The 118,740-nt window shown below is 42.4% G+C and overlaps 8 protein-coding genes across 18 annotated transcripts; 5 read left to right on the top strand and 3 right to left on the bottom strand.

Annotated features, from left to right (window-relative positions):
* Positions 1–12,579: 12,579 nt before the first annotated feature.
* LOC128296709 (segment polarity protein dishevelled) lies at positions 12,580–19,646 on the bottom strand. 6 transcript variants are annotated; one of them, XM_053032179.1, is made up of 4 exons: positions 19,410–19,646; positions 16,486–18,451; positions 16,120–16,155; positions 12,580–14,977 (listed from the first exon to the last, which is right to left on the bottom strand). In XM_053032179.1, the coding sequence occupies exons 2-4, from the start codon at positions 18,179–18,181 to the stop codon at positions 14,751–14,753; spliced, it is 1,959 nt and encodes a 652-aa protein (XP_052888139.1). In that variant the 5' UTR covers positions 18,182–18,451; positions 19,410–19,646; the 3' UTR covers positions 12,580–14,750. The 6 variants fall into 6 exon arrangements, with proteins under 6 accessions (XP_052888139.1, XP_052888140.1, XP_052888141.1 ...); XM_053032182.1 differs by having other exon boundaries at positions 14,844–15,488; XM_053032180.1 differs by lacking the exon at positions 16,120–16,155.
* Positions 19,647–19,910: 264 nt separating this feature from the next.
* LOC128298116 (pancreatic lipase-related protein 2-like) lies at positions 19,911–21,142 on the bottom strand. Its single transcript, XM_053033854.1, has 3 exons — positions 21,085–21,142; positions 20,208–21,017; positions 19,911–20,131 (listed from the first exon to the last, which is right to left on the bottom strand). The coding sequence occupies exons 1-3, from the start codon at positions 21,140–21,142 to the stop codon at positions 19,911–19,913; spliced, it is 1,089 nt and encodes a 362-aa protein (XP_052889814.1).
* A 1,615-nt stretch (positions 21,143–22,757) lies between these two features.
* On the top strand, positions 22,758–48,225 carry LOC128309909 (retinol dehydrogenase 5). 3 transcript variants are annotated; one of them, XM_053046412.1, is made up of 5 exons: positions 22,758–22,855; positions 23,928–24,140; positions 46,320–46,563; positions 46,996–47,563; positions 47,634–48,225. In XM_053046412.1, the coding sequence occupies exons 3-5, from the start codon at positions 46,390–46,392 to the stop codon at positions 47,849–47,851; spliced, it is 960 nt and encodes a 319-aa protein (XP_052902372.1). In that variant the 5' UTR covers positions 22,758–22,855; positions 23,928–24,140; positions 46,320–46,389; the 3' UTR covers positions 47,852–48,225. The 3 variants fall into 3 exon arrangements, with proteins under 3 accessions (XP_052902372.1, XP_052902381.1, XP_052902390.1); XM_053046421.1 differs by having other exon boundaries at positions 22,763–22,829; XM_053046430.1 differs by having other exon boundaries at positions 22,824–22,851.
* LOC128309900 (probable galactose-1-phosphate uridylyltransferase) lies at positions 40,713–42,131 on the top strand. The gene is made up of 3 exons (XM_053046401.1): positions 40,713–40,959; positions 41,054–41,488; positions 41,559–42,131. The coding sequence occupies exons 1-3, from the start codon at positions 40,774–40,776 to the stop codon at positions 41,991–41,993; spliced, it is 1,056 nt and encodes a 351-aa protein (XP_052902361.1). The 5' UTR covers positions 40,713–40,773; the 3' UTR covers positions 41,994–42,131.
* A 641-nt stretch (positions 48,226–48,866) lies between the features above and the next one.
* Positions 48,867–49,562, top strand: LOC128297153 (N-alpha-acetyltransferase 38, NatC auxiliary subunit). 4 transcript variants are annotated; one of them, XM_053032730.1, is made up of 4 exons: positions 48,867–48,889; positions 49,003–49,074; positions 49,128–49,214; positions 49,278–49,562. In XM_053032730.1, exons 1-4 carry the CDS (start codon positions 48,872–48,874, stop codon positions 49,524–49,526), a joined length of 426 nt encoding a protein of 141 aa, XP_052888690.1. In that variant the 5' UTR covers positions 48,867–48,871; the 3' UTR covers positions 49,527–49,562. The 4 variants fall into 4 exon arrangements, with proteins under 4 accessions (XP_052888690.1, XP_052888689.1, XP_052888692.1 ...); XM_053032729.1 differs by having other exon boundaries at positions 49,128–49,215; positions 49,270–49,562; XM_053032732.1 differs by having other exon boundaries at positions 48,869–48,889; positions 49,140–49,214.
* Positions 49,515–49,951, bottom strand: LOC128297155 (cytochrome c oxidase assembly factor 6 homolog). Its single transcript, XM_053032733.1, has one exon. The coding sequence runs from the start codon at positions 49,924–49,926 to the stop codon at positions 49,669–49,671; it is 258 nt and encodes an 85-aa protein (XP_052888693.1). The 5' UTR covers positions 49,927–49,951; the 3' UTR covers positions 49,515–49,668.
* A 20,399-nt stretch (positions 49,952–70,350) lies between these two features.
* Positions 70,351–77,975, top strand: LOC128298747 (uncharacterized). The gene is made up of 3 exons (XM_053034526.1): positions 70,351–70,362; positions 77,376–77,619; positions 77,713–77,975. The coding sequence occupies exons 1-3, from the start codon at positions 70,351–70,353 to the stop codon at positions 77,973–77,975; spliced, it is 519 nt and encodes a 172-aa protein (XP_052890486.1).
* A 22,447-nt stretch (positions 77,976–100,422) lies between these two features.
* LOC128298809 (uncharacterized) lies at positions 100,423–118,238 on the top strand. Its single transcript, XM_053034604.1, has 7 exons — positions 100,423–100,434; positions 103,216–103,411; positions 105,262–105,443; positions 114,381–114,486; positions 114,583–115,049; positions 115,228–115,306; positions 117,631–118,238. Exons 1-7 carry the CDS (start codon positions 100,423–100,425, stop codon positions 118,236–118,238), a joined length of 1,650 nt encoding a protein of 549 aa, XP_052890564.1.
* The last annotated feature ends 502 nt before the right edge of the window (positions 118,239–118,740 follow it).

The following is a 118,740-nucleotide window of genomic DNA, read 5'->3' as shown; positions in this document are numbered from 1 at the left end:
AGAGTGGGTGATAATTTGTGGAACTGTTGAAATGTGAAAAATCGTGGCAGAAAAAAAAGGAGTATTAGCGATTGCAACCGAAGGGAAAATCGATCCCTGAATCTTGAAAGGGTCCTTCACGAATACGGTAAGGCGCACAATAAGATAACGAATATCAAAACCATTCGAGACCATTCGCAAATACTGAGCATTGAAAACCGGCCTCTAACTATGGTCGGGAGTAACAACTTTTTCCATCAATTCCACAGTCGAATTACTGCGAGAGTCGGGTGTGTGTGTGTCTCCTTAAAGTTGGAATCGATTTCCCAAGACCATAAAGTTATTATCGGGAGTAATTTACTTCGATAATGCGATAGAAAGAAACCGAAACCCAAATCATTGCGCTTTTCCTTTTTTCCCCTGTAGAGAAGAGTGGTCTACTCGGGGAAAGAGATGAACCTCTCGTCGGGTAAATGTAGGACACACAAGCGTAAAGGCGCCCTCGGACATAAAGGAAATGTGTGAGTTTGGATGGGTCGATTTTTTGTTTCGGGGAAAACATGAAAAATCAGCCCATTTACTTTCCATCTCTCTCTCCCGTACAAATACCACAAGCTTCTGAGCAACGTGCGAGTGACGACACTCGAAGGGCTCGCCAAACAAAACGGAATAGCCCACGAGCGACTAGCCTGGGGGGGAGGGCAGGGATCCAGAAAATGTAATATTAATGGGAACCGATTAGTTGGTGCGAAGGAAATATTTTATTCACCGATATCGGCAAATGATGTGACTGACAAAACTGTGAACATTCAGTTGGAGGCATAACGAAAGTAATAAGAATTAGGGTGGCAATATGGTGTGTTGGAATGGGCGCTCTAGGTATGATAGATCTCAACAAGTTATTATGCTGCTCGACGACAAAGCACAATGATGTAAGATTATGTATTTGTCTAAAAGCATTTAGAATGTATGGTGAGTGATCGATATTAAATGTTCAAGGAAACAGCTCTTCTGAACATCGCAAATAATAATAAACGTTGAGTTACTTACTTAACAGGCGCTACAACCGCTTCGCGGCCTTGGTCTATTGTTAGTGCCGCAGTCAGCCAATCCATTATTCCAGCTTTTCTGGGGTACGGCGCAACCCTCCATCTCAATTTGGGTTTGCCACGCTTCCCAAAATGGCTTTAAACACTCCGGTCCTCCGGTGTCATTCTCATGACGTGACTAGCCCACCGGTCCAAAGTGAGTTCGCCGTACAGTTATAGGTTATAGAATTCATCATTGTAGCGGCTCCTTTTCGTTGTGTTTCCACACATACGGGGCCAAAAATCCTTGTGAGCATCTTCCTCTCGAACACGACTAAGTTTTGGACAAAGTCCATTTCTCAGAGGCGTATGTGGGTATTGGAACTATTAGGTCCGCAAATGACGCAGTGGTCCGCAGTGACGTTTATAAACGTCATAAATCAAGTTCGGGAATGACATGATCAAATTGAGTAAACAGATTAGTGATTATTTCGTGCGCGTAAAAGTTCCTAGTTCTTGAAAATGTTTGATTTTGAGCCGGATAAGCGCCATATGCGGGAGATGTTGCTGTTTTTGTTTCGAGCGAAGAAAACGGCAGCCGAAGCGCATCGAGAGCTTTCGAGTGTTTACGGCGATGCTGCTCTAAGCGAAACAAGGTGTCGGGATTGGTTCCGAAGCTTTCGAAGCGGTGATTTCGCCGTGGAGAATGCTCAACGTGAAGGAAGCCCCCAAAACGTTCGCCGCCGAAGAATTGACGGCTTCACTGGAGGAAAATCACTGCCAAACGCAAGAAGAGCTTGCAGCCGTGCTTGGTGTAACTCGTCAGGCCATATCATCACGGCTGAATGCGTTAGGCATAATACAGAAGGAGGGCAAATGGATACCACACGAGTTGAAGCCGCGGGACATTGAACACCGACTCTGCATGTGTGAATTGCTGATCCAGCGGCACAACAGAAAGGGGTTCCTGCACAGAATCGTGACGGGAGACGAGAAGTGGATTTTGTTCAGCTATCCTAAGCGCAAAAAATCATGGGGATCCCCCGGTCATACCCCAACATCATCAACTCGACCGAACATCCATAGCTCGAAAGTTATGCTGAATATTTGGTGGAACCAGCTCGGCGTCATCTACTGCGAACTTCTGAAACCGGGAGAAACAATCACTGGTGAACGCTACCGGAAACAATTGATGAGTTTAAGCCGAGCACTGCGTGAAAAACGGCCAGAATTTCTCATCACGCCACGACAAAGTTATTCTGCTGCATGACAATGCTCGGCCACATGTTGCCCAACCTGTGAAAAACTACCTTAATACCCTCAAATGGGATTCACCGGATCTGGCACCATCAGATTTCCATCTGTTCCGTTCCATGGCACATGGATTGGCTGACCAGCAGTTCTCCTCCTATGAACAGATCCAGAATTGGTTGGATACCTGAGTTGCGTCGAAAAACGTATCATTTTCCCGAAAAGGAATCCGCGATTTACCCGAAAGGTGAAAGAAAATAATAAATAATAATTGCCAACACTTTGATTGACCCAATTTCTTCAAATAAAAATGACACGAGTAAAAATAAACTTATGCAAAAACGGCCGTTATTTATTTGCGAAACTAATATATAAGTTCTATATAGTCCCAGCTTCCTTCGTCGCGATGGTCATTTTGAGTGGAGAAGTTTCCTCAGACTGTAGAAGGACCGATTGATAGCCAGCACCCTAGCGCGTATCTCAACATCAATGTTATGGTCGGTGCTGACTTTTGACCCAAGATAGGTGCAATTTTGGACAACTTCGAAAGTGCGATGCAAACCTTAGCGCCACAAGAGCAATTAACTGCGCCAGTTTACCGGAGTCCTACAATTCCTCTTCTAGTAATCGACACCTCGATGAGGGAGGAAACGAAGAACATTCCAAATGAACTTCGCTGGAGGACAATTCCCAGCATTTTTGTGGATAAGTATGGCCAACCCTATAAGAATCAGTATTTCACTGATGGATCCTCTTCGGAGGTGGGCACGGGTGTTGGTGTATTTAACACATGCACCGAAATCTTCCGCAAACTTAGACAGCCAGCCAGAACCTATGTAGCTAAGCTGGCAGCTATTTTTTACGCCCTATTACTAATAAGTGCAAGTCCTCCGGATCAGTATTTTACATTCACAGACAGCCTCAGCGCTGTCGAAGCACTGAAATCTGTTGAGGCTATAAAGAGCTCTGATTACTTTATCCGAAAAATCTTGGATATACTAAGCTCTCCGTACAACAAAGCGTTCCGAATATCGCTTATCTGGTCGCCTGCTCACTGCGGTATCCCCGGTAATGAAAAGGCAGATCTTTTGGCCAAACGAGGTGCCTCTGAGGGCAGCTTTTTTGAGAGGTCGATTCCCCCTCACGAGTTTCTTCGCACCCCACAACAGCTTTGCATGGCTCGCTGGCAGAGCATGTGGGATGATGATGAGCTCGGGAGGTTCTTGTATTCAATCTCACCTCAGGTATCCCTGCGTCCTTGGTTTCACAGCCTCCCGGTAGGTCGTGCGTTCATTCGTATGATGTCTAGACTTATGTCGAACCATTATGCAATGAATGCGCACCTTCAACGTATAGGTATGTCGGACTCCAAGGTTTGTAGCTGTAGTGTTGGATTCCATGACATCGACCACATCCTCTGGTCATGTGATGAATTCGACGCCGCAAGACCCGGTCTTCTAGGAGCCGTTCGGGCATCAGGAAGATCCGCTGCTGTGCGAATTCGCGACATTCTGGGTCAGAAGGACTACGTGTACGCACGGATTCTGTTCGACTTCGCCAAAGAGATCGGAATCACCCTATGATTCCCTCCCCTTTAACATCCTGTAGGTAGTACGCACTATCGTTTGTTCTTGTTTGTTCTTCCTTTTGTCTAGTCCTTGTTTCAGATGTTTGTCCCTCGTTTCTGTTGTCCTTACTGTTATATGTTCTATTGCTGTTGTCGAGGATACATTGGGGAGGCTTGGACAGTCGCACCTATATATAGGTTGGGACAGACGCTACCATGACGCAGTCTGGTATGCCAAAAACAAATACAAATAGTAATAATTCCTCTTGTCAATAGGAATAATCTGAAAGTCCACCGAAAACGGAGGAGAAGAGGGACTCCAAAATGATGCTGCTATTCCTACCGAGTTCACCCGGGATAAGCTGCATCGCAATGGTGAGAGAAGGAAATGTCCCACCCCGTATTGGTGAACTACTAGATATTCAGCGTAGTTCATAAGATATACGGCTTGGCAGTTCTAACGATGATAAAAAAAGTGCGATCACTTGTTTGTATATAACCCCTGTGTCAAAGTTTTTTGACACAACCTGCTCATCTGGAGGATCGGAGCTTAAAAGAAATGACGGGAGAGGGCGCCACCAGCAAGGCAATAAAAAGGGCTGCATTGCGAGGATCGCGCCCTATTCATGTTGCAATCGAGAAAAGACGAGTAATAAATTTTGAACTTCTCTCAGTATAACGAGGCTGTTAAAGATATACTTTTAAAATCCGAATTTGCAACACCCTGCGTAACGTAAGTAAGCATTTGTTAACGTTAAGTAAGTACTAGCTATGAGCAGCAACACGGCCTGGCAGTTGCTCATGTATTCATGAAGACCCAAACAAAATTGCAAACGCAGTAGAACAAATCTGAAATCAATTTTAAACGGTCCAAAATTATTATTGCAGAGTACGAAGATTAATTACGCCATTATACGCACTTCATATTGAACATCTTTATTCGCCACACAGCATACATACTATCCTTCGTTATCTCGCTTCGGTACGATCGGTGTGCGCAGCTAACGACATCCTTGGCCGGCGACAGAAATTTGATACACTCGCGCTGGGATATAGAAAACCACGCTTGATACGGCACACCACCGCTCAACAAACGCGCCAGAACTGTTCGCAAGCTGTCACATTTAGTTAGCGCTCCGATAGAGTCGACAAGGTTAGTTCATTTATAACCTAGACATGGTCCAACATTGGTGTGTTTGTGTTCGTCTGGCCTCCTCGAATTTCTCAACAACCAGACGACCCGACGTGGTCGCGTGGTATGAGAATGTTTGTTTTTTTGTGGTTCTTAATTTTGTTCCACTGGCCTTTAAGGCAATCAATTTTTGGTTACACAAAGGACAAACCTTTGAACAACAAATAAACCTTCCGCATTCCTCGATGCTCTGATGTGCTGATGGGGAAGAATGTAACGCTGCTATTGCATTCCGTTACGTGTCGATACTGCCGGCTTGATTAGCTTCTCAGATTGATGAACTTCACTTGATCATCAAATTGCTACGATTCTAAACTCGATTGCTTATTGGCGGTTACGGGTAGGTGCGAATGAATGATTGAAATACGATCATACAGTCAATGAAGCACTAGGAATTTGTTCAATCACTAAGCTACAAAAAAAAGAGCAACTGTGAAGCGGAACTTACGAAACCATTTTGCCAAGAATGATTCTGGTGTTTCAAGATTCTTCCGCACCGAACGCAAAAGGAATGAAAGAAAATGCCAACCGTGCACAGTGAGAGGAAAATGCGTCTACAGCGGCTTCTTTCTTCACCGCCCGGCCAGAGGGCCTGAGCCCTGATCGAATTCGTATTCGCTCTTTTTTTTTGTCGTGTAATGCGCATTCAGCAAATTATTCCATCTGACTTCGGCGTACATTCCGAAGCGTGGCATCACACCGCTCAGTGAAAGAGAGTGAAGTGGCGCAGATAATGAAGGGAAGGCAAATGGTAGATAAAATTGCAAGAGACCACCGCTAAAAGGAACAAACAGCCCGCCGGGAGCGAGCGTCGGCTGCTGCCGAGGGAGCAGCGCAAGAACGCTAATGAAAGAGGAATGCGCACTAGAGTCCGTTCCCAAAGGAGGGCCACTGTGAGACGAATTATTATCAGCGACAATCAGCAACATACAGGAAGCGCTCGCGCTACTGCACCCGGCTACCCCTGGTGGGTTGAACCACGGAAATAGGGGGAGGAATCATTTAGCGCGACGCGTACAACCGTAGCTGCATGGTGCTCCAGACGTCGTGTTCATCATTCTGCATGTTTTTCCTATTTGTTTTTGTGCTTTCAGCGGATGCAGGATGCAACAGGAGAAGCTGCTTCTCGGTTTTGCTCATACGGCAACGCGCGTTGCTGGCGTCATCGTTCTGCAACATGACAGAGCGATGACTATCATGATTGTCATCATCGCCAGCGCACTGCTGTGCGAGTTCAGGCGAAAAATCAGCAAAAAGGCAGCGCGCAAAGACCTGTTCAGTGCGCGTAGGTAGGTTTTCCCTTCGGTGAAAAAGCAAAAAAAAAACAGTCCGGTAGCAGTTAGTTAAGTCTACAGAGCCTAATAAACATCGGCCTGTTCCGTTTCGACACCTGCATTTATCAAGGTGTTTGCGACTCGAGCGGGAAAAAGACCCCCACATGAGGTGCTGGGGGTGGTGTGAATGAATCCACTCTGCCGGTACACACATCAAGTTGAAAGTCATGATTTCTGGTGCAAAACGCATGGTCCACAGCCGACTGCGTACTAGAGATGATAGCGAGGTGTTTTGCGTATATTTCCTCGATAGGTAGAAGGCTAGAACATCGCAACATGGATCGTATGTGCTTGATACTTCGAAAATTTCGAAAAAAAAACAAGTAAATATGAGAACAAGTAAAATAAACATCCACTTGTACAGTGCAACATAAATGCATGGTGTACACCACTGTACCACACGCGCTCTCCACCCAACGGCGTTCCCTCGGCAGCGAAAATTGTACAAAAAAATACGGACCCCGGAAACACCACTAACCTGACCATCCTTGCATCACGCGAACCATTTATTGTGCGTCCTTCAATTGGAAAACCTGATCCCAGCCGATTCGGAAGCGAACTATCGGTTTAAAGAAGGGCACCGACCCTGTATGTGGGGTGTGTTTGTCAAAGAGAAAATCTCTGCCTAGTTTAGCATTTTGTTTTCGTTGCTCTTCCGTACTGCCGGTTGTGCGGCGTTCTATTTCGGTACGTCTCTTTAGCGGTTCTCGCTATATTGAAGGGAAAAACAACACTATTTCGCATCTAGTTCGGCCACGACTTCAAAAGTGATGCTGGGAAACAAACAGCACAGATTTAGTTAAAACAATAATTCCATAGTTCAACCGACAGTTTCGCAGAGATAGTGAGTGCGTGACATTTAATCAACAAGTAATAGTAGGAAGTAGGATATTTAATCAAGTAAATTGTTGGCGTGTTTTACCCAACGTTGTGTTCTTTTTTCTTGTAACAAATCCAAACTCGTTCCGTTGATTTCTGGTTTTGCTTTTATTTTCAACTAATTGCTTGAACTTTGATCTGTTATAGGTGTGATCCTCTCTAGATGTGGTTACTAACTGATTTCTTTTCCTTCTCTTCCTTTGATCTATGGTTACTTGATTAAAATTTTATTTGTCCTAAAACTTTCCTTTTCCTGTTTTCATATATGGATCGAATTCTTCACATAACCTCTGCTTCAAACTATTGTATTTACAACATAAATATTTTATTTTATAAAGTATAAATGTTATTAAAAAGTTAACATTTTTAGCGAAATAGGTAAATGCAAACGAAACCTAACAGTACTGGGGTTATTTTATTTATTTAGTACATTTTATTGCATTTGCTAAAAAGAAGACGCAATTTTTAAAAAAATGTATGTGCCTTTAAGGATGCATCTAAATGATCGAGATCATTCATTCAGCTTCATGATTCTAAAATGTCTAAAACGAAACAGTGATCAAGCATGAGGTACTTAGTTTCAGCTCGTTTAGCTCGGTGGTATATTTTAATAGCTACGAAGGACCCACAAAATAGTGACAACTCCCATCCGGACCGTTCCCCCTTAGCAAGGATTGACTATCTGGCTACGTGACGAAATAAGTCTAGTAAGCCAAAAATGACAGGCATATGACCTAATGGGATCGTTAAACAAAGAAAATGTTCGTTTTGTATATAATTTAAATATTTACAATATTTTTAATAATTAAAAAACAATCACAACCCATAAACTAACGAGTTTTTTTTTGCCAAAAAAGAGTAAGTGAACAAATTATGCATTATTTATACAATGTGATGGTAACTAGTAAAACTAGAGCGAAGTTTTTAATGAGAGATGTTAGTAAGAAACAATAAAATTTTGTGGAACTTTTTTAATAACCCCAAATTTATGCATCTTTATTGATGATGTATAAAAAACTTTAATTATTTTGAGATCTCTACACTATGCTGATAGAAAACAAACCCAAAATTCATCTTTTGCTACCTGTTGTTACCGCAACGGAAAATGTTTCACTGATGATTAGTCCCACGTCATACTGCAACAAGGTAAACAGATCTTAACCATATGGCAGAAGATGGAACTTCGTAGCAGAAGCTTAACTCCTTCCATCTACTATTCATTGAACTCAAGACCGCATATGATAGCGCAGCTTGAATAGAGCTTTACGAATAGGGAAAGCCTAGTACGAATTACAATGACCAACGTACAGATAGTTGATCGCAACTTTGGAGAGGTAAGCAAATTTCACATTTTTTCAATTTCAAATTTCAATGGCCATTTTGAGTCACGGGTCAGCATCGACAAAATGATTAATATTGAGATAAGTGCTAGGATACTAACCGACCTTTCTACAGTCTCAGGAAACTTGGACACCTGGGCGAAGGAAGCTGGGACTATATAGTACTTAAATAGTTCCGGTAATTAGTTACGTCTCCACGACATGGATCATGTGCAAAACTGATTCTATATCTGAGCTCTATAGATCCGTTAGATTTACGATCAACTTGCTACCGAACAGCGGATTAGCCTTGCTAGGGGATCCGGTAGGTTGGTAATGTCATTAGAATAACCCCGGACGACCCAGCCCGTAAAGTGTTTTTGGACGTTCGCATGGACATGGAGTTGGAGTGCACATGAAGTTGGCCTGGTAGACCCAAATAGTATTGATATTATTGCGCCTGCTAGAAAGGCCAACGAAGCTTCTTCTCTCTGGCACATTCTCTGGCAATCACCTCAGGAGGTCAAGGCCTGCCATTGGTCGAGAGATTGGTCAGGATGGGATTTTGTCCCGGTCGTGCTGTTTAAAAACCGGCGCCGCTATAAAATACACCACCGGGCTCCGCCGGTATAGCAGACCATGTGAAACAAATTACCCAAAGACCTCCTAGATCCTAGTCATTCATGTCACAGATTCATCAATCTGTACTATAAAGCGGACAAAGTACAACCGCCCATCTACTATTCTCTAAACAGTGTTTGACCGAAGCAGCAACATGTGGCCGAACATTATCGTTAAGGAAGATTACAGACGCGCTCCAGGTTCGACATTGTTCCCGACTTGAATGTGAAACGAACATGGTTGTTTCGGACGGTATTTTGCGTCTTTAGTCTCCTGGAGCAAACAGCTGGACTTTGTCGTACATTTCTTCATATTCAATAACGCAATTGAAGCCTTCGGCTGGAATCTTGCAATGACGCCAAAAGAAATGATCAATTATAATTATTTAATGTTCAACCAATAAACAAAAGTAACATGTGATCTGGCATTCCGGGCCTCGGTTAGCTGCGAGCCAGTCTTTGCCGACTACTGAAATAAGACAAACTAGAGTGGGAAAAAAATGTTTCCAGATTGTGTGTCACCACGTCGACATGTTATCAACGCCGATTTGGAAACGCCGTCATCGGGAAGTTAGAAAAACAAATCTCAAACTAGCGCTCCATGATGTCACAGAACAAAAGAACAGCAAAAGGCCCGCCGTTATTGAAAGAATAGTTAGTAAACCATTCCTAACGATGGAGTTCTAAAGGAAACATGCCATTCGGTAGGAGGGGTTGATGTGGTGGCTTACCTACGATCCAAGAAGAGGGTATACGACGAACAGCTAAGTAGAATTAATCCGTTTTCAACGCGCTCGGTGCTAAGCGTATGATTCGTTTAAGCCGCGAAACCAACAGATTACATTCCATGATGTGGCGCCATCTTTCTCGCGCGGGTTGCTGAGATGATGATTTGCGGCGAGGGTACCGGACTCCCTTCGTGTTTTCCTCGGTAATGAACTGTTGGCTTGTGGCAGGGAAAGGCGGCGAACTTGTGTGAATGGAAGGAAAAACCGCGCAAGAAAAACAAGTAGACGCACGAACAACAACTCTCAACGCACACACGTACACACTGACGATACACAACACTACACGCACTCGGGAAACAGCCACAATTGACTTGGGAATGCCGAAAACGGAAAACGTGAACGAGAATTTATTGCCCGTACACTTCGCGCTAAACTTCAACACGGACGAAAACCGCTCATAAGAGGATTCAGATTTTGTTGGGTATTAATCGGCAGGCCCGTTTTGTTTCCTTCCGCCACACACAACTTCCCTTTGACACACTGCACAAATCGGATGCAAATGTGCACAACGACGTCGTCGCTGTGCAATACGTATTCTGCAAGCAGTATTCCAAATGCGCGTGGACACTTTTTCACCTTTCGCAGCCCGACTTCTTTAATGTTCACGATGCGTTTATCTCGCTGGGAGATGTTCAGCTTTGATTGTAGTATTGGCGGCCTACGCGCCTCTTTCACTGCTCTTTATCCAGGGAAATGACACTTTTCCGCGGTTAGCAATTCGTTTCCTTCTTTCCTAAACCACTTGCATGTCGTTGTCATCATGGTTTGGGGATGACTTCCTTCGTTTCCTTCGGCATACTTCTTGCAGCTTCGCTGCCGCTGCACACCAACGCAGCAACCGCGCTGTCACTTCGCGTCAATGGAGATGTTTATTTTATATCTCCTCTCTTCCGATCATTCCAACCACCCTTTACGCTCGCGTACGCCGCGGATGATACGAGACGCGCCATGATACACACACACACACACACACACGCACACACCGTGCGACAACCGCAGCGCACAATCAAAGCCGCGGATGAGATGCGGGAGGTTACCACTCTTCACACAGCCTCCCGTTCAAAAAACACCCTTCCGCCAAAAACACCTAAACACGCACTCTACCACACTGCTTGCTTTGATGCAACTTTTCCCCTGCTCGGCTTCGAACACTACACACACAGAGCGTGCGCGTGCGCGAGAGCGAACGAGAAACGGCACACAAAGAGGTCTCGCTCTCTTTTCGTCCTACAGCGTAACCCTACTGCGGGATGCGCCCCTTATTCGGGACAGAAGAAAATTTGTTTTTCACTTAAACTACCCACTGGCGCTTGAGACGATCGTACTCCGACACGGTACGATCGCCGGACACTTCCGGCGTCCTTTGCGACCGGTCGCGGACACCCCGGTTCGTTCGTTGCACCACAATTTCGGAAAATCGGAGGAGCGAGCTGTTTCGTCCTTGCGACAACCCAACAAAATCGAACACACACACACATGCGCACACAACACAAACAAAACCCCACCGTTGACAGGTCCAGTGACAGAACACCACAAAGGCTGGATCGTGTATTTCTGCGCGGCGAATCACGACTGTTGACAGTAGCAAACCTTGTCGTTAAAATGAAATTGATAACCGTTTCCCCCGTAAGCTACCAGGCGGATGTAGCACAAGCACGCATTGCATCGATTACAATAGTATGAAATAAAGCACAACATTACAAAGAAGCAGGTATTCCAGTAATATATTGGCTTGATTTTTAATGTGTACAAAACATCTATTGGGAAAGTGGTGCACAGCTGTCAAAATTGAAAAAGACTCGAAGCGAATAACCCAAACACCAAAACTCAGACGTCTGATGGCATTCGTCATCAACCAATCATCACAAAATGATGAAGTAAGCGCCATCTGTAGGACAGTAGCGCAGCTATTACTATACAGGGTTTGGCAATAATGGCGCTCCTTTTTAAAAAGGAAGTTTCGTGTCTCCAAAATTCGACATTTCATGCAATATCAATTTTAAATTTCAACATTTTTTTAAATTTCAACTCTTCAACCGGGGTAATATACACCCAGCTCCAATACCGGCCAGCCGATTTGGCATTGACTAAATTGTGCACGCGATTCCCTATCTATATCACGCGATACCATAAACTGTTTCGCGTTTCCCTATCAATGGAACGTTTTATCTTATTCGTTTGCGCGATTCCATAAGTTAGGCACGCTGTATCCTATCTATTGCCAAACCCTGTAAGAATGAGATACATTTAACAAGTGTTTAAATAGAATAGCGAGGAAGTCTAATTAGCGATTAGATTCATTTTACATCAAATTACCACACCAACAAAGGCTTCGCTCCATAAAATGTCCACAAAGATTCGCTCAATCTACCGTTCTAGATCGCTTCTTACATTGTTCCTGTAGGCATTTCGCTCTATCTGTTGTTGTAGTACGCTCCACCCACGCTACATTCCAAACTCACGTGGATTATTTGTTGAAGACCCATGCAAACTGCATTCAGCAACTCGAGCTAAATACGCGCGTTAAAAATGTGAGACAATGTAATGGCCGTAATTCTGCCGCCAAGATGCGATTCTTTCGATTACCTATGTATAAATAATGATCATGTGTTACAAGTTCAATTATGTAATTCAATTTATTACTTCCCATTATTCTTCCTGCATCATCCGGCATTCATTTCTAATCTGCACATTTTCATCTTCTTAGGACCCTTTTATGTTCATCCCGTTGTCACTCATGCACATCGTGCCGATTTATTTTCTCTTTCGTGATACACATTTACTTTCAATTAATTTTCCTTCACTAGGTTCGTCCCTATAGCCACATGTTGTGTTTTCTTCCTTGCAGTCCACATAGACTCGCTACAATAACGCTCCGTGTACAGTAAATTCGTATATAATCGGAATCCGTAAGACCCAGCCGTACTGTTCTGTAATTTATTCCAAGTTCCAAAGGGATGCCGCATCCGCAGAAACGCCGGTTGCGAGGATTTACGTATGCAGAAATTTTTGGCCACATGTTTTTCGCAATCGCAATAATTTCATTGTATCGTGTGTAATAAACAAAACAGAACTCCTCATTACCTGCGGCCACACCTACTATCGTTAATCAATCCTCCGGAGTTATTTTTCTTTTTGTTAGAACATACCACCTGGATGGATGAAACACATAAATGCAATTGTTCGTTTGTATGAGGTGTTAGCCAAAAAATAGTCAAAACCGAAATATAACTTCCGATTGCATTCTTCGTGCGTAGACGTAGATTGTACACTGACGATTTTCGATAGCGATGCACCTGCACCGACGAATAGATGTTTCACGATACCAAAGATGCATGATAATGTATGCATGCGTGTGTGTGTGTGTACAAGGTGAGTTGTTTCAATTTAATTTTTAATTGTGTATTCAGTTTTAGATTTCCACTTTAGCTTCAGCTAACCTTCCGCAAGCTGTTCGTATAATTTGCTTAAACTTATAGTTTGTGTTTTGTTTTTGTGTTCCGTTTTCCTCATCTCTCTCGCACTAACTGTATATCATTTTTTACGCTTTTGTTTTAAGATTAAGTTCCCACCGTCACACGTCTCGAATATATAGCTTAGCATCAGTTCCGGTATAAATACTCTAACGTTTTTTTCCAGTTTGTAAAATATGTATATATATTTTTTACCACTTTTAAAATAATTGATATTCGCAATATAATCATAATATAATAGTTAATAATAATCGTAATAATAAACACATTTACAATGGTTTCGGAAGCGAACGTAAAGTAATCGGTTTGCGGTGTAAAAATGACGACACAAACAAACGATAAAATCTCAATAAACACAGCTGTGTACAGGCAAAGAACCCAAAACAAACGAAAGAAGTGACACAGAAACAGGATAAGGAAATGAGGGAAAACACTCTATACGAATGGAAAATAACACGAAACGGCGCAAAAAAAAGAAAAAGATAATTCAAGAAAACATTGTCCATTAGTCGAGAAAAAAAAAGTCGACAAGTAAAACAACATATATGTGTCAGAGGAATGACAATGAGAAGTGGAAAAAATGGTTTTTCTTACGAAAAATGCTCTTCTACTATTAGTAGCTTCTATCCAATCCCTGCTTCACGTTTCGAACATTGTCAATGTTCGTGTCTCATGCCGCTCATGCATCTCGCATATCTCAAACTGCCAACTCTTTTAAGGACATTGTCTGGCATCGGCAAAAGGAATGCAGTTTTTGCATGCTTGCCTCCGACTAGCCTACAAGCGAGTTGCTTTCTTAGCTTCCTTCTCATCCTTAGCTTAGTTTTGTTGCTGCTATCATGCCGCTGCCACACATTATCGTGCTGCTCCCCTGCTGCACTCGTCGTAATGTCCCAGAGTTAGTTTAGCAAATTTTCCTTGTGTTTTCTAACTTATACTCAGTGTTTTCCCTGCTTTTCCAGTATAGTTTAAATACGGTGAGTGCTCACCCTGCGCCTACACACACCGGTCGACGAATGTCGCCGTCCGTTTTGCAAGGATTGCACGACACAAATTACTTCTCACGATGATTTTTTACTCTAAAACTGTGGGATAAGGTTCATTGCGTCCCGACAAACCCTACAAACCCCCCCTTTTTTGATGTTGTGTTGTTTGTGTTCTTTTTTTGTCGGTTTTCTGTGAGGTTCCCATGGTTTTGGCTTGTATTTCACACCGGGAACCGACCTACCGGCGAAACACACTATGTTTTGCCATAAACACACACTCACGTCCACCGCAAGATAATACATGCATTCTTCTGCTATAGCTGCCTTACTTGCCTTACTGATTGTTGTAGATGTGTCCCGGTTCCTTTCGGCCACTGCCGTTCCGGCCGAACGATTGCTGATGCTGTAGCTGATGCTGCTGCTGCTGATGCTGCAGAGTCGGTTGCATCGGTTGATGCTGGAAGTAGATGCTGTCCTCGTATCCCTCGTCATCGTTCGTGCTGATCAGCTTGCCACCGATGCCACCACCGCCGCCGCTGCCCACTCTCGTTGTCTTAAAGTCTGCAGTGTCATGCAGTTGCCCCACACCGAAGGGAAATGGAACACCACACACGGAACGGTACGATGTGTTGGTAAAACGAGAAAACGAGGTTGGTTCAGGTTGGGGTAAACGTTTGTAATAAGGATGATTGGCGCAGCGTTGTAGGGGCCGGCAAAGGATTTACCGCCGCACAGCAATATTAATTACAAATGCATTTCATTTCCAATCATTTACAATAGTTTATATCATTTATCAAACGGTGCGGGATTTGGTGGGTGTTTTGTTTTTTCAAATAATTTTTTGGTGTTTGGGGTGGTGGTGAAGGTGGTTGTTGTGATGTTGAAAAAAGTATTTCATTGTTTATTTTTTTGTTGCAGTTTATTGTTGATGTTGTTGTGGTTGGTGAAGATGGTGTGTTGGTGGTGGTGGTAGGGGACATTCGTGTGTTCCGTTCATTTTTCGTATTGTTTCGGTTTTGTTAAATTATTTGAAAAAGAATCGAAATGAAAGCAAATCATAAATAGCTCAAAACTGAAAGTAAAAAATTAACAAAGAAAATTCGTGTAATGCTGGCTGACGATGTGAATCAGATAGCCCGAAACTATGAGTGTGAGAACGATGCAAGATGCAGGATGTACGTAGCGAGCGAAGGTATTAGAAATAATACAGTGATTTGTTAAAAGAAATGTGAGTAGGAAATCGAATCAAACCTAGGAAATATTATTTTGAAAAGGTTGACAGTACATAGTAGATTAATAAATTTGAATATTCACGAAAAACATGCTCAATGCCTTTAATTAAACCTCAATTAAAATATACCTATTCCATTTTAAAAAGGGGGAAAACTTAAAAGAATCACATTACATGATATTAAATAAAAGAGAAATTAGAAAACATTATAATAAAAAAACGTTTTTGGTTGCAAAATGGTGTGCCCGTTCGTTAAGGAAAAGGAAAAAAATAAATCAAACAGAAAGGAGTTTACTTTAGGAAAAATATTAGAATATTTCATAAGGACATTCAACAAGCATTCATTTGCTTGTTTATTTTTAAATATAAAACATGTTTTGTTAGAATTTGTAGTTGTAAAACCACACACATACACTGTCTAATGCTACAAAAAATAACAAATTTTTTGAAAGTAAAAATAATCCGACACTACCTCCGTTGCTTTTTCCTTCACCGAAACGAAGTGTAGCTGAAGAATAATAGAAAAGGTAAATAAAAACTTAGGCCGGAAGAAAAACAAAACCATATGCAAAAATGAATAAAACCCCTGTGATCCAATGTAAATAACAGGGCAGAATAAAAACAGTGTTCCAGACAAGAAAAGTAATATACCGAGAAACGATTTTATATGAGTTTAAAGCAGAAAGATAAGGAGAAAATTTGTGTTGCTTCGTTGCTTCCACCCATCTTGCATGTAAAGTGTAGTAGTGTTTTGCAGTGCAACACAAAGAGGTAAAGGGAAACAAGTGTCGCAAAGCACGTGAAGGGTGGATGGAAATGGACCGAAAAAATGAAGTACCTGAAATGTCTTGCTCATTACCGCGGTTCGAGGATCCGGAAGATTTGTTCGATGCGTTCGCGATCGTCATCTGGTTGGTCTGCTGTATGACGGCTGCAAGGTCACTCTGCGACGCGGACGTGTCCTTGCTCGTGAGGATATCCGAGCTGCTCGATCCGGACGACGGATGTCGCTCACCGGTGCACCCGTACTGGATCGGTTGATAGCCATGCGACGGGTTGTAGTTGCCAGAGTACGTCATGTAAATAGGCGGATTCGGCAGTGGTGCGATATCGCTCAACATGCTCTCCGTGTCCTCGAGCGACATGTTCGAGATGTCCTGCCGGATGCCATTGCCAACGACGTAATAGCATTGTTCCGAGAACGTTAGCTTATTGACGGTGTGCTTGATGTAGCCACGCCTCAGCATCACTGAGACGTACTTGCGCGCCTCCCTACGATCGCCGATTCCATCCACGTGTTCCAGTATCCAGTTGACAACGTCCGCACCGATAAATGCGTTCGGTATGGTGATCTTCAGCCACATCCGATCACGAATTTCAAGCCCACTGTCGGGTTTTGTCATTGCACGTACAATATCTTTCATGTCCATATCGGCATGCAGGCGCTCAAGCACCGATTCTGGCAGATCGGTGTTTATCGTGTCCTGCGAACGTAGTGCCGCCGTGTGCGCAACCCACGCACCCGGATCGATTGGCCGAACCGGTTCGGTACGCGGAATCGTAAAGTATCCCTTCGGGTTTGGGTCCCAGCATTTGGCCACCACTAGCTTGATTGGGCCCGGTTTTTGCACCACCTCCCGCAACACCCGGACGGCTTCATCATTGGTCATGTTTTCAAAGTTCACATCGTTCACCTGCAGAATCATGTCACCCGGTTCGATTCGCCCATCCAGTGCGACCGCACCGCCCTTCATTATGCTACCGACGTAAATACCACCGTCACCGCCACGGTTCGACTGCCCCACGATAGAGATGCCTAGGAAATTCACTGTGTCCATGTTGATCTGCACCGTGATAATGTTCAGCGACATCGTCGAGTCGGTGATCGAGCTGTAGGACGAAGTGCGTGACATCGATGGAGCCCGTTTTTTACGCCGCTGGGGCTTCTTGCGCACCTGCAACCGTTGCACGCTGCTGCACTCGGTCATGTCGCGATCAAGCGTAATTTCGCTTTCCGTTTCGAAGAGACTGGTCGAATCAAGATCACTAGATACGACCGATGCCGACTGGTACGTGAGCGGATTCATTGGCATATTCATCATATTGTTCATCGTCGGTTTGTTCATACTGCGTAGCTGGGCCAATGTTGGTCGCCCATCGATCATCTCCGTCGGCTGAAGCTCGGAACAGTCGGACTGATTTGAACCGTCCGCGGTAACCAACCACGAAACGACCTTCCCATTGAAGCACGGCAGTATTGTTGAATCGTCCGCGATCTCCTCCTTTACCACGCCAAAGTCCGCATCCATCGATTTGAAGAAGTACTTGTAATTGATGTTCTGCTTGTTTAGTACCAGCTTGAAGTCTTTTAGTGTCACCTGTGGCGCCGGTAACGGTATCTTCACTAGGTACGGTGTCGTTTCATCGTCGATGTGATAGATCACTTTCGTTTCGCCGCCACCTCCACCACTTCCACCGCCTGTGCTGCTGCCACCACCGCCTCCGCCACTTCCGGTAGAGTTTTTATCGTCCATTGTGAGGTCAGTGTACCTATACGAAGCACTGCAAGATATCAACGATCTTATTCACTACGGTTTCATGTGCTCCGGAACTAGCAACAAATGTTTTTTTTTCAGTCACTGGAAGATGGAGGCCTTATGTTTCTTCCAGTCACTGCTATGACACTTTTATGAAACAATTTCTAGCTGGTTTTATTTGCAGACCACTTCTTGTTGCACTTTTCACGTGAGTTTGTTTTGGCTAAATTTTGGCTACTTTCAAGGTAATTCTTTCCAAGCACATATCTGAAAAAAATCAAATAGAAAAAAGAATGTCATTAGTTTTGTTCCGACTTATGCGAACGTTAGTTCTACAAGGGATTGCAAAGCCAAATGCGATGTCGATTCATAACGTAAGCGGTCATTGATGCGTCGTGAATCTACAAGTGGATCATCCGGTTTCCACATACACCTATTAGGTTAGCGATTAGCCACCTAAAGTTCCGTGCAATAGACAACAACCATGTGATGATTACAGCCCATCCCATTGGCATACTACGGTGGGGGTTACTGGAAACCGGAATGTTAATCAGCACCGTAGGAAGTGCTCTAGTTGCAACGGACCGGGGAAGCTAACGGTCCCCCGGTATCGGTCAGACATATGAAAAGGTAAACGGTGTCTCGTCTGTGTCGGAATCAGACCCTGCTAAACTCTTCGTGAGGGCAAATGGTGATGCACTCCTCCGATGGATGTCACGGTACTAGCTAACCTGTCCCATCGCAGCACTGTAGGGCGACGAAAGGGAACCGTACGGCGATTGTGGCCTCGGGCATTGATTTGCATTACGCCAGAACAGGAAATTCAACTTTTCCACTCGGTAAAGAACCGGTGATCACAGGAATCATTCTAAATAATGAATTCGGAATGCAACGGCACGGAAAAGCGTTTGCAGATGCACTTATGCTGTTTTCTCTTTCTCCACGCCGTAACCCAGCCCGTGCTTGTGTATGCAGTGGGGTTTTCTTTATTTATCGATATTTTGCAGCGTCCACCATGATTGCCGTCGTGCAGGCGCAGGAGTGACAGCTCGAAACATACACACAAGAAAACGAAGAAGAAGAACAATGCAGCCAGGAAAACAAAAGTTTCCTGTTGCTGCCGTTTCAGGCCGAATATTGCACAGGTTGCTTCCGCGCTGGAAATCTACATCCGCTACAAACTACGGTCAGCAGATAACGCATACTATGGCAGGCAGATACACACCTTCCAAGGAACACAGCACAGCCGTCGTCGTCGACCTGTGCGTGACGTCAGGCATCTTCTACCACCAGATCACTTCCACTATGAACCACAATACAACGCAACGTTCCACACGGTGCAAGCCATGTTCTACGGCTGTAACCACAATAGCCGCGGATGCTGCAAAGTGTTACGACCGAATTTCACTGAAATGCAGCAGATAGGATGCACTTATTCACAAGAAAAGTTCACAATTCTCGGGCTTTGTTGGATTGTAGGCAAAAGTTTTTGTTGAGGAATGACAGTTCTTGACAGCACACTGTGCGTTGTTGATGGTCTGTCAAGATGACGTTAGGAATCGGATTTTCCTTGATTGATTCGCCAGTGTTGCCAGCGGAGACTTGCAATTGGTTTTTACATTTTCGAAAATGTTTGATTTTAAATTATGAAACATGCGTTACTTTCCCATCGACGAAAGATATGTTTTCATTTAAGATGCTTTTGTTTATTGATTTCTTTTGAACTTTATCCCCTGGCATACGGGAACCGATTGTTGGTTGAAAGAACGTAAAGGCCTGCTTTTGTTACATTCACAGGTTCACCACCCATATCCACTTTCGGAAGATCGATTCGGCACACACTTCCTTCGATTTCTTGAATGCTCTCACAGGATACGGCTCTAAAACCAACCGGAGTGTAGACTGATTCTGCATACAACTCCCATGCTCGGCCATGTGAACAGGACACTAAAAATAACAACAACAAAAAAACATACAAAAACTTAATTCCCTACCCTAGCCGTAGTATTCATGATAATCTTACTTCCAAAAATCCATGGCAAACATCCGGGTTGATGTTTGCCACCGTTTGGATAGAAATCAGCTGAACCAATCGGATCGTACATTCCCAGAGTACCACCGTTGGTGTGTAACACTTCCACATATTCCGCATCGGTACTATCTAACCGTGTACTGGGATCCTTACTGGAAAAAAGTGGTCCGGCTGGATCGAGACCTACTATTGCTCCTACACGTCCGGTGGTAATCCGCTTCCCACTCAGTCCAGCAAGATGCGCTCCCATACTATGGCCAATTAGATGCACTTGCCTTAGATCAAGGTTTGTTGAGTTGTGTAGAAAATCCACAAAGTTCGCCAGTGATGCAGCAACTTGATTTAGCCTCAATCTTAGCAGAATATAATCCAGCAAACCAGCCGTATCGCTCCAATCGATGGAAATAATGTTGAGGTCATTCGCAAACAGTAGAGCATCTTTGACACTCTGGCAGAAGTCGGAGTGCTGACAATTGCAGAATCCATGCACGATCACCCGTGTTGGTCGGGAAACATTGAAAAAGGAATCATTAATCGATTCCATCGTCGGTACTAATCGTTGACTTGTGGTAGGATTTTGTCGAGTGAACAGATGGAAACTAATATTGGCAGGGTCGTTGGGACTCATGCTATGCAAAAAGCTGTGATCTTGGGAGACTTCAGCGTCACCATAAGCACTAATGCGCCGTTTCAAAACACTGAAGAACACATCGTCACAATACCAGGAGGAGCTTTCTTCGGTGTAGTTGAACGTCAATCGATTGTAAAGAATCGGTCTACGTTTGGGTGATAAGAATCCTGCTAAAAATGTAATTCTAATATACATTATTGCTCAAAATACTTTCAAAATCTGATGATCGATAGATACCGGCGAAAAAAATAACCAACAGCACGAATATCAAAAAGTAACTTGATTTTGGCAGCATCCTCCTTTCAAACCAGAACTTTAACTGAGCACTCTCGGAAGCTGTTGATGCAATGAAACGAGATTAAAAACTAAAGAACATTTACCCCTATACTCCGTTATTCAATCGTTGATAACTTTCCAACGCAGAAAAAAGATTTCAGAATAAACGGAGACAGCGTTATCTCTTGTACACTAGTCGTGTGATGGTCGATTATCAATGGCAGTTCTTCGGTTTGTTTCCGTTGAATGAAGCGTCGCTTCTAAAAACACCACACAGCGTAGACACGGGCAAGAAGAATAGCTACAAGAATGCGGATAATCTTTGGTAAAATCAACGGGTCGTAATTATCACAGCTATTTCGCCACAAAAGGGACCAGATTCACGAAAACTCATTACGGCCGATTCTGCACGGATGGATGTTTTCTCGTAACCTACATCCAGACGGTTCCCCATACGCCGCTGGAATGGGGTAACAGATTCCCCGGGATGAAGCAAATGACTCCATGTTCAGACGATGCCCGCAGTAGGTCTGGCTTCATAGACCGAACAGACCGCATGTTTGGTGGTACGGTGAATAGTTTTAATGTACCTTTGTCCGCTAATGGACACTATCAGGGAACCTGTTCCTTGAGTGTGCGGAGCCTTCGTTTCAACTGTTCGTTCAGTGTTTCTGACCAAAAGGGAAGAGATACGTTGATGGTTGCCACTGTTCACCTAAATTTGAAGCATTGATGCCAATGAAAGCAGCTGGCGGGAGATGGAGGACAGTCGCTAATCGATGGTAGCGCTGCCGTAGAAGTAACAACCGCTACAGCTGAAAATAGACATTCCTCCATTCCATTTCCATTTCACCGACGGTTTTAGTTTCGTTTGTAACATTTTTGTTTTGTTTCGTTGATCAGTTATTACTGATCGAGTTCGATCGGTATGATTATTGACAAGGGGGTGGAATGAATTGTGCTGCAAATTCGTTGCGATCTCGCACGCTTTGTTACGCACTGTTTATGCTTGACACAGAAACCGGTGACCGGTGTTTGTTGTGTTGTCTGTCTCAAAATTCACTGTTTTTCAATCAAAGCTTTGCATTATCCGTGCATAGCATTTGGAATCATTCCAAAAGCTCCGCTGTTTACCTTGATGCATTAGTTTGGATAAATATCAGATTTTACATGTTTACTTCACCGAGTTTACTGCAACATCCAAGGGATTGATAATTGATGATAGTAAATTGTCTCCTGCACAGAAACAAACAAAAATATATCTTTTCAAACATAATCCTCTGTTGTGTTACTGATCATCATCGTAAATTTCAAACCAATCGCCGCCAAATTGAACAAACTTTTGGCGAACAATCGAAAATATATCGTCTACAGTCACCTTCAAAATAATGCGACAGCATAATGCGAATGCGTGCAGTTTACTGTGTTAATTCATGTATCATCTTTAGGTTGAAATTAACCACTGATTTAAGTATGACAATTCTTCATACAGTAAACCCAGACGATCGGAGCAACTTCAACAGGGGTAGCATTAAAATGGAGACTACTGTAAACATGCCGAAGCATGAGCTCACCGATCGACCGCGGACTCACACTCGCGATCACGCATCCAGTGTAGCGTTTGCGTTCACAACAGTAGGTTCGCTTTGGATCGCTCGGCCAGTCCGGCCAACCCTTTCCGCGGAAAGAAACTGGCAGCTAACGTGGTGAAGATCTTGTGGTGCACGGGTTGGTGTGTGTGTGTATGTGTGTTGTTATGTGATGCGTGCGCGTGTACGTTGTGGGCTCTGTGTTGTGTGTCCTCGTCCGATCTTGGGGACGGGTTTGTGTGGCTTCGAACGAGCATGGCGCTCTCGGCGGCAGGCTCCTCATGCTAATAACAGGCTATACCTTTCCATCTTGCACCCCTGCAGCATTCACGACCACTGCCTCGCCCCGTTTGATGGTTATGTTTATCTTACCCATAAATGCCCTCCCCTCTTCCTGTGGGGGCCAAGGGTTGGCCTTCCTTTGAGTGGTTAATTTTAACGCTCGTGAGATAGGCATGCCGCCGTTGAGATACGTTAGGAAAAATTGACGCACGGAAAGCTTACGGAGGTGAACCATGCCTCGAATTGTTTGAAACAACATTTTCGAGCAATTCGATCGCATAGGGTGTGCGTGTACGGCGCATCTTACAGCCTAGGTGTTCCACTGCATACGAATTCTAGACCCGGCAAAGAGCCACAGTGATAGAGAGTAAAGTTTTATTCGGAAGGGTCAGACGGAACGGCGTAAAGAATGCAAAATATTCCGTTTCGATTGCGGTGAGATGAAACTAGCAAATGGATGTGAAACTTGAGTTATTTTATTTCCTCCATTTCATGCTCCCTCTTTCTCTCTCTCTCTCTCTCTCTCTCTCTCTCTCTTTCTCTCTCTGTCCATTCTCTATCTATCTCTATCTGTGTTTTCCTTTCTGAGCCGGTTTCTTGAGGAATGATATTATCTGGGGTTCAGGGCGCGAAGGAATGCAGTGATTTGTGTTGGGTTGAGTTTTTTCACCAAATGGCAAACAAAAATAACATACGCACAGGGCAAGAGTATAGCATAAAATCAAGAGAAGACCATAAAATAGTGTTACTGTTATCAACTTATTTTTACAACGCGAAATAGTGCACCGTACTAAAAGTGAAAAAGCATTAAAATGTCACTGAAGCATATTTCCAAAGTTTATGTGTTGTGATTTCTCCTAACGTTTGTTTTACTTTGCTGGCGTAAAATGCAGTGTGGTGTTAAAATTGCAAACGCAAATCTTTCCTTTACAGTGGTGTAAGGTGGTGAATACAACACAAGAGTACAACTTCCTAAGCAGGAAAAGGTACCACATATAAAGTGGCTCTGCGCGGAATGCTGACAGTGGTGTTTAATTAGGTTCGACGTCAAATATCGTTAAAATTCGTCGCAACAGCCCTGGGATCGCTAATCATCGCAGAAAAAGTCACCAAAGTCGGAGAATAAACCAGCCAGCTTTTGAATAGGTATGTTATAAAGATATCAAGACCAGAAAAGGGGTTTTAATTGCGCACAAACTTTAAGCCATGACATGGGAAATAATTGGCGTGTGTAAAATGGTTTCTATTTGTCTTAATTGGCGATGGCCGCTACTAATGATTTGCAACGCGCTGGACACAGGCTCACGCGATCGATCTCTATTGCTCTGGAATTTGTAAGGTGAAGTGTTGAAATCGATAACATTCGCTTGATGCAACTAACATCAAGTTAAATGTGATGTTTATGTAGGTATCAATATGAAAGATTTTTTGGTAGCTTCGTTAATTTTAAAGTTAATATAATAATGCTTTTATAATAGAACGGCAGGCGGTGGTGTATTGGTAGTGGCGCCGGTCTTCACACGTCCGGACTGGTTCAAAATCCCACGCGGACTAATCTCCCGTAGCATTCAGCTACGTGGTAAAATTATGTATAGTAAACCAGAAATGGCAGGCATGACCTAGAAGGTCGATAATGCAAGAAGAGAGAAAAAGAGAATACCGCTTTAATGTTAATCTTAATATAAACAAATATGAACCTAAAACGGTGGTATATATTTAGCGAAAAACGGTATAAAGTCGCATATAATACAACAGAGTTCTGCTATACATTTACAACCTGCTTCCAGATGCTACGTGCGTACGTAATTGCATTGCGCGATATTTCCACAGGACGCTCACACCATACACTCAAAAGTCCCAAAAACAATACCTAACATGCGGCAATCTGGCCGGAGAAAAGGCACGAACACCAAACCTGACAGGCATTTGGACACCGTAGCCTCAGGCAGAGCCGGTTTTCAGCACATTTCGTGTCGTACCTGCCCGTTGAAGTCTTCGGTCCCTCGGTGTCAGGGTGGGGTACGCTTTTGGGGTACTCCGCTGGTTGTGTGGAATTTGCCAACCAAAAACTGAAAACATGGCTGCCACGGGCACAAGGCAAGAAATCGTACACACGTTCCTGCGATGCGAGGAAACGAGCGAAATGAAAATCGAGTTAGTGTTTGGAGCGCTTGAGAGGATCTGCGGGAACTGAACGAACAGTCGAAGGCGAACCCCTTTGGCAGCTGTTGCGGTCGGCTCACGAATGTCAAACGGTGGCTGGATGTTTGGACGCATCCGCGAGGAAAAGTTGCCAAACGAGTTTTTATGTCACCTGTACGAATCGAAGGTGTTCCATCGCGCGATGCTGAAGATTGAATGATTGTGCGTTTGGGGACGGTTGAATCTGTTGGAATAAAGAGTGTCGCGGGAAGGAAGAGAATGTTTTGTCTTTTCGCTTCATCCGCTATTGATTGTGATGAATAATATATTTTCCCCCAACTGGAATGTTTCATTCCTTTAGAACCATGCACTCTATAGTATCTATTTGCTTCACAAGTGCTAGCCATCGGGAAATCGAGTCGAGCAATTACGGGTCTAATGAAGCGTAGAATTTATTCTAGCGTCAAGCGGCAGTGTTGCTCATTTCCTTTTTCCGGTGGATAGAGTCGTGTCCTACGGCCGTTTCTTTTGGAAAAGAACAAATGCACCATCACGCCGCAGCGTGGTGAATGCACTCGCTAGGCATAGCATTAACATTATTATGGAAGAACGTGCCGATCAGGCGGCATGGTAATTTAAAAGGAATTGTCTTTCCTTACCCTCCATGCCATGTCAGTGGTCTAATAGTTGAGCATAAAGAAAAACGTGAGCGTAAAGTTGGTTGCAGTTTTACCTTCTTCTATCTAACACTCGATACCTGATACTTGTTGCACAAACATTGAAGCATGCATACTGCACGAGCAACAGTATTGGTTCAAAGTTCTTGTGAGGTGGTTAATGTTTAGCTAAAGCTCCATTTCGTTTACCCTACTCTAACAATGCAAATGTAATGTCACCCTAGCAGCCCATTTTCGAATGACCAAATATGATCACGTAACACAGCTAATCCAGCACCGGCAGGGGCATACGGTGTCTGGAATTAGCGGTGAGAGATAGGTGAAATAATGGAAGCTGTGCCTAAATGAGAAATTTTGACACCATTTGGGCGAACGCAAAATTTGCATGCAGCCATAAACATAAAATGTTGATCAACCGCGCTGGTTGGGGTCAGTGGTGGAGAGTAATAAAATATTCCGTCACTCGTGCCGGCGCGACTGCATGAAGCGTTTCGATCGATTTGGACGATGTGGGTGGAACGATTTTAAGTAGGCCGTTTGTTTTTATTGCTGCGATTTTTTACGTTGCTAAATGTATCGATAGAGTACTAATTTATTTTACAAATATTTATTAATTAGTTGCTAAAAGGCAAACTTTGCTAGCGTTTTGTGTACAAGTTGTGGTTCTCAGTACACTGTTGTTAGTTTTAACGTAATGGTAACTTACTCGCTGATTTGTTCATTGCCGGTTTGGAGGACCTCTACACAGCTCGGTCCAGTTGACTGTGAAATAGATTACCGTGATTGTGAAATTTTGAATATTCCAGGAAGGAGGATGAGAAGGAATAGGAGAAAGAAGGAGAAAGACTGAAGAAAAAGAAAGAAGAACAAAGGAGAACAATAAGAAAACAGAAAAGTATCAAGAAGAAGAAGATGAAGGATAAGAAGAAAAAGAAGAAAAATACAAAAATAACAAAAAATAAGAAGAAAAGGAAGAAGAAGAAGAAGAAGAAGAAGAAGAAGAAGAAGAAGAAGAAGAAGAAGAAGAGGAAAAGGAAAAAGGAAGAAGAAGTCGATATACAAAATCAATCAAAATAAAAAATGCAAAAGAAAGCCAATAAATGAAAAAAGAAGGCACAACAGGACGAGGACGATTTGATTTTGTCCAACTCATGCCCAATGTTAACAAATTTTAATGTGTCCACGAGGCTGTTGAATGTAAAAATTGTAGATTAAAGATTTAATTTTAGTGATTCATTAAATGTTTGTGAGGCTATACTGAAAAAATATTCTTTGCCTCATCTCCCTTATATCACTCTACAACCGTTTGTCATGCCTATCAACTGGCTGTATCGTTATATGGTTACATTGATTTTGTACGGGGAGTAAGAATATTGTTAACACCCAGAAGATGGTGTGGAGGTAAAATATCGTTATTGATGCGAATAGGACGAAAATTAAGGTTCAAATCAAATCAAATAAGAAAATTGGCCCGGTAGTGTATTTGATAGCGAATCATTAAAGAACATGCTATTAAGCAGGTCTAGAACCCATGAGGTTGTAGTGCTATCAAATATTCAGCAAATTGTTATGGAATTAAATCATTGAACCATGATGGGAGATTCTCTCTCTTAGGAAAATCCCTAATCTATCAAATATGAGTACGGTGTTGTTACCAAATATATCATCGGGTGGCACCTACATGTTCAGTATAGTTTCATATTTTTCCTTTTATATTGATCGTATAAGCTATGATCTTCATTCTTTTTCATAACACTTCTTTAAACAATTACAACCTTAACGCTAATGAAAATCCTCATTGGCATGTCACGCACGGTGGTTTCTAACTGAATAATTGACGTTTTGTACTAAACTCATTGACGATTGCACATGTTGCCTTTCTGATTACACACCAATAAACACAGGAAAAAGCTCCAGTGTAAGAAAGCAAAATCGCATCAATTTCATCGTCGTTACGCTGTAGTGAAGGGAAAGCATTCGTCTTTTCCTATCGCGAGGCGAATGCAATAAAATAACGATACAAAATGCACCAATGTCATTATTGTTCACACTTCCGACCAACCCAAAGTCTAGCTGGACTCCCCCCGATGGTACTCTAGGAATAGTTAAGCAAACGATTCGTTTTATCTTTAATCTTTAGCGCAGTAGCGAATCAGCAAGCGAGCTGACCCGTCTCGATCGATATTGAACCCATACTCGTGGTGGTGAAAATGGGTGAAACGAAAAGTAAGCGTATCATTCGAGCTGCGGGCGAGTGTTTTCTCCGAAAACTGCACGCCTGAATGCACCGGTGAGCAAGTGAAAGAGTGCAGGTAAACACGGCACGTAAAGAGGCCCCCGTGAGCGAAGCACATGCAATGCGAGTGCAAAGAAATGCATCATCGCTTCCCGAACGGCCGGGATGGGATGGAGATGATAAGGCGCCGGTGAGATGAGAAAGCTCCAAATAGGAGGTGGCAAATCGCAATAATTCGATAATTTCCTAGCTAGAGGTGAGTGGGGAACCAGAGAGGTAATCGTTGGATGGATGCTGACTGTAGCAAATGCTCTAATTAGTGTAACACACCCATGGTAAACTGAGATGAATACAGACATGCAATGCAATTAGGTATCGGATGCATGAAAAGCAGAACGAAACACAGCTGAAATGTTATTTTTTCTGTTTTACCGAGTTAATCATAACACTAAATCGTTTATTTGATTTGGTAAAAGTTTTAGTTATAAGTTGAATATTAAATCAAACCAAGGATATCGTATAATTCATATCAACATTTATTTATTTTTTCGGTGTTTAAATTTAGGGTTTGAGACCTTAAATATGTACGACTTGATTTAAGCTAGATATACTCCAAAAATCTATGAAAGTATGATACAATGTTGGAGATTACCGCTGTTATGAATAATGTTGAATCATAGACAAATTAGTATTACATTTGACATATATTTGACATTCCGAATCATTATCGCTGACTAAGTTGAAATACTGCACAGTTTATTTTTGAGGTGGCCTTCTAAAAGATATCTCAAGCAGTGTAATTTTCCATCAACGCACAACTCCAACAATGCGTTAGTCTCTCATGGTATAACCATAGATTTGCTCCTTCTTCTTGGCACACCCTTTAATGGGCCATCATTTTCGCAACTCGCGCGACCCAACGTGCGTGAAATTGCGGTGACAATTGAAACAAATTTAATCGTCCTCAATTCCTGCGATACGACGATACGACGGATCGGCCAAATCAAGCGTCTTCGTTAGCCCTCCGGGAAATGGAAAGGCATCGTGAAAACGATGCCGTATGCTGCATTAGTGACCAGCAGCTGTGACGCCAAGGGCACTCGTCACGCGTAATGGCGGATCTGCGGATCTGCGTTGCTTCCGCCACCGTTCACCGTCGACCTTTTGGGGTGGGAATTTTCCCTCGTTCTTCCTTTTGGCCGGCGACGATACGTTGCGTTAGATACGCCCTGTTGGTTCAGGAAATGGCGTAAGCCCAAGAGTGTTTCCTCTAATTTAGAGTGACTCGTCGCGTCGCGTACTTCGGATTGGATAAATTACAACGACGCACGGACAGTAACTGAAATTATTGACAGTGACTAATTAGAAGACTACTCTTGCTTTGTGTTCAATAAAACGATAGCAAATGATGAGAGTACTACTTGTGCTCCACATGTGTTCTTCTGATATGCAAAACAAAAATCAAATACTCTTCAAAATGTTGCTAACAATTTTGTTAAATTATCACCTACAATAAAAAAAAGAATTGGTCTATTGCGATCCATTGGAAAGCTGTTTGTATAAGTACAAAGTAAATAAACCGTGAGTTGGCTTCGATGTAGGTCCACTTAGCGACGAAAACACTCTCACGTGATTAACGTCTGCATGCGGTAACAGCAACACCCACGTACAAGACAGCCGCTAACTCCGGTGTGGTTAATAAATAATCGATAGTCGAACGAACTACCCCTAGACATCCCGGTAACCCAGAGCACCGCTCACTACGATTCGCGTGCCTAGGCGTTGATGGTTGTTGTTTTTTACGCGTTTACGTTTGCCCAAACGCGGAGTAAAAGCGTTTTCGCTTTCGTGCACGAAGTGGTAGTCGGTATCTTGGCGTGTGCGAAACGTTTGCCAAACGTCTGCTCCCCGGACGCCGAGGGAGCGGAGTCGAAAGAAACGGCAAACAACGGCCATTCGGCACCCCGTGCTACCGGCGGTTTTGGAATGAAAGCGCAAGCAAACGCTGGTAAATGGTGATGGTAATTTGTACTTTCCGCAAAATCGGAAGCAGGCGGAAGTGAGCCTATTTGTGAAGGTGGGGGGCGAAACGACCAACTAAAGAGACCCCGCACTCTTGGTTCGTTCCTCATCGCGATCGCGAAGTTTTTCTTGAGGAATGTATGCGTTTACTTAGTTGCCGTATAGGGCGCGTCCATTGCAGCACCTGCCAAGGCGAAGGGCTTTTGTCTTGTAAATATGGCCAAAGGGTTTATGCTTCCGGCGTTTCGATACAGACGCGGAAGACTTGCCGATTGTCTATGCAGATGCATTACTCGTCGCTTGGAGCCTTGAGCGGAGATAATGAGGAATATTTTCGAAGTAATCAATGATTTTGTTATAATACTAATCACACTTTTAAACTTTAAGTTGCTAGTCAGTGAAGTGGCAATGGCAGTGCCTTGCCATGTATTGAAGTGCTAAGGGCAAATAAAATCAAAGAAGGCCAGAAATGTCAGGTCTAGACTTCTTGAGGTTTATGTGCCGATAAAGAATAAGAATAAGTTTATTAACTTATCGAAGTAGTAATGTTATAATGTATAGTATAGTATAGTTGTTGCCACGGGGGCAACCGACTCTTGTCACCCGATATATATTAAAGTGAGACAATCGCGTATTTTAACAATCCAAGTTTATTTGAGCGGCGCGTAAAAAATCACGTCGACTTCTCGGGTTCCTTGGGTAGAGTGCCGGTTGCCGGTCGAGTCCTTTCCATCAAGGCCACTCGGTCATTCCCCCTTGGAATCGGGAATCCTCGTTATCGTACCGATCGCGATCTCTCCTAGCGCCATCTGTCGTCGAATCCTCAGTTTGGTCGACTTGGGCAGCTGTCAGTTGAATTGACCGTTGATTTATCAACAATAGTAGTAATGTACTAATTATTTATACTTCTAATATGTTATGTAAGGGTCTAAGTATTTATTCTACACAATGATTTGACGAGTAACAGACATTGCGTCAATGTGTCAAAGCGCTCTAAGCTCATGTAGTCCGTTTGATATAAGAGTTTAATGGTTATTGTAAAGGATGTCTTTTCTTATAGTTCTACCATTCGATTAGCTTATTGTTCTCGTTATCTGTTGTAAGGCTTTCAATCTCCTGATGACGGACGTAATAAAATATGTGTTCAATTGTTAGCTTTCGTACTATATTAAACAACAATATTCCAGAGAGTTCTCTACAATGTCTAGTTCTTCAATTAGGGAAAAAAAACCTATAACCATAACCAGCCTCTGTAAGAGATGATACGGTACTTGACTGATTTCTGTACATTGATGCCCTTTAATTTCTTATTTACAACGCTTCCTTACGGTAGAGCTAGTTCTTATAGCTTTAAGCACTGTGTTTAGATTATATTATTGAGCAAAAGCTCACAATTCTTGTCAAATGGGATTGGGCACGAACAAAAACTGTTTCGTCGCTTTAAATCGGCTTCAGCCCTGTTTGATCACACTCTTGCACAATTGTGTCACATCGTTGCCTATTTCTGAGCCATTTGCTGGGATCCGCTTTTCCCACACGAACTGTCATGTGACATCACCGTGTGAGGAGATGGAACGCCCTGGTCGTGCGGGAAAGAAGGGTACACCTACCAAGGAACAATTTACTTCAAACTCAGTGATGCGAAACGTCCATCGGGTGTCCGTTCCGCAGTGTCCCATGGCTTCAATTGCGCTCTGTGGTCACCAGCTCGCTAAGGTTTGTAACTGTTTCTTGGGCGTTTGTATCTACTGCCATCCCGCTTTTTCGCTCGAATATGGTCGAATCTTTTGATTGGAGCCGTGCGGAGGAGCGAAGTGCGGGCATTAATTGCACCGTGATTGCATTGCCGTGGGGTAAGTGGACCGAGGATCGGGCGACGACGACAGTGAGTCAAGCCCCACGTCAGGTGAATTGGATTGAATTGGATAGTATTGGGACACGCGAACCGCAAGACAACCCGTTCGCCAGTGCAATTAAATACCACTAAACGCCATTCGCTATTTCCTTTCCGAGCAGTTATTTTTTTTGTTCGTACTAAAAGTTGTCCATCCAAAAATCCCCTCAACTATGGCTAGAAGTTCTAGCAGTTATTCAGCAACTTGGCGACCAAAAAACTGGTGTAATTCAAAGGTGGCTATTGTCGAAATTCTCACACCCAGTGTTGGGGGGTACTCTGCACGTCACGAATGATGTATGCCTTAAAATTACCCACTACATAAATGGTACCGCTCGAAATGAGATCTTTCGTGGTAAAACTGTGCCCAAGCGTCGGCACTTGCTAGTGTCTGAAGCAGCCAGTGCAAGGTCAGCATATAGCGATACATCCTGCATGTAGAAGGTATGCGCCATTGCCCCCAAAAATCAACCCCTGCGTGTGTTTATGTAAAACACGAGCCCCCCTCCTAGTCCGCAGCAAAACAATCCCAATCGGCTGTAGAGGGGGGTTTGTTTTGTGAAAGTTGTCGAAGGTGCCCGATCGTGGTCATCGAAATGCCGCCTTCGGTGTCCTCGTTTTGTGCGCTGAACCTGTTCTGTGCGACGACGTTTTCACGTTCCTTTCGGTGTGCCGAATTCGAGAGAGCCTACCGGCAACTTCATGTATTAAACTTCGCGTTAAATCGCGTTTCAACTCCGGGCACCATTTCGTACACAATCTGAAGGTGGTTGGAGCGCGAGGAAAAGATGTGAACTGACTGGACAATGAACCTTCTGCCCGCGCCGGGGCACTTAGTGTAAACAAATGAGACGTGATCTGATGGGTGAAGATGCGCCTTCTTCGGTCGGGGTGTGTACCGCTACACGCGAATGGGTTGTCAATTGGTTGGGAGGCTTATTTTCGTTTATGGGAGGCTGTCTGAATGGAAAAGTGATGCGAGCAACGGTAAACACATGTTTGAAGACCAAATTTCTCTACTCTTCTACTGGGAGGGTCATTGTCGGGAAAGATGACGCGATCTATAGCGTGGTCATGATGCGTTCATTTCAAATATCACCATCAAGGTTAGCTACTTTTGCCAGCTATTTTATTTGCTTGTATTACTTTGTTCCAGTAATATTGCTTTCCATATCCACACAATTTGCATGTCGATCATTTCAGAAATAAAATAAACCGAAATTAAAGACATAAAAATACCGCATAATTTTAAACGCAGCGGTTTTGAATATTAAATAGTTGATGTTATGCCTGATGTACTCTCCACTATCCGGTTAATTCTTTATTTTTTATATTTAACTATGATCTTATTCGAAACTATTAATAACCTGAGCTAACGACTTCATGGTTGTACGACTTCGAATAAACTTTTCTGAAACATACTTCTTCGAGTCATGTTGTATTATAATGTTTGTCAATTAACATATGCCTGTCTAACGATGTGTGGTGTGGTCACTCTAACTGAATACTCAATACTCAGTAAGGTGTGTGAAGAAGTCAAGAATCTAACTCAGGCCCAGATTAGCATGACAAACAACAAACGAGTAGTATGAGTAGAGTCTATTCCTGAGCGAATAATGCGAGCCAAAGCAATTCGCGAGTTAATATATTTCGGATAGAACGAAGTAGATGTAGACACATCGAGTACAATATTATGACTACCCTCTGATTTATTATACTATCAGTACCTAGCCTAACTATAATCTAAACTTATATATGTATGGGTGATAGATACTAATGAGATAAAAAGATCTGCGTGATGCGGACTCACACATATGATGGTTAACTTGCGTAACTTGAATTTTCTTTAAAATATCGTTTATATTTAGTATTCAGAGATCGATTTCTTCTTTTCACGGTACAAAGCGCATTCATAATTGATATTTTTACGTTAATTTCGACAATTAGGTTAAATATATTCCAAAATGTCCAAACGACAATATAAAAATGTAACGCTTTTATTTGGAAAATTTGAAATTTGACAATAAAAAAATTCAATTTCACATACAAAATTTCACAAACTGTCAATATTTTGGGATTCGCGTAAGTCGAGTGCCGCGTAACTCGGAAAATGACTATATATCAAGCTATTCTAATTTGTATAATTAGAATAATAGCAGGTCTTAGTGTATATTATATTTTAACTTACTTCCCTTGTTATACTTATACAATTCTCACAAAGCAGCTTACCTCAAGTACATGGTATTGAATAAATTAGTTGATTGGAACTCCAGAACTAATTCATCACAATAGTTAACGAAATGTTTGATAGCAAATTTTTCAACTCGACCTAAGTGAACTCAAGTTTATATGTAAGTTTATTTACATTATTATCGCATCGCATCGGAGGAACATTCAGCTACGTTCATTGCATACACGGATAGGTCTTTTAGAAATATAAAGATGAAAGTATGTTTTGTGTTCTTTGGTTATTACTTTATTATTAACATAAAACACAATTATAAAATAACAAATTAAAACACTCTTATCCGTCCGGTCGGTCAACGCTCTCTGAACACCTGGTTCCTAATCCTGACTTGTGCTGCGTTCTTACTACTACAATGATAATGTGTAACTGTCATTGAGAGTTACAGCGTTACAACACAGGGTGGTTGCCAACAGTATGTAAACATGATGGTTAATCGTGCACTTTTAGGTTAATTAGTATGACTTATTCGGTTCCTCCTGACTGTCACGATAATCCATTGATTTCGGCAGAAAAGAGAGCGGTTCTTTATAATCTACGTTACACAAAATTTCTCGTACAACCCACATCTATTTGCTCCAGTTTTAGCGACAAACCAATTATCCACACTCGGTCACTTCCAACAAATAAACCATAATCGTAGTCGAAACAATCGTGAAAATCATGCGATAAACATCACGATCGTCACGGCAATCGATTAACGGCATTGTACTGTACGAGGCATCCACTTTCATCGGGTTGGAACCGGTTCAGGAAACAGCTTGTGATATCGATTTGGGCTGGTACACCCAGTCACTTTTAATTCACCCACAAATGAAGAGAAGGTATTTTCACCTATTTCATATGCACGGTGCCGCACAACAATCGATTGAAACACGTGAACATGATGCGGTGCTGCTGTGGTGCTTATCAGTTGCGAGGGTCTGTCTCCCGCGTTGGGGAATGGAATGCATGTTTCCATCCCTGATGTGTGTCACAAATGAGCTCAGACGTGTTTTTTGAAAAAACAACTACACCGCTACTATCGTATCGATCGCTTTGCAGAAGGCAGTAATTTATGTCCGACAGTATTTTTTTTTTTCATTCGTTTCAATTTCAAATTCGAACCCAACCCTTGCTAATTGGATTGTGAGTGAGTGTTCCAATTTTCTCTGCCGTATCTTTTACTGCGTGCGCATTAACATAAAGCGGCACAAAGCGAAAAAAAATAGCTCTAAAACCACCTAACCTAACCTACTTCACGGACATAGCTTCATGTTCTTATGCGTGATTGAAAACCGATCATCTTCCCGCGGTGCAACCTACGAAATGGCATGCATCCAGCTCCGTTTTAGACTTCGGTCTGCGGATTGTAAAACCATAATCATAAATCATGTACCTTCTTCCGCTTCCTCCGAACCAGCCCATTGAAGGGCTTGGTCTTGGTGGGTTCGGTTCCTTTGGTCATACACTAATTGCGATCGAAAAGGGGCCCTACAGAGAGAGGTACTTTTCTAACCGCAGTAGCCGGGCTGCACCGGTTGCACGTTCACGGGCGGCGGAAAACTGCAACGCGTTCCTGCAGACTGTGTATCTATGTACCAGTGGTATCTAGATCTCAATTCGATCATTGTTGAGCTTGCTGGTGTACTAAACAGAAGGTGTTTTTTTTTTTACTGTCGCGTGCTTTTCGATCGCCATGCTAAGCTGCGCAGAAAACAACTGCAGAACACGATGCTAAGCCATATTTAGAGTACGTTAGGGAAGGAAGCAGGGAAGTAGAATGGCGATTGCTTGTAAAACTAATGTAACTCCATACTTTCCTACCTAGAAAGTGGCGATCGATTGGCGATCGAGATATGAAAGTAGCGTTGTAATGGAAGCTATCTTAAGATGCTTTAAAGTTCGCGCTAAGAAACTGGTAGCAGTTGTACCTTTCAACAGGTCATTTAAACGCTTGATAGTTGTATTTTTCATGTTAATATCTATGGGCAGAATTATATAGATTATTTCTCGCACCATTAGTAGATGATTCTTACACACTTTTTATCGCAAGGAATTGATTAATTACAATAATCCTTTCAGTTGTTATCTTTTATTTGTTTGAGATTGTCAAGTTTGTGTGACTATTGTTGCAAACGGGACTAACTTGGATCTCCAAATATTAATCGGGTTCTCCTACCTTACTCACTGTACAACGCTATTGCATAATGTATTGATAAACATCGCACGATGCTGGCCACGTCATTCTAGGTTATGTCAATAGAGCAGTTCACATACAGCCCCCACCTGCGAACAAAGTCACCCGAACGTGTGAGACGCAAACTGGTCCAATTTCGTGATCTTCGGATTAGGGAATTATTAAGCTGTGCTTCAAATAATGGTCATAATGGCCGTGTGCCTTGAAGTCAGCTTCAACTAATTGCTTTGTTGCACGACACTCCAAACGGTGGACTATTGTTAGGATACCTTTACGATGCGTTTGAGGAGGGTTGAAGGCACCGGCAAGGTGCATCGTACTTCGTTAGCACATTCAGAAACGTTCACAGTCTGAATGGCAAGTGGATGGGTCCGAGCAGCGCTCACTCAAGTTCGAGGTGCTTAGTAAGCTCGTAAGTAACATCGGCGTTCAAATCTGCTGGTAGAATCTTCCGCCTTACCTTCTGCACAAATCGGAACAAGGTGATCAGGAGGACGGTGCAAAGGCACGTTCAGTTGTGTAATGTTGTTTTTACATGAGGCAGCAACCTCGTTTGAATGTATTGATTGTCACCAGGGAGAAGTGCAGCACGACACAGGCACCTAGACGAAACCGGCTGCTCTTTGTATCGTCCGAAGTCCGACGTTGTTTATTTCGGTCCCTCAAAAGGCATGCCCGAATCGGTGATAGTACTACCAAATATTACTCTTAATATTGTCAACACGTGTGGTACTGCTTAATCGTACGGAGAACGTTCGTTTCGAACGAGCGGGACTTTCGCTTTTGACCGGATTGTCCCCTCCGCGTCGTTGTTTGGTTCACGTTCGCTTGGCAAACGCTGAAGAAGGAACTGGCTCCCCGAAAGGCCATCGCATACGGATGGCCTTCGCTAAGACGTGTCAAGAATGCCGACTAGTTGTGTCCAGTCGTATTAAATTACTGCGCGCTTCCTTCGATGGCCTTACGTAGTGGCCTTTGCCAGAATATCCTTGGCGGAAGGACTGGTTGTGAGCGTGGCAGTTGCTGCTTTTGCTTTATGTTTGGATGTTTTTTTTTTGCAATCAGCAAGACTGGTCGGGCAAGTTCGGTGCGACAAAGGCAACTATTATCAGTCCCAACAGCGTAGACGAGAACGTTCTGCATAAGCGTGTCCACGATGGGACTAGCGGTCTCCAGCGGTTAGTTAGCTCGATGCGTGACAAAGCACCTTCCTCCCATGATGAACACGTTCTCATGGGAAACAACTCGCTGGAATGCGGTTTTAGAAGATGTTTCGCGGCGTTCCACGTTGACAGATCCACGAAAGGAAGGAAATCTCTTAACCGCCAAAATGGCCGAACTCTATCCACGACCAGATCAGATCTTGATTAGCCAACCATTGTTGTTTTGCTGGCATGTAAACCTTTCACTTTTTCACCAGTTTCCGGCCACCGACAAGTTCGGACAACCGTGAACACATTCATATTACCCAGATGAGCCTCGGGCAGAAAGAAAATCGAAAACCGATCGGAAAAATGGAGCTGGAAAAATAGTTTCACGGCGGTAATAAACATACGTCGCTCCGTAGGGCTACTAGCAGTGGCGAACGGTGGCGAACTTAGCTGAAAAGAAAATGATGATCATATTTACGTAACCGGAAGGTAATCTCCCGCCTCGTCACCCTGCACACGTTTGGCAGTGCAATTACGCTGCTGTCCGTGCGGAATGGATTGGTGGTGGATGATGAAGAGGATCATTTATCGATCGCCGGAGATTCGATGGACGCGCCATAAACAAGCTCCGGTGGGTGCTTTAAGATTTGCCACAGGAAAAGTCACCCTCTTACACACTCGCGTACGCGGAGCGTGGTGCGTACGTGCTGCCCGATGGTTGCGAAAGTGGCAAGAGCAGAAGTGGTAAACAATAACAAAAAAAAAACATGCCACACTCCTTCCAATGTTGTCCGTTCGCCTGATGCCGACTGGCTTCCGCCGGCAGGAAAACCGTTTGCACAAATATTACAGTTTCACTGAATTTAATAACACTAATTAAATTCACTCACCACTCAGGACGACGACGAGCGGGTGTACCGTGAATGCCGTGAAGATGGTTGGGTGGTTTTTCCTTTGGCCTTCGGCTCGCAACGCATCAACCACTAGCCACCAAGTCGGAAAGAGAAATCGCACCATCATATGTGCATCGAATAATTTTCCGTTCGATCGCGTCAGAAGATCCGCACAGTTGCTGTCGCGTGAATTGTTTTGTTAATGTCGTTTACCGAGCGGTGAAAATTAAACTAGGCTCACCCCTAGTGGCTTCATCGAGAGTTTTCATTATTATCGCTACGGGACCTAGCAAACCTATCATCTGCGGCTTACGCATGACAATCGCGGCTATCGATCTTTGCACCGCGCGTGGACGAAGCCAACGAACGTGTATTGTTACATCCCTTCCATCAACATAAGCAACGTCGGACGCTTTCTCGCGACCACTTTTATGCCGCACATTGCACAACCGGACCGTGCGGTGGCATCGCGACTACCGAAGCACATTCAAAGCGCTGTCCAAAGTGACGATGACCTATCGAGTTTCCACCTGTGGGCTGCTTACGACACCGAAAACATCAATTGCAAGCATTGGGGTAGTGTTACCAATTGTTTGCCATTTTTGTGCTTTTTTTTTCGTGATTGTTTTGCTGCCCACACGATCAGAGCGAACTCGAAAAGAAAACCGGCAAAAAATGTTATGTGATAACACGTAGCTCCGAAATAGATCAATCGATTTGCTACGTCGTGTATGAACGGATAACTCGTACATGAACCTCGTTACACACAGCAATGGACATGATCGCAACCGTAAAAAGTGAATAAAAATGAAAGCTTTCTTGCAGTACGCGCGCAAAGGCCTCGGGCTCGGTGACTCTTGGCCGAAACCGTGCACAGCACTTTGCTCGCTATTGTCCCTGCAGCACTTTGTGCGAGGAGAACGCTGCATATTGCGCTAATGCATCGGAATGCACCGGCAGGGCGATTTACGATTAGCATTAGCCGCGGTTACTATTGTGCACCCTTCGTGCGTTTTGTTTTGCTGACTCGCGTGCCTCTATTACACCACCAAACGTGGTGAGTCAGTGAGGACTTTGTGAAATTCTGTTTTGTTTGTCTGATCCCTGATGCGAGTGCAAAGGAAGGAAATTCTCTACATTATTATCGCCATTTGGTGTACAGGTCACTCTCTTCCCTTGCACTCCCTTCCTTTCCACACGTGAATGTGTAAGTTTCATCATGCTTAAAAATCAATTAACAGACTGTGGAAATCTTTAATCTAGCCTGCTCATTACCGGATATTTCGCGACCGGGAAATTTCATTCTCACACCCGGTGTCGTTGACTTGCTTGCTGAAGGTAACCTTTTGCAGCTGATCCTCTTCGGAGAGGGTGAAAGAAACCGCCAAGAAGCTGAACCATCGAACGATACCGAAATAGCGTCACACAGTCAGGGAGTGTGCAGGCAATGGAAGAAATTTATTACATCACAAGCGAAGCTGCCTAATTTCCGCCAAACCTGCCTATCTGTGCTGAGCGTGCGTGGCTTGTTTTGTTAAGGTTCGCTGCAACCGGCAGCATTTTATCTCCGACTTGCTTTCAGTGCGCCCAGCTGTGTGATGACCAGTTAGGCAACGTTCATCAACTATTCCTCACCTGAGCTAGCGGTATATGGTGTAGAAAACTGTTTCCTTTCCGCAGCGGAAGAACGGTATCGGAGCAAATAGTTGAACATTTCTGGTTGAAAAGGTGCTATCTGGTGATCATGAGCGGCAATACTAATTAGAGGGCAAACGTGTGTTCCTCGAACCGTTTTTTTTTTAAACAAAATGTCTACTTTGCGATAGTTGTGTCTAGATAGTAGTAAATATGGCGGTTTGTTAGAGTAATTTAGCTAATATTAATGTTTAAAACAATCGTGACCATTCCCTTGGCTGCAGTAGTGTACATGCAGCTTAACTATTGCTAACGCTGGTGGCTATTCTGAACTGAACGAAACGGACTTTTGATTGTGATTAGAATGAATTCAACAGCGTCAAAACAAGAAGCCAACCTAAAATTTTATTTGAAATCATTCATTGGAAAGTGTGTTTATATAAAACAAATGCAAAAACAGTTATTTAAAAGGGTGCGTGAACAAGTTTTCAAACGATCATATAATACGTACGATCAAAATTGTTCTACAATCAGTTCGTAATAGACCCCACCAGCTGTTGTTTACATCGCAGCTTATCAAAATGTCAACGCTTATCTGTTTTGCGGGATGTTGGAGCTAGTTTAGTTCACATTGGCCAATATTATGCCCTCAATCAATACTCCATTATCGCTGGCTGTTAGTTCATCGCTTAGTTTTGCAGTGAAATGTTCGATCCTACGGATCATCAACACCGGCGTTACAATCCACTGAACGGTCAGTGGGTACTGGTGAGTCCACATCGCATGAAACGGCCCTGGTCCGGGCAGGAGGAACAACCGCAGTCCGATGATCTGCCCGAGTTCGACCCAGCAAATCCACTTTGTCCGGGGGCGACCCGTCCCAATGGAGTCGTAAGTGTGCATCTCAAGGTCACATTGACTGACGGCCCTTGAGCCTTCTCGTCGTACGATCGATACTGATACTGATATTGATTTGTTGTGCAAGAAAAATCCCATTTACGCCTCGACGTTCGTGTTTACGAACGATTTTCCGGCCCTGTTGGAGCAGGTGCCGGAACCACCGGCGAGTGATGATCCACTGTTCCAGATAGCACCGGCACAGGGTACCTGCAGGGTGATGTGCTTCCATCCGAAGTCGAACAAAACACTCCCGCTGATGACGCCCAAGGAGATTCGTAATATTATTGATGCTTGGATCGCGGAATATCGGACACTAGCGCAGCGTTACTGCTGGGTGCAGATTTTCGAAAACAAGGGCGCCACGATGGGATGTTCGAACCCGCACCCGCACTGCCAGATATGGGCTTGCTCGTTCTTACCGAATGAACCGAAGATTAAAGATGATATGCTGCGGCAATACTACGCCAAGCACGGAACGCCTTTGCTAGATGACTACGTGAAGCAGGAATTAGTAAAACGGGTAAATGAACGCATTCGAATGCTGCCTTTAAAGGTGTTATCGTAATTGTAAATTTTCTGGCGCTTTTCAGGAGCGTGTTGTCATCGAAAATCCGGACTGGCTCGTGGTGGTTCCGTTCTGGGCAGTATGGCCATTTGAGACAATGCTGATTTCACGGAACCGTAACAAGCGTATCTCAGATCTAACAGTGTCGCAGATCAACAGTCTAGCGATCGTGATCAAGGAACTGACCATCAAATATGACAATCTCTTCAAGTGTTCGTTTCCGTACAGCATGGGTTGGCATGGAGCACCCACGGCAGAGCTAGCGAGTAGTGCAACAAGTGACCAACATTGGACACTCCATGCAATTTACCTTCCACCTTTGCTTCGATCGGCCACGGTGCGAAAGTTTATGGTGGGCTTCGAGTTGCTCTGTCAATCGCAGCGTGATTTGACCGCTGAACAGGCTGCCGATAGGCTTCGCGGACTCTCCGGCAAACGACACTACAGCGATCAGCTTTGAATCGGGTACCGATTGGTGAGCTATCTAATCGTGCCACGGTCATGTCTATTTTTCTATTGGACTTATAGCTTAGATAAGGGCTTAGGTGAGAGTGTCGGTGGGTGTACGTATATTACAGTGCTCATAAATAAAATACCTTTCGATCCTTGATGAATGCCGAGTGTAGAATTATTAATTTATTTACACGTATAGTATTATGAAATTTATATCGAATTACTGTGAGTTTGATTTCGTGGTTAAAGAATTCCTGGAGATTAAATGCAGCTGCGCAAATTTCACGTCGTTTCTACGATGTGGGATAATCAGTGTACGTTATCTTTCTATATTATGAACCGAATAGCGCTTGCTTCCCCTACCAGTGCATATAAATCGTTTGTTTTTATTGAACATCGCTCGTGTACATTGTTCTTGAGTGACAGAAGACCTATTTAAACTTCGTCACATGGCAGCGATCATTCCAAGGACATAATTCGAGCGTGCTTTAACACATCGATGAACCGGGTAGATGGGCGAAGAAATGCCCAAAAGCCAAACCTTGAAAGGGAACAACTCATGCAAGCGTATCTCCCATAACAAGGGTTGGGTAGGACGCAGTACTGTTCAGTTCGTTAGCAATTTATGCTTCAAATGAGCACTTTTTAACAAGGACTTGATCAATGGATGGGACGAAGGTAGACGGACCATAAAATGGTTAAAAATTATTTATAAAACCATTAACCGTGAATTGGGGGATATACCAATAGAAATGTGATGAATTCTTAAAGAACCATAAATGTTGTCGAAAAGTCAATTGATACCGTGCGTTGATTACAGAGGTGTAGCTGTAACGTTGGCGATGTTTAAATGTATAGGTTGTCTATAAACCACGGCTATTGGTTATGCTTTTCCTTCGAGTCTTGATTGCTGTATAAATTACGATCTTCCAATGAAGCTGCAAATCAGTCCCTTCACTTTGCCGCTTTTGCGATCGTCGGTCCCATCCATTTGACATCATTGTGCAAAGCAATTTATCACATTCCTTCAACGACGCAGATGTCTGTAAGATCCGCAAAGGCCGAGGTGTATTGATCGACAGATGATCGCACCCATACGAGTGCCATATTTGCTGAGCAATGGATGTGGAACCATCGCGGCAGTAGGAAGGGGTAAGATTGTTTGGCAAAAAGTCACACCGGTAGCCTGCGTTGTGACGCCGCGTGCCACACCCTTGGACTGAGCACACATGTTTGCGTCAGCAAAATATGCGATCTACGACGCGAGGTGAGGTGTGACCACTACGGTGACCCATATGGAGCCATTCTCGAGCGTTCGCTTACTCGTCTTTTAGTTCAAGCACGCGCACTAAGGTATTCCAGCACTATTCAGCTTCCGAGTTGAACAATCCGTTTGAGCAATGTGAGGCTTCATTGCGTCTTCAGTTTCCGATGTTTGACTGCTTCCAAATTGTGGGTTATTTCGTCTATGCCATGATTCGGTTAGTTGTGTGATGGTCAAGAGCTGGAACAGTTCCATAAGAGGTTAGCAGTGCCGATCCGTTAGTTCGTAAGCGATAAACTCCATGTCCGTGGCCTGTGCTAGTTGGTCAAGTATTAAGTACCATCATCCGCCTGCGTGCCTGTGGCCGAATGAACTTTGTATAACTGCATATTTGTTCGTGTTCGAACACAACCTCGGTACGCGGTATAAAGGCTAATGATGGAATGCCTAGTTGCGTTTAACTGGGGCTGTAGCATAGGAGGTTTGCCACAATGAAGCGAAACAGCCTCGGTCACCTGCGTGATCAGCATTGTAAACATTGCGCAGTTGTAAGGGGAATAAACGGAATGCCGAGACCGAGACCGAGACCGAGTGCTGCTATCGGTGGGATGTGTTCGGGAACTGGGTTATTACTGGAGGATCGTACGTGCACACCCTGGCGAATTGTCGTTTGTATCTCGTCTAAACATTTATTTCTATTTCAGGAAGATACCGACGAAACTAAGTAAACGACAATTTTATTAATCGTGAATGTTTTTTTGCTGTCTGTACTGAGGTCAAAGGGGTTTAGCTTCCGTATGATGATTTACTCGTTTATTGCTAAATTTTACTTCGTTTTCGGCGGGCACACGCGGTGCGTAGTATATTCGATCGTAGCGACGCGCTGGACGTTGGCAGGAGCAGAGAGCGAGATTAAGCTCGCCAACGCTTTTATATCCTGGTGCAAACGTGCACCACTAGCTGTCCTATTCTAGTATTATCCCTTGCCCTGTCTCCTAATTCCCAAGGATCTTTTCGCCTGTTACGCCTTGTTTGCGCCAGATGGCGTACAGGGGTTGACGATGCATTTCCACTACTCATGTCGTCAAATCATTTATACATCAAACCATTATGCCCAACAAACTCCAATAACGTTGCAATTACAGAGTTTACGTTGGAATTTACATTGCCCTTTCCTTTCGAATAGAATATGCGAGATTGGTTACGAACAAATCGTTGCACTTGCAAATTAAAACGTTCCACGTGATATCAGAGTGCTTGGGTAAGCTGCTTTAACGCTTGAAATTGTTGATTCCCATCTGGAAATGCTAATACACATTCATCTTCCGGTGGGCCACAACACAATGGCGAGCATTGAAGCTCCGGTGGGAAGCCACACCTGCGCGTACCGTTCGTGACCTTGACAGTCGCTGTGGATGATTTCATATTATCGACTCGACAAACGCTTCTCAAATGCTCAGGGGACTAAGAGTAATAATAAAAAAAACTATCGAGGACAAGGAAACGACAGCGACGACGAATATCAAATGTGATTCGGATTAACTCACAAACAACTGTCGAGCGTTGTGTTGAGGGTGAGATGTTCTGGATGGGGAGTCACCAGACTGGTTTGGGGGTTCGGTTGGCCACGCTTGAAAAGGCAGTTCCTGACATTAGTGTCAGTTTGCCGCAAACGGAATCAGCTAATGATCCATTGTATTGATGGAATATTCTGATCGCGATCAGTTTCATTCGAATGCGTTCTATGTAACGCGTGTGTGTGTTTTTTTTTTAATAAAATAGATTTTTTTTTAGTCTATGTCACCAGATTGTCTTGGACATCTCATCAGGAAACGGGTATCAATGTCTTATTCTTCTCGCAATAAGCAAAAAATTGAGATAGAAATATTGTATTTCTTTATAAATGTTCAGTTCGCGTTATAAATATGATTTTTATACTAATCAATTCACTGTTGAAAAATACATCACGTGAAGTCGTTACGTGAAGATACCCTGAATAATACACGACATTTCTGGAAATGGCGTATCACACCGTGCAATAAATCACCCGAAGCAGACTGCGTTGAAACAACTTCATTACAAATGCTCTTCGTTTATGTTCCACTGTTGGAAAATATTCCGCCCGTTATATTTTGAACGTTTCAACCATAAAAGATAGTGTTTATTTTGTGTGTATAGTTAAGATAATAATAAAAAAACGTTTAATATATACGACTGTGTGGAATAGTAATGACAGTATGTTTGTTTTCCGTTATGCAATAAGCCGCGGCAGCAGAAACTCAAAATCGAACGAGACGAAAGTTGAACCAACAGCGAGCGGGATCGGTAATGTGAGTTGCACAAGCAGTGTAGCAAATAATTAGATATTCAAAGCACTCCAAACACCACTGGCCACATTAGGTGCATTTGCGTGAGATGTTGCCATCGATTGGTTCGATACAAACACAGAGAAGATGATCATCACAACGAGGGTTCATTAATAGCTTTACTGTTGCCCGATTTGAAGCAATGATTTTTCTCTACTGTTTTCGTCCGTTCGCATCGAATGCAATGCAAAGACGGAACTAAAGACACAATGAAGCTGGGCTGTGATAAGACGCAAATAAGACAGTTCGAAGCAACGGGCCCAAAAAATGAGATTACACAAGTGATTGGTTTGCGATGCATCTTCAACGTTTGTTACGAACGAGTTCGCACCTGTATATGCACACGACTTTCGCTTTCTATTCCGCCTCTGCTTTTAAACACTCGATAAGTCCACGAGGGGCCACTCGCGAGTGCGAGTGCCAAAGAGTGGAAAACAAAATGGAAATATATTCCATGCCGATCATAAAGCTTGTGGCGATTAAAAGAAAATAAAACAGTCCAATAATTTCGCCTTCTGCTGCGCGCCGTTTTGGAGTGCTGGTGGCCTCAACGAATGGATCAATTATGAAACCATGCCTTGCAGTACAATCCATCGTGCACATTCATCAGCGGTGTGTGATGTTATACTGCCTGGCGTATTAACATCAACTAGTAAAAAGTGCTAAATTTTCACAAAATGTTTGTTTATGCTTTATTTTCCAGATTTGATCGTGAGCATCTCCAGCGATAAAACGGAAGAAACTCGCACGGAGTCGTACGTTGGAAGCTCAAGATGGAAGTCCAAACGGCTCTGGTACTGACGATCCAGCTGATAGCGTTGTTTTCGATAGCAGGCGCATTGCTACTGTATCTGCTATGCAAGGTGCGCGGAACAAGAGATGATGCGACCGGAACGCAGAAAGGCTCGATACTGATCACCTGTGCGGACACCGCCCTAGGACTGCAGGTAAGCAAGACGTCCTTCAAGTCTGCACTGAGCAAAGATGCAAAGAGTTTGTTTCGTAGCTATCGAAGAAACGTATCGTTACTTTCTCTGCCTACCGCTATGGGTGATAACTACTTTTATCACTTTGCATCAAATGTTGACTTCACTTGGCTGTTGTTCGTATCGTGTTTATCAAAGCGTAGGAATTGTCCGAAGGCTCCCAAGCGGAATACACATTGTCCGCTTTATCTTTGGCTTCATTTTGAATAGATTTATTTTCTAATTCTGTTACGGTATATTGAACAAATAGTACATTTCGTTGGAGCTTTACTGTCGCCTTGTAGTAATCGAATAGCTTGGACATTTACTTTCCACTAAGTGAACTACCAGCTCCAACCAACTCCATTTAAGCTTCCACACCTAATCACTAATTATGTGTACATTTCTTTGCAGATCTGCACATTCTTCGCCAGCAAAGGACATCGCGTGTTCGCCGGTATGAAGGACCCGGTAGAGTCCCTGCCAGCAAAACTGCTGCGCGGTTGGATGAAGATGCGCGAAAACTCGGACACGCCGGTCAGTGGTTCGGTCGTGCCGATGAAGATTGATGTCACGCGCGAAGACGTGTTGCGCGAGGCGGCTGAATCGATGGGTGCCCATCTGAATGCGGGCGAACGTGGAATACTGGCCGTCATCAATACGGCTGGTTCGGTGTACCGTGGCCGTATCGATTCGCAGGACTCGCTGCAGTGGGAAAACATGTTTAAGAACAACGTCATGGGATGTCTGCGGACGGCACGTGCTTTTATCGGTTTGCTGCGACCCACACGTGGTCGGTTGATTCTACTTGGTTCCGGGAACGATGACGATGGGTTGACCGTGTTTATGGCCACACGTAATGCGGTCCAGGGATGTGCTGACGCGCTACGCAAAGAGCTTAAGCCGTATGGAGTCAACGTGGTGACGCTGGACTCGCGGGGTGTTCCGGCGGAGTCGTTGTTTAAGGCTCCGGTTCCGTACAGTAAGCTTCAACTGTGAATGGAGGGAGTGAATTCTACAGCTAACTATCATGTTTCCTTCGTCTCCAATAGCCATCTCGGACGAGGAAGGTGTACCGACGCAGTACAGTGCGGACGTGCTCACGAGCTCGGCGCTGGGTGTAATCGAGCGGGCCCTGTACGACACCCGCCCCAGTGAGACCTATTGCCTTTCGGTGCCAAATAGCAAGTTCCAGATGAGGTTGCCCTGCCGGTCATCGTTGAAGATTTCCGCCAGCCGTGCGGACTCGAAACCCATACAGAGTGTCTGAAAGCCCAGCGCACCGGTAGCGCTACGGTTGTTAGACAGCTTCCGGCAACAGTGGACGACAGATTTCAGAACTTCTTTGTGCCTATTCGTTTGTCTAATTTTTGTTTTGCTAAGTGTTGCAGTAGGAGCGGGTCATTGTTCGCACCGACCAGTTGCTATGGTCGTTCCCACACAACTTCAACATATCGTTGGATTACAGTGCTACGGAGACGGCGAAATAATGTTGGGACGGTTTGCTTCCTCCGCGAACCGTGGACAAATGCGATATTTTTTTCCATTCCCTGTGTAAAGTTTGTTTATTTTAAGCAAATGATATGATTGTTTTAGTGTAAAGTACAGAAATAAATAACATATCTTATTTCGTTCATTGGTAATGAAAAAAACTGCGCTTATAAGTAATTCAACTTTAAGGTGAGATTTTAATGAGAACATTGAGAAAAGAATCGTAAGATTATTGTGCGGTGACGATTTCAAACGACAAGACCGAGACACAATCCCATTTGAATCGTTCCCCCGTCAGAAGGACTGACCATCCGGCCACGTGGTAAAGATGAGTCGATATGTTCTGGCCGTTCAAACGAAGAAAAAAAGCAGCACCCGACTGATCAGTACTGTCGGTTCATAGTTTGTCAGTCGTGACACACTTTTGAAGGAACAATTGAAGCTACCGCATATAATTAATGCGTACTTTTATCTGACGAGTTGCTACTAAATTTTTATTTAGTTTGGCTCTATATTAATGTCATCCATAAATTTCCATTTCAAATGTTATGTCTAATATATGTATAATTACCACATGTCTGTCGTTAATTGAGACAAGGAGTTAATTGAATAACAAAATCATTTTTTTTCGCTTAATTAATTGCAAAGCGCGATCATTCGACCACAAACGGCTCAAATTACTTTTGCTTGTGGAGTTTTTTAAACAGCTCGAATTCACGCTACTCGAAATAGCCCGATGAAAATGATAAAGTAATGCAACTGTCAAATAGCACCCCGAACAGAAAATAAACAAAACACAATGAAGGAGTCGACCGAGGTAAACAATTAGGTTTCTGCTTTAATTTTCGTTATAAAAAGCCTACTCTGAAGTGTTTGAAACTAAAACTGTGAATATTACTGCTAGGAGTTCACTCTGGACATTCTTTACAGGTGAACCAGGCGAAACCTGTTTCAGGGATGGAGGGCTCGGACAGTGCTTCCGCTTCAGATACAACAAAGGCCGTATGTTAGCAGCAATCCATGTATCATTTGTATACTTATGAAGCTTCTTTCAGAAATACCAACAGGCTCTAAATCAAGCGTTCGCTCAGATGGATATTCAACAAAAGGAATCGTGGGACAGTAGCTCAGATATCGATGAGGTAAGATAGTTTGGAAGTAGATGGTTTTTTCTAGATTTTGTACGATTTGATTGGGATTTACAGGATTATGTGAAAGAGAACAAACGACAAACGCTGAAATCGTGGCTAAATCGATTGTTTCGTATCAAAATGACGGATGGCCGGATACTGAGTGGATATTTCGTTTGCACCGATGCAGATGCCAACGTTGTGCTACAGGCGACGAGCGAATTTACCGAGATAGGAGGAGAAGAACGGATCCTTGGACTGGTCATGATACCAGGCCGGTACATAGTGTCGATAGAAGAACGAAACCCTAGATTCACGTGGTAACAAACAAATACACGATTGTTTTATTTTCTACACGTCCACTAATTCAAAGCGTTCCCCTAACATTAGTACTGCTCAGCGAAAGAAACGATGCGTCTTACTCGAAATGTCTATATGGTACAGGTGCTGCCACAGCTAAGTATGCCTATTTTGACTCGTTGAGTGGTTCGTAGCCTTTGGCCATTTTTTGCTTAAACTGGTCGTAGGTTCGTTTCCGATCGAAATGCTTCACCCACTGGGCAGGACAGGATTGCTGGTACAGTTTTCGTAGCTGGATGCATTCTTTCGGTTCTGGTGCCTGCGATGTGCATTGGTAGTCGGGTGCGTGCTTATCCAGGCAGGCCCAATATTCGTCTCGAGCCTTCCAGCACTTTTCACGAGCCTCTTTATCGGGAAAGGACATTTTTTCCGGTCCGTTTTCGGTGTTTCACAACAACAATCTTTGGTTAAATACCAAAACGTCAGTGTTGGACGGTGGGAGAGCATTTGGATATGTACGCTGAAAGTTAGATGACGTTTGGGTGAAAAAAACATTTTATGCTTTATTGAAATTTGGGAACGTGTTAACCAAAACTTTATTTGCTGTTTTATTTTTGCTCAAAACCATCCAAATTAAATAAAACTCCCATAAAGAATCAACGTTACCTTCAAAACAGAAATTCCAATCGATGAATTGAATAACGGCTTATTCTTCTCACTAATAGATGGCGCTATTAATGTTAGGCAAAACGTGCACGTGCATCCCAAAGGGTCGCGCAACCCAAAACTTGGAACTAATCGCGACCGTTTTTAGACGTCGCGTTTCGGTCTTGATTATGTTCCAAAGGAAGCAGGTTTGACCTCAACTCGGTCGCGTTTTGAGGTGTGTGGCTTGGCTAAAGCGCTTTTTTTTAGCTTTAGCAAAATTAACGAACGGAAATTTAGCGAAAGGCAAAAAAATAAATTAAGGTGGTGGTGGTGGTACACGTGTCTATCAGTACTATTTGTCCTTTTTACTCTACTCTTCGCACTAGCATTTATTCCTTGGCTTGGAATGTGCTGTTCTGTCGTCCTGCTACTGCTACCACATATCAGCTGTGTGTGGGGAAAGTGAGGGGAAGACATTATTGTGATATTTGCCAACCTGCTCAGGTCTGTATTTCTGTAAGGAAACTTCTGAAGAGAAAGCGGATTTGAACGGATTCTTACCATGAGTGTTGCGGCGCTCGTCTGAAGATGATGCTACGGCGATAGCGTGTCAGAGAGTTACTAACTAGTGCGTTTTATTTTACGCGCAGCGCGTGAAACTTTAATCCTAATCTGCTGCGTTGAAGTCATGGTTTTGGTTCGAGGATGCATCAAAACGTTGCGTAATGTGTGTGCGCAATAATATGTTGCGATTTTGTAGTTAGTCAAATGATATTGTTTTATTGTGGTTTTTTCAATTGTTGTCTTTTTTTAGTGTATTCCTTGAGTTTCGAGTTGGTTGTGTTCTGTTGTGAAATTGTCGAAATGGAAATAAAAACTGTTTTTGTCAACGGCGTCCCGTGGATTATTGTGGAAGATGGATCGTTTCTAGAACAACCGTATTAAAAGAGGCGCTGCTCGCAAAGACAGGCGAATGAAGAATTTGCAACATCAACCAGGCCAGATGAAGGGCTTCTCCCTCGTACGGATTTTGAATTAGCACGGCTAGAAACGGAGGAACAGCTAGAGAATTTTGATCAAGGCCTAAATGTAAATTCGGAGTACAAGCCACAAGTAGAGAAGTTTTTGCGCCGGTAAATTCTTCGCGCAGACTTAATAATCCTTGGAAGGTATAATACGAAGCGCGAGGCTACATAACGACATCTATGGCACGATATTCTACCGATCTGCATCAGGCGGTCTATTTGTTGTTCAGCAAACCATTTTTCAGAAAACAACCCATAACTGAACTCTATCATTTATTTAACAAACCCCAGCTATGGGAACTTGAACAAAAAACAATTGCATTTTGTAGTTGTTGTGGTTTAAGATATTTCAGACCATCTCAAAGATAGTTTTATTATGTTCTAGATATTACAATGTAGCAACAGATGAATGGTGCGTTCACAAAATTATTGCTGTGGTCTCCAGCTAATGTAAATGTGTACATATTTGTGCGCAAAGTAACATGTTATGTTTGGCCAGAAAATACGTAAGATTCCAATGTTATTTCCGCTACTGCAGTTGACCGCCAACTACCAGACTGAGGACGTCCCTTCAGTCGTCCTGAACAGTGTGAAGCAGTGACACAAAAGTAAACTGGTCAAACACAGAAGATCAGCACCGTTCGACAGGTCACGGGTTTATCCTTTGCTCGATTTGAAGGAGTCATTAATTAGTCGGGCCCGAAAAGCAGATATCGAGAGGCTATAATCGAAATGATAAAAAAGCAGTTGAATGATTTCATAGCTCGCAGAAAAGGATAATTTTGGCCGTATAGGGTAAGGCCCGCCGGAATGAATATAGATAGTAAGGATGGGGCATATATTTTGTTGAGGAGAATCTTAGCGATGAAAATAGCTTGCGTATGTGAGAAGGGTGATTTTAGATCTACAATTCCCAGCATTCTGCAGCGAATGGAATAGGGAGGCATCGGATATGTACGGATATGTACGGGGCATATTGTTCGTGTCATATACCATCCGTGCCATCCGAGACAGACTGCAGCTAGTCGATAGTGCCGTCCGTGGTTAGAAACCATGAGTTCCCCCGTTCGTCTGCAAAGTGAACCGTAGACGGATGATCACTTTGGAAATAATTTTTTTCTGCTGGGAGGGATAGGTTATGGTTTGCTCCGGTGACTTTGGCATGCAGAAGTATTAAACGCATAAGCAGTATGAATAAGTTCAACGTGCACGTGCATCAAATTGTGATGCGTTTCGTTGTTAGATAGCGCCCAGTAACGGATGCCTTCGTCGATCGACATGGACTGAAATTTACCAATCCAGGCAATCCCACAACCGCTTCGATGGGAACTGAAAAAGCGAAGCCCTTATTTTACACGACACATTATCGCCCAACAGTAGAATTTGCCATTCCGGCTAGGGCTTACGGGTCAGCTTCTTCGGCCGCGTCCACCTTTATGAATTTAGCCACCTGTTTGTAAAAAACACCGGTACGGCGTTCGCGGTTCAAATCACTCATGTTGATAAAATAAAAACGTTTGAACACTTGCGATGTAATCACTGGAGTTGGTTGCTTGTGTAGTGTCTTGTTTTTTCGGATGATGCAAAATACAGATCCTTAAAGTTAAAGCAATCGATCCTTTTGTGATATGCATGGTGGTACCGTTCGTTACCATAATGACCTCTTTGTAATAAGGGCACCGTTTAGTGTTACAAGCATAAATGTTTGGAATAGTAAAAATTATACATTAAACCTTCTTCTACATATCGTGCCATATAACTTATGACAGGATATTCATCCGAAACATCAGCGCGCTTGCAAAATCATCCAGTTCCTCATATCAAAAACCGGTGCAAAAATGTACTCCTGCACACGGCAAATTTGACGAAGAAAATGCACATGTGTGTGCGCAATATCCAATAATGAGCACGAGCGAGAGCGCATGACGCCGAAGAAGCGAACAGCATGAGAATATCGTTCAGTCATCGAGCGAGCTTTCGATTCGGCGAGAGAGCAAGCAGGAGAGCAACAGCGGTTAGAAAGAGCACTCTTTAATTTTGGCCGTTGAAAGTCTAATTGTTCTCTTTGGGCATGCACACGTGTGAACAAATCTTTCGCAAATGATTTGAAATAAAAATTGGAATGCTACCGTTTGAAGATCGTCGGGATATGAAAATGTTTTGACCATTTTGAACGAAATGCCATTTTGAATAGCGCTATTAATTCAAAACATGCTAAATCTGCTAAGGCAGATCATGTGGCTAATATAAATTAAATTTAGATTACTTGCAGCCTTGGTACCTCCGAAACGTGGAATGAAACGCTTGCGCCAATGGTGTTAATCCTAATTTAAATATTTATACAGCTGCTGTGTAATGCGTTTCCAATAATTGCGCTTCGGATCAATCGATTATCGGGTGAAAATGAAATTGAATTTGTTTCAATTATTATGAACCTAATGAGATGCCACCCGTTGTTTGCAGGTCGGTTACGGGCATGGATCCTACCCGATTCCTAGCACATAGAAGAGGGTAGCCGACGCTGTAATGACGGGTTTCCCAGTATCGGTACACAAAAAAGCAGAACGGCAAATGAAGCGGCGCGGTGATGGTTAAACATTCTGATCATCACCCCAAATGCTGCAGTGGATGCAACGCAGTGTGCCGCCGTACAATCCCTTATGCTTCGGTCACTATCAGAAACCGTTGTTTGATGTTTATCGGCATTAATTAGGCACCCGAAATATTCTGCCGCGAACAGGTCCCCCGGGAAAAAGCGGCTATTTGTAGTGAATGCCAGCTTGTAATGGGGCGTTAACGATTTTGGCCTGTTTGTTGGGTGCGGCTGCAAAAAATGTTTGCTGTTTGTTGTTCTGGAAGCTTTTTCTGTGCACTGTATCGTCCGTTCGTTTGTCTTCGTGGCATCCGGCTTACAAACGGCTATTTTGCTCCAATTAAAACTAGATCGTTTTACAATGTGAAAGTGCTAAAAACACAAAGGACTCACGCCCCGGTACCATGATTGCCACTCGCTAGAGGTTCAAAGGCATCCGAATGGGAAATCCTTTTTACGATTATTTTCCCAGCATCGCAAGGGACCGATTGGGCGGGTTCTGGGTTGGAGAAGAAATTGAATTGACAGCATGAAACGAGACTGGACCCTTTTTTTCGCACCCAATTTCTCTTGCCCATTTCCTTTTGATGAGCGAAAAATGCCATTATCAGAGGAAAAGGAATTTTTGCCATCGCGGGAAATATAAAAGATATCGAGACCGGCCATTTTGGCGTGTGCTTTTTCTCGGCGGAACTTTTAGCTCTAATTGCTTTGAACAGATTTTGAATGCATGTGGGTGTGTGGTTTTTTGTTCCATTCCAGCAGTTTAACAGAGAATTCATAATCGTATTTTATTTAATCATTCTCATTTGTTTTCAATAATGAAATTACCATAATTGTGCGAAAAATCACTTGCATGGACGAGAAGAACTGGAAGATGTTCAACGACTTCTATACACAAAATTACAGTTTTAATGTGTGGTTCATGATGAGTTTTTTGATTATAATAATAATATTTTCGAATTCACATTTGAGTAATCAAAAACACCACAACGAAATGCGGTGTAAAATACCTTATGGTTATCAAACACTTTAAATGAATATTGTTGAAGAAGTTTTATGTCTTGGGGATACAAACGAAGCATCCATTTCAGGGTGTTAAACAAATTGGACAGAGATTTCTGACTGACGAGAGACACATGTGATCTATATAGAAGTTCTACCAGTTGAATGGATCAGATATAAGTGTTCTGGCAGCACTGCCAAAGGTGACAGTTTGAACGTAAGCGACATTCACGTTCAGTTCTATTCTTAACGGCATCCAAGTAAGACGTGTTTTATGTGTTAGAGAATAAAGGTTATAAGACGTAACAAATTGGCGACGAGGATCATCGAAACAACGAGTGCAGCTTGAAAATGACCGAACCAAACGAAATGTTGATGCGTATGATGACGCAATTTGCGGATATGATGCGGTCACAACAGGAAGCAAACCAACTGTTGGTGCAGCAGTTCACCACGGAGAAAGGAGGAGAATTTCTGTTAAAAACGCTTTTGGAATCGATCACGGAGTTTTCATACCAACCCGAGGAAGGTTTGACCTTCGATAAGTGGTATGCTCGTCACCGTGAGGTCATTGAAAAGGGTGGTGAAAAATTGAAAAGCAGCGAAAAAGTAAGGTTACTCACGCAGAAGCTAAGTGTTTTAGATCACGATAAGTATGTTAATTACATCCTTCCTAAAACACCCGAAGAGCTTAGTTTCGACGAAACGCTGAAAATACTGCAAACAATGTTCAATCGCACATCGTCCGTGTTTTTCAAAAGGTTTAGCTGCTGGCAAACTAAGAAAAAAGACGAAGAAGATATCGCGTCGTATGCAAGTGCAGTGAACAAAGCATGCGAAGAGTTCGATATTCGCAAAATCACACCCGACCAGTTCAAATGTCTTGTTTTTGTTGCTGGGTTAAAATCGGAAAAAGATAAAGACCTGCGAACAAGATTACTTTCCAAACTGGAGAATGAGAAAACCACAGAACCGATTACTCTGAATAAACTCCTGACAGAATGTCAGACTCTGCACAACTTAAAGCATGACACGGAAATAATAGAGAAGCCGAAGACGTTCGTCAAAGCTGTGCAAAAGGCGAACAACGAAAAAAAAGAAAGAGCTGAGACCTCAAATAAAATACTGCCACGACGACCATGCTGGCAGTGCGGAGGTATTCATTTTGTAAAAGATTGCCCATACAACTCGCACACTTGCCGAGTATGCGGGGCAGTGGGACACAAGGATGGCTACTGCAAATGTTGCCAGAAGCCTAACGAGCCTAGCGCCGCGACGCCTAGGAAAAAGGCTCAAACATTTGTTCGAAACAACGCCAACAGACAACGGAATGGAGCAACTAAAGGAGTGTTTGCGGTACAGAAGGATGATTTTCCGAGCACGCGAAAATACATCCGAATTTTGGTTAACGGAACATCGTTTGTTATGCAGTTAGATTGTGGATCTGATTTTACGATAATATCAGAAGACTCCTTAAAGGTCACCTCCCCAAAGGGTCGCGCAACCCAAAACTTGGAACTAATCGCGACCGTTTTTAGACGTCGCGTTTCGGTCTTGATTATGTTCCAAAGGAAGCAGGTTTGACCTCAACTCGGTCGCGTTTTGAGGTGTGTGGCTTGGCTAAAGCGCTTTTTTTTAGCTTTAGCAAAATTAACGAACGGAAATTTAGCGAAAGGCAAAAAAATAAATTAAGGTGGTGGTGGTGGTACACGTGTCTATCAGTACTATTTGTCCTTTTTACTCTACTCTTCGCACTAGCATTTATTCCTTGGCTTGGAATGTGCTGTTCTGTCGTCCTGCTACTGCTACCACATATCAGCTGTGTGTGGGGAAAGTGAGGGGAAGACATTATTGTGATATTTGCCAACCTGCTCAGGTCTGTATTTCTGTAAGGAAACTTCTGAAGAGAAAGCGGATTTGAACGGATTCTTACCATGAGTGTTGCGGCGCTCGTCTGAAGATGATGCTACGGCGATAGCGTGTCAGAGAGTTACTAACTAGTGCGTTTTATTTTACGCGCAGCGCGTGAAACTTTAATCCTAATCTGCTGCGTTGAAGTCATGGTTTTGGTTCGAGGATGCATCAAAACGTTGCGTAATGTGTGTGCGCAATAATATGTTGCGATTTTGTAGTTAGTCAAATGATATTGTTTTATTGTGGTTTTTTCAATTGTTGTCTTTTTTTAGTGTATTCCTTGAGTTTCGAGTTGGTTGTGTTCTGTTGTGAAATTGTCGAAATGGAAATAAAAACTGTTTTTGTCAACGGCGTCCCGTGGATTATTGTGGAAGATGGATCGTTTCTAGAACAACCGTATTAAAAGAGGCGCTGCTCGCAAAGACAGGCGAATGAAGAATTTGCAACATCAACCAGGCCAGATGAAGGGCTTCTCCCTCGTACGGATTTTGAATTAGCACGGCTAGAAACGGAGGAACAGCTAGAGAATTTTGATCAAGGCCTAAATGTAAATTCGGAGTACAAGCCACAAGTAGAGAAGTTTTTGCGCCGGTAAATTCTTCGCGCAGACTTAATAATCCTTGGAAGGTATAATACGAAGCGCGAGGCTACATAACGACATCTATGGCACGATATTCTACCGATCTGCATCAGGCGGTCTATTTGTTGTTCAGCAAACCATTTTTCAGAAAACAACCCATAACTGAACTCTATCATTTATTTAACAAACCCCAGCTATGGGAACTTGAACAAAAAACAATTGCATTTTGTAGTTGTTGTGGTTTAAGATATTTCAGACCATCTCAAAGATAGTTTTATTATGTTCTAGATATTACAATGTAGCAACAGATGAATGGTGCGTTCACAAAATTATTGCTGTGGTCTCCAGCTAATGTAAATGTGTACATATTTGTGCGCAAAGTAACATGTTATGTTTGGCCAGAAAATACGTAAGATTCCAATGTTATTTCCGCTACTGCAGTTGACCGCCAACTACCAGACTGAGGACGTCCCTTCAGTCGTCCTGAACAGTGTGAAGCAGTGACACAAAAGTAAACTGGTCAAACACAGAAGATCAGCACCGTTCGACAGGTCACGGGTTTATCCTTTGCTCGATTTGAAGGAGTCATTAATTAGTCGGGCCCGAAAAGCAGATATCGAGAGGCTATAATCGAAATGATAAAAAAGCAGTTGAATGATTTCATAGCTCGCAGAAAAGGATAATTTTGGCCGTATAGGGTAAGGCCCGCCGGAATGAATATAGATAGTAAGGATGGGGCATATATTTTGTTGAGGAGAATCTTAGCGATGAAAATAGCTTGCGTATGTGAGAAGGGTGATTTTAGATCTACAATTCCCAGCATTCTGCAGCGAATGGAATAGGGAGGCATCGGATATGTACGGATATGTACGGGGCATATTGTTCGTGTCATATACCATCCGTGCCATCCGAGACAGACTGCAGCTAGTCGATAGTGCCGTCCGTGGTTAGAAACCATGAGTTCCCCCGTTCGTCTGCAAAGTGAACCGTAGACGGATGATCACTTTGGAAATAATTTTTTTCTGCTGGGAGGGATAGGTTATGGTTTGCTCCGGTGACTTTGGCATGCAGAAGTATTAAACGCATAAGCAGTATGAATAAGTTCAACGTGCACGTGCATCAAATTGTGATGCGTTTCGTTGTTAGATAGCGCCCAGTAACGGATGCCTTCGTCGATCGACATGGACTGAAATTTACCAATCCAGGCAATCCCACAACCGCTTCGATGGGAACTGAAAAAGCGAAGCCCTTATTTTACACGACACATTATCGCCCAACAGTAGAATTTGCCATTCCGGCTAGGGCTTACGGGTCAGCTTCTTCGGCCGCGTCCACCTTTATGAATTTAGCCACCTGTTTGTAAAAAACACCGGTACGGCGTTCGCGGTTCAAATCACTCATGTTGATAAAATAAAAACGTTTGAACACTTGCGATGTAATCACTGGAGTTGGTTGCTTGTGTAGTGTCTTGTTTTTTCGGATGATGCAAAATACAGATCCTTAAAGTTAAAGCAATCGATCCTTTTGTGATATGCATGGTGGTACCGTTCGTTACCATAATGACCTCTTTGTAATAAGGGCACCGTTTAGTGTTACAAGCATAAATGTTTGGAATAGTAAAAATTATACATTAAACCTTCTTCTACATATCGTGCCATATAACTTATGACAGGATATTCATCCGAAACATCAGCGCGCTTGCAAAATCATCCAGTTCCTCATATCAAAAACCGGTGCAAAAATGTACTCCTGCACACGGCAAATTTGACGAAGAAAATGCACATGTGTGTGCGCAATATCCAATAATGAGCACGAGCGAGAGCGCATGACGCCGAAGAAGCGAACAGCATGAGAATATCGTTCAGTCATCGAGCGAGCTTTCGATTCGGCGAGAGAGCAAGCAGGAGAGCAACAGCGGTTAGAAAGAGCACTCTTTAATTTTGGCCGTTGAAAGTCTAATTGTTCTCTTTGGGCTCTACAAGAAACTCTAGATGTGTTCCTGGCCACTTATCGCTCAACACCAAGTGACACGACAAAAGGAAAGTCTCCAAGTGAACTCATGTTTGGAAGGAAGATACGAACAAGTCTCGATCTACTTCGACCAGTATTAGTGCACACTAATAACAGTATGCAGAACGGGCCATTAAAGCGACGATTTGCAGCAGGTGACACAGTGTTCGCTAAATTACACCACGGTAACAAATGGTCTTGGGAGCCTGGAACGATCATTGAAAAAATCGGAAATGTGATGTACAACGTATGGCTGGAAACATCGCGAGCTAGGTTGATACGGGTACATATCAATCAACTACAAAGTCGTAGTGAAGCATCAGAGGCTGGAACAAACGATAAGGCTGGAGGAACATATCAACTGCCTTTGTCTGTTCTGATCGACGAATTCGGACTTCCACAGCAGCAGACGACAGACGAGGGCGCTGACAGTGGAAACGCCTTGGATAACGTACAGGCGCAACCCGAACGTGTTATAGCGGAAGAAACTGCCAGCCGCATACCAGTAGCAGTAAGGACATCGAGTAGACGACCGATACGGCTGCCACCGCGTTTCGAACCCTACGTAATGTTTTAAAGGGGGAGATGTTCTGGCAGCACTGCCAAAGGTGACAGTTTGAACGTAAGCGACATTCACGTTCAGTTCTATTCTTAACGGCATCCAAGTAAGACGTGTTTTATGTGTTAGAGAATAAAGGTTATAAGAAGTAACAATAAGCGATAGCGTACCATCCGTTAAGATAGAGACGGATTTACCCCTTTCGGAGCAACTTCTCCCACCGTCTCCCATAATATGCAATGTAATATCAGTAATACCTGAAAGTAAATAAATTAATCATTTCAGTTTTATTAAGTATCATTTAATTTTCTACGAACATGGGAATCTTCAAAATATGCTGGCATACTTAGCCTAGAAGCCATCAGTGGTTAAGGTTAGCATAAGGATAGGGCAATCTCTGTGTGAAACGCTTTGCAAACTGGTTTTCACCTGTGGTATCGCACCCCGCAATCATCGCTTGTCAGTATTCCTTGTGATCTACTCGACATAAACCTTCCTTATGTTGATAGTGAGATGGTTTCTGCCGCTTTAAGCCATCTGAAATCGTCACTCGTCATGCTACGATGGCATTCTGGTTAAAATATTCAACAGATCGCTCGCTTCCGGCTAAGAGTTGGGGAACTCTTGGAATGAATCATGGATGGTTCTTGTATTTAAAAAGGATAACAGATCATCTGTCATTAGCTACAGGGGTATAACCTCTCTATGCTCGCCTGCTAAGGTCTTCAAAAAGGACTCTCTTTTATGGATTCGTATCAAAAAGGACTACCATCACAATCCTGGTGGAGTTAGTCAACTATTGTACTCTTCAAATTGACACAGGAGCTCGTGTGAAATGGATGCTATTCACACGGATGCTTTCGACGTCAAATTAGCCAAGATAGGACTTCCTTGTACCTTTCTGCAGTAGTGCAGTAGAAATCATAGCTTACAAATCGTTTATGTATCGTAAAAAATTGACGACCAATTCTCTGATAAGTTTACCAGTTGCTCTGGCGTGCCCCTAGGAAGCAACATTGGCAAACTCCTTTTTGTCATGAACAACGTCACTCTAGCGTTATCTTCCGGCAGTATCCTGTATAAAGACGACGCAAAAATCTATGCACCGATCGGGAACCAAAGGAATGGCAACTCTCTCCAATGTTGCCTTGATACATTCTGTTCTTGGTGTAAGAGCAACGGTTTAACAATCTGCATCGACAAATGTTTCTGCATCTCATTCTGTTGGGGTAGGAACACGCTTTCTGCTTCCTATCATATTGACGACACTGCAGTCAAGATCTGGGTGTATTGCACACCACAAAGCTGACCTTCAATCTGCATACTGACGATGTTATTGCCAGAGGTAATCAACTTCTAGGCCTCTTCATTAGCACTACCAAAGAATTTCGAGAATTTCTGCATCAAAACTGCAGCATCAGTCAGTTCGATTTTGGAGTACGTTTGTGCACTTTGGAACCGCCACTTCTATTGCTCGGCTAGAGATCATCATCCTGGCGAGATCGCGCAAACCTTCCGTGTTAGGATGCACGTTGCCGGCTCTTAGGCCTAAAGTTCTAGGCAGTCCACAAGATACGCGGTTTTGGAAATTTGACAGCTGAGCTAGTTTATTGCTATATCTATTGCAAAATCTGAGCAAAACGGTCTACGGCTAGCAGGCCATGACGTTGTGCATCGCCAACGCCAGGAGTACCGCCTGGCGGTAACGCCAGGAGTTACCATGATGCACTTGCGTGTACACCTTATCGACTCTGACAAAATTCTTTGATTTCACACCATGCTTAATGTTGTACTTGCGATTTTAACGGTGCTCGTTATCGTTATTAAGCTGGGATGGTGGACGAACAAGCTTCGCATTGGTTGTCCAAGCATGATTTTTACCGGTGATCTGTAGCATGTTAGAAAATAATTCTATTGTTTCGTCTAGTTCCTCTCCCCCAGATCGAATCTTACTCCATTACCCATAATTATTTCCTAACGAATTATTTAAGTATTTACGCAAGTTTTTGATGAAATAAAAACTTTCCTCAGAAATCCTCACAATTCGCTTTTCAGAAGAACAACTTGGGAGCCCTTAAGGTCGGGGCCCCCTTGGCTACTTATTCCGGTTATAGAAAGATGCCGCCTCTGTGTAAAGAGCAGTGGATAGCAAAACCACAAAAGGCTGTAGAGCATCTGGGTGTCTTTCGAGCCATAATTATTATAAAAGATGCCCACAAGTACCTTGCCCACATGCCCCAGAGATGCCCACAAGTACATAATTTCGCTACTGATCGTAGATAACATCATCAGATTTACATTTGGAGAACCATGGGATGCTGAAGATGTACTAGATTGTTAGTGTTGGTGAAAGTTACGTCGACTTTGAAGCAGCGTGTCAGTTGACGCTGACTATCTCGAACCGTTGTAGAGAAATGTGCATTCCATGATGTATACAAACGCCTACGATCCGGTTGAAACGTAATCCAATAATGGAATAAATATTTCGAAAAACGTAGGTTAGACAACGTCTTGTTTTTTTTTTAAATCGAAAAATAAGGTAAGACAATACACTTATGACTTATTGGAGATGAACCTGGCAGTGTCCGTAAATTCTTAAAATACCTGTATCAGCACAAGTCACTACAGAATAGTTTTACACAGTTTACATAATCCTCACATAAATATGTAGCTTAGGTTCCCTAATTTCTTCAGGACATGTACCAGTGATACTTACCACTATTTTTTTATTCTAAGTTGACTCTACCGTGGTGACATGGCAAGATTAAAAACCTATTTCCAAGGGCTGTTTTGCTCCACCTCAGGAGCATCCAATCGACAGGGTTAGCGCCACTTGATTTAGCAAATAAGCTCGCTGTGATCTTCTACTTCTCGTACCATACCGAGCATCTTCCAGGCGGGGCATTAGTCTGGCATCATCTCATACTATCGACTTTCGCCTTCTTAGGGATTCTGGAACACTTCTTGGAACTTCTTCTATCCTCATAACTTACAAAATTCTCAAATGCTTGATTCCGATATATAGGTTTAATGTTTGAATGCTGCGTGTAAAATGTTAATTATTTTTATGGTAAAAACTTGTAAATTGAGAGAGAAACAAACAGAATCAAATAAAGCTTATAAATAAAGAAACGAGTGTTAATTCATAAAAAGCCAACAGAGCCCAGTCTAAGCACACACCGCCCAAGTATGCATGCGGCTACCCCGGAAGCCGGACGGAAAGAAAACTAGCCAATTGCATTTGCATAAATTGTGCCTTTCTCGAGCGAAGCGACTTCATGAATGGATGAATGCATCCGCAGCAGCTGATGGGCAAACTGTGGCTGCTGTGCTGTTAGTGCTCCCCTCTGCTGCGTATTACGTGTATGTGTGCGAGTTTTTTTTTGCTTCATTCGCCGCTATGCCGGTTATTTTAATTTCAGGCTTGCTGCCTTTCCGCTTAAATGGAGGGCAAATAGTTTAAATTCAATGATGAAGTTTAAATCTAATTAGATCTTCCGGTTTTTAGTCAATATTAGCCGTTCGACGCGTCTTTCGCGAAGCGCAGTCCGGCGCACGGCTATGATGCACTTGAGAAGTTGTACATTGCGCTGCCGACATGCTAGCAGAAAGTAGATAGAGCGAGTGGGAGAGTAAAAAGAAACAATAAAATCCATAATAATTTGCTGCGAAGGAAGACGAACAAGTTTGTGAGCGTGCACCTGGCACCGGATGCGTGGCATTAACGTGCATTTGCACACTGGTCAGGGAGAGGAGAAGGTAAATGGAGCTTTTTTATCTTACGCTCTTTCCGCTTGATTGGAAAAGTATGCCAGAATGGAGGGAAGGCTTCATGGGTGCTGGCATTGTGCTGTCACAGACTGTTAGTACGGTTGTATGAAATTATTTACAAATGCATCTGATGACTCGCCACTGCTTTACGAAAATAATTTGTTAAAGATATTTGTTCTAATATCATAATTGATATAAATTAGTTTATAATTTTGTAGATCCCAAGGCTGATCAACAGTTGAAGGATTTGTTGGCTCGATGGTTGAAAAGCAATCAAACAAAATAAATTATACTTACTTACACCTTGTCCAGTTTTTTTTTTATTAACGTTAGAACGACCAGGCCGTATATCGTAGTCTATACTACGCTTAATATCTAGTAGTTCACAAATAGGGGATGGGACATTTCCTTCTCTCACCATTGCGATGCACTAAGGTGCACCCGGGATAAGTCCCGGGTGAACTCGGTAAGAGTATCAGCATCGTTTTGGAGTACCTCGTGTACTCCTTTTACTGTGGTTTTTGATTTCAGCTCGTTCCGACATTCAGACAGTCCGTCTGCGGCGTCCTTTGGTGTCCAGTTTTTCATTTGTAAAAAATCTTGAAAAAGTTCTTTTTGTTTGCTAGGATTTACAATGTCTGTTTTTATGCCTGTTTGCCTGTCTGTTAAATGCCGCTTAATTATTAGAAGTTAAGCACCATGCACCAGAGACAAGAAAAAAATCGTTGGGGAAAAAACAAAGTAAATATAAATCAAATAACTGGAAGTTAATGAAGAAGTTAATGAATTGAACAGAAGATGGAGTAACAAATTAAATTCAATAGTCTTCAATAGTCTTAACACTATTTACTTATTTACATACTGACTTACTTACTTACTTACTTACTTACTTACTTACTTACTTACTTACTTACTTACTTACTTACTTACTTACTTACTTACTTACTTACTTACTTACTTACTTACTTACTTACTTACTTACTTACTTACTTACTTACTTACTTACTTACTTACTTACTTACTTACTTACTTACTTACTTACTTACTTACTTACTTACTTACTTACTTACTTACTTACTTACTTACTTACTTACTTACTTACTTACTTACTTACTTACTTACTTACTTACTTACTTACTTACTTACTTACTTACTTACTTACTTACTTACTTACTTACTTACTTACTTACTTACTTACTTACTTACTTACTTACTTACTTACTTACTTACTTACTTACTTACTTACTTACTTACTTACTTACTTACTTACTTACTTACTTACTTACTTACTTACTTACTTACTTACTTACTTACTTACTTACTTACTTACTTACTTACTTACTTACTTACTTACTTACTTACTTACTTACTTACTTACTTACTTACTTACTTACTTACCTACCTACCTACTTATTTACCTACTTACTTACTTACCTACTTACTTACTTACCTACTTATTTACTTACTTACTTACTTACTTACTTACTTACTTACTTACTTACTTACTTACTTACTTACTTACTTACTTGCCTACTTACTTATTTTCTTACTTACTTTCTTACTTACTTACTTACTTGCTTTCATACGTTCTCTTCTTACTTACAATTTTTATTTGAGAGTGTTTACTATTGGCATACTAAACTTTAATATCTTTATGTTACTTTACGTTCTACCTTGCAAGGCTCCTTCCATTTACATGGACTAGCTTATACTATATTTTTCTTTTAATAAACTGTTTGCTTTACATCATGTCTGCTAATTGTTTAGGTTTCCACCCTTGTTTCCGCCACGCCTTTCGCCAGTAGTGTAGCGATGAATGTTCTGCCGGAGTGTCATAGAAAAAGCTAAAGCGAAACCACATAATATATGGTTTGATCTCTTCCACAAAAGTGCAGCCCAAAACTCAATTTATTAGCAAGTGTCAACAGCTGATAAAGTGTCGATATTATTCGTACCTGTACACAATCAGCCATTATTGCGTCACGATTCACGGGATGCATTTGATTTGTGGCCTACACCGGTGTGGCCTACAACGTCCCGGAACCATGCAATTCCCAGTACAGTGCTTTCTATCGTCCTGAACTCGCGCAGCAGGAAGCATAACAAATGCATTGTTATGGTTTTCATAGGAGGAAAAGGGTTTCGTTGATGCACCTGTTATGCATGAATCGGCGCCAAGCAGTCCCAAATGCACTGACACAGTGCAATCGACACACGTACACACGCTGCAGCGTGAATGGTGAATTATCATGAAATTTGCGAATTATCTCGTACCTCGCTTCAAAGCTCTGTTGTATCCAGGTGATCAGACTGTACGACGATTTTCTCGTTTCCGATAGCACAACCCTAGCTCCTATAAATAAGCGGTTCGGTTCCCCTGGAATTCATTTTAGCACCTTGTCGTTGTTTTAACAGGTAACGTGCGATTTATTCTCCCGCTTTGAAATCAGTTCTTCCACTCCGGAATGACGGGGTGGCTCGAGCCTATTGTTTCCGCATGCGGTGCATTCGAGGCACAAATCAGCATAATTATGTCAAGCCTTTTATTGGAGCGGCGTCTAGCGAACTTTACAAACACGGGCGCCTATATGCATGCCGTTCCGGCAAAGCAGCATCCAGCAAAAATGACTAGGGGTGACTAGGGGTGTGCAGTTCCTGCTGTTGGGTTTTTGAGGATCGAGCTTCGGCATTGGCTTTTGCAAGGGAGTGTATTCAGCGAATGGTTTGGGACACTGCATCCCAAAAGCGCCCATTGCAGCGGCATGCTATTGCAGTCCTTGGAGGATGAGGGTTTCATGTGCATATTATGAACTGATTTACGCCTAATTAAGTTCTGACAGGGTTCAGTTCGGTTGAGTGAGCGAAACAGAGGTGGGCATTCGGTGCTCGGGTGTGATCAAATAGGCGTGTATTTCTGGATGGTGTGCGTTCCTTTTATCAGTGCGCTTTGTAACGAAATATTCGGCAGTTTAGGTACGCATTGACCCATTTGTCACCGAGGCGTATAGATAACGGACCCGGTAGGGAGAACTAGCAAGCGGAGTCTTGATTAACAAAAGGATTTGCCTTACGTGATACGTGACGTTACTTCAATTAATTAGACTTTAGATCAGACATGCCACGCATTTGGCCCGTGAGCAATTTTTGAGATACTTTGAAATAATTTTGAGAAATTTTTAGAACTTTGAATGTTGTCTGGATGAATCTAAATCTCAATATCTAAATACGACTGGGTGACATTGTATGTGACACGGTCTATTAATGCGCAACAATTGTTTCGCGATCTACAATTTGTAAGGGAGTTACATGCAAATCAGCGTTGTACATATAGAATAGAAAATAAAATCGAAATAATAAATACAGTGACAAAATAAAAATAGAAAAACAGCCTGTCTGTTCTTCATGAAAAACGTGGAATGAGTCACCAAAACATGAGTAACAGTAGGTGCAATTTAGATAGGATGCTTCGCTCTGAATGTGGGTTGCAAGTTTTTCATAATGTTTCGCAAGTTTTAACAGTATTAAAGTTCATGTTAAAATATTAATGGGCTAGGGTTGATGCATATCGAATACAAAAGATACAAACATGACCAGTATTAGGCATAGCACAGTCGCGCTTCTTCGTTAACTCCTTGTATAGCGGGAGATGATGTTTAAATCATAACAAATCTACATAACCAATAATTCAACAAAAAAATGAAAAACGAAACCAAATTCATAATTCGTATTCTAGTAACAATGATAAAAACGCAACAGCTTGAAGGTTTACTGTGCGCTCACGCTAAGCCATTATTTAAGCAACAAAGCAGTAGATTGATAGTGTTATTTTCTACGCTTTCATACCCTCGGTGCGATAAAGACTTGGTGTGATAATCATAAGCTCATACGGTGGTTGGAGTTGATCTCGTGCCAATGAAATCGTGAATTTAACTTTTGGTTCCCAGCCAACTCATTCCACGGGATGCTGGTGGCCGTGCACATGTTTTTTTTTGGTAGGTGCACTGAGAACTTGTGATGCAATGGATCTAATAGCTAATACCGGCGAATAGTGATTGCAAGCAGATGTGTTTTTTTAGGTAATTATTGCTTATGAGCTGGCATGAAGGTTGACTGGAAAACCTGTACGCAAAAAATGAGCCACGATCGGGATTCTGTTCCATCTCAGGGTAGTTTTCTTTGTTGATAGTACTATACGCATGATAAATCGGGGGTAATTTGAGGACTGATTGCTGAGTAAAGTCCCGGAAGGAAAGCTCTCTGTAGACTGCCTTATAACCTTTGATGAACGTTTCTCCTAACCAGACCATCAATGGTTGCTTCCGACGAAAACTAAAAAAAGGGAGACATATTGTTCAACTTAGGAAAGCACCGGTAACTTTGCACGCTTTTGAACTTCCGGTCAACATCGGTAGAACAAAACGATATTTTCCAGCGAGGTTCATTATTGCCAGCACTACCGATTGTTTAAAAGCTGCTCGCATAGGCATTCAGCATGTTGAAATGTTAATTGTTTTCTAGGTTTAAAGCAAATGTGCTAGTCCTACCTCATCCAAGGGTTAATAACCGATGGTAATGTTGTGTGTTTTGGAAATGTTTTTAAAGTTGGGTTAAAGATATTTAGGGTGATGTCCACCATTAGTTTTAGGAACACAAATTGGATTTAACATGAACAATTGTACTTGAAGACGTAAATGATTCACCATTATGATTTGATTTAATTTAATTCTATGTGATTTACATATACGTCGAATGCAGTTAAAAATTAATCCGTTTGAACAAACATGCTGCTGTAGCTATAAAACAAATTATTCAATTATAATTCATATTGTTTCGATTGAATACTAGAATGCATTAATCATGGCGAATGAAATATATCTTATATATAACTATTAAATTGCCGTGAACTGAACTGATCGCATAGGGTCCAACACTAGCTGAGGGTCAAAACACCCGCAAAGTATCAGTTAAGCTCGTCTACAGCCACAAACCAATATTTTGCTCTGATGTAAAATGCAAAATTAATCTTGCGCTTCGCGCCCAGTAGAAGCAAGAAATGGCAGACGTTCAGTGGTCTACTTAAGGTTTTTGTGACACTAAAGTGGAAAATGTAGCAAGGACTGACTCCTCGGTTACACGGTAAAAATAAGTCTAATAAGCCAGTCATCTATTTATCTAGTAGGCTAGGGGCGCCCCAGTGGCATGGCGGTAGCGGCGCCAGTGTTCACACGAAAGGACCGGACCAAAATCCCATCCGGACCGATTCTCCGTAGCAAGGACTAACAATTCGGTTACGTGGTAAAATAAATATAGTTAGTCAGACATCGTAGGCATGATGGCAAGGTCATTATGCCAAGAAGAGAGAGAGAGAGAAAGAAATCAGTTACGGCAGGCATGATCTAATAGGTCGTTGCGCATAAGAAGAAGAAATATGATGTGAAAGAGCAATAATCTCAATGGATTCCGAATGATGATAGGAATTATATTAACACAGGGGAGCATTTGCGGCGCCAAAAGGCATTAAGAATAACAATAGGTGATTGATTTGTGTATGTTCTACAACATGATGAGTTGTTATAAAGGACTTATACACGCAACACTATGCTATGTTCAACTGGCAAATAATTGTTTTTATTTTTGCAATAAGCACGGCCGTATACTAAAGGTAACTTAATCAAAGGTATAATTCAAAAACGTTTGAAGACAAGATAAATAATTATGATAATCATGATGAAAAAAATGATGCACAGTTTGGTACATCAAACATATTTTTTTAATGGACAAAGAAACTAAAAAACTCTTTCTTCTTTGGTTCTTCTTGCATAAAAAGTGTAACGTGTATTAGTATTAATTATATTTATATATGTTACACATGTCTACCCTAAGCTTAACATGGGTTCCAGCGATTAATCTATCCTAACTTAACTTAGTACTAAATTAAAATTAGAAAACTGATCAAATTCAGCAAGGAAATAGTATGTTTAAAAACTGTCTTAATCTTTTCGATAATACCGGTAATTTCTATTGCAAATATGTGCATACATACTATGCGCAAATTGTGTTAAGGCGTAAATATAAAAATCATAAAATATTCGATGTAACATATTTCCATGTAATTAACTTCTTATAAAAAGCTGCTGAAAAACTCGATTAACTGAAACCATAAAACGCATCATTGTTGATAAAAGGTTAATGTCCAATTTACAAAGAACAGCAAGACAGTTCCGCAACATTTACTGTACGAACAAGCAATATATTCGTTTGGCAAGGAATTGATTCTACGTTTCTGATGAGTCAGAATGGAAAACTATAAGCCACACAGCATAGCAGAAAATCTACCGACCTAACTCGTCTTGCTGTAAATACTACCGACTGTGCCCTTCCAACACCTGCAGTGCATCGCGTGCGGTGGGAAAAGCGTCGTATTGCATAATTACCATTTTCATCTGTTTACCCTTTCCATTAGTCCCACCGTTATCCCCCCAGATGGCCATACCCACTGCCATCCTAGCAAAGCATGCATGACCTCCTCCCAGTTCAAGGCATGCAGTGTTGGCCTCCCATCGGTTACTCCAGTATGGGTATGGCGTGGGTGTATAAATATAAGAGAATGCCTGATGCAACCGAGCAGTAAGTTCCTATCGTTCGGTGAATTCTCCCCCAAAACGGGTGTGTCAGTGGCAGCGAAGTGCACTCTCAAATTGCATCGCGAAGCGAAACCGTAAAAAAATCAAACCATCAACAAGATGAAAGTGCTGGTGAGTAGTCTCTAAAGAGTCACCAATCCCGATTTGGAATGTCCTGCGAAGGACAAAGAATGCGAACGCGTAAAAACTGCACGGTCGTTGGTTCTGCTGCAGCACACTTGCTGGTGTTAAATTACACTTCTTTACGGGGTTTCGCGTGCGCACGCTTTCTGCAAACAGTGAGTGATTCTGTGGTTCTTGGGGGAGCGGTAGCCCGAAGACGGGACCGGAGTGTTTGGCGAGGTGAAAATTAACTTGAACGAAGGATTTGAAAAAAAAAACTGCTTAACATTTTGGGCGATGCTGGTGATTGTTTTAGTGCTTGCATTGGAAGCATAAAAACTGCAATGAAGTGTGTTTTGTTGCGAAAATGCTAATGAGCACAGTAAACAATCATGTTGATAATAGTGAAAACCATAGGAACTATTTGCTGCGGCAGCTAGGGAAACGATCGTGAAAGAGCATCACAAACTCTAGGTGGTGTATCGAACCGTGGAGTTGAGATTATAAACTAACAGCGCACAGTAGCGAAGCCCAACTAAGAAGCTCGTTCGGTTTTTAAAGTGAAGTGGAAGTATAGCATAGTACAGTTTTCAGTGGGGCAATTTTAGTATGGTGGAACTAGTTCCCGAAACGCTTTAGATGCGTTGGAACTTGATGAATTCAAGTATCTACAATTTATGCTACTCAAGCCCCGAGAAAGAAGTTTAATGTTGCATTTGTTTTCTTTACCGTATTTAATCTGCTGTGTGGGAAGTTTCGTTTTTGTACCAGTTCTTTGTTGCACTAGACAGACATAGACGCCTTGGTTGGAGAAGCAGTAAATTATCAAACAGGACGCACGAAAGAGCCCTGTACGCAGTGGAAAAGTTCATGTACTTTTTGGCCATACTCGAGTAACTGTTGTTTATGCGAGTTTTGGCGAGTAAAACTTTAATTGGCACAGTTTGGCACATAGCTTGCCGGGTGTCACTCTTCACACGAAGCAGCAGCAAAAAAAACGCAGGGTTTTTGGTTGTTTTTTTGTGTTTGTTTGTATTTGTCTTTACCAGTGCCTCTACCAATGAATAAAAGTTGTTGCTTTTGGCTGAAAGCGACAGGACGTAGATTGAAGAAAGAGCATTTCATTCATTCGATTTACTTATTTTCGGTGAATGCATAAAGTAGTTTGAAACTATTTCGCAAAAGTTACACTGTTGAGTGACAATGGGGAGTTTGGCGACTTGTTGAATGGATTGTCTGGGATACGAATAAGCACCGGATGAATAATTGAGTTTATGTTGAAAGTATAATTAGAAAGCTAAAATGTACCAACGAAAATAACTCGTATTAAAGTGCTCTAGCTTTGCTGAAAAATTGTGTAACTTTCCAAATTAATGGCGAATTTTCCATCCCCGAGATGAGCAAGAAAAAAAGATTACTTTCCCATATGTGTTTTTATTGGATCTCAATTAAACCGATCTTTAAACCGAAAAACTTTAAATCCTTGGAACCAATTTTACATGATACGAAAAAAAAAGAAGCGACGATTTTGTTTGACACTCGTAAAATCGATAAGAATTTGATTTTCAGCTTTCGGTACCTCGGTCTAGAAGTCTGACAATCTTGGTTTGTGGGCTTGACAATCTTCCAACTCGGTCGTTTGCCATAGTGGATGGGGATGGTTTATTTGATTTTAATCTTCTTTTACGATCACGCACAAAAAAGGCACGACGACAGTGACCGGGAAAAAGGGGAAGAAAGCCGGAAGGAAAAAGGTGAAGAAAGGGTTCCATTGGTGGTACAAAAAATTGTATCATAACAATGGGCCCGACGAAAAAGTACCACAAAAATTTTGGCACAAAAACCAAGAAAGCGAAAATGGAACAGAAAGCAATAAAGAAAAAGAAAAACACTACTCACAACAAATCCGTTAACTTCTACAAATAAAAAGTGTTCTCTGATCATGGGAAATCCCATCGGTATGGGTACAAAATTGATGGTTTTCCCAGTTCGTAGGAGTAGACAAACCCCGATATGAAAGCAGATGAGTAAACGAAAGAGATAAAAACCAGCAAATCAAACCCGAACCGAAACGAAATCGTACAGCGGCATAGTAATAAGTAGCTGATCTTATCCTTATCCTTATTTTCCCTTTCTTTTTTGGTGTACGGGCACGGGTTGTCGCACCCGTCGCCGTGTTCACTTTTTCGCGCCTGATCGATAATGAACCTGTCGAGTGGGACCTACTTTGGATGGGAAAAGTTAATGAAAGTTACCGTCGTCCCTGTTTTTTTGGAGAAGCAAGCAAAAAAAAAACAGGCAGGATTAAAAGCCAGTCGAGCTTTTAATGCTGGTGCGAATCCTTTCCTCCTAACCGCACGTTAGAGCCTGGGCTGGGATGAGGCGAAAGGAAATGAGAAACTACTGATTGCCGGTACCGAAATGAGGGCCAACACTAACGCCCGGTAACAAAAAAAAAACATGGTTCGTTCGGTATTAGGGTCCACTAAAAACGGAAGATGGATGCTGTGGCATTCGCGGGACTTCCGGGCAGAAGACGGAGCGTGATACTGCGGGAAGATAGTCAAACCGTAACATCGAAAAGGTTTTCCCGTGTCTGGGGAGGCCTTTCGAACCGGGTTCTCGGCTTCGTAGCCGTTTTTTTTTTGCCATCCTTCCTACAAACTGGAGGATTGTGGGTGTTTTTATGCCAGTTGAAAACAAGAGCGTGGTTTGTGCAATCGTGTTAGGAGAGCGGAGAGCGATGAAATGGATGAAAGTGGATTTGAAAAATAATCAGTAAAAAAAAGCGGTGCAAAAAAACCATTCGACGACCGTGGACAACTGAGCCGGGGACGGCTTTTTTATCGGTTCTCGAATGTGTGCGATTCATTTGAAAGTTTCACACTCCAGCTGGGCGAATGAGGTGTGCATGATCGTAGCAGATTCATAGAGCGCGGTTTAAATATTGATTTTTAACGTTCGATTTAAGTGAGAGGTTTGTAGCAAAGGGTGACTTATGCTTTTGTCGTCCAGTGAGAAGATAAAGTTACACCAGAGAAATGGTGTACTGTTGGGCGTGAGTAAAGTTAATTGATCGTTGATAAATTTGCAACTAAATAATTAATTTGTCTATTGCAATGCAAGAACTCCATTATGCAGATAAAGGAAATTGTTCGCTATAAGCAAGGATAACTAGATTAGTTTTCAAACCCGAACAGCAATAGCTTCAAACTGTTACCGTTCGGTTAGGGTACACCAAATAATCACCAAGTATCATTCGTTCGGCTGTCGCTTAATTCTACACCTGGGATAAAAGTAATCACGAAACATTCGTAGAACTTTAGCACTGTTTATTCTAGTGCAGCTTTTCCACTTGCCCCGAGAGGGTAAATGCTAGTCGAGGGTTTAGCAACATCATCACCTGGACCGGGACGGGGATCATCACGTGGTTCACTATCGTTGCAATCACGACCAAGCCGAGCGATCGTGAGTGCACTTGTGGCGTAAAGTTGTGTCGTAGAATTCCGACAAAGTTTTTACCGTACGTTGGCGCACGGCAGCACACCCGGAAACCAAAGCTGACCAAAGACAACGCTGGTACCCTGCCCTGAGTGGGTGTTGTTAGAATGTGGAAAGGTGAGCTAGTTCTCCGCACATATGTTCCAAAACATTGAAGACGGCGAGTTGCTAATGAATATCTACTGCCGTGCGCCGTGCTGCCGTGGAGTTCCTTTGGATGCAGTGTGTTGGACGGTGTTGAAGTGCCGCTGCCATTATCGGTGCTCGCTGGCGCTGATTCTGAAACTTCATTAGATGCGACGGGATGGATGGACGGAAAGTTTGTTCTGCTTTCTTCGCAAGCGTGCTGCGGCAATTTCGAGGGTGTTGGTGCTGGGTAACCTTTTGGGAGGAAAAGTTTGGTACCACCAATGGCGGTAGCGCTTGTAACGGATCATCCGGTTGTTGTATTGGCGCCGTTGACAACGTAACTGGAGCTGTAACTTTTATGATGCAGAAGACGAAACCGAGAAAACCCGCTGGTCAGAGGGTTAAAGAAAGAGAGCATGATGTTCGACAGAGGATAAAATAAGAAAGTGGGATGGAAAGTTTTTTTTTTTTTGGTTACTGTCTGGAAGCATTGTGTTCCAGCTTTGAATAACCGAAACGCACAAGACTTTCAGTGGAAAAGTATAAAAAAATACACATTTGGTGTATGGTATCAACTTGGTGGTGCTGTACGGTAACTAATTAGAAGACTAGAAAGCACAATCTTTGGAAATAGTTTGTAAGGAGCATACCACATATGAACAATATAAAACATAAGATATAACATATTTAGAGGTTCCCTGGAAAATGTTACAATCTCAGAAATAGCGCGCGTGCAACTTTTGCCCTCTTTTCTGATGAAATTCAACCATGCATTCCCGTTTACGCTCGAGATGAGAAAATGGAAAAAGGCTCCTAATGCTTTATTCCAGTACGTGTCGTGAGTGTAGTCGCTGCAAAGGAAGCAATGTTTATTACAGGTTTCATCGTACTTTCAAAACCCAGCACATCGTCGGCAATTCTGCGCTCTTTTACGGTCTTCCTTTTAGCATCAATTAATGCCCGTTTTTTGTGTGCTTAGACGGTGTATGTTTTGCGTTCTTAGGAACTCATTAACTTAGAACAGCCCGAAAGTGAACCGACCGGACGCTGAAGCCAACCGTGCTGTTGCACCCACTGGTTGCGAATGTGTATTTTATTGCTACCTTGCGCTTCTGCGTAAAACAGAAACCAGATTCAGGCCAAATTCAATCATTCAATCAACGGCCAGCACACGGTAGTTCGTCGCAATGCGACTTGGCCGGAATTTGTAAGGGCACACTTTTCCGATGAAAAAGTGCTTCGGCCGAGTAAACTGCATCTAGCTTGCGGTTCAGTGCGATAGCTTGGATGCAGCTCATCCATCCCACCCAGACCGATACAAAAACGGGGAAAATCGTTTATCAGTTCTCACTGGTAGCGCGAGAGAGAGAGAGTGGTCGCTTTCCGGCAGGTAAAAAGACCGTTACGCCGGTAGCTAATGTGTGCTGTTACTTCCGATGCACCGGCTCATGTAGACGAACCGTTCTGGGGTGGATTGGAGCATTGATTAAAATTTCATTTCGCCGACCGTGATTTTCGGCCCAAATCCCAGCTGAGCGAACCGTACGCCTGGATGCTGGATTCGTTGATCGGCAGCTGACCGGGCAGCAACCGTGTCCTGAGTTTATTGGCTGCGACGGTAACCGCAAACCTGCTAGCGAGAGGTTCCGGTCCAATTTATGGCGGAACGCTCGATGGGACGGTCGTCCCGGAGTCACCAATAAAGCGTTCATTATGGCGCTATATCTGCACGTTTGTGGATGCTTCTGTACGAAAACGGGTCGAACATTGCCAGACGATCCAGCGAGACAAAAGCGTTGACAAATGTTTGCGATGCAAAAGCAGAGCAAAGGCAATCGCGATGGTAGCAAAAGCAATTTGATGAGATTGATTTTGAAATCATTTGGATTTTGTACTTTATTCATAGTGTTTCTAATACAAGCTACGATTTATTGCGTTTGCGTGTAAATGTACGTACTTATTTCTTGTTCGTATGTTTCAGATAATATTTTATGGTTGTGTAGAAATGTAGCAATGATACCTTTTTTTCAGCACATCAGCGAGGTCAATTTACTATTTTCATTTTTTTAATAAATGGCAAACTTATTACATTTTTAATAGCATTAGTATTATGTATTTGTCCCTACAGTAAGGTTTCTTAGTAGTGTTGTGCAAAATGAAACTTTTTCGAAGAGTCATTCATATGAATCTTTAACGAGAAGTTATTCAAATCATGAGTCGATTCTCAAAAGATTCATGACTGCTCGAGATTCATGAATCCTCAGAGATTCATGAGTCCTTAGAGATTCACGAACACTCGAGATTCATGAATCCGCGAGATTCAGAACTATCGAGATTAATGAATCCGCAGAGATTCATGAACCTTCGAGATTCATGAATCCTAAGAGATTCATGAGCCCTCGAGATTAATGATCCCTCGAGATTAATGAATCCTCAGAGATTCATGAATCTCCTTCAGATTCTGTTCAAAATCTGTTGAACTCAGATACCCAGTGATGTTAACACAACCTAATTCAAAGCTATATTTTTTCCAATTATTCAGTTTAATGAAATTTAACGATAATTTTTTTAAACTATATTTTTTTAAATATATTTTTCTAAAACATTCATCGTTTCTTCAATACTGTTGGCTATACGTATGCTCTACGAGTATTTTTGTAATACAACCATAATTATTTTTAAAAAATTACAATCTCCTAATCTTATATTAGCAAAAATACGAATTCTAATCTATAACAACAACAAAACAACAGATTATGGATATTTGCTAGCAGCGCTAATAATAATTTCATCTGTAGAAAAAAATTATTTTAGAAAATCATAAAATAAAATACGCGAAAATAATAAATAGATTCATGAATTTTTGAGGGCTCTTTTTATCTCTTCAAAGACTTCAAGACCGTATACGACAACATAGCCAGGGTCTCTACTCTAAACACCGGACAATTATATAGTTCCAGTAATGTTATAATTGTATTCCAAATTATTCTTTTATTCATGGGAAGCTTGAGTGTCTTGCAACTTTTATTGTTTGTTACGTGAATGATTTTGTGTTTATATAATTCCAAATCTTTTTTTCTAATGCCGTTTCATATGCAAGAGATGCCATCACATTGTTATAAGGCATGAAAGTACCTAGTAACGATTATTAGCATTGACTTTTAACGGTCGTAGAAGATATGAGCTTATTGTATTCTTTCAAATGAGTTGTTTTTGTTCAAAATAATTTTCTTTAGAGTTTAGTTCAACACTAATGGACCATAAAGGGGGTTAAATCAACCTGTTGTTAGATTGTGTGTTACTCTACAATTCTATCGATAACTTTTCCAATATTTATTATCCTATATTTCTCATGTTATTATATTTCATAATGTTTATTTATTCTTTCACAGGTATGCATGATTTTGGTGGCGTCTGTGTTCGATGTCATTCTAAGTGCTCCCCTGGATGGGCTGCAACAAACGGTAACAGTTGACGGTGGTGAAAAACGGCAGGATAAGCGTGGCATTGGACTTGCGTACACCGGACTATCTGGCTTTGGTGGGTATGATACCTCGCTCGGGTTGGCCGGTTATCCTGCCACCGCGTACATCACACCGACCGTAATCAAATCAACGTACACCGTTCCCGCGGCAGGTAAGCGAAACGGTGGAGCTTGAAAAAAGTGTTTCGATAGTATTGCGATAACTTGTGTGTATTATTTGTTTTCCGTTGGTTCTACGCACGCAGCCACGTACCATACGGCAGCCTACGATGCGGCCCACAGTAAGTTCGCCTATGGTGGATTTTATCCGGCCAGCTACGGTGCGTTCGGTACGGGGGGGTATGGTGCATTCGCAGCTCCGGCCAGCTATAGCAAGATCGTCCATCCGGCCACTAGCACATACACAAAGGTGATCCAGACGTACCCGTCAGCGACGCTGGTAGCGGCGGGAACACCGGCAGTCACGGGCTACACTGGAGTGGGCAGTCTTGGTGGATACGTTTACTAGTAAGTGAATGAAAATGGACCATCGTGAAGTGAATGGATCATCGTGGGCAGGTCGGGAATGGAGTCTTTCAATGATATGATATGGAAATAAAATGACACCAAAAGTGGATCTGGTTCATTATGGTGTATTTCAAATTGTGGAAACGTTTTAGTTTTACAACATTTTGGGAAGATTTCGTTTGGTATGTCGCTTACTTGTAGAAAATTGCAACTTCTTACAACCATTAGCCCCTTTCGTGGTGTATAATTTGCGTAACCATAAACGTAGCGTATGATTCACTATTTACAAATCCAATGGATATCAAATAACGACCGATTCATCGAAATTAAACTGCAGAGAGAAATTGCATGGGACGCCACATTCACCACCAACTGGATATCGCTTGTGGCGGTAAGGTAATTATGCCCAACGCTGTTGCATGCAGATGTCGATATGACGTCCGCAAATCAACCCGACTGCACTCTAATTAAGCTTAAATCCGAAACCAATCACGGGATGCCTTGCATACCTTGCAGACAGCCAACCGCAAGGACAAGTATCCATCAAACTAACACGTCTTACCATAATTAATCAGCACTCATATTGGCGGGTGTTCGTTATCCGCCAGCAGCACCGTGCAGAAGATGTCTTCGTTCCGTCTGCCATGACGCTACCTGCCGGGCCGCCGGTTGCCGGCGTTGCGTGAAATGATGAAGGATAAAAATATCCAATTCGAACATCTGCACCGCGTCTTCCGTGCTAGGTTGGTAATTATAGTCGCCATCTGTCGGTGCGGAATATCATCTGATCGGCTGAACGTTGTGGTTGTACTGTGTTCACGGAAGCTGATGCCTTCCATTAGCCGGGGAGATTATTGAGCGTAAAAAAATAGTATCTCTCTATGCAGCCCTTCCGCTTTTACCGGAAATGGCATTTGGACAGAGCACTTTGCCACCAATTACCAGAGCGTAGCGGTCAGTAGAGCTATGATTTCTCGGATCCGCAATGGTTTCATTTCGCACCTGATGGCTTCGGCTCGGGTTCTTACTCGCAAACGTCACGGCCTCTTCATAAACCGTGCGCACACCATAGCTTGAAATACAGTCAGCCACAAACATACATAACGCTCGAATGATCAATTTCGGAAAATAATTAAAGCGATTCAACACATATGATGGGTGTGCTTCTGGCACCAGTGATGTCGATGAAGTATCACTTGATATCACTCTTTGAAATACTAATTTGATAGAAACACCTGAACAGTTTCAGATAGATCGGTTCAACAGATAGCTATTTATCACCTGGTGTGGATGATAAATGCGGGGGAACACCTTTTGTACCGGGCCCGCCGCATGAAACTAGCCCCGTCAAAATATACATCTCCCGGCCATCATCAAAAGAGAGTAATAATCGCTGAGATCGTTTATGCAAAACGTTTCTAACCAGAAAACTCCTGCAGTCTTAAAAAAAACATTTTCTCTCAAGATGGATTGCTTTCTTATGACAATAGGCTATCTTAAAAAATATAAAAAATATTTTTAAAAGAAGATATTTAAAATGCAGTTACATTCGGAAAGTTTCTAAATTTTCCAGGGCTGGTTCGATGATGTTTTTGGTAGTGGCGCCGGTCTTCACTCGAAACGACCGGTTCAGGTCCCATTCTGATCAATACTTATTTTCTCGCCTTTGGGTAAATGAGCCCTAACCCTCTTGAGGTTTTAGTGTCGGTAAAGAAGAATAAGATTAAATTCATAAGCAAAAACTAAACAAATTCAGAAAAACCCTATCCTTTCCATGAACGGCTTTGATATAGAATTCAGCGAATGCCAATCCTGAGAAATAATCCGATACTTTACAAAAAATTAAAACACCGCAACCTATCTATAATCGTAATTAGAATTTTTACTAAAACTTAACTTTGTATCAAATCGTTTGCACAACATTTGCTCATCCTGCTCGGTATTGATATAGCAAAAGATACAAAGCACGGTATGCTTATCCGTTGTAATTATCCATTATAATCATAAAGGAAGCAGAACGTTTCCGCACCACCAAATGCCACCAAATGCGAGCATCAGGGATTCGCGGTGAACGGGCCGGAAACATGTAGCATCAAAGTCACTTAAATAATTGGCATGATTTGGTTCAATTATCGTCCGTGGTGGTAATTATCAGCTTGTTTTACATTTTGCACGCTACCTGCCTTTTTCCCAGCGCGCTCTTGATCGTATTCTCTTCAACAACCGCCAGCCACAGAGGCTTGAGAAAAATGGGGGCAAAAAAAATATCACACAAGAACTGTGCACCAGCCGGATCTAAGGCTTGAAGAGATTCGATTTGCTTTAAAGAAGAGTAACAATTTTTCTTCACAAATTTGTGTTTTTTGTTTTGTTCGGCGTTTGTTACACATTCGGTGAGCTGTTGGCTTTAATTGAGCTTGAAGAATTTAGTTGATGAGAAAAATGCTCGTATATTTTACTTAAACTTAAAGTAGAAAGTGTAGATGCTGTAAATTGCAATATGACAGCTCTCACGGTGGAATTTATTTCGTTAGGATAAATTTATGTAGTACATTTAATGTAAAATATTTGAAAATGATTCTTTTATGGTAAAATAATATTTGAGGAATGCGAATTCTACAATATGCTACCGCAACAAACAGTTCTAAATGGGAACATTTAAAGCTGTGTTCCATGGCAGCAATGTGTGTGTGAAGAACTCGGAAAAAATCTTCCGCCTCCTCTACCAAAGCCTCGATTCTGTTCGATTTCGCTGCAGATGGTCGCTGAGTTGTTTTTTGCGCTATCCTTGCAGCGGAAATGGCCTGCTCGGCTTCGGCCGTGTGATGGCAATTTGTCTTATTAAGTGTTCCATTTCCATTTCCGACGCATGGCGGAAGCGCCGGCTGGTACTCTCCACTGAACCGTGATATAATGCGATGGTTGTGTTTTTGGATTCTTTGGGATCTTTCTCCATTCAGACACGCCACACGTTTGCTGTCTTGCTGCGTATCGTACGCGTCATTCGTGCCGACACAAGAAGATTCAGCTCGCGGTTCCTTGGTTCGCTTTCGCTCTCAGATCGGTTCATTCGCCACTTTTGAAGAAGAATATCCAGCAAGCTTTGATGGAATGGGGTGGAACACCGACGACACGACAACCACACGGGGCAAGATGCTGTAAAGTTGGGACAAGAAATAATGGACAGATCCAACAAATTTGAGCGCAATTGTTTATGCGCTCGCAAGTACTTTGAAGCACTAACTGGGCCTACATTTGAGGACACCAAGAAGAGGCCACATCAGCAGGCGGTGTCTTGTTTTGGTTCGATCTAACAAAATGTGTTGTAGGCGTTGTCAGGGTGTGTTATCCTCGCCTGTGGTGTTTGCTGCTTCATGTAAGGTCTCTACTGTCATAATGTGTTTTTTTGTTTCCCTCTGATTTGCCTTCGAAGGCACGTCATGGGCTGACTTTTGTCGGCTGTTTTTGAGTCCCGCTCGATCACATCCTACAGCGATGGTACGGAACTGCACAGATGAAGCCATCATATTGTACGCCGTACGGTAAGATGAAGGTTGATTGATTGAGCAACAGTCAGGACGCGCAATGTTGCACTGTTGCCCTGCTTCTTTAGTTGCCGTACGGTATGGTTCTATACGACGTGGCCGATCCATGTTTTCCAAGATGAAACAAACAGATTGCGTACGGCTTTGATCGCTTTTCATTGGGATGCAAATGCGTATTTGGTTTGTCGGTTACCTCGGATGTTGGCGAGCGGGTGATATGGAACATGGAAATCATGTTCGAGCACGAGAAGCGGAATAAGAAAACATTTACAGATGATTAATTTCATCACCTTTGGCATACGATGTCTCGCAATCCATATCTCGTGAACTTCGGATCCAGCGCTGTATGAACACATCATATTTAATCATTTCCGTGTGCTCCATATGCTGCAAAGCATCGTAATGAGATGAAGATGCAGCTTGAAACGTTAATATCCGCATCGTTATGTGCCATCAAGGAGATGACTCCATCTAAATCCTCTTGCGGCCATCGAAAAAAAAAAATATCATTGCAACTACTTGATGTATACACTCGAGTTGTTGTACTTATGGCAGGTTGTTAGAATAATTAAACTCTTGAGTGCGGAGTGATGTATTTATTTAAATTTGCAGTTAAATGATTACATACATTATGTAAATGTATAGTTGTTAAAATTGGTGATATCACGCAATAGTAATAATAATAAAAACGACAAGGTTATGTTACTAATTAAGTCATAGTTCAACAATGTTCAAACTGAAATACTACGTAAAGAGCATTTAAACTTGTACCGTGCCGTGATAAGTGAAAAAAATGTCTAAGCAAAATAAAATCTCGCTCCAATCAAAACAATGCGCGAATCGAGAAGAATCTTCACATTTTTCGTCAAAATCCTGTCACGCGTCAGCAAGCTCGAACAACGGCGAACAGTCGAAAACCGGATCCGTCGAAAGGAATCGCATTCGTGCGCATCGTAAGGTAACGAGTCGTTTCAAACGGTAACGAACAATAGGTACATCCTTGCCGAATTACAAAACAAAGGTTGGATTATTTGCAGTGTTTTGGAAAATCGTAAGTCAACTGAGACCGTAGTCTGCTTCGAGGCCAAGTGCTTTTGTCGGTGCTTTTCCCAAAATGTCGGAGAGATAATCCACAGCATAATTACACGTACCGAATTGGTCAATAGGGGGGGGATGTCCTACTGTGGTTCAGCAAAACTATGACTGAGTCGTCATAGCACCCGGTAGTATGGTCATCAGGATCCAGTGAATGCAACGAGACATTTCTTCGGTAGAAATCCGATGCAAAACTTTTGCGTGCGTCAGTTCTAGAGGTCGAAGTGCTGAAATGCTTCACGAGGAAAATTGCGAAAAGTTTCAGGGAAGAAAAATCACTGGAGCAGGTATGAATCGCCGCTGTTCCGACAGGCGACCGTTCCATCCTGTGCATTGGTCCATGAGGTTCAGCATTAAGTAGCCGTTGCTAGGCAATATGTTTTGCTTGCTGTGTTGCTAGGGACATTTCGTGTAGAATCAGCTCGATTACAGTCACGGGAAGCATAAATGGGATAAGAGGAGCAAATAGCAGAAAACAGAGAACGTGAACCATTAAGCTTCCGATGTGGCACATGCTGCGATATGTACGAAAATGGATTAAAATGTAATCAAAGGAACACGATAGCTTCTCGAAGGTAACACAGCCAAAATTGATGTTTAAATATGACATTTTTTAGGGCACGTTTTAGGGCACGTCATAAAATGCGATCAATCGTTGCATCTCTTACTTTGATCATTACGAACACAGGATTATTGTGTGAAATTTGACAATGTAAATGTTGTATGTAACCAATCAAACGTGGGAAACACGCTAAAACAAGAGAAGTTAATTAGCAACGTGCTCCGGGAAAATGCCGTGAAGAACAGTAAAAAACAAAATAATATCGTTGGAATAGGTTAATCGCTTGCAAGCCCTTCACCATTTGGTGGCGTTGGAATAGCATTTAAATTAATAAAATCAGTTGTTAGGTTGCTACCCTCCACAAGACGAATTGGAAAGGGAGCACTGCCGTAAAGAGGAATTGACAAAAAATACATTAATTACCTTCCAGGTGTGGTCGGTACACTGGAGAAATGAAATTGGCGTTTGACGAAATATAGCTGGAAATTAATTATTCCCAAGTGGAGTCCTTCCCCTGGAAAGTGATCCTCAGGGGCGTTCCCTTTGGCAGGATCTATTGCAGTCGGGGGGATTGTTGAGTGATAAGGTGATGGAAATGAGCGGAGAGAGTGAATATCAGGAAAATCAAACACAAAAGTCATTCATACACCTGCAAGTTGACCCTGAGCTTCCCGTGCGCCAAAGACGGTTCGTACTCAGAGCACGCAAAGTACCTTCGATTGGGCAGAGGGCACGGGATCCGGTAATGTTTCTCATCGAACCTCATTAGCAATAAATTAGGGCTCCTTTCCCTGCATCACCGCACCCATTTCGTAGTTCCTAGAATTCAGTCCGAGAGTGACGCGAGGATGCGTTGTGGGCTGTGGTTTTGTGTTGGGAATTTTTGAAACGGGCTCCAGGAAGTTCTGGGTCAGGGCTCGTTTGCAATGGTACAACGGTGTCCGTGCAATGGTACAACGGTGTCACTGGCAACGAAGAAGCCGAAACAAATTAATTAAAAATAATGTTATTTCATGGAATTTCGCTAGGGATGAAAACCACACTTGGCGATAAATTATGCTGATTTCGTGCAGATCGTTCCGAGGTTCCCATGGATAGATCGTTTCCGAATGCTGCTCGTTGTAACAATAATTTATAACGTCCAAGTAGCAGCCGCTTTGTAATTGGTGTTCTGCTAGGGTTGAAGATGGCAGAGACTGGCACGTGATGAGATGATCTTTGGTGACTGATGTTTAGAAAGTGTCTTTGAGTATAATAATACATCGTTTAAAATGTCGTTGGAGGAGTAACAGTTACAAGTACCATTTGCTGGCAAAATGGAAAAAACGGGATATGTCATCGGAAAACTCTCTATAAATACGTATGAATTTATAGAATAGATTAATAATTACATGTTTTATGTATATCCTATGTAGATGTGCTATGTGATATGTAGATATAGATTGATATTTCGTAACAATTTAAGAACAAAATGATCATCCAATCAATTTAAGATCAAGTGGTTGTAAAGAAAAATACCTTGAATCGGAAGGCTGAAGTGAATAAAATTCCTTGAATCTGAATGTTTTATTCCTAACGTGATTTTCTGATTAAGAAACTGTTAAATTGTACAATTTATTTGTAAATTTAATGTTACTGTCGAAAACTACTCACCCCAAACGTTGCGTGTGATGCAAAATGGATTCAATGAACGAAATTTACCGTTTCTCTTAAGCGAACCCATCCTTGTAGTACCACTATAGTGGAATGTGACCCAAAAACCGGTCGGAATCTGACCGGTAAATGGGTAAACATTTCGCGTTGAGCAGTTAGATATCCAGCACAATCCTATTCCAGCAGTAGCTGAAACTGGATGCAGCTTATAGGGAACAGGCGCGCGTGTTTCGTTTTCTGCCAGGCTTCATCCCAATTACACGTTACACATTGTAAAAGCGATGCAGGTCTGGTGCTAAGTAGGATTAAATTTTTGCCAAATTAAATATTTACGTTAATGGCGCACCGAAACGTTTAGCCGTTGGAAAGGTTGACGTTACCAGGGACGTTTTGAGGTTGAACTAGCGCTATCGTCTCTACAGCAGCATCCAGTTTTTGGGATGCGACAGGAATGCTCTCGTGAAGGCACTGTGAAATGTGCGGTTGAATCTTAATTAGCAACATTTTATGAAATAAAGCTTGTTTTTATGTGTTGCTTTTATCGTGTGTTCGCTAGCCAAGGGGTTGCTAAAAACATGGCAAAGTGTGCTGGTATGGTTAGCGTGTTTTGAGCTTTGTTGACATCAAACAGGGACATACATGGCAACGTTTTGCATACTTCTAAAAGTTTGATAGCTTTTGGTAGACGAGTGGCATACGAAAAATAACGCATGACGCATTTTAACCAGGAATAAAGCGATATCAAAATTCTTTTGGAATTAAAACGGAGTTAAACTATCTGAAACTCTGAAATAGGTTTTGTCAAACATCGGACGTGACCTTTGCGAGTGATAATAAAAACAAGATAGATAAAATACACATGTTTCCTATCACCACGAGTTGTGTGCAACATCGCTGCGTTGGTGAACTGTACTTTGATTATCTTCGTCTTCTCATGCTTTACCCTTTCTTGTTCATCGCGGTTTAAAAACATTTTTATCATGCAATCATCGTGAGACGTTAAGCCAATACCTGAAACTCCATCATCATCATAATTGTCCGCAGTTTGCACATCATTTGAGACAAACCATGGCTTGCTATGCGATAGGTGAAGTTACTTTTCTGCGAACGTAATCGCGTTGTACTAATTATTGTGTAACGAGCAGCGTCGCCCGCATTCCAGCAAACGAGCCCATGTCACTTTAGCGCCGGGTCTTGATGAAGGGAAAGATACTCGAGATTGGGGCACGCAATATCGAACCCGCCCAACGCAATCGTAGAAAACCTTCGTGCGCACACGGCGGCAGTGGCAGTGAATTATGACATTTCGATAAGATTATTTAATAATGATGGCGTGGCGAAAAAGAAACCGGGGTTCAGCGCTGGTGAGGATCTCGGCTGCTGGTGGCCCGCCGGGTTTAGTAATGAAGGTAGAAGAATTTAATGAATTTAATCACCTTGTTATGATTCGAGCGCGGTTAGGCATTAGCACTGGCAGAATGAGGAACCGGTAAGCATTTGAAGTCGGTAGGGATCGTAAATTTCTGCCTCCTTTGCCATCGTTGCCACAAACATATATTCATAATCCTTAGTGCTGTTTACCGCGATAATAGATAGCAGGGCGCTGTGAATGATACCCTTCCATAAAATGAAATGAAAAATAAAGCATCAGCTGGAAATTATGCGAACTGCAGATGAGCGAAAAATATGATTCGTCGATTCAGAGCTTTGGGTGTCAATGGTTTAACATTGACCTTTCTTGTAGAAACTTTGTTTAATGATAAAGGATGTATGTTAATTTAGATTGATATGTTTTATGAGTACTTTATGGTGGAATAGCATTTTGGAAAAAGTACAGATGCTTAAAAACCGGTAGCAGTAATATATGTTGATGAATTATTTATAAATATTGTTCCTTTGTAGCAAGAACTGATTTTCTAGAGATGAAAAAGTCCAGTAAACCAGTTATAAATAGAGAAAAGAACAGCTTAAGGTGATAATGTCACAGTCCTCAACGGACTCATAGAGCTAAGGCTTGTTTGTACAATTTCATCCAAATACACTCCAAAACCGAGCTATGTTATGCTGATTCGAAGATGTACAATGTTCTCTTTCAAAACATGTATCGTGAAGTGCATTGTTCTCACACATGTGTTCACATGTTTGGTGCGGAGAATGTTTGAATATTGTTTTAACAAATAATCATCCACAGTAGACAGGTTCATGTTCAATCCTTTGCATGTATTGACCAGTTCGAACTGGTCAAATATATGCTTCAAATCTTTCGTCATTCTTTCATAATTGTGTAGAACAGTTTGAAGCAATCAATTTGTAAAGGTAAACTTTTGGTTCATTCGAGTATGTGTCGCAGCAGAGTGTAGCTACATCGAAGCGATATAGATACAGCTTGTTGGTGTAAAACTCAGAATCCCATGCTTGTGTTTGGTCAATAGATCCTTAGGGCTTCATTCATACACCGACGGACATGACATTGTGTGTGTGCCGATGACAGTGACAGTCGTGTCAAAGGCGTTTGAGAAAGTAGACAAATAGTAATAGGCTCGGACAGGGATGCAAAAAAACCTGTTTCTTATCTTCTCGGACACCTCGCACAACGCCGGGTCGGGTTGAGAAATCAGCATTTAATCTTTACTCCCTTGGGTTTGGGTCGTGTGACCATAAAACCCGGAAATGGAATTGCGAAACTCAGTCACGAGGCAAGAGGATGGGACATGCAATCGAGCACGCCTTTTTGCCAGTAAGGAAGGAATAGGAAAAGAAAAGCTACCGGAAAGAATGAGGACGTTAGGACTGTCTTTACATACCGTTCCACCTCCAAGGAATCGGAGATGGTCTTGTTGAGTAAGCACAATGTGAACACAGTTTGCAGTTGAACGGAAGAGTTTCATAATTTAAGACCAAACTATATCGAGATCGGGAGCACAACATACGTGCTCCGAGAAGTTTCTGTGTGTGTGTGTTTTAGAGATGTGATAAGCGTTGCTTCAGCAGGCCAGGGTGTAATATAAGGAGCCCATCCTGATGTCGATTTCACTATCCGAAGACTGAAACACCGCCCCTCAAGGAGGGCAGAACCGATATCCTTAAATGCATCCAAAATGTGTATCAGGAAAAGCCCTACATCTACACGTTGCTTTCATTGAATCTAGAGAAAAAGTGGAAATGCTGTCGGTTTTTGTTGTTGTGTCTGGGAAAGTGCTGCGGCGATCGAATCACCAAATAACATCTACAAGCTGCTCACACTCATCCAACGGGTAGGGTGCTGGTTTTGATGGGAAATCAAACACGAATTAGATTTTAGATAAGAGCAACGCTTCAACACCCGGGGAATGGCGAGTATCTATAGCATGAATGGAAAATAGTAAAAACATAAACGATGTCCATTTCAAGGCGACTCCTCCCAGACATCGCAGAGACAAAACGAAATGTACGGCGTTCGCTCATGTTGTACCCTGGAATGGAATGAGCGCTTTTAGAGATAATTGTTGGCTGATAGCAGTAGCATTATTGAATGATTTCTTCAGGACTGGTGTTTCGAAATACGGGCAATATCGAAAATCGTAAAGATTAAGTATTATTGATACTGGACTTGTGGCACTGCGAATTGGTCATGTTGCGCAGCAATGATTTTCGTGTAGTTAAATTCAATTTCCTAAAGAACTGCGTGGGATAGCACGGACAATTGTTAATATTTTTTGAGAAACCTTAATCGGTTTGAAACTTGATGAACTTGAGCCCACTGTTTAGTTTTTCAATTGTTGCTATGATGAATGGTATAAAATTGACTACTTGATGTCAAAAACGCTACATACACAAGTATCTCACAAGTACAGGTACTCCCCGAGATACGCTGTTATAGCGGACCGCTATAATTCGGGAAAAATCCACGTAACTCGAATATCCGCGTAAATCGAATACTGGTGCAATTTCGTTTATACTTCAAAGTCACAGAGTCGGCTTCCTTCTCTGGACCTAATTTTTTCACCGAATCGGGCGATTTGAAGAAGGAATACATTAAAATAGGTTAGAAAGAAATGTTTTATGTGACAAAAAGAGGTATTTTCGACCAATTTTCATCTTTCTGCTTAGATTGTGTGTTATAAACTAGCTCATCTGTCAAATTTCCAAAAATCGCGTATCTCCGAATCCGCCTATAAGAGGTACCGCGTATCTCGGGGAATGCCTGTACTAACTCTCGATTATTTAAAACTAAACTCTCAATCATTTTGAAACATACTACACTGATTCATGTGAAATTCATGAGTATAATTTTCACTATTAGACATACTTAAGAACTCGTTTGAGACATAGGGTAAAGGTGAGTTTAATAATCCATTCCAAACGGCATCGAGAATCGTACTGCTTACTGAAGCAACAAGACCGATGCAGTCGATGGCACAGTTTGCATCATTTTGTTCGTGTGCACAATCCCTCGCCAACCGTCCGTCACGCCATCTGGCCAGCTATTAGTATCGAGTAAGACTAACGTGCACAAGAAAAAAAAGGTAGTAACCGTGTGGGAAAAAGGTTCAGTAACGATCATAGTACAACTTTCCGGCTTGCTGGCCGGAAGAATGCATCTCAAGGGCGTTGTGCATGTTTCGTCAAGGCACGCTAGAACTGGTGGCCCCACCCGGAAGGAAGCATGCTTTGGTTCTTATCCAAGGTTTTCATCGGTTGCAGTACAAGTGAATGAAGTCGAAATTTCACCTCTGTGTCGGTTTCGTGATGCACGAACTGTGCTACTGCATACTGCTACACGTACCCCGGAGCTCTCAACATCCGGGACGAATTAACTTCGTTTGCAGGCAAACGTACAAAAACTCATCCCCAGTCACTTTTTATGCAGGAGCAAAGTAACTGACCTTTCCCTTTAGCGCGAGGTGCACGTACTTAAGTGGAAAGCATATGTAAATCTGTATCGTTAGCCACACATTTCCGTCCTGGGCACGTAAGTGTGGATGAAGCAGGTTTTTTTTTTGTTGTTGTGGTAAAATGTTAACGAATGTGCCTTCTGAAGTGTTCTCAAATTTACGGATGATTAATTGAATTTATGCAAGCAGTACGTGAAGTTCATGTTCCAGACTACCAGGTTGAAAATGGAGCCATAACGAAACCGCCCAGATTTATGCTTACGTGAACGATTAAGATTTCATAAATCATATCAAATCGCACCCTTTGATCGACCTTGAACAGCACCAAGAGCCGAGTAAGTTGTAGCCATGAAAAAGGTATTTTGTTCGCACATCATACGAAGAACTGGTTCGTGAAGGGTTTCGTTGTAGCATGAAGGAAAATTTAATTACTGACGTTTTAACATAGTACCAAGGAATGAACACTGGTTCGCTTGATGATGCAGAACAAGAGTGGCCAACGACTGGGACCGTTACAAAAATTTCACTGCAACATTAATGAACCGTATGCAATATGGAAGAAGTGCGTTTTTAAATACATTTGGCACGTAGTGGTTCAGATTGTGTTGCAGGCTTTCAGGCCGGTTAAGGCTTTCTTTTTGAGCAAAATTTGTTTTGTCCTGTATGAAGTCTTCCAGCTTAGTGCGGCTGGAAACTGCCAAATACGGAACTTGATTTCAAATCGACCGTAGGAAATGTGTTCAAAGAAAAGCCAATGGTCTGTAAAATGATGCTACCGCTTGGGTAAATGCTCCGTCCAACAAACTGTACACAAACAATATGGCATGCATGCAAACTTGGTACATTCACCCATCACAGCTCAATAATAGCTTTGATAGATGCAACTTTACAAAATTCCATAAACGATTGCTTGGTGCATCTTGTGAGTCGATCTTGCGAATTGGCCAAGTAATGAAGGCCAAGTCAAAAGCAGCTTCCGCAACAGTTCCGCTTCCCGTTTTGATTACTATTCTCGAGCAGTCGCGCGTATTCTTGTGGCGGAAGTAGACGGCACGACTGCGGCTTATCTCACTGCTACTGATCGAGCAATCAGAGATTTTAAGATGTTTTGCTCTTCCGCTTCCCTTCCGATCGAATCGTTTGGAAAAAGTTAGTGGCAATTTATGCTCCCAATCGCACCGGGCTATCATTATCATTTAATTAGATTTTTCAGCACAGTCACGGTAACGTTTGGCATTTCCTCGTTTCCACCCACCGATAAGGTAAAAAGAAGGGAAAATGTTCATCTTCAATGGCACGTACGTGGAGCCACCAAGGTATATTTTGCTTCGTGTGGTACCGCGTCCGAGATAAGATGTTTTATCAACGGCATCGGAATGGCAAAAATTTGATCATAATGATCGTAATGTCGCTTCTTGATGTTGCTTAAGCGATCTTCACGGTTAATCGCGACTGGGCATAAAATAAGCTAATTATGTGTACATTTTTGTCTTGTTTAACGAAGGAAATTTATTAATTAATTAGCTTCTCCGCTGGATTCCGCACGAGTGCGCATTGGGGATGGTGTGAATGGACTTTGACGCGGTATAAAAGCTCTCGATTAGGAACGCTTTAATGAAACAAAGGACCAGATGGGCAAATTTGTCTAGAGAGTCGAAATAATTTAAAACACCTGTTGATATGTTGTACTTGTATACTTGGAGTTGGCAATACGAAGGTATTTAGAAATCTTTTATTGATATCTTTATTATAAAATCGTTTGTTTATTCAGTTGAATGCTTTGTTCGAGCGAAGACATATGAGTTTTAAAAACAACCCTAATTATAAACATCTTAACAATTTACATGACCTTTTCAAAATGAACTAGCATATTAATTTTGTTTAAATATACGTAATTGGCGTTAAAATTATTGTGCATACAAGGCGATGAAATGAACGATATATCTTAGAACACATGGGTTTTCCCATGAAAAAAAACACGACGGGGTAGAATTATGTTAATAAATAATAAAATACGAAATAATGCTCTTTTTAATTTCCCTGTAGGTATTGAAATTTCTTGTAAATAATATACATTTTATGATGAGAACAAATATTATACAGTTCAAATAATGCTACTTGAGTTATTTATTTAGCTGTTCGGGATAATCGCGTATATTTTGGTAAAGTGTTGTCATTTCGAATTGTATGATAATATTTGTTTGGTACACACATTTTGATACGTTTGACACACGTTTGATTTTATCTGTTATTTTGCAAACATTTTTTGTTTTTTTTGTTCATTAGCTGTTTGTTTTGCTGATTCTGATAAAATGATTATCAAACTTAGTCAAAAAAGATGTTTTTGGTAGTTTTTTATTCATTAGTGCTTCATAGTAAACTTACATTATTTACATGACACGAAGCAAAGGTCTAACTATTTTTTTTTTGAAAATGACCTTGCTATACAAAACATAAAAATACATATAATTTGCACCCAGTTAAATCAGCGAAATCACTTAAACCAATTGAAATCTTTTAACAGGTAGGCTTCGCGATTGATCCGCTAATTAGTATCTTTATGACCAGGATATACCGTGTGTGGATTTGATGCGGGTCAATAGTCAAATCTTCGTCGTGCATTCAATTGTTGGTCCGATCGTTGACATACACTCTCATTAGGGACGAGCAGGTTAAAAGCTACTCTAGTGTTGGTTCCTTGGTTTTTGTTTTTCGATCGCACACATCGCATTTCGTATGCAACCGGCATCGTCCGTTGCAAATAATGGATCCGTAATTCATAATGAATCTCATTAACATACAGAGCGCATACGTTTCACCGGATGTGGAGGGGTAATGGTTTTCGGTATGGAAGAGCAAACCGAGGAGCGAGGGGCACGTATTCGCGAGTCATTAGCCACGGTGGTCATGGTCGCACCAAAACGACCTTAGGTAGTACACGGGAAAAGCCTTCTCGCGTTCATTCCACTGCGATAGCACACAGGGGACTTGCGACTTCAGCACTCCTGCAGGACGAATTCCCGTTTCGTTGAATAATTTAGCCGTCTTTCTGTCGCATAGCAAATGGGCCCCCGGATTGCGTTTGCTTTGGCATCGCTGCTGGTGGTGGTTAGTGGTGATGTCGTTAGAACGCCAAAGTATACTATCAAGCGCAGAGAACATATCTGCGCTCGCGGAATTGGCTTCATGCTGTGACAGTGAGCCACCTTTTTTCGTGTGAAAATCCTGTAAATAGCATTTTATTTGAGTTCCCTTGGGAAGTTGGGCAATTTCTTTGCACGCTTATCGGCCGAGCTGCACTTCGAGATGTAGATGAAGAAGAAGGATACATTCTGCCACGATCCGGTGTGCGGATCACCTCGCCGAGGAGACTAGAGAGCTCCCTCGCATGTAGAATGTATGCAGCACACAAGGTCAAACAAACGCGGTTATGCGGGAAACTGCTACTGGCCGCGGTGTATGTGACTGTGTGTAAATATTTGCTAAACTAATTTTAATTCTGATGACTTTAGGAATGGTACAGAGACTGTGCATGTTGATGAGAGAGAAAGCAAGCAAAGGCAGGGCAAGGCAAGGCAGAGAGGCAGTTAAAAAGCGATTAAGTTTAGCGATTGTAAGATTTCGCAGCCAGAACGAGCAATAAGGAGGGTGCCCCCCTCCTGTTCAAGAGCTGAACGTGGCAAAAGGGCAATCATTTCGGCAAGAAGCGACCCTGTGTCCCTGGAGACACGGCCATGTTGAATTTGGCGACCGGAATGCATGAAAGTGGAAAACTAATTTCATTCTCGTTAAGTTTTCGCTTTTCCTGCGACTCATCCCCGTTCGATAGAAGCACTTTTGCATTGCTCGCAGATAGAATCACAGGGTCGAGAATAAGCCGTGAGCGGAATAGGCAGAGGCAAAAAAATGAAGACATCAAAAACAAAACCACCGAAGCATCGCTCAGAAGTTGCCCGACCAACGGGATATACTTCGTTGGAAAAATAATCACATTGGAACGCAACGAATTGGTGTGAGGAAAAATGTTTTTCTTTATTGCAGTAGGACTTTGCGATAACATACTCGTGAAATATCCGTGGATGTCCTTGGAGCTCAATGGATGTGTTGCGGAATGTGAATGCGGAATATTGGCCTTGGTCGGGAAGAATCTGCTAGATTGAGGGATGCATAAAGTGATTCATGAACCAAATAAAGAGCTTTTTTGTAGAATGAAATGAGATTACCTTGGAATAAATTGTCCAGTATTCCAATAGTATTAGTATAAGTCTAACATATTTTTCTGGTAGCAATCCTGCTGCAGGATTTGAACGGGATTAAAAAAAACAGCAATGCGATTTCTATCCTATACAGCATTACAGCATTTCCCTCTTATAGAGAAAGGAGATTCTGTAAATACCGTAAGATCAAGCAGTTTTTAAAATTTGGATGGCAATTTAAAAAACATCTCATTCATACCAAAATCTCTATAAACATACAAACAACAACATCTCTGTAATAGATACTTTGCGTCAACGTGTTGTTTCATTAATGTATATGGTATTTCTTGATTATCTATTTTTATTTGTCGAACAATAATAATAAAAACAGCGAAAGTTTGATGTAATATTACAAAATAAGTTACTTTTTACTTATTTTTCATATTAAAACACTTGAGCCACAAAATAGTTTAGTAGTTGCTTCAACCATAAATCACGTGCATATTTGAATGAAAGAGTAATTAGAAAGGTTTATTGCCTTCTTTAAAAATAGAAAGATTCTTCGCAGCTGTTGGAGTTTTCCGGTGGAGGATGTTATTTACGACAATTTTGCCAACTTGCTAGCTATTGCACCTGGATAATTTCAATGCAAAGCATCAAAGCCGAGTTATGGTCTGAGTGTATGCTTGCAAAAGGATGGTAAATTACAGCTTTTTGGACAAGATAGCTTCGGTGCTGTCGTCCCGCGTCCACAATTTGATCTCAGGCTGTAAAAGATCATGCTGAAAATCTATCTACACCGACACCTTTTTGGGAGGGTGGTAAGTTTCTGAAGTGGAAAACTTTTCCCAAACATTCATCGGTGCCTTCTCATCTTAAGCACCGGTCCCATCTACGCTGGGCATCAAGCGTGATCCATTTGTTATTCGATTCAGTATCATAAGTCGTAGACCGAACTATGCCCTTTCATATTCACCACCATTACCAATCTCCCATGCTTTCTTGCATATTCGCTTCAGTACTAGAGCAATAAATAGGGGCAGCTTTGATGAGCAAAGTTTCGCCAATGAAAAAGCTTCAATGGGCGACGTAGGTACCAACCCAAGGGATGGCCGCCTGATCGAAAAAGTATAGACGGTGGCTGGCACTAGCCGTCTATCATCGTTCTAAGGAATAGAAACAGCAGTACTTTCTTGAGAAGTGCGAGGTAATCACCTACGCAAATAGCATCCCACAGAGAATTTTTTTTGTGTCGGATGATTTTTGCCACCGATCCGACACAGTGCCAATGTGACTGTTATAACGAAAGTAGCGGCGAGGCGGCATAGACGGTGGGGGTTTGGGTAATTTCACGAGATATTTTTCTTACAGCTTTGATTGCAAGTGATGAAACGAGTACGATAAACAAACTCCCTATTATCGGAATACATTCCTTGATGAAACTTCTTTTGTTTGACCAGTCCCACCTTAAAGATGGAAAGAAACAGATCGCAATGGCGTGAAACTGCTTGAAGAAAGCGATTTCTTCTAATGGACTTTGCGATTTGGTGAGCAGAATAATAAAAGCCCGATTCATATTGGACGGTGTAAGGTACCTTGATTTCGATCAGGTTCGGAAATAAAATCTATCCTTTATAGTGTCGGTGAAAATGAAAGAGTTTTAATCGGAAATTGTTGTTGAAGGTCTCCTTGTGAAGCACAATGTACCGTAGAAAAGAAATAAGTATCTTTAAATTGAATATAAGCAATGTAGTGGAATGAAGAGAACAAGGTAATCATCACTACACATTGTGATAATGTTTTAAAACATATTTTAATGCTTTTGTGTGATATTTATAATGCGCTCTTCTTGCGCGTTTTCTGATGATTTTCGTTAAAGATGTTCAAGACTGATCGTAACCTTGTGACCTTCAATAGCCTTGTTAAAGTGCAATTACGTGTGTCTATTAACATAAGAACCAAATTCGAATTAATTCACATGAGTATAGAGCAATAATGATAAAAGCAATGGATTCCAAAAATTTGGACACCCACGATCGCTCTTATATAAAATGGCTTTTTTTTATCAAAAATTAGTATCAATTTGCAATGGTTTTAGTAATCAGAATCAGTTTTTATTGAAAAACTGAAATACTAAACCGTGAATTTGTGTTCAGCTAAAAATGCTGTAAAAACCCCTCCGGTTTACAATAATAAATAAAGTAATCTTTAACGCGTCTTTTAGGTAGAGCCTTTCATATGAACCTTCCTTTATGAATTCTTTCAAATTATGGATCGATTTTGAAAAGAACCATGAATCTTCGAATAATGATCAATCCTAGAAGACGGACGAAACATCAAATATTTATCTGAAGGCCTTCGAAGTCGATTGCTAGCTGTACCTTTGTTATGCCTTCACTATACGATCAATTTTAGTATCAGTAATAGCTAAACGATTGTCTTGGAGATTCATTCATCTTTGCGGGTTCTTAATTAAACGTAAATATTTGAGTTCATTCATAAAAAAGATTAATTTAGACTCAGAGTTCCGAATCATATTGCAGGTTTATGTGATTTGAACACACATAATTTGTCCCGTATTATTATTAATATCTGATAGCCAAGCCACATTTTTAATGTTGCCCATGATTTTTAAAAAGAAGACGTGTGTTAAATACGAATGTTAACTTACTGTTTATAATCAGTTATTGTGAGAATATTATCGGACGATAATAAAATCATACAACGTTTAATTCATAATGATAAATTAATTTATTTGGAATATTTAATTCCTGGAAAGGAATATTACAATTTCATGGCCAGAAAAGTTGAATTGTTAATGCATTTAAATGTTCGATGTAGTTGTTACCCTTGATTGTGCATCAAATCATTCTGTAAAACGGTCTGGTTGTAGTGCATCTCGTTTCTCGGTTAAGATTCGAGAACGCGTGACATGTGTTGTGGGAAAACATTGCACGTTTAATGCTTACACCAATCGTTTGTCTATGTCGGTTCGATGGTGGATGGAAAGCGGACCGCTTGTTCCCGTGTTGCAATCGGCCTCGCCAGCACCGAACATTCGAAGCTGGTTGAGCAAGGCATGTTAACTGTCCAAGCGTTTGGTGGGGGAAAACCGATTTTCCCGGCCCGTTGTTCAGCACCGTATCCGAGGGTCGTTGACGCCAATCTGGTGAGCCGCTGTCTGCTGTCGTGTCGTGTGTCGTGCACGTCATGCAGCCATCTACGTACGTTGGCGTGGTGGATGCACTGTTGGAATTAATTAAATGCACATTCTCCCTGCACGCCTGATGGCGCCCGTTGCGACACGCTCCGACAAAGATGTATCCGCGCGCAGTTGGGGAAGGGATCGTAAATTCGATGCGTTTTTGGTCACTGTTGCTTGCACAGTTTGCAGCTTTGTAGCAACACTAATGACTGTGTAAACGGTGCCTACGCACCTTTTGTCTTGTGCTGCCGAATGGGTACTTCAGCTTTCCAGGTCCTCGCACAAGGAGTCGGTAAGCACGGTTGCACTGTGGTTGCACTGTGGAATCTGGTGAATACGTTGTTCGCTGGTAGTGCGCCAGCTCCCAGTGCAACACCAATGGCGAGGCGCTGTTAGGAAAAGCTCGACAATGATGGTATGGAAAATAGTTACTTCATTCAATCGGGAAGTGCATTGGTTTGCTTGGGTTCTACTTTATTGGTCGGTAATTTATGCACCCAGAATGAATAGGCACCGATTAATGGGTACTATCTCGCCCTCAAAACAGTGTGGTTGCAAATGCAGTCGATTCCACCGTGAGCTTTATACAGGTACACGGCCGCAGGCTGGCAAGTTTAGCAGGAGTGGAGCACGTAGTTAATGAGATCGGCGTTGGACTATGAGAAAAGAGACATTTATCATCGCGTTTATCGTACAGTTTGCATACATTATTAATCATCAACAGGCCACTATAATACTAAGCAATAGCATCTCGATGGCGATTTTCCTATGTGAAATTTTGAAATAATTATGCACATTTAATGAGGTGATAATTCAGTGATGGGTAAAAGTGTTATTTCCGATAAATTGTCCTTTGGAATTATACTCAGGAAGAACGCGAAAGGGATTTAGCATTCCAATTAGAGTTATTGAATATCGTACGGATGCTCTAATTTATTACAGTTTAAGTCAATATCCATCGTTCAAACATGGCTACCAATCCCACCAATATTATTTGGGTGTTGCGATAAAGAATTACGGATATAAATCAAATAGCTGCACGTCCATCTTTCCGCTATTAGTCACGCGCCATTTTGTTTATCCCAACAATAAGCCAACAATTATGCGTACGGTGCACGGAGTGACTGGAATACTAATTGAATGCATGGGCGTACCTTCCGCTAAACCTGATAAAATGGTCAGCTTTTGTGAGAGTATTTGCATGGTATGACTTCGTTCCATGATTTCTACCTTCGGGATGGTTTAAAAAATCAATAATGTCATTGATAATTATGCAACAAATAATTACAATTAAACCAGTGTGCATGCATCACGCGGCAATTAAGATGCCTACCAAGCTACTACACCATCCGGGGCTAACGAGGAGGCGCTATGGCTATAAATACAGGCATGTACACACAAACGGAAAAATGCATACACTAATGAAGTAACCGATGAAAGGAATGCATTGGACCACTTTGTTACTGCTGATCACGTTAATAAACAGCAACTACATTTGCTTGATTGACAAGTGCAAAAAAGCGCTTCTTAAATGCTTTCACTCTCATTGCGTGAAGGGGCGCAGGGCTGGCTGATACAAATCGTCCGAAATGTGTTATAGAAGTGTATATGTTTCTAATATTAAGTTGTTTTAAATTTCAAGCAAAATCTGTTGCTTTTGGTTGAATTAGGAGATTCAATGAGAGTTTTCAATCACCTGTAATATAACTATTGTTTATTAAATGAAGATTAAGAGCAGAGCAGTTTCTCTTTTGTGCAATTAATTGTGTTGATGAATGAATTTAATGCAATACTCTCTGTTTTCTTTGCGCATTAATAAAAGATCACGTGAATTCGCCTGTGGTCGATGTGCGTCTACTCTTTTTTATTTCCGTCTGTCACTGAACTGTCAAATTTTTGCTTGACTGACAGTTACGTTACTGTTTACGTTTATATTTCTAGTTGCTGGAGTTTAACCGCTACAAGTTATTTTATTTCACAAAAGAGATATGTAAAACAATATGCATAATATTGTCATTCAAAAAAAAAACATAAATCATTGCAAAGTTACACATGTTTACTCGGAAATGTGCACACTCGCACTGCACACTCGCACTCACAACCACCGTGTAATAATAATTTTTACACCGATCATTTCAGTAGAAGCACTTGTACTCCTGAACATGTTTCTTTTGTACCAAGTGCATGTCTCTGTTTATAGTGATTATGCTACGCCTCCTTCTTGTTTGTTCTGCACAGATACCTTGAGCCCAATTATGCTGCACGGCGTGGCCGGATCCCGTGGGTCGGTTTGAGATCGCTGCACAGATTCCGGTGCACCGACAAATCCACCTCCAAATAAACCATCCGTACCGCTGGGTTTTGTTTTCCGCGTGCTTCAGTCGTTTATATCACGCCACATACAGTCGGCAGTCGGGCGTGTAGTCGGGGCTAATAAAGCTTAATTTTAATTTGCAATGAATCGAGTAGTGACCGCAAGGCTAAGCCGCTATCCATACTCCATACCAGATGCCGACCATAGCGATTGCCTCAGCCAGATAGACAGTCAAGAGTAAGTGCTTAAAAGATAGTAGGTAGTACCGGTTTATGTTTCCCTGTGGTTGGGTCGAAGCATCACTACCTACTGTGGGAAAGAGTCGAGCTGGGACGGGAGAGACGACGAGATCAAGCCAAGGCCGTTGTGGTGCACGACAAAAAGTGCAAGTGAAACGGAGTTACGCTGGGGAAAATTGTTAGAGAAGAGGAAAATAAAACTACAACCGCCGCAATCTAACGCTCCGAGTGGAAGGGATTGTACGTGGTGTTGATGTTTCGCTCGTGCCAATTTGCAACACCGCTCCATGCATCCGACGATATGGAAGTGCATCCGATAACGGAACGAGCGAGAGAGCAAAGTAAAAACGGCGATTGGAAAATGAATGGGAAGGAATGGGTAGGAAAATTCCCCAGTTTTCCCACCCAAACACACTGGTGCCGGCTGACACTAATTAAAAATATTACATCCATATAAATCGGAATTGTTCGCTAAATTCACTTTCAGTTGAATGTTTACCCTCTCGCGGCTTGTCGGATTATACGGTGCAACGATTTGTAGGGCTAGGCGTTTGCGCTGTGCTTGTTTGCAAACAAAATTGATTTTATGTTTGTACGATTTGTAACATCCGACGGGTGTGTGCAGATTGGGTTGGGATTTTGTGTTTCAATTGAAGAGTTTTAACGCGATTTCTCCTTCGTTAAGTTCTATCGTGTTCAGTGTTGGTTTTTGTGGAAAAAAAATATAATTTTGTTTATCAATTGAATTAGTGAAGTTCGTGTGAAATGAAATTTATGGTACGTGATTAAATTTATTTCAACGCTTGTGATCTGTCATTATTCTCAAAACATCATACTGTCATAAACATAAAGTGTATGAAAAGCAAGTTTGAAAGAATTAACATGCCCGCTGATGAGTTATAACACTATATTAGAAAATTAAACGATGAACTAAAAGATATATCTTAACAATATCAAACTACTACACGAAGTGCTGCGAAAATACGTATAGAGTATGATTACCGGTAATTAAATAATAGCCGAATTTAAGGTTATCCGTTTTTCAACATACTGGCGCAAAAGGATAAGCGTCTTCAAGGAAGGAAACAATAAAAATAAACGAACAAACCACACCGCTGTTGGCAGCCGGTTCCGCTAGTGCATACGTGGTGTCAGATTTTCGAGTTTTCAGGATGCATATGGTGCTGCATCTGCTTTCCGACAAAGCTCACGCGCGCATTCGTCGGGTCATAAAATAAAGGAACACTTGTTACCGATTTCCGTTAAATCCGTCATATATTCGAAAAGCTTAGCAGCCACCGACGGACAGCCCCGAGACGGTACGTCTAACGGTTCTGCACGCGGGCTACAATCCCATGCATGACGCAATGTTGATGCTTCCGCCGGGTTCGTTTGCTCTAGCTCATCCCGGGATGGTACCAAGCACGAACAGTAGCGCAGTGTTTCTGGATGGCTAGCGTTGTCGGCTCGTTCGGATTAGCCAAGAATATCACGGCACACTCGGGCACTGCAGGGCATGTATGCTCGCGAGCGTGCAGCGCCGGTACTATGCAGTGTCCTCAAAAGCACCACCGTCGAGCAATTGTGTTGATGCATCCGTGCCACCAGCGGCACGGTCACCTTTCCCGGCTTGTTTTGTGAGTGTCTCGAACGCGAACGTAGGAGAGAATGAGCTTTACAGTGTGCTGAAAGGATTAAGATTTATCAAACGAAGAAATAATGGTCCTAACTATAAAATATGGTTTCCGAATGCGATTTACCATCAACGCCTGGTACGCGGTCCGATTTCTTTGTGATTTTTTCTCCCTTTTTTGTTCCATCACTCCGTTAGCTAGAGGAGGATTGTGAGTGGTTGGGGAGTGGAAAAAAAAACAGAAGGAAAGTCAATACAACCAAAGTGGAAAGTGTGCTAAACAGGATTAAATGGCGATTCCTTCCATTTACGGTGAAAAGGCCAATGGGAGACACGGTCAGTAGGAAAAGATAGTTCCTCCAGCTCCTGTCAGCCAAAGATCCAAACGAAGGAACAGAGTGAACAGAAGGTGGTTGAGGGCTAGTTGGGCAGGGGTGAAAGTTAAAATCGTGATTGGAATTGATTAACAGCCTTCGTGGAGCATTCGTGGGTTCGGACGGTGTTTGACTACCCGTCTGTATTGTTGTTTGTCTACCGTATTGTGTGAGCAAAGCACATCGAAATCAAGCTATTGAGTCAGAAGCAAAAGACATTAATAAACGATTAAGATTTGATGTATGGAAAATCGACAGCAGAATCGGAATACATGCACTGTTCGTGTATAATTACGTCGTGTCAATCAGTTTGATTATATCTGAGCAGAAACTCTCAAATAATTGTTATTAGAGAAATGCTTTAATATTTTATTTTTGAATAATTTATACCTCATACCTGTTTTTAATTTAGCAACTTTAACAAACAAACACCACGTTTTGAATCAAACACCACTCGCACTGAAATGAATTCAAATTTGCGCAATTCAAATGCATCCGTTTATACAACGTGGTTGAATTGTATTGCTGATTTATGGCTAGCTTTGAAGGATTCAAATTGGTCTCAGACCGAGGAACGGTCATTTATTATGGTACGTGGCACATTGATTCCACCCGTCTACCACCGTCGAATGTCATTGTTGAAAAATGGCTTCAGTGTACGACCGCAAAAAAAAAATCCAGGATTGCAGGGAATCGATCACAAACGTGCACATTAATCTACCATGTCCGTGTGTATCATGGGAAGCAAACATAGTGAAAACAGGAGATTTTCAAAAGTTGAATACTATGTAACAGAGAATTGAATATTCACTTGGCATGTTTAATTGTTGTAGAGATATGCTATAGTTGATCTGTCAATTTCATTGCGGTGTACTGTTCTTAGAATCCACTGTGCACAGGGAAATGCAACGGACGATTCAACCACCTGTATGAAAAAGCTAAACCTTGTTGCATGAAACGTTTGTTTGCTCTCGTTACAAAGGTGCAAATCATGCGTACACGATCGCTATGCAACAGTCACTAGTACAGTCCCTTTGAGTACATCGTCAAATAGATCGCGGTAGATAGAAACATGGTATAGCAGCAATAGTTCTGTTTCCGTTTGTTCCGTCCGTAGCGAACTTTATTTTTTCGTGGAATATTCATAAAAGGGTGTTCATAGTGCTAGCCAGCGAGACAAGAGCCATTGGTAGGCAATATGGAAGAGAGAATAATTTTCACGCTATCTTTAATCGTTCGATTTGAAACTAGCGATTGGTTGTAAAGCGTGGAGTTCGCGAAACAATGCTAGCCTGTAGAAGATGGCTTTGAATAATCCATAAACTATCGTTCGATTCAATTCGGTTTTTGCCATCTTCAATTAACAACGATGCACATTGTAAATGAATTCGTATAGGAAGAGTATAGGAAGCAACAACTAAAAGAAAATACAGCTTTGATTGGCAAATTGTTTATTCATGCAACGGTGCGGTACTTACATTTTAATTCGCATTAACATCTTGTGCTGTTTGTTGTTTTTTTTTCATTTCTTCACCAATCCTTTTCCAACAGCAAAATATACCACTGTTATTACTGCTGTCCTGCTGCAGCTGTTTGGCGGATGGGCAGCAGCAACCGAACCAACAATCAGTGCAACCGGAACAATCCCATTCTGTGGCGGGCGGTGAAAATGCCAGCAAAAACGTGGCTGGTGTCGTGGACAAATCGCAGAACAAAAGAGGCGCACCGGACATACCGGTGGTCGTAGGTAAGTCCTAGAGCAGCGAATGTCCTTATGCAAGCAAATGAGAAGCAGCACCGACGGCTTACCACAAGCGATAGTCGCGCTCACTGGGCAAATGATACAATCAGTCAGCGGCAGTACCAGCGGCAGCAGCGGTGTGAAATGAAGGTGCATCTAGTGTTTGGTAGCGGGTGGCCATCAACGAGGATAGCGAAACGTATCCGGGCACGTCGCGTTCATGTTGTTGATGATAGTTTTTTTTTTTGGTCCGGGCCCCCTGTTGCATGCGCTTTGTAGATTGTCGCAGTCGAGCAGTCGTACAGCCGAAGGTGCAAGCGTCACGTCGTCGGTTTTGAATGTTTTATTGGAATTTATATGTAAAACCGACAGCCAGCCGGAGCGGAAGCAGTCTTCGGGAGCGAATGGTGCACAGGTGCCCAGATTGAAGTCGTTAGTTTTGCTTCTTGTAATGGTGGTTCGCTGATCCTGGCCAACCGGGTACCCGGTCCCTGGGCGAAACGCGACCGTAAACAACTTGGTAGCCGGGTCGTAGTTACACAGGGTCGACCATATGATATGTATTTTTCATCGCATGCTCTCATGCACCGCTGTGTCGGTCATGAGAAATTGTTGCACCAAGGAAAGCCGTCAGACGGAAGAACACTGTGTTGCACCGGGATGCAAAACCATTTACAATGGCGTAGTGATAGCCCACACTCACTACGGGCCAGCGTTGGGTCGTGCCGCCAAGAGTGCACATGCGTGTGTGTGTGGTCTATTTTGAAATATGCAACGAATGTGTAAGCTTTTTTCGTACGCGCGGATGATAGGATTTGGTAAGCATTATCTGCAGCCGTTGCGGCATTTGTTTAGTTGAATTTCATGGGTACACTTTCAATTTGAAATGTTGATGAGTAAAGTTTTATGGAAATAGGAATGCCATCGGTATGTAAACAAAGGAAAATAAGAATGGTTTTTGTAGTAAATGCTCTGAAATCATAAAGCGAAAAGACGAATGCGAAAATGTCAATAACCAACTAGTGGAATTCACGGAGGGGAAAGTTTTTTCGAATTAATAGTTGATTCCTTTGATCAGGGCCTACTAAATTTAAATCAATTCTTTATCATCTATTAGTTTTTTTCTCATTTGTCCATAGTTGTGCGATGATTGAGTTACAATATTCGTTAATTTCATCGATTGACATTGGTTAAAGATATTTCCCATCGATTAACAAATTTGAAATAGATATACGGCCTGGCCGTTCTTCCGTTAAATAAAAAAAAAAAAACAAATTGTAAATAGAACATTGCATTCCTCATCCTCAGGATGCTGACAATTGAAGGAAGCCCGTTAAAGAATACATAGCTGCTTGATTAAGTTCCATAGTAAGAGCTAAATTTAACCCAATTCGTAGAAGCGACTAATATCTGCTCTATTAGTCCTGCGGAACGTACATGCGAAACGAATCGCTAAGGACGTCATCCGTTTGTGGTCTGTGAGCGTAATCGTTTCGGTGCTTGATAGAGATTAAATGCCTTTGTTTTAACCACGGTGCGATTAGATGAGCTCCATTTCCCAAGACCAGAACCGAACCATATCCGAACAGTGTCTAGCGAAGGGTTGTGCTGACGTGCTAATTAATAGCAAACCCAATCGGAACCATGCTCAACGGTCCACATTTGGGGTTTGTAACCGCCAATTGAAGGTCATTTATCTGTCTCACGAGAAATTCAATTGCGGGTGCTGTTCGCCCATCGACGAGCGATAACGCACTGTTGAGTGGCAATTTGTTGATGGAATTATTTGATGTTTACACACCCGATAGCTTACGGTGAGATTAATCCCAAACTCCCTGTAAACCTCTCCTTGCTAGGTACGCCAGCGCAGCATACGGCTTACATAAATCATCACGTTGCCGGAGCAACCGTCGTATCTGCGCCCATTGCTGGCCACGCTTCACACGCCGCCCTCAGCGCTGTACCGTTCGGGTATGGGCATGCGGTAACCAGCGCCGGACACCTCCTGCAGACACCCAGCGTAACGACAGGACACCAGGTGAGTTGGTAGATTTACTGGACGTGAAAAATGGACGCGCCGGTGACCACCGACAGGCAGTAGATTATGTGGCTGAGTTGTGCACTAGCGGCAAGCCGATTATTATATCCACCGCGCTGATGTTGCTGCACATGCAGCCGGCACTTTTCTTTTCGGGTTTGTTCTGGATGTTCAGGTCGCACACGGAACGCTGCATTGGGGCTGCGAGGGGCTTGCGGCTGAAACCTTTTAGCTGATAGCAATTTTTCTACTGATAAGCCTTCCCGACACTTGAGAACAATGCGAAATGACAGTGGGGTAGGCTTTATGTTTACACAGAGCTGTCGAGCGATACACATAAAACATAAAAATGGAATAGAAAATAGCTGTTGTATAATTCATATTGTTCGTCCTGCTGGTGCATATTGCAAGCTTAAAAAATTGTGTATTAACCTTTCATATTTATATTGAATCCAACAACATTTTTTGTGGGGTTTCAGCTTTCGATTGTAGCACACAATATAAAGGCAGTCGTTTGTTTTCATTCGAAAAGATACCTAGTTGTTGAAAAGTTTTATTTGAAACAGCTCTAAAGTTTAATTTAAAACAATGTAATAAAAATTAGCAGCATGGCGAATATGAATGTTTTTGTAGTCTCCGAGTGTAAATCATCTGTCACATTTGTTATTCGTTGTAATCGTGCAACTGCTTGTAAAGATTTAGAATGATCTGATCTTCTGCTCTCAAATGAACCGATACCTAGTGTTGAAGTAATGATGCTATTATTATTCATAGCAAGATATCCCTTCTACAACAAAAGGTATTGGTAGATAATGGTCTTTTATGTGTTGATCGACTACGAACCTGTGGGATGGTGTTGGCATATGATGTAGCTAAGATATGACCGGATTTTTTCTGGCCGGGCTAGTTAACAGATGATTATTTGTTGCAAGAACTTTCCACTTTTTTCTTACACACAGAAAAACAGCACCCCGTGAAGTTTAGTAAAAGAATTTTTCCTTGACCGTAAGCCCAAAAGCGAAGCCGAACCCTTCGAATCGAAGGTGAAAATTTTGCCACAAAAAGCTCCTGAGCATACCTTTTCTGATTGGGCACACGTGTGGCTGCATGTATAAATATTTACAAGCAATCAGTGTGTGTGTGTATGTATGTGAGTGAGTGTATGTTTAAACCCTTGTTAATGGAGAAATAAAACATGCGTTAGATTTTTTTTTGTTTTTGCTTCACATATCCTCGCCCCCCAAATGGTTCCGGGAGTCCACTGATCGAGCAAGCTGTTTTGATGCGCAAATTTTACACCACGTATCTCGTGCCGTTTTAAAGAATAAAGTAAGACAAAATGTGGACGGAACACTGACGAAGGTAGAGCAAGGATGGCAACATGATGCCTTGCCGAGGCAATGAATAATGAAGGCAATATGGAGCGAAGGGAACATTTGCATTTTTTTTTCTTTTGCAGCATCCCGTGACGATTTATCTGATCCGAAGAGCTGTCGGTTGATATTTCTTTGAAATTCGACACATATGTTGGTATGAAATGAGTTTCCGGTTATCAACTGGATTTTTTAAATTGCCAAAAGAAGATTTACATAAATACGTGTTGAAAAGTGTATTGAATGGACGGAAAATGGGAAAAAGGCCATGTTGTGATGTAGTTTATTGAATAAACGAAATATTTAATAAACTCATCGCAATGCATGAACAATAAACTTCCACGAAAAAATGCTCGATACTATTGGACGAAAACAACACTTTCTTAATGACTCCGACAATCGACACCTCTCGAGTCTATTATTGCGTTGAATTTGCTACAACTTAGATGGCACCAAATTGAACTCACTCGAAAAAAGGCTGAAACATCCTTGCACACGTACCGTGTGTCACCACATGGGATAGAAACGCCGCGGTACCACTTTCGCGAATTATCACCATCACCTTAAAACTTGCTCAATCAATCTCACACCCACACCCGTCGTTGTCATGTGCGGGTGCCACGTTCCCGTTGTACTCAGTACTTTGCGTTCATTAATGGTGGCGTTTGTCGTCGACCGAACGCGACACGCTTCCCCCGGGGAAAGTTGACGAAAATAAGAAATCAATTTAAATGTCATCAATTATTACGCAACAGTGCTGTCAACTTTTCACCCCCTCCCCCCCCGTAAAACGTACAACTCTATCGTCGTTGTGGGGCATCGCAAATGATCGTCGCATGTCTTGAGGTATATATAGCTTCCAAGTGGTGAAAAGCGCTGCTTAAGCCACTCACACACGCACACACGCGCGCGTTGTGTGCACTCACACGAGCAGGATGTACAAGGAGTACGCGAGTGTGTGGTTTTTCGTGCGCATGGTTACATATTGCTTTCCCATCGGTAACGGGTCGTGTTAAGGTGTTAAGGATGGACCGGTGATGGAGACGGTTGAAGATGGTTTAAGCGAGACCAATCCCACCGACTGAGCGATATGGATGAAACTTGGTGAAATAATTAACGAATGTTTCTTTTTCCTCTCGGGGGACACAGCTGGAGAACAATACCGTTTCGCGTCCCCTCTCTTCTGTTTTGTGTCTTGCTGTCCCCCAGGAGTGTCATCCTGTCTCGCACCCTCCTGTCAACCAGTCTTCTTCAAAGTGTAAAAACCGATTCGTCGGTACTGCGTAACGATATAAAATGCCCCTGCCCCGGGCAAAACAGCGTTCCAACACGTGAACGGTTTTACTTTAATGAGATCGCAAATGTCACGGCCTTGAGTGCGGGCGGTTGTTTTCTCGCACCGAAAGACGTCATCTTCGCAGCCAATTTTCACTTCAGCAAAGCGAAGCAACCGGTGGGCGCGATGTGGCAGGCTGTCGTACGATTGTTTGATGGATGGATGCTCGCGGTTCCGCTGCGTTCCGAAAGGATTTGCTACACTCCGGACGCTGCTAGCGTGCGGATGGAAGCGAAAAAGTTGCTAGCTAAACTTTTTAACGAGATTTTCCACGTGAGGAACGCGTTTTATTGGGTTTGTGTGGTTAGCAACCGGAGTAAAAACTCGGGCCACCCATTATTTACTTCCGCACGGCAATGTTCGTTGTTTGGCGTGGAAGCAGAGAGGCTGTTCGTTTACGGTATTCATTAGCTAAAGTTCGGAGTGGTGCTGAAGCTGGAAGTTGTCAAGTGTTTGGCATGCTTATGTCTGCATTGTAGCAGATAATTGTGTAAAAATATAAAATTTCCGTTTTATTAACACAATCTGGAAAATAAATAAAAACACGTTTCACTGGTAGTACGACTGTACACAATCATTCTGAATATTAAAATGTTCAATAAATTATTCCTTCTATTACTCCTTGTTCATCCACCGTCCTTGATTTGCCCCAGTTCTTGTTTCGTTCAAGTATTATACATAATAGTAAAGTATTAGGATTTTGTTCCATTTGTTCTATTAAATTATATTGCCGGTTATGATTTTCAAACGCATATAGGTCGAAAAGTGAACATTTTTCTATGGCATTTTCTCCATTTTCTTATGTCCTATCCCAGATAGTCATCATTAATTATACACATGATTCGCTGCTGAATTATTTTATTTGCTATACAGTTCTTGACATATTTTCAATCTTAAACTCCAGACATCTCACATGGCTACCAAAGGTCAAAAAGGTTTTTTTTTTTAATTTTGTTCACCAACGGCGCTTAATAAAAAAATCAAACATTAATTGCACAAAGTAGTAAATTCCCGGAACATCCGTCTCTCACGACAAAGTATAGCTAATGTTTGTTTCCTTTATGCTAACCTGCCCTCAAGCATGCGGCAGTTGACACGGACGGCTTACAACCGAACCGTACACACTACTTAAACGATGGCAAAAACATTTTACAACCGGAACCGGTTCACCGGTAATGGAATAATCTATGCCTCATTTTCTTGCTCAGTGGAGCGGGCACCGAACAAACAAAGCCACCGTTTGAAACCACCCCCCCCCCCCCCCCCCCCCCCCCCCCGAGGGCAAGTGCAATTTGTAAAGAAGCTGCATGGTCGGTGCAGACCCTGTCGGGGCCGGTTTCATTACGGAAGCGCTCATGGTGCAAGGGCGGTTGGTGCGGCGCGATGTTTTGCATGCATCTAATTTTGCATCACACGCATCAGGAGCAATTATGTACGCCAAGGCGTCCGGCACAATGAGATTGTGATTGGGTGATGCAGGTAAACGGGGAGAAGCTAGTTGGTTCGCGGCTTGTAATAAGATCGGATGGGTGTTGCGAGGTGTTGTTGCTCTTGATGGTTGTCGATGTGTGATGCACATTTGCTCGCCTTTCTTGCGGTTTACAGACATTCGAAGAGACACGTATGTGTATAATTTGGATAAGATGTCATTCGTAGCTCTGCACGATTTGTGATAAGCATTCAGATGTGTCATTTTCATGTTGGTTATTGGAGTACTTTGAACTTGATGCGCGGAGAACGATTTAGCTGAGCGTATGATTAGCATTACCATGGTATTCTATAACCTTACAAAACCATTACCAGGTCTAGTAGGTATTGACGAGTAAGTTTAGTAGAAGATGTTGTTAATTATATAGACAATGACATTTTGATTATTATTGGTATAATATACCCGACAGGATCGGTCCGAAGTCCCATCCGGACCAATCCTTCGAACTATCATGACTGATTATTCGGCTACGTGTAAATAAAGTCAAAGATAATTTTTTTTCCTCTTGAGATTGTTGTGTTGATATTAAATATATAAGAATTAAAAGAAGATACTAAAACAATCAATATTGCTTAGTGATAGCAATCGAAGTAATTATAATGTTGATGGTCAAACTGACATAAAACTTTAGAAGAAGAATTCAATATTTTTAAAGTATTCTTTCAAAGTATTGGAAGTCTTAAACTAACGTTCTTGGATCAAAAGTTGTTACATTTTTGCAAAACTAAATATTATAAAATAAGCAGGCAAACAGTTTTTAAACCTATAATCGGAGAGATTGCACTAATGGTTCATAGTTAAAAAGTAAATATGAAAATTTGGCCTTATTAATGTGGTTTAATGACTGATAGCTAACCGTATTCTTAGGAATAATTTTTGTAGCTTATAAAATGCAGTATATAGCATCAATTAGTAACAAATATCGCATATTATTCATCGTCAGCATATGTTTAATTGAAATAAAAAATATGAAGTAGAAAATCATTATTGTAAATTAAAATTAGCTATAAGTCATGTCACGATCAGCTGTGCTTGCAGTTATTGAAGCAACTAACTAATGCAAGCAGCAATCCGACGTTGATCATAAATAAGATTTATTACCATGCAAACTACTTGATCTATTTCCTTTTTCTAAAAAAATCTGCTTTTTTCGAAGTTTTGCTCGGTTGCCTGGTTTTCACTACATTTGCAGCTTTGAAGAAGCATTCCGGTTTCACATTTCCCTTTTTAAAATATTCTAATTATATCCGGTTAGCCAAACATCATCAACCAGGGATCATCTCCTAGCATCTCGGATTACAATAGGCAGTTTTTTCGGTGTCATAAATTCGTCCGCGAAATGGCATTTATAATGAAAATTTTGGCAAATGTCCTATCCCATTTAGGGAACCCAAAATCGCCGCTCGGCACCAGCAGCAATAAACAACACCGGGGGCACCAGCGCCAGGGCCAGCAAATGGGGGGTGGAGGGATAAGAGGGTTCTATTGAAATTCCAGACCAATGATTCGCGGGCGAAAGTTTTGTGTTCCGTTTATTAAATTGTGTCCCATTCTCGGTTCAAATCGGAATGGAAATTGGAAAGGATTGCGATCGCCTCGTGTTCGGTTGGGTTAAAATAATAATGGCAATAGTAATGTCAACGGTGACAATTTTCTTCAGCTGGCTGCCGATTTAATATTGCTGGGACAGTTGGTCGGGTGGGTAAAAAGTTGAAAGTTTTGCGAAAAAGACGGCCGGAAGGGAACGCCGGGGCAGGCAATAAATTCGTTATGTAAGGCTCCTGTTGCTCTAACCAGGCGATACCCGCTGGCGGTTTGGGTTTTGTTTGGTATCACGGTTTACGAGAGTGTCGCTTCCTTTTCGTCTCTATTGTATATTTTTAGCTTCGTTGGCTTCTGCTTTTATGCTACCGATAACGCAGACACACGGCGCGTGCAAAATTTGCTCAATTTTCACGGTCAGCATTTGCCATACCTTTGGCAGGCTGGTGGCGGGTTTTTTGTGCTTTTGGTGCGCGCGCGCGTGTGTGTCGTTGCGGGCGAGAATATGTGTACAGATGAGCTTCATTAACTTCCGTTCGGCAACAAGGCCTGCGGCGCACAATGGTACACGATAAGGTGCAGCTGGAAAAACATCGCGTTATCCCGCTCGTAAGCGAGCATAAAGTGGCGTAAATGGTGTGAAAAAATAAAAACCAAACGAGTCGACCGGAAAAGCTGTGTAACCCCGTGAAGCGGGTGAGCAGTGTTGGTCCTATTTTTGCAACTCATTTACTACCGCTTGACAGGCTGTGGTAAGTGTTGCTAATGTGCGGAACCTATCTTGCTGGCTTGCATCGTTAGCTCGAAACGGTGGCTCGCGAGCGCTGCTCGGGCCCGTGCCAAAAGCCAGCCCGAAATGAGTCTGCGAATTGGCCCAACGCTGGGGAATTGGCGGCAATCAAATTATATTTCGCATGAAAGGACAAATTAAAACTTTCACCAACGACCCTTCAAAAGGACTGGGTTTTTTTTTGTGTTGGAGCTTTATGAACGACGTGGAAGGTAAGAAGTAAACAAAACGAACAAAAAGGAGCACAAAACCTTGACCCAAAGTGTGACATAATGTGGGAGAATCAAAATTTCGAGTTCCAAAACTCACCCTTACCGTCCCATCGAATCTGGTTGATCTGAAGCATTTAATTAAGTTTCAAGCATGCCATTTTTTCTTCGGCGAGTGTTTGTGTGTGTGTGTGTGTGGAAGAATCCCATTTGGATGCAGCGCTTTTCGGTGCAGTTTGACCTTCAGCAACGGGCATAACATATTTCGAGTAATGTAATGAAACGGATCGCAAAGACCAAAGCGCGGCAGAGTGGCAAAAAATGATCCGGGGGCACAAAATCACTCGTTCGGTCGTTCGTTGTCACAACCTGGCGGAGAAAATGAAGCAGTAAAAATGTATGAAGTGAGCGCCAAAATGAACCACCACAGCACCGATCACGTTGAGTGCGGCAGGTCGATACAGATATGCTGGCAGCATGGGATGGAAAAGCAATGGCGTGAGCTCGAACAGGTGCGGCAAGGTGACAATTGGATGCTGCTGACTTTATTTCGTTTTTATTTTATCCGTTCTCTGCTGATGCTCAGACGACGACGAAGGCGGTGAAGCATCTTGCACGATCGTCACGACACGTTTCGAATTTCGAAATTGCTTTCGATTGAAGCGCCGAACACGATGGCCGCTTACATAAACGAGCTGCTGATGATGGAGGCTCTGATTTTGGATTAAAGTTGCCACTTTTCAAGAAAGAACGATATGTTTGGCGAACAGAGATGAACCTTCACGAAAATGGAATCGAAACCATTATGCCTTTTTGTGGAAGTTGAAAGCTTCATTATACAGAATTGCATGTGTATTCCATCAACATCAGTTAAAATAGTCAAATATTGTAGCCTTTTTAAGACCAGCATCGGTTCCCATCCAGTGTACCAGTGAAATCAGTCCAGGCCAAGCGATCGATTCTCGTTGCTTTGCTCGTTGAGCAATTCCGCTCCGTTCCGCAGTTCGGAGCCTGATTCTGATTGTGTATCATTTCGAAGGTAAACAGAAGAAAACTGAGATGACGGTTAGCATCCAGCATACAAAATAAACGTTTGTTTGATGAATGAATGGAAACAAAAGAAACACCGGATGGATGTTTCTATACGGTGCATCGACTTGTCTCGAAACACAAACGTTGAGTTTGCATGGAATTATATGGCATATTTGTTGAAGCAAAGCTTGTGTTTCGATTGCAATCCAATCAACACCAGGCTATCTGAAGGTTTGTATGAAGGTGAGATCGGAAAAGAACCATTCTGAATAAAAAGCACATTCAGATGTTAAGCGACATGCTCCTTGCGATGTGGTATTCGTTGACGAAAGTATTATGGATCACGAAACATTCTATTTCTATTGTATGTTCTGTCTAGATAAGTTATTGTTTCCACAACAGTTGAACAATTGAACGAGAGTATGAATTATATTTCTTAAATTTCCTAGAAGAAGAAACTTGCTATACGATATTGAAAATAATCTTTTAACATCATTTATCATAATATAATTTGAACAAGTATTGTTTTGAAGAAAAAATGTTCGTGTTACCGTGACATCCACCAACTATCATAGTACATAATTAGACTCATGTTTTTGTATAGAACATTAAATCTGGAAATCAAATATGGAACATCATCCATTGCCATCGAATGGTTTTAGTTTCTAAAATGTGCACAAAAACACTGCATTAATCTATATTAGTGCTAACCACGCTTTGCCCAACACATCAGCACATGATATTTAGCGATAGTAACTGATACCCTTTTTTGCGTGTTTGCATGTTTGGTTCACTTGTTTTTGCTTAAGTTCACAAAGACGTTCTGCGGGCCTGGTACCTTGTCACGAACCACCCTGAAAGCTGCCCCACTAACATACGCTCCTTTGCATTGATTTGGCTGCAATGTACCAACCGGGAGGAAAAATAAAAAGGGATATAAAAAGGCAAAGGCAGTCCCTGTTGCTGGCAATGGTTTCCGTGCTGAAGCTTTTAAGCTTTTCAAACACACTTACATAAAGCTACTGGGCACGAAATCACGCAACAACTGTTCGCGTGGGATGGATGGCTTTATTTTAAATCGTTCGACAGCAAAAAAAAAAGACATCACGTGGTGAGGAACGTAACGCCGCTTTTTTGTAAATTGTGTGTGAACGACTATTTTACAGCACGTGATACACAAGTTGAATTACGTAGCGACCGCATCGTTCAAGTTGGCAACCGTTACCGAGGGTTCCCATCTGCATCTACAGCCCGTTAGTTCCGTTGTGACGAAAGGTAGACGAGAGCAGGAGCCATGGCTCCTTATGGCTGAAGAAGAATTAAGTTATCCTATTGTTTATTCTTTAATTTTCTCCATCCTCACAAAACAGTACAACTATGCCGTACCACAGGTAGCGTACGCACATTACCCTCAGTACCAGGTGTACCACCAGGCTAACCCCGGTGCAGTTCAACCGTCCGCAATCTATGCAACGCATCAGCTCCACGAACATCCGGTCGCTACGGCGGCCGTCCATGAGATTGCTCATCAACACCAGCAGCAACAGCAGCAGCAGCAGCATACGGCGTACGCTCATCAGCAGCCCATTTACGCACACCATCCGGCAGCCATCCATTACTCCGTGCCGGCGTCGCTCGTTCATGCTGGTCAGCACAATTATCAACAGCAGCAGCAACAACAGCTTCCCCTGAGTCACACACAGGCCATCCACTACCAGGCGAACCAGGCCGGGGCACAGCCGGCAGTTCCGATCGTTCATCAGGCCCCGATTGCCACCATCAATCAGGTACACCAGGCGCAGCAGGTCTACGCCACCCAAGGCCAGTTGACGAAGGTAAGACGATCGCATAATCATAACCTCCCTTCGGGAGAGGGTTGGTGTCGGATGCGAGGCAGGGTCACTCTCCCGGGGATTGCATTTAATATCGGAAGCAATTTATGGAAATACGCTCATATACTATGTTGCCTAATTTCCTCTTTTCGTTCGTACCGCTTCGTCCGCTCGTCCACAGTATCCACTCGCAGCACAGCCATACTACGGTACGGGCGGGCTACAGCAGAATCAGATCTACTCGACGGTTCCCAGCTACGGTAAGTCTTTTGGAATCGTGTTAGAATTTCCACTGCACCCTGTCCCGGAAAGATTCTTCCGGGCTCGGCACAGTCAATCGTTCGAACATTCATTACTCTCATCGCCGAACGTTTGCCGGACACCGGGACACAATGGACGTACGGATATGTGGGGTTGAGGGGTTCTGGAGAATATACGATCATGCTGCGTTGCATTATTGGTGGAATAAATTTATGGTGGTGTTGGTTTGCTACTATTGTGTCAATTTCTGATGCCATTCCCTTCGTCTGAACGAGAAATAAAAGGACGGTCAGATGAAAAAACGAATGAATTAGGGTTTAGTTTTGGTCCTGGTTAGTTCTGTTTAATTTTCCGATCGTGAAAAGATGGAGTACACCAAAAAACTGCACAATTGTTCAGAGGCAACTCTATGTGTGGTAGGAATTTAGTGAAAGTAAATATACGAACGGTGACGAATTGCGAAAATATTGGATATCATACATCAAGCAGTAATACAAAATATTTTGAAGTTGAAGTGAAGACTTCGAAATAAATCTGTTCTAGTTGCATGCTTCATGCTGTAAGTTAATTGAATTTTAATAATAATTATTTTTCTATCAATTTGCATGCATGCATTTTTATTTTCAATTACACAGTAAGCTAGATAACTGGTGGGCCTAAGACAGCGAAACACTTTTTTTGCAAAATTATTGTTTTTTATTCAACATACATCCCTTCAAGGGTGTTACACCGATTATAGAGGCCTTTCAATTGTTCAATACCATTTTTGTAGTAGTATTTGCCCCTTGGCTCAAAAAAAGCTTTTGTTTCGTCGATCACCTCTTCATCCGACGAAAATTTCTTCCCAGCGAGCATCCTTTTGGGATCTGAGAAATGGAAATAGTCACTGGGAGTCAGATCTACGAAATACGGTGGGTGGCGAAGGAAATCGTATTCTAATTCATGAATTGTTGCCATTGTTTTCGCTGATTTATGGCACGGTGCGTTGTCTTGACGAAACAAAACTTTTTTTTTCTTCAAATGTGGCCGTTTTTTGGCGATTTCGTCCTACAAACGCTCCAATAACTAGATATAGTAGTTGCTGTTAATGGTCTTTCCTTTCTCAAGATAGTCGATGAAGATTATTCCTTGCGAATCCCAAAAAACTGACGCCATAACCTTGCCAACTGATTGTTGCATTTTCCCCGCTTTGAAGCAGGTTCATCGCTTCCTGTCCACTCGGATGACCGTCTATTGGACTTTGGATTGAAGTGGAGAAGCCAAGACTCATCCATGGTAAAATATTGACGCAAAAACTCGGGTTTATTTCGCTTAAACAGCTCCAAACACTGCTCCGAATCATCAAATCGTTGTTGTTTTTGGTCAAATGTGAGCTCGCGCGGCAGCCATTTTGCACAGAGCTATCTCATATCCAAATATTCCTGAAAGATATGTTCAACACGTTCCTTAGACATCTTTAGGGTGTCAGTTATCTCGATCAACTTCACATTATGGGTGCTCTTATAATTTTGTCATTTTTTTATGTTTTCTTCTGTAATCACCTCTTTTGGGAGTCCACTGTGTTCATCGTCTTCAGGGCTCATTTTACCACTTTTAAATTTAGCATACCAATATTTGATGGTTGATTTTGGTAGAGCAGTGTCCAAGAACTCTTCATTAAGCCAATTTTTGACTTCGACTGTATTTTTCCCCTTCAAAAACCAATCCTTTATTATCACGCGAAATTCCTTCTTTTCCATGATTACGCAAAGCACAAAAGTTGCGTCACACAAAATGCTGTAGCCTACTAGGTTATGGCCCGAGTGCTGTCAAATTTGGACAGAATTCGTTTGAAGGTTGGTACAAACTAAATATGATATGGATTTGAATCTTCTAGCGCGATAAATGTGTTAGACCACACAATTATCAGCCGACCTGTTAGTTGTTAGTTTAGTGCGAACTGAACTGCAAAATCGAATGCTCGAAATTTTGGTTTGAAATCGGGTTTGTCCAGTAGGCGAAGTCATATCTTTATAGTAAATAGTTTGCTTCAAATGCTTTCTCGTCCAGGTCACAAAAACATCAGTTCAACTTTGATCAAATGTCACATTTATACACGCACCACTCACATTCACATTCCTGCTCCTGCATGACGCTCATTCGGTTGTAGGGACCGGCTCGCCAGTGCACTTCCGCTCACGCTAGACTTCTCATCCGGTGTTGGCTTCATCTCATCCGGTCCGAGCACGAATCCGGCATCAGCACTGGCGGTCAGGTCCGAGCGACGGTCTCTAACGGAGCATTTTCCACCTTTATCTTCCCTCCCTTTTTCCCCACCGTGCAGGTGACCCGGACACGCTAACAAACCTCGTTAATCCTTCCACTCCCCGGTTCCTTACTACCTCCCTGCGTCCTTCCACTAGACCCATTCCCGGTGACATTCGGCCGATCACTGAGTATGAGGACGACGACGGCGACGGCAGTGACGGCGACAACGGCGAGGACGGTATGCTGTACCGGGACGAACCCACGGTGGCTAGCGACCGAACACCGGACCGGGATGAACCGTGCGAGAAGGATAGCAAGAAATCGGGACAACCAAGCGCATTTAACCGGAATCTCTACAACATGTGGCGTGCGTACGACGTGGCACGGGCCCTGTTGAAAGCATCCGGTGCTAGTGGAGCACCGGCTAAACCACGGTCCAAACCCGGCACCAACGGCAATACGGACCGCATACAGCTGATTCATCCGCCGGGTGAATCGGACAAGAGGCTTAAGGGCAAGTACTACGAGGGCAAGTACTACGGCTATTATCGGTATGGCCGCCAGGATACTACCGGCGATGGCAACCGTACACCAAAGTCCGTACAACCAACGTCCTCGTCGTCACCGTCGTCGTCCTCATCGTCCGGCAGTGAGAACCACTCGCACAGAAGGAATCTGGACTAATCCGGTCTTGAGCGATGTCCGTATTTATTCGTTCATCCTTCACATTCCCTTCGTAGTCGTTTAACGTTCAGTCTCCGTCAAGGTCGGTCGCGTGTGCGCTGCTTCACCAACAAATGTCCCGAAAAGTTCCTGCAAGTGCACTAGGTACACAACTCACCGCATGTCCTCTTTGTGACCTCTTTTCGCCCAGTTGTGATTTGAAATGTGATATCTTCTGAGTTCTCGAGTGTGGCTCCATCGCGATGCATTCCTCGTTCCGGCACGGAACACAGCATGTCGGATCTCGGTGCGATTGCTGTAGTTCAGCTAATGCACCACAAGCACTTGTCAGTCAGTTGCAGCTGACGGCGACCCATCTTTTCGGCAGCATCTTTTCGCCCAGTCGGCTTTGTCCTTGTTTCGTCCTTGCTGTCCGAAGTTCGATAAAAGAACGAGCTTAATCGGGTGGAATGTGATGCCATAAAGCAAGTAGCGATGGGACGTCTCAAACTGTCGGATGCAT

This window comes from Anopheles moucheti, chromosome 2, assembly GCF_943734755.1.
Source record: "Anopheles moucheti chromosome 2, idAnoMoucSN_F20_07, whole genome shotgun sequence".
In the NCBI taxonomy this organism is placed as follows: domain Eukaryota; kingdom Metazoa; phylum Arthropoda; class Insecta; order Diptera; family Culicidae; genus Anopheles; species Anopheles moucheti.
The sequence above is the reverse complement of the archived record's forward strand: the minus strand, read 5'-3'. Positions and strand labels throughout refer to the sequence as shown.

Bases quoted from the DNA above. Each gene is read 5' to 3' on its own strand.
- LOC128309900 (XM_053046401.1), top strand. From the start codon at position 40,774: ATGTTCGATCCTACGGATCATCAACACCGGCGTTACAATCCACTGAAC. The intron at 40,960-41,053 runs GTAAGTGTGCAT...TTGTTGTGCAAG, and splicing joins CGACCCGTCCCAATGGAGTC to AAAAATCCCATTTACGCCTC. The intron at 41,489-41,558 runs GTAAATGAACGC...GGCGCTTTTCAG, and splicing joins AGCAGGAATTAGTAAAACGG to GAGCGTGTTGTCATCGAAAA.
- LOC128298809 (XM_053034604.1), top strand. The intron at 103,412-105,261 runs GTAAGTCCTAGA...TCTCCTTGCTAG, and splicing joins GGACATACCGGTGGTCGTAG to GTACGCCAGCGCAGCATACG. The intron at 115,050-115,227 runs GTAAGACGATCG...GCTCGTCCACAG, and splicing joins CCCAAGGCCAGTTGACGAAG to TATCCACTCGCAGCACAGCC.
- LOC128309909 (XM_053046412.1), top strand. From the start codon at position 46,390: ATGGAAGTCCAAACGGCTCTGGTACTGACGATCCAGCTGATAGCGTTG. The intron at 46,564-46,995 runs GTAAGCAAGACG...ATTTCTTTGCAG, and splicing joins ACACCGCCCTAGGACTGCAG to ATCTGCACATTCTTCGCCAG. The intron at 47,564-47,633 runs GTAAGCTTCAAC...CGTCTCCAATAG, and splicing joins TAAGGCTCCGGTTCCGTACA to CCATCTCGGACGAGGAAGGT.
- LOC128298747 (XM_053034526.1), top strand. The intron at 77,620-77,712 runs GTAAGCGAAACG...CTACGCACGCAG, and splicing joins GTACACCGTTCCCGCGGCAG to CCACGTACCATACGGCAGCC.
- LOC128297155 (XM_053032733.1), bottom strand. From the start codon at position 49,926: ATGTCCTTTCCCGATAAAGAGGCTCGTGAAAAGTGCTGGAAGGCTCGA.
- LOC128296709 (XM_053032179.1), bottom strand. From the start codon at position 18,181: ATGGACGATAAAAACTCTACCGGAAGTGGCGGAGGCGGTGGTGGCAGC. The intron at 16,156-16,485 runs GTACTTCATTTT...ATTATTCTTCAG, and splicing joins TAATGAGCAAGACATTTCAG to CTACACTTCGTTTCGGTGAA. The intron at 14,978-16,119 runs GTAGTGTCGGAT...ATGACACTGCAG, and splicing joins TGAAGGAAAAAGCAACGGAG to ACTTTAAGACAACGAGAGTG.
- LOC128297153 (XM_053032729.1), top strand. The intron at 49,075-49,127 runs GTATGTTAGCAG...AGCTTCTTTCAG, and splicing joins CTTCAGATACAACAAAGGCC to AAATACCAACAGGCTCTAAA. The intron at 49,216-49,269 runs TAAGATAGTTTG...GATTTGATTGGG, and splicing joins TAGCTCAGATATCGATGAGG to ATTTACAGGATTATGTGAAA.
- LOC128298116 (XM_053033854.1), bottom strand. From the start codon at position 21,142: ATGCTGCCAAAATCAAGTTACTTTTTGATATTCGTGCTGTTGGTTATT. The intron at 21,018-21,084 runs GTATCTATCGAT...TTACATTTTTAG, and splicing joins GTTGGTTATTTTTTTCGCCG to CAGGATTCTTATCACCCAAA. The intron at 20,132-20,207 runs GTAAGATTATCA...TGTTATTTTTAG, and splicing joins TTTGCCATGGATTTTTGGAA to TGTCCTGTTCACATGGCCGA.